This window comes from Nothobranchius furzeri, chromosome 11 (assembly GCF_043380555.1).
Source record: "Nothobranchius furzeri strain GRZ-AD chromosome 11, NfurGRZ-RIMD1, whole genome shotgun sequence".
NCBI classification, from domain to species: domain Eukaryota; kingdom Metazoa; phylum Chordata; class Actinopteri; order Cyprinodontiformes; family Nothobranchiidae; genus Nothobranchius; species Nothobranchius furzeri.
The window spans coordinates 39859871-40004049 of NC_091751.1; the positions used below are offsets into that span (position 1 = coordinate 39859871).

General features: G+C 42.2%; 2 protein-coding genes across 5 annotated transcripts in view; one reads left to right on the forward strand and one right to left on the reverse strand.

Moving 5' to 3' along the window:
* Positions 1-11026, forward strand: part of LOC107383449 (contactin-associated protein-like 4) — a 164854-nt gene extending 153828 nt beyond the window's left edge. Inside the window, exons 22-24 of one of the 2 annotated variants that reach the window (XM_054743198.2) lie at positions 7526-7744; positions 8762-8833; positions 9441-11026. In XM_054743198.2, the coding sequence (XP_054599173.1) occupies positions 7526-7744; positions 8762-8833; positions 9441-9637 (488 nt within the window). In that variant the 3' untranslated portion in view covers positions 9638-11026. The remainder of the gene's footprint in view (positions 1-7525; positions 7745-8761; positions 8834-9440) is intronic. The other variant, XM_070541545.1, reaches the window with a different exon arrangement.
* Positions 11027-33770: 22744 nt separating this feature from the next.
* On the reverse strand, positions 33771-117445 carry zeb1a (zinc finger E-box binding homeobox 1a). 3 transcript variants are annotated; one of them, XM_015956069.3, is made up of 8 exons: positions 117314-117445; positions 54319-54501; positions 42744-42893; positions 42128-42330; positions 41895-42021; positions 38160-39952; positions 37924-38080; positions 33771-37036 (listed from the first exon to the last, which is right to left on the reverse strand). In XM_015956069.3, exons 1-8 carry the CDS (start codon positions 117369-117371, stop codon positions 36342-36344), a joined length of 3366 nt encoding a protein of 1121 aa, XP_015811555.1. In that variant the 5' UTR covers positions 117372-117445; the 3' UTR covers positions 33771-36341. The 3 variants fall into 3 exon arrangements, with proteins under 3 accessions (XP_015811555.1, XP_015811556.1, XP_054599170.1); XM_015956070.3 differs by lacking the exon at positions 117314-117445 and adding an exon at positions 115892-117291; XM_054743195.2 differs by lacking the exons at positions 54319-54501; positions 117314-117445 and adding an exon at positions 52022-54309.
* Positions 117446-144179: the final 26734 nt, after the last annotated feature.

Sequence of the window (144179 nt, forward strand, 5' to 3'; positions counted from 1 at the left end):
CAGATAAAGGTGGAGAGTGCTAATTTGTTTTACATAAGGTCATGGATGCAGACGAGAATTATTACAGCTGACATTTATCGGGGGGGGGGGGGGGGGGGGGGGTATTTTGGACCATGAGGAGCATCGTGATCCTTAAATGAAGTCAACACTCTTCCGGCTGTGGCTCTTAGAGGAGTAAACAAACAACTCTACAGAGAGGTGGTTCTTGAGTAAAAAGAGTCCAGAGAACAACAACAAATCAATGTTTCTGTGTATTCTATAACCGTCTTTACTGAAGTTGTCAGAACTGGGTTTGGAAATATCAGCGTAGCACCAAAAGAAAGGAAGTGTGTTTGATTTGTTATTTCTTTGCTGTATTAGTGCCATTTGGCACTGAGTCACTTTTCTGGGGTAGAACTTACAAGGACTTTGGATCTTCAGAATAAACAACACAAATAAACATGAGAGTTCCTCTAAATCCGAGACCACGGTCTTGAATCAGAAAAGGTAGAATGGCTTCTTCAGATCAGGGATGAGGTCTTGCCACAAGCGGAGGACGTATCTCTGGGTCTTGTTCACGAGTGAGGAAAGTTGGAGAGTGAGATCGATTGCCGGATTGGTGCTGCATCTGCAGTGATGCAAATGTTTTACCCATCTGATGTGGTGAAGAGAGTGCTGAGCCAGAAGGCAAAGCTCTTGATTTACCGGTCGATCTATGTTTCTGCCCTCACCTATGGTCACAAGTGACCGTAAGAAAGAGATTACAGATCCAAGCGGCTGAAATGAGTTTTCTCTGCAGGATGGCTGGGCTCTCCCTTAGAGATAGGGTGAGAAGCTTGGTTATCCGGGAGGGGCTCAGAGTAGAAGAAGAAGAAGGAGAAGAAGAAGAAGAAGAAGAAGAAGAAGAAGAAGAAGAAGAAATCATTTCTATAGCGCCTCTAAAGATAAAAATCACGAGGCGCTTCACAAAAACAAAAAATGTAAAAATATAATAAAGAATTTAGAAAATGGTTAAAAATATAGTTAAAATGAGCAAAAAAATAGACAATTGTGAGCAAAATATGTTAAGAAAGAGAGAAGGTGAACAGGAAAGAGGGAAATCAGTGGTTCCTGAGGAAGGTGGAATAGGTGGGGAGAGCAGAGTAAAGAGAGAGTGGTGAAGTAGGTCATACAAAAGCCAGTTTGAACAAGTGAGTTTTCAGCTGCTTTTTAAAGGAGACCACTGAGTCCACTGATCTCAGGCTCAGGGGAGAGAGTTCCAGAGTCTGGGGGCCACAGCAGCAAATTATCTGTCACCTTTGGTCTTCAGCTGGCCTTGCACAACCAGTAGGCTTTGATCGCTGGACTTCAGGGACCTGCTGGGGGTGTAGGGACTAAGAAGATCACCAATGTAAGATGGTCCTTGTCCATGTAAGGCCCTATAGACCAGAACCAGGATCTTGAAATGACTCCTGAAGTTGACTGGCAGCCAGTGAAGCTGGAGGAGAAGCGGGGTGATGTGGGTGTGTTTGGAGGACTTGGTCAGAAGCCGAGCACAGGCATTCTGAACCACCTGTAGACGGTTCAGGGAGGTTCTGCTCAGACACGTGAAAGGGGAATTGCAGTCTAAGCGTAAGGAGATGAAGGTGTGGAGAACAGTCTCAAGTTCAGAGCAGGACAGAATGGGACTCAGCTTAGCAATGTTCCTTAGATGGAAGAAGGAAGAGCGAACAAAAGAACTGACATGAGAATCCAGGGTGAGAGCTGGGTCAAAGGTCACGCCAAGATTCCTGATGGAAGGTATGGTGTGAGAAGCAGGCTGACCAAGAGTGTCACGGTCTGCCCCTGCCTCCCTGACTGTGTCTCTCTCCTGCCCTTGATTAGTCCTTATTGTTTTCACCTGCCGCTTGTTTACCTGCCCATGTGTTCCTCATTTGCCCTGTATATTTATACCTCCCTCCTTGTATCAGTCTTTGTCAGATCATTGTAGTTTTTTGTCATTGTTGTCTTGTACTGTTCATTCCTGTTCCACCATTAAAACCATTTTACTTTACCTGAAGCCTGCATCTGTACCTCCTGATCTGCTCCACCACACATGGTCCATCATCTCCACGCCCGCAACGTGACAGAATGATCTGACCAAAAACCTGGACCTGTGGTGAGCTCTGAAACATCTCCCTGGAGGATTGTTTTTTTCTTTTTTCTCCGTTTAGCAGAGGGAGATTCTGACTCAAGGGTTTTTGGCGCATCCTACCTGTTCCCGGGGTGGTCGAACCCCTTCTCCTCTCCTGCTTTCTGCCCCGTCCTGTTTTTTCCAATGGAAGCCGAGGATCCTGGAGTTTTGATGGATGTAAAAACCCCTACGCACGCCAGCGTTCTCCGGGGTGGAAGGGCTGGTCTTCCCGCTCCATGTCTGCTTCCCTTCACTCGAGCCTCCGCCAATGGACCCAGCGTATCGGGATGTGCACCTGCTCAGACCGTATGTCGAGCACCTGCCGCCGAGCTGGGTTTTCTCGCGTCGCTCCTGCAGTACACTAACTTCCTGGTCCACGCCTGCGGGGCCTACGACTGCAGGTCCTCCATGCTGCAGCCTCTTCTGAGTTCCGCCTGCTGCTGCAGCCTCTTCAGGGTCCCACGCCTGCTGCTGCAGCCTCTACTGGGTCCCACGCTTGCTGCTGCTGTCTCTACTGGGTCCCACGCTTGCTGCTGCTGTCTCTACTGGGTCCCACGCCTGCTGCTGCAGTTCCTACTGGGTCCCACCCCGGCTGCTGCAGTTTCCAGGTCCCGTTCCAGTTTCTGTTCGTGTCAAGTGTTCCAGTTTCTGAGCGTCCTGTCGAGTTCCAGTTGTCCCGTGCCTGCTGCTGTCGAGGTCCAGCGCCCAGCTGTCGAGTTCCAGTGTCCCGCACCCGCTGCTGTCGAGTTCCAGAGACTGAATTCCCAACGTCAAGTGTTCCAGTTCCCCAAGTCAAGTGTTCCAGTTCCCCGAGTCAAGTGTTCCAGTTCCTCGAGTCAAGTGTTCCAGTTTCCGAGTGCCCTATCGCGTTCCAGTTGTCCCGCGCCTGCTGCTGTCGAGGTCCAGTGTCCAGCTGTCGAGTTCCAGTGTCCCGCACCCGCTGCTGTTGAGTTCCAGAGACCGAGTTCCCGAGTTCAAGTGTTCCAGTTCCCTGAGTCAAGTATTCCAGTTCCCCCGAGTCAAGTGTTCCTGGTCCCCCGAGTCAAGTGTTCCTGGTCCCCCGAGTCAAGTGTTCCTGGTCCCCCAAGTCAAGTGTTCCTGGTCCCCTGAGTCAAGTGTTCCTGGTCCTCCGAGTCAAGTGTTCCTGGTCCCCCGAGTCAAGTGTTCCTGGTCCCCCGAGTCAAGTGTCCTTGGTCCCCTGAGTTAAGTGTCCCTGGTCCCCCGAGTCAAGTGTCCCTGGTCCCCTGAGTCAAGTGTCCTGGTCCCCCGAGTCAAGTGTCCCTGGTCCCCCGAGTCAAGTGTCCCTGGTCCCCCTAGTCAAGTGTTTCCTGGTCCCCCGAGTCAAGTGTTTCCTGGTCCCCCAAGTCAAGTGTTCCTGAGTCTCCTGTGTTATGTGGCTTGTGGGCGTTTGGTATCTGCCCCTTGGGGGGGGGGGGGGGGGGGGTACTGTCATGGTCTGCCCCTGCCTCTCTGACTGTGTCTCTCTCCCACCCTTGATTAATCCTTATTGTTTTCACCTGCCCCTTGTTTCCCTGCCCATGTGTTCCTCGTTTGCCATGTGTATTTATACCTCCCTCCTTGTATCAGTCTTTGTCAGATCATTGCAGTTTTTTGTCATCGTTGTCTTGTACTGTTCGTTCCCGTTCCACCATTAAAACCATTTTACTTTACCTGAAGCCTGCATCTGTACCTCCTGATCTGCTCCACCACACATGGTCCATCATCTCCACACGCAACGTGACAAAGAGAGTCTCTGACTTTGGGAACCAGCTTGTCTGGGGCACAGATGAGGATCTCAGTCTTATCTTCATTCAGCTGTAGAAAGCTCCCAGCCATCCAGATTTTGATAGAATCTAAGCAGGTGTGTAACAGCAGCAGCTTAGACATCTCATGGGGCTTAAAGGAGATGTACAGTTGGATGTCATCTGCATAAAGATGGTAGGAGATTCCTTTGAAGGAGCTCAGGATGTGCTGAAGAGGAAGCAGATAGAGGAGGAAGAGCAGAGGCCCCAGCACAGAACCTTGTGGTACACCATGGGTAAGGGAGGTGGTGGAAGGCATAAACTTGGAGACGGCCACAGAAAAGGAACACTCAGAAAGATAAGAGGAGAACCACTCCAGAGCAGTTCCTCATAGGCCTACCCAGTCTCTCAGCCTCTCCAGTAGCAGGTGATGGTCAACAGTGTCAAAGGCTGCAGTCATATCCAGCAGGACCAGAACAGAACAGTCCCCTGCATCACTGAGTCAGAAGTTCATTAGAGACGCCAAGAAGTGCTGTTTCAGTAGAATGAGCTCTACGAAAACCTGACTGTAAGCATTCGTAGATGTTATGTTCATCAAGTGCAGCTGTGAGTTGTTAAGCCACAACCTTTTCCAAGATCTTGGAGATCAACGAAAGTTTAGAGATGGGTCTGAATCTGCTATGGAGAGAGGTGTCAAGACTCGTTTTTTTAAGAAGCGGGTGGATTACAGCATTCTTAAAGTAAGCAGGGACCTGACCAGAAACCAGAGAAGCATTAATTATAGAGAGCACGCTGGGACCGATGGACTGAAAAGCACTTTTAAACAAAGATGAGGGTAAGATGTCGAGGGGGCATGCAGAGGTCTTCATAGAGTTAACTAGTTTGGTAAACTCAGGCAAAGAAACAGGAGCAAAGCTATCTAGGATGATAGGCCTGGTTGGAGTCGGGAGAGGCAGCGATAAGTCTGAAGGAGAGATGCTAGATCTAACCTTATTGACTTTGTCCACAAAGAAATACAGAAAGTTCTCACAGTCTGCAACAGAGTGGATGGAGGCTGTAGGAGAGGCAGGAGAGACGATGCTGCTGATGGTGTTAAACAGCACCTTGGGGTTCCCTTTGCTGTGGGACACCAGGTTGGAAAAATAGGAAACCCTAGCGTCTCTGACTGCAGAGGTAAAGGATGTCAGAAGATCCTTTAGGTGCAGAAGATGGACGTGGAGATGGGTTTTCTTTCACAAGCGCTCAATTTTTCTGCATTGGCACTTTAGGCGGCAAAGGCTGTCATCAAACCAGGGAGTAGGGTTCACTGCAGGAACTGATCTGGTTCTGACAGGACAGATGTTGTCCAGAATGGAGAGGCAGTGCTCATTAAACTGAGAAGTTAAGGAATCTGGGTCATTATCAGAAGAACAGGGTGGATCAAAAGCAGCCGAAAATTGCTAGCTGTGCTCTCATTAAGAAAACAAGAACTAACCATACAGCAAGCAGGAGGTGGGGACGCAGAAACTGACAAGTTAAAGAAAATGCAATGGTGATCTGAAATATAAACATCCTCAGGACAAACACTGTCAGCATTTAGACTCAGGGTAAAAACAAGGTCTAGAGTGTGTCCCCTGGTGTGTGTGGGGCCAGAAACATGCTGGGTAAAGCTGAAGGAGTCCATAAGGCTGAAAAAATTCATGGCAAAGTGATCAGAGGGATCGTCAACGTGAATGTTAAAATTGCCAACAATCACCAGCCTGAACAGCTTCACAGTGGAGGATAGAAAGTCACTAATCTCCTGAAGAAAAGAACTATTTGGACCAGGTGGACGATAGACCACAGTACAGTAGAACGGGTCCTTACGCCCGACGTTAATCAGCTGCAGTTCAAAGGAAGCAAAGTGACCAGAGGTTGTAGAGCTACATGGAAGATGGACTCTGAAAACAACAGCTTGGCCTCCACCATGACTAGAACCCCAGAGCTGGCTAAGAAAAGAATAACCACTCGGGCAGAATTCAATCAGACCAGAATAATCAGATGTTTGCTGCCAAACTTCAATCAGAAACAGAAAATCCAGGTTTTTAGAGAGAATTAAATCATTGAGCAGGAAGGACTTTTTGTTAACAGAGCAGGTATTTAATAGAACCATGCTGAGTGAGGTGGAGGAATCAGAAACTACAGAAACAGCTGGAGTTAGTGAACATAAATTAGCAGGGTTAGATCCACGGTGTTTCTAAACCGCTCAAGTCACCAAATAAAGGAAAAGAAGCTAGAAGATCACGCATTTGTTTACTAGATAAACCACGCTTTAAGAGAAGTCTCATTCTCACCTGGATTCCTGCTCGTTTACCTCTTTTCCTCCGACATTTTCCCAGAACCGGATAAACATCACTGGAGGCGCCCTGGTTAGAATTGTTGTTTGGCTCCGGGCCAGTGCGCCACTCAGATGGACCTGCTGCTCCTCCACATCAAGAGGAGCCAGTTGAGGTGGCTCGGGCATCTGGTCAGGATGCCTCCTAGACGCCTCCCTGGTGAAGTTTTCTAGGCACGTTGAACTGGGAGGAGACCTAAGAGAGACCCAGGACATGTTGGAGGGGCTATGTCTCTCCGCTAGCCAGGGAACGCCTTGAGATTCGCCCTGGGCTGGTTCTCTCAGCTTGCTGCTGCCCCCGCGGTCCGACTCTGGATAAGCAGCTGAAAAATGGATGGATGGGCGGATTGTTCATCTTGTTTTAAGCTTCAAGTGGTATGTTCCTGTCCCAGGTGTGTGTGACCAGAACCAAGTTGGATGTTTCAGGCCTTTATTTGTTATAATTGTGTTGCTCATGGCTCTCTTATGAAAAAAATCCTATTTCAAAATCTCAGAAAATTAGAATATGGTGAAAATGTTCAATATTCTAGACTCAAAGTGTCACACTCTGATCAGCTAATGAATCCAAAACACCTGCAAAGGGTTCCTGAGCCTTTAGATGGTCTCTTGGTCTAAGCTGGATTACTGACATAAATAGATTTTTGCACCATATTCTGAGCTTCACCTGTACTATACATCCCCTAGCTGGTCACAGGTAAGGGAGTGGAGTGTAAACAGCTGGTCTGCACCTGTGTATCATTCATCCATTCACAAACTGATGCTGATGAGCTACAGTGTAGCCACAGAAACCTGTGACGCAGTGACAGAGGCGAGGCTGCTGATCACGGGCTCCACTGGTCCCTCCGACCTCTACCAGCAGGTCATATAGGGTTAAGTGTCTTGCCCAAGAACACAACAGAATTCTCTACAGGGAGCCGAGATTGAATCGAATTTTATTTTTAGGTTTGATTAATTAATCACATATCATGATTAATTATTCTTATGACAGCACCAGTGAAAGTGGCTACTATGAGTTTTCCTGATTTCTGTGGGAATCTTTAATCATCCAGTTCACAAACATCTCAGAAAAGGATTGGGGGGCTGATCTGATGTGTAGCTACATGCTTTTGTAAGGAGACCAAATCTGACTTCTCATTGAGATACGATTAAATGCTGAAAAACTTTGTTACGACTAAGAACCAACCAACCAAACACTATTACTAACCCTATTAGGACCAAATTGTTGCATCATCTTTTTACAAATGAAAGGTGACAAAACAAGGTTCTAATATAATTCCCATTCTCCTGTTGCCTCTGCAGAGTCTGATGATTTAGATCCACATTTGACTCGGGTAGCATCTCTTGGTTTTACTGGCTGTCTGTCGGTGGTCCAGTTCAACTCCATCAACCCCTTGAAAGCTGCTCTGCTCCACCCGGACTCCAGCCCCGTCGTCATCACTGGACCTTTGGCGCAGTCCAACTGTGGCTCTCCAGCTTCGGCCAATCCTTACACAATGGAAACCACGCACCATCTTTCAGGTCCGTTAGGTTTGGAATGGGTTTGTTATGACTTGCCTTTGATCGTTTTTATGACATGTGTGTTTTTAGAAATTTGGTTTTCATTTTCTGCTCTAGTTTTGTTAAACGTGGAAGTTCATTGTTCAATATTTCCACACAATCTGTGATGGAAAAGTCAGATATTGCCGATTCTAAACCTTTAGGTCCTAGGCCTTTTTTCTTTGGGCCCTGGCACCTCCCAATTGGGGGCCTTTGGAGTTTCATGTCTAAAGTGTCAGTGATTGTTTGCATTCCCCGAGCACAGCTACAGCTACAATCAAAACAGTTTAGATTGTAAACAAAGCAATTTTTGGTTTTTGATACATTAAGACAAAATAATACTTGAACTTTATTTTAGAAGAGCTGCCCTGTGTGAAGGTGTTGACAGGATGGAGGTTCTGAGTTTCATTTAGGAAATTTAGTCAATTGTTTTATTTATTCCAGGGGTCCTCAACTAGATTTGTTCAAGTTTTCTTTTTTTCAGCAAAGGTCAGATGATTTTCTAAAATAAAGTTCAAATATCATTGTATCTTAATTGATTACAATTTAAAATGGCCTTGGCCATCTGGGCTGTTTGATTGTAGTTTTAGTTGTATTTGGAGAATGTGGACAGTTGTAGATGTTTAGGACATGAAACTTTAGAGGTCCCCCACTGGGGGGCGTTAGGGTTAAACAGGCTAATCTGAGGTTCATGATAAAGATCAGATTACGATCCTTCTCATCACACGTTTGTCCACCAGCAATGGACTCTTGATCGTGTGTCTCCTTTATTTGCATTAGAGTGGTGAAAAGCTTTATTTATGCTGAATACTTGATTCCTTTGGATTTGTTCTAATACTGTTTTTGAAGCTTCATTCTGATCATTCTGGTTGATGCATCTTCTTTTACTTTTATATTCCCGTCTTCCTTTTTTGTTCCGCTCTCAGGATCTCCTGTGCATGATTCCTACATTTTTGTGCTTATTCGCTTTCCATCTCTTTCCTCCCCTTTCTGCTGTAGACCAGTCTGACTCAGTGGGTTCAGGTCAACCTCTAGTCAATGCCTTCAGGACCGACTCAGCTCTGATCGGAGGTACTGAAGCTTTTCTGTCTCTCTTGCCGGTGTTGTCTTTTCTGTTTCAGCCCTTTCTGTTATCAAAGTCAAGCACTTTACCTTTCATCTGTCAGATATGAAGCTTTTATGGACTGTTTTAAATTTACAAAACAAAGTTTAAAGGATGAGTCAAGGTTAGACGGATTTTGGATGTGCAAAGCAGGAGTCCATTTACAGTTTGAATCTCCCCCAGCACAGATTGATTTAGCGTGGAGACTTAAAAGGTTCGCTCTGTAATTGTGTAGATAAAAAAAGACGGTAAAACTCAAAAAATCATTTCAAAATGTCCATTAAGCCTTTTGGCGCTCAAAGGGTAGCTTATCTAATTAAACCCACACAGAAATTTGTTGATGAGAAAACTTTTGCAATTATAGGTAAAATAAAAACAATGCATGGTGACATTATGATGCTTTGCAGCATTAAATTGGTTTCAGTTTGAAATAAAACATAAAAACCAGCTTTGATGTTTTCTAAAGTAAAATAAATGAACCTGATTTAGGAATATAAAAGAATAAATTTGAATTCAACATCTAACTGTACTACAGATTATTTCAGACACCTCATTTCATAAATACTCTTATTTCAGGTGTCATAGCCGTCGTCATCTTTGTGATTGTGAGTGCTCTGGCCGTCACGGCTCGGTACCTCTACCACAGGAAAGACACGTATCGGAACCAGGAAGGGAAGCAAGTCAAACAGGAGGACAGCCCAGATTTTCCCTTCAACAACCAGATGGACTCCCAGAACCGCTCTACGGAAAGCACAAAGGAGTATTTCATCTAGGAGGAGGTCTGCTGATGTTTTAACATCGGATGTAAAGCCGGAGCGCTCCGAGACCCTTCATGACTCAGGAGCCACTCAGACTCTCCTCTGGCGAAAGTGGCTCATCTGCTGTGAAAGGAGAAACATTCGGTGTCATATTTCTGTTGCTTTCCTATAACTTGTGAATCTAACAGGCAACAGCGTTGGACTCCGAGGTGCTTCTACATGCCTCAAAAACTGTGAATATTCAAAATTGTAACGTTGGATTTGTGTTTGCAGCGATGTCTGACTGTCTCTTTGTTAAACTGAGATTTTAAAATATTGAAGGTGTTGATAATCTTTGTACGGGAGGAAAAGTAAAGCTTCTTCTCCTTCGTCAAAGCACGGAGAGGATTTCCTGATTGGCAGCACCTCACTGGAAGGTTTCACAAACCAGACGTGGATATTTTATCTCGTCTTTTAAGTTTTCCTATAAATTTTTATTTCTTTCCAGTACAAATTTTGTTTTTGACATCATGTGACTAAAATAAAACTAGAATTAGAGAATTTGAAAGATAAATTTTACTCTGAACCATCAGGTGACTAAGTTCATTTTATTTTTTTTATTTTTTTATAAACCAAATTCCCAGAATTGGCTTTGATCCGACTAGCTGTTGAGCTGATATTTCGTTATTCTTCAGCAATTCAAATATTCCCGTAAATGAAGTATTTCTCAGCTTCAAAGTCAGATATTTCCCTCTGAAGAACAACACTGTATCTGCTGGATTTGTGGTTGTTTTATGTCAGAGACCATTTTCACCAAAACTGCAAGTTTCTCTTTACAAAGAGTCAAAATGAAGTTAGTCTTTTTAATATGTGGCAAAGACATTGCCTGGACAAAAAATAAAAGTCACCAAGCTTCACCAGATTTATCTCCATCCAATGTTGCATTAATGTGTCAACATCTTGCATTGATGATGGTAGAGTCTGGCTGCTGCACAAAGCCTTCTCCAGCATATCCCAAAGACTCTCAGTGGGGTTAAGGTCTGGACTCTGTGGTGGCCAATCCATGTGTGAAAATGATCTCATGCTCCCTGAACCACTCTTTCACTATCTGAGCCCGATGAATCCTGGCATTGTCATCTTGGAATAAGGCCGTGCCATCAGGGAAGATGGAATAACCTGGTCCTTCTGGATATTCAGGTAGTCAGCTGACCTCATTCTTGGAGCACATCCTGTTGCTGAACCTAGACCTGACCAACTGCAGCAAGCCCAGATCATAGCACTGCCCCCACAGGCTTGTACAGTAGGCACTAGGCAGGACGGGTGCATCACTTCATCTTCCTCTCTTCTTACCCTGATGCACCATTACTCTGGAACAGGGTCCATCTGGACTCATCAGACCAGTTTTTAATAAAGCGTTGGACAGTTCTTAGCCCAGTTTTAGTCGTTTCTGCATCTCCTTAGATGCTTTCTCTGCTTGATGCCAAAGATCTGACCCTTCTCACACAGACTAACATCTTTTCCACGACCACCAGATGTGTCTAGGTTGTTTAAGACATGAGAAGCAGCTCATTTCACCAGTTGGGTTAAATAACTTGTTGCAGCTGAAAGATAATCCCCCTGCAGTAATTATCCAATAGGACACTCCTACCTGTTTGCTTAGTTAAACCCAGGTGGTGAGTTTTTTTTTTTTTTTTTTTGCTGCACACTGTAAAAATAAAACATGTAGTTCTTCACTAAATTTAACTTTCTTGCAAAAAAGTTCTTTACATGTGAATAATTTACAGTCTGGTACAGTTATGTCACCAGTGAAGCTGTTTTTATGGCAGTTTTATGTAGAAAAACCAATTCTGGTGGATTTGGAGCAAATTTGCACAGTTTAACAAGCTATTAGCTCAGCATTAAAATCACTGGAGTTTAAACCGTTTTTGTCATGTTGAGGGTGGTGGAGATGATGGACCATGTGTGGTGGAGAGTTCCAGGAGGCAGGAATGCAGGCACGGATAAAGTAAAAATGGGTTTAATGACAGGATACGGCAGGAACGAGAACACGACAAACACAAACAATGATCTGACAAAGGACATAACGAGACAGGAGGTATAAATACTCTGGGGAAAATGAGGAACACATGGGCAGGCTAACAAGGGGCAGGTGAAACCAATAGGGACTAATGAGGCTGGAGAGGGACACAGTCAGGAAGGCAGGGGCAGAACATGACTGTACCCCACCCCCCCATAAGGGGCGGATACCAGACGCCCACAAGGCCACACAACACAGGAGACTTGGACAGGGACTCGAACACTTGACTTGACTTGACACTCGAACACTTGACATGACTTGACACTCGAACACTTGACTTGACTTGACACTCGAACACTTGACTTGACTTGACACTCGAACACTTGACATGACTTGACACTCGAACACTTGACTTGACTTGACACTCGAACACTTGACTTGACTTGACACTCGAACACTTGACTTGACTTGACACTCGAACACTTGACTTGACACTCGAACACTTGACATGACTTGACACTCGAACACTTGACTTGACACTCGAACACTTGACTTGACTTGACACTCGAACACTTGACTTGACTTGACACTCGAACACTTGACTTGACTTGACACTCGAACACTTGACATGACTTGACACTCGAACACATGACTTGACACTCGAACACTTGACTTGACTTGACACTCGAACACTTGACTTGACACTCGAACACTTGACATGACTTGACACTCGAACACTTGACTCTGGACACGTAGACTCAGGAACTCAGACACTGGAAACTCGAACACTGGGTTGACAGAGCAGGGGCCTCTGATACAGGCGGCACAACTCTGGCTTCTGAGGGCTCTTTGAGTTCAGTCCTGGGAGGCAGAGCAGGGGCCTCTGAAATAGGCGGCACAACTCTGGTCCTTGAGAGTTCCATGAGCTCTGGTTTGGGCTGCAGTAGCAGGACTCTAGAAGAGGCTGCAGCCAGAAGGACCTGCAGGCGTAGTCCCCGCAGGCGTGGACCAGGAAGTAGATGAAGATGGCAGGAGCGACGCGAGGAAACCCAGCTCGGCAGCAGGTACTTGACATACGGTCGGAGCAGGTGCACATTCTGAGTTGCTGGATCACAGGCAGAGGCTCGGGTGAAGGGAAGCAGACATTGAGCAGGAAGACCTGCCCTACCAATCCGAAGAACGCTGGCGTGCGCAGGGGGTTTCACCTCCATCAGAACTCCAGGCTCCGCAGCTTCTGTGGGAAAACAGGATGGGGCAGAACAGCAGGAGAGGAGAAATGACCCCGACCACCCCGGAAAACGGACAGGATGCGCCGGGATCTCCCAGAGGGCTCGACCACCCCGAGAACAGATAGGATGCGCCGAGAAACACAACTCCGGGCCGGAATCTCCCTCCGCTGAAAAGGGGAAAAAAGAAAAAATAATCCTCCAAAAAACAGGTGTTAGCTCACCACAGGTCCAGGTTTGGTCAGATCATTCTGTCAAATTTCAGAGGCCTCTGTCATGTTGAGGGTGGTGGAGATGATGGACCATGTGTGGTGGAGAGTTCCAGGAGGCAGGAATGCAGGCACGGATAAAGTAAAAATGGGTTTAATGACAGGATACGGCAGGAACGAGAACAACACGACAAACAACACAAACAATGATCTGTCAAAGGACATAACGAGACGGGAGGTATAAATACTCTGGGGAAAGTGAGGAACACCTGGGCAGGCTAACAAGGGGTAGGTGAAACCAATAGGGACTAATGAGGCTGGAGAGGGACAGTCAGGAAGGCAGGGGCAGAACATGACAGTTTTGGTGAGAATTGGAGCTGTTTTTAACCAGTTCTTGGCTCCTGTTGTTTTGGAGTGCTGCTTCGGGAGGAGACGTGCAATGCTGCATAGGGCACCAGGTTTCAGACCCCCTGCTGTGATTTCTCCATCAGAAACCGAACAGAAGAAAGGACTGGTGGTTTTGTACTACTGCTGCACTCACAGTCCAGACTGGAGTCTTAGTAATGATGATGAAGTAATGATGCAGAACATCTGAATGTTGCTAAGAAAAGTACTTTTAAATGAAAATGTAAGAAAATTGGCTTGAAAGGTTGAATAATACATTCATGGACTTGTGTAACGATTAAATTTACATAATATTTAATGAACCATAAAATGTGAGATTCCATAGGAAATATGAAATCAATCTTATGGACCTTTGGATAACTTAAACCAGAAGATTGGAACTTTTTATTGCAGGGATTATGTAACCACTTCGTATTAACTCAGAGACAAAAGAAAGAGTCAGGTTTAAAAGTTTAAAGATTTATTACTAAACAAATTAAAACTAGACTAACTTTAAACACTAAACACTCTGTGTGATGAATGGATCTAGGTGTGAATGAGGCAAGATGGATGGTGTGTGGAATGTTGTTCAGAACCAGCAAATCCGGAGAAACGACTAGTTCTGATGTGAGTGAAATAGTGTTTTTGCTCTAAGCTTTAGGTTGGAGATTATAACACACATTGAGATGCCATTCTGTCGGTCTACGTAACCTTGGCGGAAGTCCCCGTTAGATCAGGAATGTCGAGGTCCAGCTTGACCTCCTCTGGAACCAAAGCTAGTAGAAAAAGCAGCGGTTGCCGACCAGACCAGTCTTGAGATACTTCCAGGTCACGACAGTCTTATTGGTATCTAGCAAGACCCAAAAAGGGGCGTGATGGTTCAGCTTTTATTCTAAAAGGAACCGTTGCAGCAGGTGGAACATGCAACAGATTTAATCCAGCATATCGTTAGGTTCTTTCGGCTGAAGAGGAAAGTTTACGGATTGGCCACTCCGATAAGTTCTCTAGAACACTTTGAACTGAAGTTAAGATGACGTGGGCATAGTTTTATAACTTGGATGTTTTGATTTACCGTCAAATCCAAAAACGACAACCAGAGGGGATTTACCAAGCACCAACAAAACCACACCTCGCGTCAGATCTGGAAGGTTCTGATTGAATCAGAAAAAGGAAATGTGTCGTGTGACTTTAAGCATTACGTGGATGAGAATGTCTAGTGCAGCTAGTTTAAAGTTATTTTACTTATTAAAAACTACTGATCATAACATTGTCATTTCACAGATTGGTTCACATTTTATTATTGGACTAACACTTTGCTTGATTAGCTTTATTAAAAATAGAGTTCTTCTGATTTATTAAAAGAAAGAGTCCTTTGTCTTCATTCTTCTCTTGAGCTGGAAATGAAGAAACTGTTTAGAAGCAAATGCATGACCTTGAGGCATTCTCATGCAGATTAGTTCTTCCTGAGGAGAGAGAGGGCAAATAACCTTCGGTGGAACAGCTCCTTCATGACGTTACACTTGACTCACATTAGTGATGAGCAGCGGCTGATTTTGTTTTTGCAGTTTTTTAAATGATGGAATTAACTCAAAGTTATTTTATTTAAATCACCAAGTTCTGCTTTTAGCAAGTTCCATTTAATGGTCACATTGACAAAAGCACAGAGAGGCCAGGAGGCTGACTTCTTACATTCCTGTTGTAAAGAATGAGTCATTTACATCTTACTTTAAGAACCATAAAATGTGAGATTCCATAGAAATATGAAATATCAATCTGATGGATCTTTGACTATTTTAACCAGAAGATCGGAACCTTTTATTGCAGGGATTAAGCAACACTTCGTATTAACTGCAAGGTAAGAGAGAGAGTCAGGTTTAAAATAGTTAAGAAATTTATTTCTACACAATTTAAACGAGACTAACCTAAACACTGTGTACGGATGGACTAAGGTGGAGTGAGACGTGATGAATAATGATGGTGTGTGTGTGTGGAATGTTATTCAGAACCAGCGGATCCAGAGAAGCAGTTAGTTCTGAGTGGGAGTGAATGTTTCGCTCTAAACTTTAGTAGGAGATTTAGAACACACATGAAACGCCATCTGTCGGTCTACGTACCCAGGGGAAGCCTCCGATCAGATTCAGAATGCCGAGGTCCTCGTGGACCCTCTTTGGTACCGAAGACGGTAGAAAAGCAGCGGTGCCGACCAAACTAGTCTTGGAATGCTTCCAGGTCACGACGGGTTATCACTGGCATCTCCGAGACCCTGAAGGGGTCGTGAGGTTCAGCTTTTATTCTGAAGGAACCTCTGCGTTCAGTTGTAACTTGCAACAGATTTTATCCAGCTAGTCTGAGGTTCTTTATGGCTCAAGAGGAGGTCCGGATTAGAGCCCTGCACTGAAGCCCAAGGCCCTCGGGTCGGCCCGGCCCGACGGCCCTCGGGCCGGCTTCGGGCCAACGACTGTGTAATTACCTCGGACACGGGCCGGGCGCCTTTATTTTTAATTGAATTCCTTAAAAAAATTGAAACACCTAAACCAGGGGTTGGCAACCTGTTCCCATCAAAGAGCCATTATTACCCGTTTCCCACAGTAAAGAAAACACTGGGAGCCACAGCAGCCGCGGCGTTGTGGGCGGGGCCTACCCTCAGACAGCAGAGAGCTGCTCACAACAGGTGACAGGAGCCAGTACCAGTCGCTTGTGTACGTCAAAGTTTCAAAGTTATCTTTCATAAAAAGATAATCAATAAAACGATTTATATAAAATGGATCCAGAAGTTGTAGCCCGTCTCTGTCTTTGTTTTTCCCTCATTTACAGTGACGGAGATAACGGCGCGGTGCGCCTGGCTCTGGTGTTAATCAAGTTTAATTTTATCTATTTTCACAAGAAAACAAAACTGTTAAAAGCAGGGCTTGTGTTGACCGGATAGTTTCCGTATTTGACCGTTTATTTTGACGGAGAAAGAATAGAAAGAATTACCCCGACGCATGCAGACGAACTGACATTTTATTCTACGCAAATCGCAGATGTAGCTAAATCACTCAAGAAAAGATTCCTATCTGAACATCTGAGCTGGACACTGCTCAGCGCAGCTCGCTGTCAGCGTGTACTACATAAGGTACACAGCGAGCTGAAGATGTGGAAAGGGGCTTGGAGCGCGACGTAGAACCAGAGCGCATGCGGGAAGATTCCTCCGACTGAATTCAGTCGGAGGAATCTTCCTGCTGATCTGAATCTGATGCGGCTCTCTGTGCTTGTAAAATAATGAATGGATATTTAAATAAAATGCGTTATATTTTACTGAATTAATTTTATATCTGTAAGTCAATTCTATGTATAGATTGTCTGCGTAAACCTGAACAGGCCCAACCCGGTCTTACTGTGAGACCGGGTTGACGCGTCACGCTTGTGCGTAATCATAGGCGCTTCCTGAGCTGAAGAGGATGTGAGATTCTGGGCTTCTCCTCAGACAGGCTCCTGGATGTGTCGCCACATTGGAGACAGGAACAAGCACTATTCAGCCAAAGTTTCATAATCAGGGAACATTTTCTAAGTGACAAGTCTCTCTGAGAAACAGGGTTTGGAAAACACTCGCTTCAGTGGGAGGAATCTTCCCGCATGCGCTCTGGTTCTGCAACACGCTCCAAGCCACTCTCCACATCTTCAGCTCGCTGTGCACATATGCGCTGACAGTGAGCTGCGCTGAGCAGTGTCCAGCTCAGATGTTCAGATGGGAATCTTTTCTTGGGTGATGTAGCTACATCTGCAATGTGCGTAGAATAAAATGTCAGTTTGTCTGCATGCGTCGGGGTAATTCTTTCTATTCTTTCTCTGTCAAAATAAACCGTCAAATACGGGAACTGTCCGGTCAACACAACACAAGCCCTGCTTTTAGCTGTTTTTTTCTTGTGAAAATTGTTGGAAAGAGATCAAATTTAACTTGATTACCACCAGAGCCAGTGCGCCGTCATCTCCGTGATGGTTAATAAGGGTAAAACAAATTGATCGGATTCTGCACGTCTTTTAACACATTGGTCAGGATTGACGCACTTTGTTTTCATTTAGTTGGTTAAAAAAAAGTCGGGCTCGGGTCGGGCCAGAGAATCCTGAAAACCTTTTCGGACAGGGTCGGGCTGGGGCTCCACCCCCTCGGGCCGGGCCGGACACGGGCTCAGATTTTAGGCCCGTGCAGGGCTCTAGTCCGGATGGCCTGTCCGAGACCTCTCTAGAATGCTTGAACTAAAGAAAAGGTGGGGTGGAATAGTTTTTATAATTGCCATATTTTGGTTTACTGGCAAATCAGAATTTGACATGCAGAAGACGGTTTATACAAACACCACAGATAACCACGCCTAGCCAGAAACAAAGATTCTGATTGGGTCAGACAAAAGGAAATGTGTCGTGTGATTTTTAACATTACTTGTCTTAATAACTTGTAAAATACTACAGCTCACAGGATTATATTATCAAGTAATAAAATTGTCATTTCACAGATTGATTGAACATTGGGCTCACATTATTATTGGTAATTAACAAAGTTGTTGATTATGTGTTGATCAATAGTTCTTGTCTTCGCTGTAACAGAGGTGAAGCAGTTCAGATGAGCAGAGTGCATGAAAGACCTTGGCCACCATCTCATGTAGATTAGCCTGTCAGAGACTTTATATCTCTGCTCGAGCAGACAGCAGATCATGACCTTTAGGTCATAAACAGGACTTTCATGATGCTACACTGTTTTTAGTTAAGAGGAGATTTTTTCATCTCTATTTGGGAGTTTCTCCTCCCCTGCTGCCTTCAGGAAACCTCCCGTTCCTGATCTTTTAAGGCTTTCAACAACGAGGCTTTTAAATGCTGACAGCAGCACACACTACTGTCGCCTCGCTCGCCTCACGCAGACACTCGCTCTTCCCAAACGATAATCTTCACTCTGACAGGTGGGTTGTGATTCACCAGGAAGCACGGAGAGATGACGAGAATGAGACAGAGAAATAATTAAAGGGACTTCATCAGGCAGGTGTGGCTGTAATGAAAACACACTCTGACATTAGGACTAAAGTGAAATGTTGCACATATATAATGTGCAAACAAGAGCGCTGATTAGAGGGGAGAGTGAGAAGCAGGAGTGACTGACAGACATTTATGAGCAAACATTCTTATCTCTGCAGGAGAAATGTAATCACCAAAGCCGGTAAAAGTAGAAATGTGTATTTTCTGGTGGAGTCTTTCTGCAGCATCAGCGTTTTTCCTCCATAAGCTCTGCTGCTGCTGTCTGTCATCAGGGAGATGTCACACTCTGCAGCTGGCAGCAAATGTTTCAGTACTTTACATTTCCACATGTCCTGATGAAAGCTGAACACACAGAAGAAACAGAAACACTGCAGACACATGGGAGGGTTTTGTTTTCCACTTATTCTTTTCTGCCCCGTTGGAAAACAGTCAAATTCGCCATGACAGTAAAATCTTTTTAAATTTGTGTTTCCAGGAGGTTGAATTCTGCTCTTTTTTGTCGTAACTACTAAAAACCTATCTTCTTTTAGGATGATGATGATGATGATGATGATGATGATGATGATGATGATGATGATTTACAGACCAGTTCTCTGGTTATTTACTTGTTAGCACAAAAGTAAAAATGTACTTTCTCTACTGCTGCCCGAGCCTTATTTTGAATTTTTAAAAAGCTGAAGCAGGAAAATATTTGAAATGGGACATATTATGTAAAAGTCACTTTTTGCTGCTTCCATGTGACCTCTGCTGCTTCTATAAACACTCCCATCAAGAAAATAGAACATACATGTTTTCTATCATTGGTTGGTTTTAGGAACTATGCGCCTAAAATGAGTCATTTCTAAAAGTCCCTGTTTGTGATGTCGCTTTCTGCCATCTCATTGCCCAGCATCCCCATATGTGACCCATACTAAAGTCACCACTAGCCCCATTGAGGAAACTCTGTACAGTAACTGGTGAATCATTACTACCGTCTGAATGGTCATTTTTAACGAATACAAAGGAAAACTGGAGTCAGAACAACTGAGCTAATCATCTCCCTGTGTACACCACAAGACCGTCACTAAGTGTCACCTAGTAATGGAATTCTAGGACAACGTAAACGCCACACCTGTCACTACAGCATCTATAGACCTGCACACACCCGTAGTCTCGAGTGCACATGGATCTGAGATGTGTACCTACAAAGTAAGATCAGTAACAACAGCAGGCAACAGAGATGGATGAACTGGCCAATGATAAGTGGCCTTTAAGTAGAACCTTCTAGAGTCCTAGAGCCCCCCCCCCCCCCCCCCCCCCCCATGGTGCTTTACAACACAATCAGTCATTCTGCCGCGTGAGGCCGCAGAGCACAGGTATCACCGGTCCCTCTGATCACCACCAGTAAGCAAGGTGGGTTACGTGTCTTTCCCTAGGACATGACTGCGACAGACTGAGTGGGGTTCAAACCTGCAACCTTTTGATTACTGGGCAGACACCTAACCCCTCTGCCACCGTCTCCCTACAGTGAAGAACTGAGACGTGCTCTGCTTCCTCCTGGAGGCTAACCCAACTTCAGCCGTCCCCGGGTCGACACAAGCCCAGGTGGGTGAGTCCATAAAGGACAACCGGACATCATGATGTGTAGTTGTCAGACTTTTGTTATCCAAACATCATTTTCCATTGGTGGTGTAACGGAATGAAATGACTGTTTTCCACCTAAAAGTCATTTCCCCCCTCTCCTCAGCAAGAACTAATTTGCATGAGATATTGTTCAAGGTCTCATGCATCTGCTTCTAAACTGTTTTCCTTTCCAGCTCAAGAGAAGAATGAAGACAAAGTACTGTTTCTTTTTAATAAATCAAAGAACTCTTATTTTTAATAAGCTAATCAAACAAAGTGTTAGTCAATAATAAAATGTGAACCAATTTGTGAAATGAAAATATTAATTACTTGATATTATAATCCTACAGAATATAAAAAGTAATATAACTTTAACCCCCAAATTCCACTACCTCCACTCCGCTCCGACACGAACGCCGGAGCAAAATCTGTCCCGTTGTAGTCAATCAGAGCAATTCCACTACTGCGGCCGTGCTCCGGCCGTACGGCGCAGTGCGCCGCCCTCTATTCCGGCGTCCGGCAAAAATAGAATCGATCCTATTTTTGCCGGACGCCGGAGCACCTCCGCAGTAAATGGACAGAAATCACAACCGCCCAACAGGAAAGGGAGCAAGCACAACTTCCGTTTTTCACAATAAATTGATAAACAAAAGGCATTTTTTGTTTCATATGCACAGGTTTAACAACTTTTAACAACGGTCAATGGTGGCTGAAGTTTAAATGCACAAAAGTAAGCCATAAATATAGTTTCCACTATCAAAGTAGTCACACTTTGTTGATCCAAACACTGCTGATCTCTCAACACAAATGATGGGCAGATTAAACAGTTCATGCCGATGCTTCTCCCACACAACGGGTGTTTGGATCTAACTTCCGCGTTTATTGCTCGGACTTTATCGCAAGATCTCGAAAATCCTGCGCATGCTTGTTTGTGCACCTCAGGTCTCCGTACCGGAGCAGAGCCATTGTAGAGCGGGTACCAGTAAAATTGAGTTCGGAAGCGAGCGGCTGCGGAAGGTGGGGCGGACCGGAGCAGAGGTAGTGGAATTTGGGGGTAAATGTTTCTACTAGAGACTGATCACACGTAGCGTTAAGACATGACACATTGCTTTTACTGATCCAATCAGAATCTGCCAGATCTGACGGAGGTGTGGTTTTGGTGGTACTTGGTAAATTTGTCATCTTTTCATTCGACCATAAACCAAAACATCCGAAGTATAAAACTATGCCTACGTCATCTTTAATGCCAGTTCAAAATGTTCCAGAGAAGTTGTCGGAGTAGCCAATCCGTAATCCAAAAGAACCAACAACAAGCTGGATAAAATCTGTTGCCGTTCCAACTGCTGCAATGGTTCCTTTTAGAATAAAAGCTGAACCATCACGACCCAGTTTTGGGTCTCGCTAGATGCCGATAAACTGTTGTGACCCGGAAGTATCTCAAGACTGGTCTGGTCGGCAACCACTGCTTTTCCTACAGGCTTCGGTTCCAGAGAGGGTCAAGCTGGACCTCAACATTCCTGATCTAACGGAGACTTCCGAATCAAAGCTTAGCGCGAAGACATCACCTTCACTCCCATCAGAACTAATCGTTTCTCCAGATTTGCTGATTCTGAAACAACATTCCACACTACACCATTCTCCATCTCATTTCACCTTAGTTACACCATACATTTAGTGTTTAAAGTTAGTCTAATTTTAATTTGTTTAGTAATAAATCTTTAAACTTTTAAAACTCGACTCTCTTCGGTTGTCTCTGAGTTAATATGAAGTTGTTACATAATCCCTGCAACAAAAAGTTCCAATCTTCTGGTTAAAAGTACCCAAAGGTCCATAAGATTGATTTCATATTTACTATGCAATCTCATGTCTTATGGTTCATCAAATAATATGTAAATTAAACCCTTTACAGTGGCTACTCCAGGAAATAGGGGTAGAAGATTTTTTTCACATTTAAGCCTGGTTTATGCTTCTCCATCAGCTCCGCAAGGGACAGACACGCACGGATTGACGGAAGCGTTTTGCTCCCATGCTTCTCCGTCTCCTGGAGAGTGTTGCAAAGCAATTGCCCGGCAGGACAACAGAGGGCGTAGAGCTGTTCTGTGGTATCCTGTCATGTATCGGTCCAAGATAGTGTGTTTATATTGTGTTTTTTGTGTATATAAGAGACTTTTAACACGGACATATTTGTCTCTCATTCTCCCACTGCTTCATGCACTCCCCACCTCTAAACCCATGTTTCCTGTCATTTCCGTCCACAAATAAAACGCTTGCTGCGCATCTTTTCACTCCTCCAGTCACGGGAGAATTAAACATTCATATTTTTAGAGTTTTTTCGCGAGGCATTCTTCAAGCTTCTCCGTGTCTGCCGCTAGTTATCCTCGGCTCGCTTTGCAATGGCGACGCTGTAAACAACAGCGGCGTCCTGACCAATCACAAGCTTGTGTAATCGTCTCGTTCGACGGATGTTTAAAAAAGTGGGCTCGACTCCGTACGTACTTGCGTGCCCTACGCAAGGACGGATAATGGCGTTGCGTGTCTCCGCACTGACGCAGACGGAGAAGCATAAATCAGGCTTTAGCCTGCACGTTCTGCTCAGAGTGACTGATCATATTTCATTTTCTTTTACATAAACCTCTAGAAAAGGTTGGAGCCGTTTTTAAAACAGAGCAGGTCTTGACTGCTCCTGGACCATTTGTAAGCTAACACACATCATCTATTTCTCCATGAGGCTGTTCAAGTAAGATATTCTAAACTTTTGCACAGAAACTGACTTGAAATCTTTTTTGGATGCTGCCTACTGATCCACGGAGCCCAGAGAAGGGATGGAAGGGTGCCCCTGCAGGAATCTCATTAAAATCCCACTTTTTCTTTTATTTTTCTTGTATTTTAATAGTTTTTCACTAGAAAATAATACAAACTTTCCATTTGCTTCCCTGAACGTCACTTTTTGCTTTCTCAAGTCTAAAGCTCACTTGTTGCTTGGAGATTCATTACTGTTCCACTCGAGTATCGATTAGACATCGAGTTAAGTGTGGAGGTGGCGTCTGTGGGAGAGAATGACTCCATCAGACAGCAGCAGCCATGGAAGTGAGCTCAGGGATGAGCTGAGCTAGGAGGTACCAGCTGGCAGGCTGACTGTTTCTCTCTGCATGGCTGCTTTAATCACAGGCAGCAAAACTCGTTCAACAAATACTGAAAAAAAAACCTGAGCAGTAATCTGCCATCAGAGACACACTCCACTCCCTCGGCATGCCAGAAAATCTATCAGCCCACCCCGGAGTCTTTCCATAGCAAAGGGAATTACACAGACAGAAAATTAGTTGAGTCAATAAAAAACATTTTGATTCTGAGAAGAAAAAGGCCACAAAGCTGGGAGCATAAATGCAGTGTAATAAAAACATGCAGAACCTTCTTAACTTTTATGACTCGGGGGGGGGGGGGGGGGGGTGCTTCGTTTTAACGTTTTGTTCAAATTTAAATTAATTCTCAAATACTTTTGTTGCATTAATCCTTTAACTGTCAGGTCAGCCTCCCACTAAAGCACATTTTATTCATTTTTACGAGTGTGCACTGAAAAAGAGACTCAATTCTAACTATTGGAATGTGAATTAAAAGTTTTAAACCGTACATTATTATTTGTGATATTAGTCATTTTATGTGTATTTTTATGTTTATTTTCCCAAATAAGCAAAACAGAAAACATATTTTGTTTACAATTAGTTGGTGGGGAAGTTAACCTGTTAAACTACTGTTAACTGAGAAAAGTGACATCATCCCCTCTCCAGTTTTAGTTTAAGCAAAACATCGCCTCAGCTGCTATAAAAGAGTAACTGTTGGATCTAGATCTCCAAGGAGCCAAGATGTCTGCTCAAGATCATAACATCATATCTGCTGTTCCGTCCAGAAGGACACTTCAAGTTGTGATGATAATAATTGGATAATAATTAATAAACTCATTGATTTTATTACTGTTTAATATACCGTAAATCCTCTAATACAGGCCCGGGCCTGTATTTGACTCAAGCTCATCAAGCTCCAGGCCTTTATTGGAAGGAGGACCAGAATTAGAGGCAGGCCTCAATCTCTATCTGAGCAAAATTAACTAATGTTTCGCTGGAGTTTTTGACAATTAAAATTGCGCCCACATTTTCAAAGTTAAACACATTTCTTTTAACAACGGTAGTTTCTGCTTCAGCCCTCTCCCCCCTCCCCCTGTGCAGCGGCCGCAAACTCACTGATGCGCCTGCAGCCTCTCGGAGTTCCTGCTGCTCTAAACATTAAAATAATTATTTCATTTTCTGTTCCTCACTTCTGATTACCTTCAGTGGTGTCTGTTTGTTGCTTCCACCAGGTACAAAAACTAACTTGTTTTTATTTGACTATTTTTCTGTCCTGCCTCTGTTTATTATCTTCCTGCATCTCCTCTCAATCCTAAAGAAAAACTGCTGCCTGGGTTCATATATATTCACCTCATGAGTTACCTTTGAACTGCAGTTCTAAAAGATCTACTGACCGCAAAAACAGTGGAGTGTGCGCTGCTTGCTGACCACATCAGTTAGATGTGTCACCGAGGACAAAACAGGTGATGCGCCCCGATCCACAGCAGCGAAACACATCAGGCACAAATAAAAGAATAAAAGACAGAAAACATAAAAGGAATTGAGCCGACATGAACGATCGCGTGTTAAATTAGTTTTTGAGGTGGCGACACCTGATTTGATAATGTTACTGTGGCCGTGCTCAGGATGCAGATGTCTGGAGCGCGTCAACAATCAGAGCTTTGCATGTGCAAGCTGGTTAAGGTTAGGATGGGGGTGATGGGAATGTTAAATTGCAAGAGGGTAAACGTCACAATTTGGTTAAATGTCCGTTTTACGGCGGGTGTCAGTATCGACGCTCTGGCACAGCGCGTTGCCTCCTGACGTGCAGGAGCTTGTCACCTGCTGACAGCAGGCTGCTGTCTTTTCCGAGGACTGCATCTTGCCGGTCGTTATCACGTGACAGCGACTAGTCGATGACAGGCATAACAAGTCACTATAGAGCGGTGAAGTCGACTAGTGACTAGTTCATACAACCCCTGCTACTGCTCCCCAGTGTTCTGCAGCATAATCAGCACGTTCTCTTTGAACTTGATATCAAATTTTCGCCTCCTCTTTGTCTCAGCACGGTTAAAGTTACCCTCGCGGTCTATCACTGGCAAATCAAAAGTGAGACGGATGACACAACCGCCCCCCGTACTTGTTACCACATTCCACCCGGCCACAATAAAAAACCGGCCATTATTCACCTCCACCTACTCCAACACTGGCCAAAATATGATACCCGGCAGTTAATTAAATACAGGCTAATATTAGAGGATTTATGGTAATCATCATAACATGATCACTTGGTTAATATAAAGGTATTTTAATTACATGAAATGGATTATTATGCTTTGGGTATAATAAAGATAATTATTATAATGATTAAAGATGTGTTTAGCAACAAGGTCAAGTTCACCCTATTCAGCTAACACAGAGTTCAGATAAGCAATAACTGCATCACATGTTTTTGACGCATGAGCAAGCTTTCTTCCGGAGAGAGTGGGAGTGGTCCTGACAGCTTTTGGTAAAAACTAACCATCACAGATTCAAGACCAGTTCTTGAACCAACACCACGAGGAAAGGGGAACGGCCATCTCCTAACCTCCACCTGCTGTTCTAGTCACGCCGACCAGAATAGCCAAAGAATAAACGTAACTGTAAACCAGCTAACAAAGACTCTACCAGAGTCATTGATTTCTGAAGTTAAGTTAAAGACAAGGCGAGAACCTCCATCTGCCAAACGTTTGACAGTCGAGTGACCCAAGAAGACATCTCAGGACCGATCTGGCTGTGCTAGAGGTTTTTCTACCAACCTCATGCCTGGAGGAAGCCCTTCTCCACCTGGACACTTCGGATCCAAAACGGGGTCTTCTGATTGGGTGAGGTAGACCTCGACAGACGACAGAATGTGTTTGATGCTGTTTCTCTCAAAATAACTCGCTTATCTGCAAAACATCATTTCCACCCAGAATGCTTTCATTCTCTCTGAAAGAAACCTTCTGAGAACTTCATTCATGCATCCAAAACGCATCATTCTCATTTTAGCTCCATTCAGTCACAGGTTTGCTTTTAAACAAGTTTAATATCAAAACTGTTAAAGATTGTCACTAAAATTGCCATCCATGAAATGTCACTTTATAATTGTCGTTTCAAATCTTTCAGTTTAAAATTGTTAATAATAAAACGTCTTCATTTTTAAACTTGCCTCATTGAAACAAAACACTGAAAAGGTTGATATTTCTGGTTGTTTAAAGCAAAAGATCCTAGCTTCTGATTCAAAATAACTGTTGCTATTAAATTTAATTATCTAAATTAAACATTAATCTTTGGATTAAAATTAGATCAAACAGGTTGATGTATGAACTTAGATCGATATATAAGTGTCCGGGATATTTATATATATATGATATAAGCTTCATAGGTTAATCTGATTGGTCATTTTTCGGAATCCCACTGAATAGCAACAGAGGTGATTCTAGTGTGTAGTTTAATTCTCTACAGCACCAATCTTAGAGCTGTGGAATGGAAATGGTGCAAAACAAAAGATCCTGGTGATCAATTGAAATTTTATAAATTACTGTCCTCATTCTCTGCCAGCATCACCGATGCAAAGAAAGCCGTCTACACTGACAAAATTCTCAGCTCTACTGACTCTCAGAAACTATTTTCGACATTCAAAACTCTGCTCAACCCTCCGTCTCCACCTCCTACCAACAATCTATCAGCTGACACCTTTGCCTCATTCGTCACTGACAAAGTGGCAGCTATAAGCAAACTGTTTACTCAACTGGCCACTCCTGAACATTCGCTACCACAAACTCCTTCTAGCCCTACCATCTCAAGCCCTACTGCTTCACTTCCCTCTTTCCCTTCTCACTGAGAACTGTGTGTCCAAGCTTCTCACGTGCAGCCGCCCTACTACATGCCCACGTGACTCCATTCCGACTAAGCTGCTCCAAGCTGTTGCTCCTATAGCCGCAGCAGTCACACATGTGATCAACGCTTCACTGACATCCGGTACATTTCCCACCTCTCTCAAGCATGCTCAGGTTAAACTGCTGCTAAAAAAAACATCTCTTCCTCCAAATCATGTGGAGAACTACCGACCTATAGACTATCTCTCCTCCTGCTACGTCCCCGACATGTGTTGGTAAAATGTGAAGGATGGGGATAACATAAGAACCGGACAGTGGATATTAAAATGGTTTTATTTGTAACAAAAGGTTCTAAAAACGAGCAAACAGATCTCTCTAAAAGGTTAACATCACAACGACAAATTATCAACTATAAAAACACCTGGTTAAAACTTTCTTAAAAGCTTAACCGCACGAAGGTGTTCTAAAAGCACAACAAAGTTGATAAAAGTCTAAAACAATCTAATGATTAAAACACCTGGTAAAAACTTATATTAAAAGCTTTACCGCAACGAAGGTGTTTAAAACCGAAGTCAGTAAAATTGCAAAAACCAAGTTAACCTTAAAAACCAACTGCACATAAAAGTTCCCTCTGGATCACTCAGAGTAAAAACTACCACAGTTAAAACTCATCCAAACGAAAGGGGTTGAAACCAAACAAAACCTGGAGGACAGCAGAACCCCTGCACTGCTGCCTCCCAGACTGCTGAAGGCACAACCTTTTTATACAGGTGTTGGTAATTAGCAGGATTCAGCTCAGCTGTGCTCCTCAGCAGCCTGGGAGAGAGGAGTTGGAGGGGCGGTGTCAGGCTGATCACCAGGGCTGGGTGATCCTGGCTCCTGCTCTTCACTCAAGGTTGGCAGCCGTGACACCTCCCTTTTCTGTCCAAAATCATTGAAAGGGTGGCTTTCAAGCAGATCACAGAATACCTCTCACAAAACTGTCTGCTTGACCCTTACCAATCTGGGTTCAAAAAGGGCCACTCCACTGAAACTGCTCTGTTAGCAGTGACTGAATCCTTAAAAGAAGCTAGAGCAACAGGCAAAACCTCAGTGCTTATCCTGCTCGACTTATCGGCTGCATTTGACACTGTCAACCATGGCTTCCTTTTGTCCACATTCTCTAGCATGGGCATCACAGAGAAAGCACACACCTGGTTTGAATCATACCTCACAGGATGATCATTCAGTGTATCTTGGCTTGGACAATCCTCTACCGTGCACCATCTTGCCACAGGAGTCCCCCAGGGCTCTGTTTTAGGACCTCTTCTCTTAGCCATACACACCACCTCACTGGGAGAGATCATTCGATCACATGGCTTTTCCTACCACTGCTATGCAGATGACACCCAGCTCTATCTGTCATTTCCACCGGACAGCCATACTGTCTCTGTACGAATATCAAACTGTCTCTCTGACATATCAAAATGAATGAAATCCCACCATCTCCAACTCAACCTCACTACTACTGACCTACTTGTCATCCCAGCAAAACCATCCATACAGCACAATATCTCAATCCAAAATGACTTCCTATCTCTGGCTCCTTCAAAGGCAGTTCGAAATCTGGGTGTTGTGATTGATGAACACCTGACCTTTAAAGATCATGTTGCCTCTGTTGCTCGTTCATGCCGCTTTGCACTGTATAACATAAGAAAGATCAGACCATACCTAACACAACATGCCACCCAGCTCCTGGTACAATCTACTGTCATCTCCCCCTTGATTACTGCAATGCCCGTCTAACTGGTCTTCCAGGCTGTACTGTGAGACCTCTTCAAATGGTCCAGAACGCCGCGGCGTGTCTGGTCTTCAATCAGCCAAAAAGAGCACACGTCACCCCTCTGCTCATTGAGCTCCCCTGGCTACCGCTAGCAGCACGCATCAAATTCAAATTGCTAACACTAGCATACAAAGTTCGAGATGGTACGGCTCCCATCTACCTGAATCCTCTTGCAAAGGCTTACGTCTCGGCCCGGCCGCTACGGGCATCACAGGATCGTCGGCTAGCAGTGCCTACACCACACTCAGGACAATCCAGACTCTTCTCATGCATTGTTCCATAAATGTGGAATGACCTACCAAGCACTATCAGAACAGTTCAAGAAACTCCTGAAGACCCTGCTCTTCAGAGAGCATCTTCTAAACTAGTACCCTCCCTTCACCCGCCCCCCCTCTCTAATGTCCACTCCTTGTTCCCTCCTCTCCATGATTGATGTCAAGTTGTTGTTGTTATTGTTGTTGTTAGCCTGAGGAGCAATATGCCGATTATCACTTGTAAGTCGCTTTGGACAAAAGCGTCTGCTAAATACATAAAGATTAACATAAACATATATGTCCAAATATCAGGAAGTAAGACTCCGAACCCTGCCGTCTGACGCTCATCTGTGCTGTTCCTGAAAATGGCGCACCGGAGCTTTGTTTCCCCTGAGCACGAATTGAGCCTGATTTATGCTTCACCATCTGCGTAGGTGCAGAGACTCGCAACACCATTATGCGTCAGTGCAAGGGCTCTCCGACTGGCTCACAGAGGCTGACGGAGACATGGCCGAAATTTTAATCATCTGTCAAAAGTGACAGAGACCGCAAGCTTGTGATTGGTCAGGATGCCACTTCCTGTAAATTCCTCACCAACACCACCGTTGCCTCGTTAAAAAGTCAAAAGATATTTAGCAGCAGACCCAGAACGGGCTTAAGAACACATCGTGAGAAAAGTCAGAAAATATGAACGTTTATTCACCCGTGAGTGATGAATACAAAACACAAAGCAAACGTTGACAGAAATGTGGGTTTAGAGGTGGCGACCGCATGAAGAGGTGGAGGAGAATGAAGGATAAACTTGTCTGTGTCATAAAGTCTCTGAAATATATAAACACATTAGTAAATACGCTATCGTGAACCGGATACACGAGTGCTATGGCGGCAGGATACCACAGAAAATCGGTATGCCCTCTGTTGTCCAGGAGGGGATTTGCTTTGCAACGCTCCGCTGCTGAACAGAAGTTTGCATGTGAAAACCTTTCCGACACTCCGTGTGCGTCTCTCCGACTGTTGCAGAGCTGACGGAGAAGTATAAATCAGGCTTTACAAGGCATTCGTTCCTACGAGAGGCAACTGTACATGTACTGATTAAATGTGCACCTTTAAATTGTCCCAAAAGCAAGTACAGTTGTTTGTTTTGGTTTGTGGTGAACGTCATCTACTATAAACGATAAACCAAAATAAGAGTACGTAAATAATACTAAAATGGTTTTAATTCATTAAGTTAACACTTACCATACAATTACTTTAGATATTTCACTAGTTTTTCTCCACTTTTTAGAAAGATAACCTGAAAGTACTCTGCTGTGTCTCTCCTGTTAACTATATGTTTTATGTGTGAGTTTTAATTTCTGACCTGCTGTTTCAGTGTGGATCAGAAATTAATCATAAGACATCCATTAAAGTGCTGCTTCAGCAGCACAAGCTTCGTTAGCATTAGCGCCGCTGACCCGCGCAGACAGAAAGGTTGTTGCATGATTGACAGGTGTGATGTGCTTAAAAGCTGCCCAATTAATTCTGACAAACGGCTCGACGTATTCAGCATCACGATGTGGAGCAGCATGAAATGAGCTTTAATTACTGCCAGACATCACAGGTCTGATGTTTCGCGTGCTTTGCTGCACGTCAGCGACACGTTTGTTTTGTAGATGAGCTGCTGCACAGGAACTTTATGCAGCAGAGCAGGAGCGCTTGATTCTTCTGTTGGGATCATCTTGAATAAACCATTTTGTTCATTTGGAAAGGGCACATCTGAGCATCAGATGTGATGTTAACTCTAAATTGATTTTTCTATTAATAATTTTTGTTTCGTTTTATACTTTACAGCAACTTAATTTCCTTTAACAGATGAAAAAACTATCAACATATTTGAATCTGGAGGTTTTATGTTGGAATACATTTTTAGACAAGATTTGTTTTAACACAGAATAGTTAAGTAATTAATTTAGTGGTAGAAAACAAGTTTGAGTATTCTCTTTTCTTTCAATAACTGTTTTATAGGCATTTTAATAGAAGGATGTCCAACTGCTGCAGTTAAAACCTCATTTATTATTAGTCAAGTCCCTAAACAAACCACCAACAAAGACAAGGCCTCTACTGCCACCTAGTGGTAGAAAAAGGTCTGGATCCAGCGCACCTGAGTAAAATTAACTCCTCAGCCTGTCAACAACAATCAGGTGTGTTAGATTTATTTTGTAAATGTATTTACTTTACTTTTCAATAGATATGTAGAAGTCAGCCACAACAAAACTAAACAAAAGAACAAACAACATTTAACCCATTAATACACTCAGGTGCTAGTTGCATCTGAACAAAGAAATAAAAAGGGAATAGCATCTAGAAGCAGAACAAGACATTTATATACATTAATATTATTATAATACAAGGACATTAAAGGATTGAGGAAAATTTTATTCCAATATTTAACAAAAATGTGAGTTATAAATAATTGTAGAAAAAATACTAAGCATTGCTGGGATGTTAAAATTGCCTTGAATGGCAGAATGAGTTCATTTAATAATAATAATAATAATAATAATAATAATAATAATAATAATAATAATAATAATAATGCCAACTATGATAGTTGCAACATTTACTATTTTCTAAATGTTTGAACCACAATGCAACAAAATGCAAAGATACTATTAGAATTTATTCAAATTAGACTGTAAATGTTTTCATGGAAGCTATTTATTAACACCAGAATGAAGAGACTGACTGATTATTTTTGATTTATGTTAAAGACCAACCCAAAGATTAAAGTTGTCTTTGAAATTCAAACAAAATGTCACATCTTATATTTCCCTCATGGAAATATGTTCCTCACAAGGAATAACACATGAAGAAGATGTGTCAACATGTTACACAGGTGATTTGCAGCAGCGGGGGGTGGTGAAATAAATTCTTAGTGGAGCGATTAATGAACTATTCCCTTCTGAGGCTGAGTCCATTATAAGTATTAAAATTACATTTGGAAAATGACCAAAGTTCCAAAACAATCATTAATTTTCCTTCTCCAAATTAGTAGATTTTACAGATAAAATAAATTATAAACTTACTGATTAATCACACTCAAATAAATATATAAGCCTACCATGTATGCCTTTAAGAGCAGCTGCAGTCCATAATATACATCTTTGTCTTTTCACATTTTGTTTTGTCCGTTTGTTTCCTTGCTTGAGTTTCGAGCCGCCATCAGTTAAAGGAGGAAAATGAGACATTTTATTAAAAAACTTATATTTTAAAAAAGAATACATCCACGGGGCGTTTAGAGGTGTGCAGAATGAATGTGCAGTTTTTCCTTTAAAAGCTATATTAGCAAATATAAAATGATCAATTTTTTATTTTGTCAGCACGACACTGGCTTTGTGTTTACATCTACCAGCCACTAGCGGGCACCGTTGCGCTAAAAAGTCTGCTGGCAAGGTGAGGCTGGGACTGTAAAGTGGTGGACTTGACAACTTGACAGCTGATTCTGAGCAAAAAAGATGTTCTAACAGTAAAGACTGTTGTAAAATTAACGTATTAGTAGAAATTAATCCTTATTCTGTATGATTTGTCTCCGAACATGGTGCTGGCTGGTCACTATCCAACATCCCGACGGGAAAGTGTTTTTGTTGTTGCAGCTACTACCTCCAAACACTAGATGTCGCGAGAGTGGCCACGTTCCATGTTCAACTTTTAATCATCTTGCACAAAGCACAATACTCAGCCACGCCAGTAGGTGGCACTAACACAACATAGAAATGGACGGAGATGTTGCTTTGTTCCCATATAAAATGAAAACAAATAAATACATCTTACAGCAACAGCTATGATTTCAGTATGTATCTATGTACAACAGGGATGGAGGGGGGGGAAAGGGCTCTCCACCTTAGCCAAAGCCTTTGGGGTCTGCTTCTAGCATGCTATCTATCGTGTAAGATAGCTGTCAAAAGGTGTGTGTAGGATTCTAAAATTTGTATTTGTATGTTTGTCTTCTAATAAGTGTTGAACATTAAATTCTGCTGCCATATTTGTGAGTTTGAAAATTGTGAAGATTAGGATTTTTTAAATGTGAGTACGAATCTAAAAGCTGTGAGTGACAATGCTTGTGAATACAAATGACATTTCTGTGACTGACATTTTTCTGGATGTGGATACAAATCATAGACTGTACATATACTCGCTTATACAAATTCAGTTTGTGGGTACAAAAAAAACACTGAAATGACGTCACGAGGATGAGTAATCGAACACCGATTTCACCAAACCTCACGCTCCCATCAAAGAAGCCTGACAAGTTTTCACACTTAGAAATGCTCCAAACTCACGTGGAAAATGTGTGCAAAACACAAGTGGTTGTGTTTTTCAATACATTTCATGTTAAAAACATGTTCTGCCATGTTAAAATTTCACACGGGCAAAATGTTTATTTCATATGTGGTGTTGCACAGCTTACATGTACAGTCACCACTGAAAACAGAAATGTTTTATTGCTATTTCATCATTGCAACCAGCAGCTGGGACTCTGAAAAATCAAGTTTCTCTTTTTCATTCATTCCAATAATCGATGGATTCTTATCGTCCACATCTGAGTCAGATGATTGTGCCAGAGATGATGAATGTGGGTTCATTACAACTGATATTGTTGTAATATTCAATAATACCACACCTGCATATTCTTATGGAAATGAAGCCATGCTCACTTTGTCTTACATTTTTATTGTGATGGGGAGTCATAAAAATGGAGCAAACCTAAATAAAAACAATACAAACAATACAAAAAGACAATGATTTACAAAGGGGTCATATAGACAAACATTATGCAGCCTTCAACAGCACAACGGAAAGTTCAAAGTTGGCACAGAACAGAAGACGGAGCGGCGGGACGATGCAAATTTGGCTTCATCAAAATAAAAAGGGGAGAAGAAACGACTTGATGACAAGATCCTTCATTAAAAACAGCGACATGCTTTTAAAGTCACAGAATTCAGTAGCTTAGTAACAACGCAGAGAGCAGATGCACGTGTAACAGTTTGTTTCTCATTTCATTCCTTTTTTAAAATTTTCTCAGCTTAAACAGAAGTCAAGTTTACAGAGTACACAGTTCAGCTTTTTAGTTCTTTCTTTTTTTTATTGTTAAAACAAGCTTTAGCTCCCAGAGCCACATTTTTTGGGATCCCTGTTTGTCTAAAGAGTATTTTTCATACTAAAATATATTATTGTATCAATTCATACTACAGTAATGTACACTACAATATGTAATAAATAACCATAAAAGAAAATAGAAAAATAAGACACATAAATATAAAAAAGTCTTCTCAAAACTAAACCAGAATTTTTTTAAGTTTTAGTTTTTCTGTGAAAAGGGCTCTAATACTGTAATTAATGGCAACAAACATACAGAAAAATAATATAATCCCAAACGGGAACAGAAGAAAAACAAATACTAGGAACACTGTTGGGTAAAAACTCCTCAGGAACCACGTTCACCGACATTTGTTACTTGAAGTGCGGGACAGCTTGTCACAATCCAGTTTCTTTTTATCAGCAACAACGGATACATTTATAGTATTTGTAGTTTGATTAAGTAAAACTCTGGATGCACAAAGTGCATTCAGCTAAAGCTCAGTCTGGGAAACAGTTTAGATCAAAAGATGTTTTTCTCTCAAGTTTTGGCCATTTTTAGACGTCACAAATGCTAAAACTCACACAGACGTGAGCAAAATTTGGATTACAACCCCACATCGGTCCTTTCTCCCTCAAAACAAGTACTTTCTAGTAGCAGGAAGTAAGAGATGACGAAAGGAGGCAGAAATGAGTCAAAAGATGAGCTCACACAATAGTTTTCCTGTTTGAAAAGCAGAAAGTCAGAGCTTCTCTAGAGGTTCTTCCGTAAGCCTCCAAGGAAAAGGTAAGGCAGCACACTGCTGCTGCGTCTGTTCTTAATGATTCAAACCCTTTTTGGATCATCTGCAGGTTTTTATCACATTTGAGTTATTAAATAAATATAATCTTGAGTTTCGCGAGATAAAACAAACACACTGGAAGATGAAAAAGTCTTGTCATTAGTAGAGAAACGTTCTACAGACAAATCTTTAGCAGTTTCCCAACTTTGTTGGTTCATTAAAAAAAAAGACCCTTGAGTTGTGACAAGTTTGCTGTTCTGTGCAAGTGAACAAACATGAATCAACATGGTCCTGTGTTAGTAATACTGGCTACATGTGTGAAGAAGAAGAAATAATACTGTTCAATGGCACTTTAACAGCACACAGGTCTTGCATAAGGCTGGAGGCATCGGGGTGGAGCAGGAAACAGCCCTGATCCTTCACAGACACATGACTTCGTTTATAAGCTGGAAACACTGGGACAACATCAAAAGAAGAAGCTTGGTAGGACTCAGCACGTGTGTGTGTGTGTGTGTGTGTGTGTGTGTGTGTGTGTGTGTGTGTGTGTGTGTGTGTGTGTGTGTGTGTGTGTTTCGGACCTGAAGCCCAGCCTGGAGGACAGAATCTGCTCTGGAGACTCCAGCCGTCCAGGCTGTGCTGGGTAGCAAAACAAAAGCGCTTGATGCTGGCTTTGAGGTTGCGATCTTTTTCTTCCCTGACTGGACTAATTTGGTTATGGCATAAAGAAGTCGCCTTCTCACCCGGGACTCCCCGTCCCGCCCACAACCCGCCCCAGGAATACTTTGTTTCTCTTAAGGCTAACAGTCGAACTGAAAACAAAAACGTGATGCTAGCTAGCAGAGACTAATGCTAACACGAACAACATATCGCTAGCTAGTGTACACATATAACACTGAAGGGTTTACGATGCATGAGGCATGTATCCGTAGGTAAACTAGGAATACTGTAGTGCAGAGGTTTTTGTTCGTAGAACTCAATAAAATACTGATTCTTAGGAAACTTCATTGGCAATAAAAAGGTATAGAAATCTTTCTCTTTACAGGTTAAAATGTTTTCAAACAAGAACAAGGTTAGTAACACTGACTGGCTGAGTGGAAAGAAACAAAACGACCCAAGGTCTCAGTAACAAGTCTAACAAGTCGATGGGTTGGTACTACTTCAAAATCTGTACTTCTATAAACAGTTTTAAACACCGATATTTCATTTTTCACAAATAAAAGTCACTGTCTTGTGTTTTTTGTCTAAGTTCAGGCACACCTGGGTTTTTGTACACAGTAGTGGACCGTTTAGTTTAGGCATCTTCTGAGACTTGCCTCTTTTGTCTGAAAACAGCGTTGATGGCCGAAGATTCTGAAGAGTTCTTTCCTTCATTTGTTTGACACCACCTCCTCTGGTGGCCGAGCACCATCACAGCCCTCCCTGATGCTGTCCGTGTCTTCTTCACAGTCTGCTGCTCTCTCCGCTTCACCTGCTGATTCCTTCTTCTCTTCCGCTTGATTATTCCCCAACTCCACTTCGACCACGTCACAAGCAAATTCCTCCTGCGACCTGACGTGCTGAGTTCCTTCATCCGCCATTGCCTCCTCTTCTGCCAAAACCTCCCCCTCCTCTTCATCATCGTCATCATCATCATCATCGTCATCATCAAAGTTTCCTTCATAAATCTCACACTCCCCATCGTCCACCTGCACCACTCGGATGTCATCCATGCAAATGGCCTCATCATCCTCATCCATCTCTTCCTCGCTCTCTCTCTCGTCTGAGTCCATCGGAGAAGGCGGGGTGGTGGTCCGGCTGTCCGATTGGAGTCCGGCACCGGGGCTGCCGAGTTCTAACTGGACCCTACGTGATCCCAAAGGGGAGCTCAGGTTCGAGCCCTCCTTTTTGCAGTAGGAGTAGCGGTGGTTCATGTGCTGGGAGTAAGAGCCCGAGTGGGAAAACCGCTTCCCACACTTGTCACACTGGTAAGGTTTCTCCCCGGAGTGAAGCCTCGAGTGTTCGATCAGGTGGTGTTTGTGTTTGAAAGCCTTTTTGCAGATGCTGCATTCATGAGGCCGTTTTCCTGCACAAGAACAAACAGTCAAAACTAAAGAGTACTGATAAAAACTAGCAAGCTAATTTACTTAAAACTACATTTTTCTTACAATGTATTAAATAAACAGTCCGGTTTTAAAATTGGAGCTTAAATTGTTCACCAATTGCACTTTTTTTAAGTGGTGTACTACACAGCTTTAAAATATCTGGAATAGCAAAAATCCTGTTTTGTTTTATTTCTTTATAAAAACAAATAAGCCAAACACAAAGTTACTGTCTGCTGGCTTCAGGACTTTGACAGATGGAAAAATGAAACCCAAGTCTTGAACACGTCTGTGCGTGGTGGGTCTTGAAGCACTGACTCTAGCTGCAGTCCACTCTTTGTGAATCTCCCTCCCATCTGTGAACGGGTTTTGTTTCACCATCCTCTCCAGCGTGCGGTTATCTAAGGATGTTTGTGCATTTTTTTCTACCACATCTTGTCCTTCCCTTCTTGTGTAAGGTATCTGGTCATCGTTTGGACACCATCTAAAGGCTTTTGCAGGTGTTTTGACACCAGAGGTCTTCAATATTGAACCTTTTCACAATGTTCTAATATTCTCAGACACTGAATTTGGGATTTTCATTAGTTGTCAATTATAATCATCAAAATTGAAGAAATAAACATTTGAAACATTCAGTCTGTGTGTTAAAATGAATCTAATATCCAAGTTTTACTTTTTGAATGGAATTACTGAAATAAATCCACTTTGTCATGATATTCAACTTTTATGGCCAGCACCTGTATATGAAGTACTGTCCACTGTTTACATGCAATATAACCTTATAGGGGTTAACGCTTAGGAAGTGTTTTTAACACCACTCAGTGTTTTATTCACAGACAGGACATGTAAGCGCGGCTGTTTGGAGGACTACCTGTGTGTTCATATTTGTGTCTGAGCAGCGAGCTGCCCTTCTGGAAAACCTTGGAGCACAGATCACAGGGATAGACTCCGTTTTCCAGCCGCCTCTTCTTGGCTTCCTGCTCCTCTGCAGTGGAAACGGCATCAGCATTGCTCTCTGAACGTTTTTCCTGCCACACAGGACAGAAAAGGTTTAAAGCCCTACACATCAAATGTTTAGACCCGACCTCGAAGTGCAACACGACCCACCTTGTGGCCGTTGAGTACAACGGTCTTGGCCCCGGTGCTGTTGCCGGCTGTAGTGGCATAGGTGTAGGTGAGTTGGGGGATGAGGATGGTGCGCTTTGTTGTGGCGTTGATGGCACTGAGGCAGCCCACTGTTCCCTGACCAGCGATGGCTACCAAGGTGGGGAGCTGTGCGGCGGTGACAATGTTGACGGGGTTCCCTGTCTGAGGCGCCGTGACGTAGATGGTTCTCCCGTCCACCTGCTCCTTCCTTAAGCACGTCAGGTTCAGAGGCTGGTCCTGCTGCTTTGCTGGAGGGGGAGTGGTTTTCCTTTCTGATGGTGAAGGGTTCTGTTTGGGAAGAGAGAGGTCCAGGGGTTCTGCCTGAGAGTCTATGGCCTCCGGGTCCTCTGGCTCACTTTTAACGATAACAAGATCCTCGCTGAGACTGAGCGATGTGGAGTCTGTGGGGGAAGCGCTGCCTGGCACAGCTTGGATAAATTCTTCCTGCGTGGTGTCGTCTTCTTCTTCTTCAGCGTGAATCAGAGGGTTCTCCAAGCTGGAATTTGTGGTTTCGGTCTTTTCAGAAGCATCCGTAGCTTCACTGTGGCTTTCTTCCACCTTTTCCCCAGAGTTCATCTTAGTAAACCACTTTGTCACCACCTCCACTGGAATACTGACAGAGTTGGAGATCTTGGTCAGCTCCTCCTCGCTGGGGTTGGCGTTGGAGGCAAAGTAGGTTTTGAGGAGAGAGATGAGGTCGTCTACAGGCGGCTCCTCCAGCGTCACCCCCGCCTCGCTAAGTAGATCAGCGAATGATGGGTCTAAAGCAGCAGAGTCCGCGGCCTCGCCGTTGGCTGCTTTGTGATGCTGGAGATGCAGCGCCTCCAGATTATCGGGGCAGTCGTCGCATAATAAACACATACTGGAGCTGCTGGCCTTTGAGATCTGAGCCACTTCTTCTGTTTCAGCAGGCGCTGATGCGTCCTCAGGGTCCTCTGTCCCCTCGTCTTTGACGTGTTCTGGTTCTTTCCGGACAGAGAGGTCGGTGGCCTCTGGGGTTGGGGACTGATCTGTTTTGGTTGGAGTGGGGGGAGCGGCGGCTGCTGTCGTGACTGCGAGGGCGGGTGGCGAGTTGTTTTTAATAATGAGCGGTGTCGGCAGGGTAGTAGCAGCAGTGCCGGCCGTGGGGCTGATGCTGTAGTTGATGATGATCTTGGTGGTACCGTCGTGGTCCACAAAGGCGGGCAGGCTGATGATCTGCTGCTGCGGTTGCTGGACAACGATGCCCTGCTTCCCCTGAGTCGCCACCCCGTTGGCTGAGCCCAGCACCTGCCTCAGCACGTTTCCATCCATCGCCACCTTCAGCACATTCTGCAAGTCGTTTAGATTGATGCTGACAGGCGACATCAGACCGACTGTTGGTACAACCATAGCAACGCCCTGAGGCAGGGGGGCAGCGGGGGCCGCAGCCGGCTGCGCCATCCCTCCGTTCACGACTACTTTGCTACCAGCTGAAGTTGCTGGTGCCGCCATGACAGGCTTACACTCGTATTCCACAGGTTCTGATTTGATCTGGGTGATGGGCAGCTGCTCCTGGAGGGGTTTACTTTCAGTCTTTTCCTTGATAGTGGTGCGGGCTGGAGCTATTGCGACAGGTTTAGTCTGTGTGGTCGGGGATGAAGATTTAACCACCGCTACCGACACACCGTTGGGGGGGATGGCACCAACACACTTCTTGCTACTGATGTGGGAGCTGTAGGAACCTGAGTGGGAGAACCGCTTCTTGCAGTTGGAACATTCGTATGGTTTCTCACCTGGAGGGGCCAGAGTGCAGAAAATGTGTTAAGAGTGAAATTAGAATAAAGACGAGGAATCCTCTAGGGCTCAGCATCAGTAGAAGCCGAGCCATGTTGGTATGGCTTCGATGGGTATAACTGGGCCGATGTTAACAGATACCTACTTCCATCTAGTTGCCATTTGTGGATTTGTTTCTGGAGGTTAGGAGTAGAGGTCGACCAATATTGTTTTTTCTATTGTCGACACCGACATGATCAGCTGACGGCCGATGTGCAATGCAGATTTTTTAAGGTCCAATTTTCGTGGCCAATATTAGACGTTTTCCACTTTACTTTCTTGCTAAAACGTCACAAATAACATCAGCTGGTGCACAACATTTTTGGAGCTGAATCAGTTTTTGAACTCAGAATTTATCCAACTATTAAATGTTTTTATTAAATGTTTTTGTGCACTGCTCGGTGTTAAAGCCAGACATCTAAATAAATGTAATCAAACAAATCAATAAACTGACAAAGTATAAATGATAATGATAAATAACCCGCACTTGTATAGCGCCTCTCAGAGTAAGGACTCCAAAGCGCTTTACACACATTCACACCCTGGTGGGGATGAGCTACGATGGGAGCTACAGCTGCCCTGGGGCGCACTGACAGAGGTGGGGCTGCCGAGCACAGGTGCCACCGGTCCCTCCGACCACCACCAGCAGGCAACGTGGGTTAAGTGTCTTGCCCAAGGACGTAACAGCAGAATTCTCTGTCCGGAGCCGGGATCGAACCTGCAACCTTTTTATTACTGGACAGCCCCCTCAACCTGTTGAGCTACAGCTGCCCCTATTACATTTTCAAAACTGGTAAATGAAAATAATTTTAGTATAAATTAATTTTAGATAGTTTTTTACAATATTAGATTTTAGAGACATCCGATATTATCAGCAATGCAATACTGGATATGGAAATAGGCCCACACTTCCCCATCTGTGCCTGCATAGAATCCTCAGGTTTACTCTCTTGATTTAGTTTAGCTTCACGTTGTACCATCTAACTTCTAAAGGAAATAAGTAAAATTAGCACCCAGTTACGTGCAGTCCAAAGTAGGACTGTGCACCAGGTACTCCTAGCCTGGCCTGCCAGACTCCTCCTCTGTTTAATTCTGCACAGAGAAAGAGTCTGGGAGCTCTCCTACTCATATAACCCCACCCTGTGAGAATTCTAACAGAGCCAATCAGCGCTGAGTAGCGTACATCACACACCATAACAATGAGTTTGTCGAACATGACGACTGAAGCGGAGTTCGCTGCGGCTCTTTCCTCTGTTCTAAATGACTTGGACACAATTAGAAGCGCTAAAAGCCTTTCTTCTAAAGAAAGATGATTGTGCTGTCGCCAGACTCCATTTTTAATACAGCTAAAAACTACAGCGTCACGAACACACAGCGAGTTCCTCATAAACAACAAAGACAGCGGCGGAGTTCAATGCGGCTCTTTCCTCTGTTCTTAATGACTAGAATGTCTTTAAAACCACAGGTAGAAGAGCTAAAAGCTTTTCTTCCAAAAAAAAAATAAAAGATGTTTGCGCCGTTGCCAGATGCCTTTTTTTAAACTACAACTACAAAACTACAGCGTCATGTGGTAGTCGGGATTTCCATCTTTTTTCTGATTGGTTACTTTGAGCTGGCTAGTCCCGCCCCTCAAGTGCCTCTCTGCCTGTGAGTTACCAGACTTTCTCTGTGCAGAATTAAACAGAGGACGAGTCTGGCAGGCCAGGCTAAGTTACTCCAACATCATTAAATTATCACCATTTTTGGGCCTTAGCAATGAAAACTATAATCTCACCTGAATCCAAACACGTTCAAATGAAATGGTGATGGCTGGGTCAATGGTATAACTATCCAAGTGTTTCAGACTGTGATTAAAGACACGAGTGGCTCGAGTACTCAGTGGCGTGTTTGTGCGACTCTCACCACTGTGAATGCGCAGGTGCTCCTTTAGATGATGTTTGTATTTGAAGGCCTTGGAACACTCGTTACACTTGAACTTGCGGGTTCCACCTGTTCCTCCTGATCCTCCTGTTGACTGGGAAACGTGACGCTGAGACAGAAAACAGGAGACATTAAAGCTGATTCCAGTCTCACTTTGGCACGCTGTGGCCTCGTTAAAACGTGTGAGCTGACGCCTCCGGGCTCCGAGGTGTTACCTGCTCCCTGTTGCCTCGGTGGTGGCTCATGTGCCTCTCCAGCTGCGAGCGGTAGGTGAAGGTGTAGCTGCAATGGGAGCAGCTGTAGTTGTCCTCGCTGGTCTCGTGGCGATACTTAATGTGCTCCTTCAGCGAGGCGTTGCGTTTGTAGCCCCGAGAGCAGTACGGGCAAGTGTGCAACTGGGAGAAGGGGTCGGGTGTTCCTGTGGAGGTGAAGGCAGGACAGAGAGAGACGTTCATGGTGACGCCTAAACTCCACAGCCTGATGACTCTAAGTTTAACCTTTTCTGTTGGAATATGATTTCGTTAACTAAAATTTGCAGGAATATGAAGTAAAAATGTAATATATGTACTAACTTATTGGGGAAAAAGTTGCAAAGATGTAAAACAAATGATTTTATAATTTGTTTTCAGGGCAACATTATAATTTTATTAAAACAAAACAATCAGTTTTCAGATGTTTTAAATAGCCTTTTCAAAATAAAAACACTTAAACCTTAATAAAAAAAAACTAAATATCAATAATTTTATAGGAAGGAAGAAATGAAAAGCCAAACATATAACTTAGTTCTAAAAGATGCCGTGGCTAAGTCTCACACAAACGGCGACTTGTTACCGTTTTCATCAGCGTCTCCGGTCTCTGCAGGACTCTGTTCATCCTCAGGTGCTTCAGGATAAATGATGGCTGTGTCTCCCTGCTGGAGGATCTCCTCCACTAGAGCATCCTTTACCTCCTCTTCCTCGTCTGACACACACTCCTCCTTCACTAAAGACACAAACACACGTGGATGAGGATCCTTTCAGCAGCAGAGGAGCATTAAACACGCTGCAGAGTTGAGAAGAAAAATAATGTTTTATTTTTCTTTTGATGATAAATAAAATAATGGATTAGACCTGTTTATGTTTGTGATTATGGAGTCATGTTTGGGGTAATTTAAATTTGTTTGGACACATTTTTCTACAAAAAGGAAACCAGAATTTTCATCTGATGGTGTTAACTTTCACCACTAGGAGGCGACACATGATTTGGAATAAAACATTTGAGTAAGCAAAGCTTATTTCATGGCATCTTATAAGATAATGATTTCTCCCTGTCCCATCCAAAGTTAAATATAACCTTTGGATATCTATGGTTAATGTAATTCATTCAGATCTTGGTGACCCCACATCATGTAGTTTCTGGATGTAAGAACTCAGACCAACACCACCTGAAAAGTTAGTTTTGGCTAAAGTACTTCATTTTGCTTTCTCTTTAAATAAATACCAGTTCTGGACCTCCTGATGACCAGGGCAACAAGAAACAACAAACATGCAGAGGAAGAGGCAGAGCAACTAAGCGTCTCACTCCAGTAAAAAATATTCTGCTTCCTACCTTACATTCTACAAAAAGAAGACTAGATTATCCATCAACAAAGACAAGAATGTCCTCTTTTTGATAGCTGGCCCACAGCTATCCCAGAGTTGTACTCAACATATACTATGACAAGAACTTGTCCACATCAAAGGTGCAGGAAACTTGCTTAATCAATACATTTGCAGTGGTCTCTGGTTGGAATGAATGCCTTGCAAGCCATACTCAGGGTAAAAAAAGCCCAGAAATGCTTGGATCAGCAAGGACAAGTCTGCCGCATCAAAGGAGAGTCTTATTTCCTGATATCTGGACATCTTACCTCTGACTGGATAACAACAACATGACTCTACCACTGTTTGCTCTGCGACATGGATGTTTTATCTCCACAAATAACACAAGCCTGGAGGAGCTTCTGCCTGTGGTTGAGCTGTTAATGTTAACGGTTAGCCCAGATGTCCTCTGCTGATTCTGGACGCTAAAACAACAACAGTCTTCTCTGACAGAGCCAGTTAGGGTGAGTCCAAGTGACCGCTTTATGTAGCTCTGTCAAGCTTTTTCAATCCTAGCCTTTTACCGTCTATTTTCTAACAGAAGATAATGCATGAGATAGGAGTAAGAGACTATTTTCATGTTCAGCCTTCATGAAAACTCCACAGTGATCTATTTTATTCAGAAATAATCATTAAAAAATGTTTTTTTCAGTGAACCACACCTTTAAGTGATACTGCTACCAATGATGGACACAAATAACTAATGCCAGGAGACACTAAAGAGATAGATCAAGGCATTTACTACGGACTATATCCTGAGAGGACACTCCCATTTATAAATAATCAGCTTGGGTATAAAACACCTTGCTGACACATTAGCACCACTGGTAGGTGACGATAGTTCATACTGAGCAGTCTTGGGCGGTATACCGGTTCATACCAAAAACCGGTGTTTATTTTGGTTATGACATGAATTTTTTACATACCACTATACCGGTGAATGGCCTAGACAATGTACAGAACGTTCGTAGTAGGAAAGTGTTTCAGCGGGGACTCATTTCACTACGACACACAAACACCACAGCGTGGTGAAACCAAGAATGGCGCCTGGCAGGGAGCTGTCACGGCAACATCGAAACTTCGAACGCAGAAGAACTTATTCCAAAAAGAGGAGCCACATCTGTTGTTTGGAGGTTTTTCAGGTTTAAAAGTTCGGATGTGTCTCTTGGAATACCAAGAATGTCTCAAGCTTCGATCTGCACCCTCCACCTCTAAGACTAAAACGGCTAGTAGCAGTACCTGTGACTGGACATGGAAAATTGGTATTCTGCACATGAAGGTAAAATGGGCTATTTAAGGCTAATCTAGTGCAGTAATTATTTTCTTATAAAATAATCTGGGTAATCACAGCCTTGTGAAAAATACCGTTAAATACCGTAAAACTGATATAATAATAATATATATTTTTTTTAAACGTGATGTGAAAATGTTGTTACCATACCACCCAGGCCTAATACGGAGTTATCTTCTAACAAATCTGGCTCCTGAGGAATCCCTTATTTCAGACTGAGATATACCTGTATCACACACAGTGCAAACCATCAATAAACATCTCCAACAAGACAAACCGGTTCAACACAGGACCAACTCCAAGACCATATCTTCATCCTCTTGGATCTTTGTCCCCCCAGCAACTAGACAGATGCATGAACATCTACAAATGTACCCACTGTGGCATAAAGGCAATAAAAGTTGGAGAGCAGATCTGAGAACTCCAGTGTTTACAACACCTAGCTGCTGTTCAGATATGCAGACGTTACCCCAGGTCAAAGTTCAAGGTAAAGAAGCAGAAGTTTTATTTCAACACAGCAAATGAAAGCATCAAATTCACCAGAGGATGCCAAAGACAACAAACGTCCTTTCCTCAACTATCTGGTCCACCGTCTGAGATGGAAGCCTTAACAGATGTTTACTGGAAACTGACCACAAACCAGGATTTATTTTTGAATCTCAAGACTCCCTGAAACCTAAACTAGAAGTTTTCAGATGTTGGCAGAACTGAGCCAAACTGGTCCTCACAAGGAACAAGAACTACATAACGAGTCACTTCAACCATATGGGTACCTCAAATGGACTGACGTTACTGCATCCAGGAAACTAAAAAACCCAATAAGAAAATAAAACCAACCAGATGAAAGATGGAAGATCTTCTGGTACCTTTTAAACCCAGCAACACTAAGAATTCAGCCTGGACTCTTCTCTCCAGGTGCTTTTACAACCAGTCACACCTCAGATCCAAACTCCTAACCTCATGGAAGGTCGGGTCAACGACTCACCCAACTTTAGCGCCCCACGCTGAGGGGGCCCTATACTGACCTCAGGCCTGAACTCTGAAACCCGAAACCTGAGCTATAAAATGAAATGAGAGGTGACTTGGAAAACATGAACAGAAGGTTTTCCAAATCCTTGGGAAGAAAAGATAAAACATCATTAGGTTGTGTACCTGAAGCTTACGTGACAGAAGCAGCTGATCTGATAAGATCGGTTTGGGGATGTCTGAGTTTGGCTGACAGCTGCTTTGCTGTGTGTGTTTCTCTGTATCTACTCTAATGAGGTCTGCAGAGAATAATTACAGTTCTGGGCTCGGTCCAAATGTGACACTTTGATGGGAAGTGACTCGGCAATAGAACCGGTATGTCTCCTTGACCTAACTTTCAATATAAGCAACTAAACACCCTCAGCATCCCTTTCATTTATTTTTATAGACTGTCTTCAAAGTCAAATAGAGGGGTTACAAGTAGTTGTATTTACAGTTACAACAATACAAATTTAGTAAGACAGCAAAGGTAATTTTTTTGGGTCTGAATTCCTTCCAAAAGTGTCCAAAACAAGCAAATTACTAAAAATCTGATTAGAAAAATGTTAGAAAGTGTTGATTTACATCATCATCCTACCAGATGGTATTAAACCTCTACAGGTTTAATCATTCACAATTATTTGTGTTTATATTTATTCTATCAATAATTCTTCATTTGAAAGCACTCAATTTCCAAATCAGCAGATGAGAATTCCCGACTTCCAGATCAGATTCGGTTTTTTACCTATTGCCTTTAATTGATCTAGTGTCCGTCACAATCTAAACATCTGTGTCCTCAGGTGAAAAAGGAACTGGGACAGACGTTACTTCACTTTCTGCAGAAACACACCGATAAGAGCAAATGGTGGGGTGAAACTGTGACAAGTGTTGCTATGGAGATGAAGCATATTAAATGTAGGCAGGAATGGTGCCAAAGGCCACGCCTCTTCCCGCTGAGCCATGTCAGGGACAGGTGCAACTGTGTGTGTGTGTGTGTGTGTGTGTGTGTGTGTATGGGTCTGAAGGATCAGCAACCACAGAACCAGTCATAAAAAGAAGAAAGGGCTGGTTTATGCTGAACTGCGTGTGTGTGTGTGTGTGTGTGTGTGTGTGTGTGTGTGTGTGTGTGTGTGTGTGTGTGTGTGCGTGTGTGTGTGTGTGTGTGTGTGTGTGTGTGTGTGTGTGTGTTCATAAAGGGACCAGACCAGGCCAAGCTCTGCTAAACCTCATCCTAAACACAAAGATCCTTGCTTCCCATGATCTCCCAGCTTTTCAGATCGTTTTTCCTTCCAACGGCACCTTTAATGTTTCCAGCGTGTCTCTGTAGTTACTTCTCTAAAATCCCTTCAGATTCCAACTTTATCACTCCTTTAATGTATAATAAAACCACATATAACATATGGCACCTTCTCCCTTTTGCCCTCAGGGATATGAAGAAAACTTTTTTAAAAGTGAAATAAAAGCCACATGAACTTATAAATACAGGCTTTGGGATTTATTCATATTTTTTATGTGAATAAAACAGTCTTAATTGAAAATGTGCAGATTAATTAAAAAAGTCAGAACTGAGTCTGATTAGATGTGTCACCAGTCCACAGCTGCAAATAAGAATTTGTTTTAAAATCTGTCTTGTTTGGTTAAATCTGTGTTTATAAATGAGTCTACCTAAAGTTAAAAAAAAAACGCTGTCTACTTAAATACTTGTATTATTCAACATTTGATAGATAAAAATTGTAAAAAGTAAGCATAACTATTCATTTTGTTCTTGTTGTTAATTGTTTTAAAGGGGTTCTAGAATTTGAAATCACATTTTCCTTGTAGCTGGTGAACTTAGGCAGCTCAGAGTGTCAAATTTACCAAATGGTCTCATCAACAAGATATTACTGATCGCGGTAATGCTAACTGCTGAACAATACTAGCCCAAGCTACTGCTATCTCTAGCGCAAGCTACTGCTAAATTTGGCCCAAGCAAGCTACTGCTAATGGTAGCCCGAGCAACTGCAAAATTTGGCCCGAGTTACTGCTAAATTTAGCCGACGCTACTGCTAAATTTAGCCCAAGCTAATACTAAAAATAGCCCAAGCCACTGCCAATGCTAGCCCGAGCTAATGCTAAATCTATCCTGAGCCACTGCTAAATTTAGCCCAAGCTACTGCCAACCTTTTTACAGGCTACAGCTAAATTTTGCCTGAGCTAATACTAAATTTAGCCCAAGCTACTGCTAAAATTTGCCTAAACTACTGCTACTGCTAGCACAAGCTACTGCTAAATCTATCCTGAGCCACTGGTAAATTTAGCCAAAGCTACTGTTAAATCTAGGCCGTGCCATTGCTAATGCCATTCTGAGCTAGTGCTGAATCTAGCTCGAGCTACAGCTAATATTCTTGTTGGATGAGGAAAACAAGATGAATGTCGGTGCACGCACGTAATGCACCAGGATGTACTGGCAAATCCAGATTTTGAATGAATGCCAGATATATCTATAGCTTGCCTGAGGAGTTATCCAGATGCTGAACGCAGCTTTATGTAGAACTTCTAGCTCCAGACAGTCATGCTGCCAAGTGGGCATTACAAATCACTCTTTCCATTGTAGAGGTTTATCATAGGCGCTGACGTCGTTAGGTCCGTTTTAGGGGGGCTTCAGCCCCCCTAAAATAATCACAAGCCCCCCTATCATTTTGGTTTATTTTATTTTTTCAGTTAACTTTTTTTTATTTGTTCACATCTACATGCTCAACACAATCACGACACGTGTAGTTGGTACATGAGTTTTTTTTTGTCTGAAACAGAAATAATAATTAATGAATATAGAACTACACCGTCGCACACAGGAAGTATCAAGAAAGGACTTCCTCCCCTTAAGCCCGGCAGCTTTGTTGACAAGTCAGGGGCAGGGGTTATACAGCAAAACCTTTATATCGATGAGCAAACACTGCTCAGCGCTCTTGTAAGTCACTCAACATCACATTAGGGTAAGACAGCAACAGCAGCACACCGTTAATATTTCAAGGTTATAGTTCAGACGAGAGAGGAAAATGTTACCGCACCGACATGCTAATGCTAACTCCGCTAGCATGTTTACATGCCGCAAACCATAATGAAAAGCCGCGCCATAGTTAAATGGTCGGAAAACTCCCCTGAAGTGACGTGATTAACGAGCCAGCCAGTTCATTGAGTGACTTAGTGCCACCAACTTGAGCGTACAGTAATGAGTCTGCACAAACAGAATCTGCTCTGCACTTGTGTGCAGGAGCTAGAGCCCTCTGTGGGCTCAACTCTGTCTCTGCGATGCAAATCTCTCCCTGCTCTCCTCAACAAGTAGCCTCTCCAACAGTCAATCACAGACAGCTCTGTTTTATCCAATCAAAGCATGTCCAGGAAATACTGCTTTACAGAAAAACACCCATTTAACAGCTAAATGAACTGCTTTCTGCTGCTGGTTAGCTACCAGTCACCATCCACTGCCTGCAAGATACTTTGTTGTAATTCATGTGTCATGATTAGAGTGACCATATTTGACTTCCAGAAAAGACACATTGCCCATTCCTAAAACTGTTCAATTGCACTATTTTCAGTTAAAGAGGACTTTTAATTTCAACATATAAAGTGTTTCTTCTCTGTTTGGTCAGACATAAATGATCCCTTGATGTGTAAAAGGAAGTGAACAGTGGAAATGTCCCAGGAAAAGAGGAGGGTTAATCAACCTAATTAAATATAATTATATAAAGTCCTCTTTATCTGAAAAAAGTGCAATTTTCCTGGCAGTATTTCCTGGACATGCTTTGATTGCATAATGGAGAGCTGTCTGATTGGCTGACGGAGAGGCTACATTGCTTTGTAAATTGCAAATTGAGCAACAACAGTGAGATTTGTGCAGGCAGAGACGGAGTTGAGCATGCAGAGAGAGGGCCGCATATGACTGCAGAGCAAGTTGTGCTCCTGCTGATTGATCACTGCACGCTCCAGTTGGTGGCACAAAAATCACTCCACACTACAAACCTGAATCAGAATATGGCCGAATGTGTATATTATTGACCATTTTTCTATATTATATATTTTTTCTATAATATATATATATTATATTATAGGTACATATATGTATCTATAATAAACAGCCAGTTTTATATATGTCACATATATTTAAAAGCTATATCAAAACATATATTAAAACCTATATGTTTATATGAATTCTTTCCATGTGGGTTGTCAATTGCTTAATATTTCCTATGTTTACCTATGGGAAAGAAAGGAGATATTGTACTCATCTAACTTTAACATAAATTTTGGCAGCTTAATGTGACATTATGGAAAATGCCATCATCATGAGCAACCAAACATAGGCTATATTAGGCTAACAGTTGTCCATATTCTGTACCATCTATCCACCAATGGCTGTTTCAATTATTGTGAGTGAAAACTAAATGGCTTAGTAGCATTTTTTTTGGCATTAGAAATTGAAAATGTTTTTCAATGTGTTGGCTAGATGGATATACGAAGATTTTTTTAAGAGAGTGAGTGAGGAACAGGAGAGAGACCAGGTGGTTGATGCTGAGGAGATCTGCATGGTCAAGGTCAGTGATCTACAGCGAAAACAGGGGCGAGCGCATCGTTATGAGCATTTACCTGAGCACAAAGTTCCCAAGCAAAACTGAACAGTTTTCTGTTTAGGAGTGAACAGGTAAGAGACCTTGAGAAAAAAAAAACTATAATAATCATGTGACCTGCAACCTTATGTCAAGTTGTATCTGTATAGTTGACTTTCTGTATTATAAGTTCTACTACTTGCTGGATATTTTCATATATACTGTTATTTTGTCTTGTAATAGTTAATTATATACTCCTTTATTCCATATCATAGCAGTGTTATTCATATATTAAAACTGTCAACTGCACACTCATTTGGCAGAATAAAAGTTTGACAATTATTCATTTGTTCTTTATTGTCACATTTCAGTAACATTCATAATTAAACAAGTTGTAATTAAACAAATTAAATAAATGACTACAACATTTCCCCCTGTTAAATGCAGTAGACTGAAATGAATAGCTTTATTTGGAAATATAACATATCAAATTTTTAATGGACTTACATAAAATATTTCTTCAACATAGACCCCACTAATTAACTGATTAAGTGTTATTTTTTATAAAAAGAAGAGAGAAAATGCACAAAAGTAGGAAAGGAAAGGAAAGTGATAAAATACTAGGTTTTGTTAGATTTTCTTCAGATAATGAATTAATTGACAAAGTTTTTGCAGGGTGTGACAAAAAACGTTCGAGGTCAAGCTCCTGGGGCTAAGCCCCCCCCCCCCCCCTATATCTCAATCCTAGTGACGTCCATGATTATAGGGTTGTATTTGCAAATTAAACAGGGCTCCTGGGCCATTTTAAGCCCACACTAAGTTCCATGTGTTATGTAAAGGCCTAAATAACAGTTTCCAATTTTTTAAACGTTGTTCTAGGACACCTTTAAAATCTACTGAAAATGTGTAAATGAAAAGGCCTCTTTTACATTCCAACTGAGTGATTTGTAGTTAAGCTGATGTGCCTTTGGGCCAGCAGAAGAGGTGGGCAGTACAGCAATGCTGTCGTAGCTCCTCTGATTCCTCAACATCAGCAAGTTCTTTTGGCTTACTCTGCTTTTAGTTAATCAATGTGACCAGACAAGGTAAGTTAAGGTGGCAAAGCAAGGATTTAAGAAGTTGGAGTAAAACCTTCTTCTAACATGTAATTAATAGACCACTATGAATCATCTTGTTTCCTTATTCCTCCTCATCCTGCAAGGAAACATGAGAACACCAGCGTGGAGGAATGTTACTTTTCTGTGTAAACTGGACTTTAAAAAAATTATTTCATCTGTGTTTTGCTTTCTATTTTTCCATCTTTCCTTCCTTTCACTCACTCCTCTTTCCTCCATCTTGTAAACAAGTATCGTCTTCCTCCATCTCTCCTCTCCCTTCTTCACATCTGTCAGACTTCACCCCACTCCCTCCCCTGACTCTCCCTCTCTCACTGGTTACACCTCTTTACATATTTTCCCACAATACACCACAATTACTCTTAATGCCTCCGAAAAATCTACACACACACACATTACACACTGAGTCCAGAACCCAGAAACACACACACGCACGCACGCACGCGCGCGCGCACACACACACACACACACACACACACACACACACACACACATATACCTTGCCAAAACTGTCCGTGGTGAATTTATAAAGCAGGATGGATTGGAGCTGCAGTGCGGCCCAGGCTGCAGGGGGAAAGCACTCACTAATCTCTCACCAGAGGACCAACTCAACACCAGCTGCTCTCCCCTCTCGCCTCAGACGGGGAGGAAATAAAGAGCTGAAAGTCAAGACAACCCAAAAATACCAGGCGTAGCTTCAGAAGGTTTCCCACTGCGGCTCTACAGCGCTGAAACATTTCACGACTTTTCCATGACTTCTCCAGAACACCATCAGAGCTCCTCTGTACCATAAAAGCGTAGCTCCTTCCTGGTTTGTTAATGTTTTTCTAACAGGAACAGTCAGTTATTTTTACTGCAGGTGCAGCTGAAACACTTCAGGTACTGCAGTCAGCACATGACTCACCTAATGTATGTTTTACTTTCACGTAAATGAAGATTCATATACCTGAAAATCCCCGAAGACTAAATCTGCTTTGCTGACTTTAAATGAGCACAGCTGGAATGAGGGCTGATGTTCCTTTGGGTTGACTATTTGACTATTTGAGATTAATGCAGAAAAATGACCCAACTTCTAAATCATTGGGAACCAGTAACAGGATGGTAAGGGTCAACAAACGCAGACTCTGGAGAACACCGTTGTCCAACACTTGATGTTTTGATTGACTTGCTGCTTTAGATCTAAAGATCTAGCCCTAAGCCCAACTAAAATTTATGAAAACAAACATGAAATCATCACAAACTGAACAGAAAAATGCAGCAGTTGCACAGTTTAACGATGCTTGCATAAACACTGTTCCTCATTAACTGGTTAGGCATTAATCCACCAACATTCTCTTTCTGAGGAAAATTCTGAAGTTTTTCATCAACTTTTACCAGAAGATTCCAACAAAAAGAGGAAAATGTCATCAGCCCACATTAAGCTGTTGTATTGGGGATTGAAGCAGATTTAGGGACTTTGTTTTGACGAAAGCTAATGTAGCTCTGAGTTTCTGTTCTCAGGCCCGACCCAGAACAGTTCATTATATTTAATCATATCATGACTTTGATGTTTGGCCAAAAGCTTAAAAAAAGCAGAAATAGTTTGTAACAGCGAGTAAAACGCAGAAGGATAACTGCTGCAAACATTAAACTAAATGCTTTTGTTATTATAGCTTTGATTCTTGGGATGAGGAGAAGAAACACGGAAGCATCCAGAAAGCAGCAATGTAAAAAGGACTGAAAGAAGAGAAGAAGAGACTGAGCTGAGAGAAAGAAAGAGTAGGCGAGCGCTGCTCCCACCATGTTCGGAATCTGGCTGTCTCTGTGGTTTTAGTGGTTCCTGCTTGGCTGGAACGAGCTGCTGCTGAGATGGAGGCAGATGCCAGCGTAGGCTGAGGTGTTAGCAGAGAAACGAGGATTAAAAGTCAGACTTTTCCTGCCTCTGCTTGTTAAATCTAAACACACCGACCGTTTTGTTTGTTTTCTAACGGTGAGCTGTTGGAGGAGTCCTGCAACAAACCATTACTGGACGTATTTGAAGTGTTAAACTGATACCTTTCTTTTCCATGGAGCTGAAACACAAAGCAGTAAAAGCAAACAGAAGTCTGCTTGTGTCTGCTCAGGTTTACTCGTGGAGGTGGAGGACGGCAGGTGTTACGGTGATGAGCAGCGTGAGGTAGAGGAGCCCTAATTGAACTGGAAGTGATGAATCCTTCATGACTAAACTTGTTGTGTGTTAAGTGAACGCGCGGTTTAGAGAAACCTGTCGACAAAGACGAATAATAAGTGATGACTCAACTCCCTCCGTCCCGCAGCGCCTCAGCAGTGGTAATGAGGAAACTCATTACTGGATTTCTATAGAATCTCCGGAAACGCTCTCGTCTCAGGAAAGGAGCTTCAACAGATGTTTCATTAAATATGCTGTTATCAGAAGAGAAATACGGGATACATTAAAATATCGTACAGCAAATGCATCAGTTTTACAGAACTGCATCTTTTTAGCTACTTTAGTTTGGTGATTTAGATCCAAAATGGCTTTTATTTGTTTTTAGCAAACATTTGGACAGCAAGGGTGATCTCTGGCACTCTGATTTGTTAATATTTAGCTATTTTGACGTTTTCTGGACCGTCTATGTCAACCATTTAAACTGTTTGCGTTAAACCTGCTTTTGCCATTTCCCATGATGCCGTCCTGCATCCACTACGTCTGTCGGTTATTTTACTGTGCGATTCGAGACCTCCCCTCAGTGTCGTCATAAGGCGCCTAATTTGCACGACAAATATCAAGTCCCTGCCATATCCATGGCAACGTCTCACCTCCATTCCAGGAGCCGTTGTGGGGTAATACTGTTATGGTGGCATCATGGCCGTCCAGCGGCGTGGTCCCCTCTGCGTTGGCGGCAGCATCAGGCTCCAGGAGGCTGTCCTCTTCCACAATGTGTAGCTTGTCCTCATCATCAGAGTCTGAACTGGCCTCCAAGCCATTGTTGAAGTTTGTCACTGAGGGAAAAATGAGGCACTAAGTTAGAAACGTGGTTCTGTGGTCCGATTCTGAGAATTATTAGAGAAGTTCGAAGAGACGACAGCCTCTGCATTAATCAGTCTGGGACTTGAACACTATATCTTTTTTCTAAGTATCAGGAGACAAAAGTGGCCAGATGACAGCCCAGAGAAAAATAATCACTTGTTTATCAGACTCAGAAAGAAAATCCATTTCCCACTGGGCTGCAGTCAGTGAGTTTGTCTGAGGGGCACGGCCTCTTAATGTGAGTTCAGAGAGAAATGGAGAAAACTGCACCAGTCTGTGTGTGTGTGTGTGTGTGTGTGTGTGTGTGTGTGTGTGTGTGTGTGTGTGCGTGTGTGTGTGTGCGTGTGTGTGTGTGTGTGTGTGTGTGTGTGTGTGTAAGTGTAAGTGTGTAAGTGTGAGTGTGTGTAAGTGTGAGTGTGTATGTGTCTTTATATGTATAAGAAAGACACATTTTGACTTTAACCTGTAACAAGGGGACATCTTGCTGGTCCACACAATGCTAAGCACCCTAAAACTTGATTTTGGAGGTATGGTGTGAATTAACTTTTCGTTTAGACTAGGAACAGAACCCCACTGGTTATGGTTAGTGTATGGGTTAGGCATAATAGAGTCACTAAAATTAATGGAAGTCAATGGAGGTCCACAGACGTGCATAAATACAAGTGTCTGTGTGTGTGTGTGTATGTATGTGTGTCTGTGTGTGTGTGTGTGTGTGTGTGTGTGTGTGTGTGTGTGTGGTGTGTGTGTGTGTGTGTGTGTGTGTGTGTGTGTGTGTGTGTGTGTAACAAAGCTGTAGATGCTGGGGACATGGAGCTATACAGGGATGTAAGTGATGATGAGCATAATGCTTTAAAAGTCGCTTCATTGTCAGCAGGTGTGCAAATCTGTGTGAATGTACTGCACAAGGACAGAAAAGGTGTGTGCTTGTCTATGTGCATGCGTGTTTATGTGACTGTGTGTGTGTGTTTGCAGGAGAGCTGTATATCTCAGCAGAGGTGCTGCAGACGTCTAATGAGGAAAGCTCAACCTGTTTGTTGCCTTGTGACAGGTGTGCGTACACACACACACAACACAGAATTATCACCTCTTCACACCCTTGATAAGCACACTGTGAACAGGTCACCAACCCATGCACGTACGCACGCACACACACACACACACACACACACACACACACACACACACACACACACACACACACACACACACACACACACACACACACACACAACCTGTGCGTATATTACTGGTGAACGCTTATAAAATATTGAATCATTTACTGAATATCTGAAATCTAAAATATGGCTACCTTCTCTTTGCTCTTCAAAAGCCTTTTTTCTTTTCAAAACACGATACCAAAAATCCAAAGAGGGTCAGGATCCGAGCAGCAAAACCAAAAGACTAGAGCATCTGCTGGGCATTTATTCTAATCCTAATAAGGCATCTGTGGCTGTTCCACAAAAAACTATCAATAAAATATTGTTTTGTGGAAAGAAACAACAATTTTGACAAAGCGATAAATCAAAGTCCAAAGTAAGTAAAATCAGCTTTAATTTAGACTTTTCAAAAAGTGTCTTAGGCCCTGTCCACACGTAGCCGGGGATCTGCCAAAACGTAGATATTTTCCTACGTTTTAGCCTGTCATCCACACGAAAACGGAGTTTTTTCACACGAAAACGGATCTTTTTAAAAACTCCGGCCAAAGTGAAGATCTGCGTTTTCTCCGTTTTGGGTGTCTGCGTGTGGACGGAGAAAACCGGAGTTTTAAGGTCTGCAACGTCACTTTCCGCGACAAAAAAATGCTGACATCACGTGTGCGACCTGTGTTTACACTAGCCGACATCATGGAAGCCTTCAGAGCTGCGCTCTGTCACTACCCGATCCATCAATTGTCCAAGCGCTTTCTGCTTGTTTGTTTTTGCAAGCGGAATTACTGCTCCTTGCGGAAGACCACAGACGAAGGACGAGGTTAAGAATGGGGGAAGTACTGCCGCCTACAGGTCTGGCATGTCCTTAACAACGTATTTATCCGGGTACGTGTGGACAGAGTTTTTTTTAAAAACGCGGTGGTGTGGATGCAAGTTTTTGGAGGGGCGGATATTCGTTTTTAAAAAACTCCGGCTACGTGTGGACTAGGCCTTAATGACGGAAAAATAAATGTTTTACACTATCCCTAAATAAATTCTAGGTCTTCCAGTTGGAAGAAGCCACCAAAATATGCAAATAAAGTTTAATTAATCTCTTTTAAAGGTTTTAATTTAAAGTTGTTTGTTTTTTATTTCAAGACTGCTGCAGTTTGTTTTATAAAAGATTCACAATCCGACGAGGCTAGCCGTTCCTGCTAAGGTACAGTTAAGTAAAAATAAAAACTCTTATTCTGATTAAAAGGAAGCTGCAGTTGTCTCAGAATATTTTCATTTTAGTCATTTGAAAGTATTGATCATTTAAGTAAAAAGGTTTGTTTTCTCTCCTGCTATTAAACAAAAACATGAATCAGGCCCTTTTTGCATTTGAGACCTACTTGAAAGTCACTATTTTTTTAGATAAAGCGACAGAACATCAGCTAATAGAGTCAGACCTGAATAAGTGAAAATGAGGCCACGGTTCTTCTCGCATCAGTTAAAGAGTTGTCAAGATAGAAACAAAACATTTTAAATATTTATTTCTGCCTGAATGTAGTTTCCATATCCCGGGTTAGGGGGCAGCACTGGCCAGAGCAGGAGAGGAGACAACAGAGGAACAGGAGTAGTTCTGGAATTGTCCACATCAGCATCAGGTCAACTGTTAATTCTCCATCTGGAGGTCTGCTAGAGCCCAGAGAGGTCTAGACAGATGCCTTCAGCCCCTTCCAGCCATTCGTCTCTCCAACCTTCATTAATCCTGTCTGTTCTGTTCATTTCAGTCAGAAAACATTAATTCTGTCTGCATGTGTGCACGTCTTCATTTCAGACCAAACTAAATATATAGTTTTTATCTGTTTGTTTATCAAATACGATGCTGTTTTATTCAGTATTCGCTCACATGAGTGAATTTAAACATGAGCTTTAATCACAAGAGAAAGTGTTAAATCTGTTTAAACAAACAAAAAGGTTTCACCAAATCACCAAAGACAGAATCTATGATATCCTGCAGCTGAACTTGTCTTGACCGAACAAGGAAGCAACACAGAAAGCTACACCGTTGTTTTTCTACCTTTAATTAAAAAATTAAGAAGCACCAGAATAACTTTCTCAAATAAATCCACACAGACAGAACGTATTACCAGTATAATTTAACGAGCGTGAGCTGCAGAAGATCAGGTCATGTGACCACAGACAGGAAGTCATGTGCCTAACAACGAACCACAGCACAGTCCAGACAGGACCGTGTGGAATGGTATGTAGGTCAAAGGTTAGCTGCTGTGCAGAGCTGCGTTGTGGATCTGAAGTGGAGCATCACCTTGAGCTACATGCTAATCGGACCACACTGCCGGTGCTTATGGGAGCATGCTTTCTGTGTTTAGTGCAGTAAGTGTAATGGATGTGCAATCAGGAGATCACAGAAGGTCGACTTTAGGTTTTTAGTTTGTTAGAAACACAAATTCTGTGCACTCTGTCAAGTTTATATCAGCTAAAAAATGCTCCATTAATGCTTTTAAATATATATATTAAGTCGATATATCCAATTTTTTATATATCAACCATCAATAAAAACGCTGATAAAAATAAATCAGGTACCTGTCTGGCCAACTGCTGCCACTACTAGACTGAAGAAAGGACCCGAAGGACCCCAGCACACCGTATTTTTAAATGTTTTGAGTTTGTTTTATATTTGATGTTCAATAAATATTAAGAGATTTATTGACTTTTTTAATTTATGTTGCACACAGTGAGTGTTCGGTTGTCTTTCACAATCAATGTGCTGATAAAACGTATAGATATTGGCCTTAATAATCAGCTTTAGATATCGGCCATCAACAACAAAATTCTTTAAAAATTGGTATCGCATCTGCCTTGAAAAAATTATATCGATCGGCCCCTATTTCTATATAATCTTTTTTACTGTACTTAAAGGCCCAGCGTGCGATATTTTTACCGGTTTACTATCAAATCCTGTGTTTCCAGTTCACAAATTTGTCCTTTTTCACTAATATTTCTCACCAACATCAATTCTAAATATTCCTCTCAACATGAAATTATACATTTTTACATAAACTGTGGTCGATGCTCCAAGGTCATCCACCATCTTAAAATATAGTAGCTGTTTAGGGACACACAAGCTCCACCTTACCTGTTTGGACTATGACTGTAACCTGAAAGAACCAGCAGAGGGCAGCAGTGTGCCCTGGAAGCATGGAGTCTGCTAATTCAACTAAGAAAAAGAATAGCTACACTGTTGCTACTTGATAGTTTGAATAATAAACAATTAAATCAAAAGACATAAAATTTGTCCATTCCTCATGTCCAATACAAGGAAGCCGCACATGTTCAGATCCCTGCCTGCTATTAGCTGGACGCCAGACTCCGATTAGTGTCTCTGACTCCCAAACTCACCTCAAGTTGTTCATTTGTCTTTCCCTAGTACCAGAACTCCTGACCCAGTCCCAGCGTGTCCGTTCCAAAGTCCTTCTACTCAAGTCTCCTCTCTTCATGCAGCCAACCGTCTCGCCCAACACACTCCAGCGCTCGTCCGCCAGCCAGTGGCTAAATCAGCGTTGTTTACTTTATCTCCACAACATTTTACTAATGGCGATGTAGTTCTCCACGCGTTACAGAGACGCTCCGACTCAGAGGGCTTCTTCTCAAAAGTTACCTTTAGACTTGGGTCTCCTTCTGCTGGTAATCCGTGGGAGTTTACGCACAGCACACACAGTGTGTCCCCGGCTCTAGCCCTGGCTAACTAGTAGCTCCCGACGCCCATCTCCACCACGCCAGCTGTGAGCCACGATTAGCTGGTGGACAAGTCAACATTGTTTACTTGATATCCAACATGTCCCCGGCTCACCAACACTCCTTCACCAGCCGTGGCTAACGAGCAGCCAGTGATCGCTCCATATCCACATAAGCTGGTAGGGGCAGCCAGTTTGTTTACATCAAGGCACCGTGATCCACATGAAACAGGTGTTGTGGGAAATTATGTTCCCCTGAAATATTCTTTTTCCCTTAGACAGTCAAGAGCAAATATTTCCAAATCCACAGAACTTGTTGTCCATTATGTGGACTAAACTACCTCAAATAAAAGATGGTTGAACTGAGTGGGATTACATCCTTTTACATAACTTTCAAAAATGGTAAATAAGCTTGCTGCAAAAGGGTGAACAAGAATGTTTTTACTAGCGCTGCAACAACGAATCGATAAATTCGATGAAAATCGATTACTAAAAGCGTTGGCAACGAATTGCGTCATCGATTTGTTGTGTTGCACAACTCTTCCAAAAGCACCCCCCCGACTGCCATTGCGCACAGACCGGAAGCAAGTCAGATCAGCGCGAGGGAGAGCCGGCAGGTGTTCGGAAGAGGAACATGGCAGAAGCAGCAAGACCCAAAAAAGTAAAAACTTCTTAAGTTTGGGAGCATTTTCAGTTAAATCAGGCGAAGACATTCGTTACCTGCAACGTTTGTAGGTCAGACTTAGCATGACACGGGAGTACTACGGTGATGATGCAGCATCTTAAACGCAAGCATGTCGAATCATCAGCGAGGAAGGAGAGAGCTCGGTGTCCGGGTAAGTTAAAAACTTTTCAAAAGTGATTCACCCAAGCCCCGGATTATTACACAGGCTAGACATGCCCTAAGCTCGTAAAAAAAAGTCTATAAAATCGTACGCGCGACACTATTAGATAAACGGGGGGGGGGGGGGGACTCGCGCTGCCGCCAACCGGTTCCGCCGTCACATTCCCGCAGAAACTGGTTGATTACACCGGGGCCAGACTACTAGCACCACAATGTCCTCAGAAGCGAAAACACTTTTAAAAGGGAGGGAGAAGTACTAACTCTCGCTGCAGGCGTGTTGTGTGAGAGTGCAGTTATTTACTGGTTACTATATTTTTGGGTTCAGTTGCTTTCATGTGGCCTAATGTGAGTCTATTTGGGATCATTGGAATGATCAGCAGCATCTCTTGATGTGACTTTATGGCAGTTGTGCAGGGCATCATCACAAGGAGGATGGCATTCATTTACTTTTGTTTTAATTGGTATTTTTTCAGTCGTTTTTGGAAATAGTGATTAATTTTGATTAATTCACAGCTTATGTTTAATTACATTTAAAAATTAGTTGTTTGACATCCCCAATTATAATAAATGTCTACAGATGAGATCAAACAAAACAGATGAGAATTCCCCTTAAAGAGCAAGTCACCCCCAAATAAACATTTTTTTTGCTGATAAACTAAATAAATGAGTGTCTAATCGTGCTGCAGACATGTGTCATCAATAATTTGGCACTTCAGTGCATCTTAGTTAAAATTTAAATATTCTGCCTAAAACTGGCAGTGTTGTGCCGTTGTCAGGTAAAAACTCTGCACTGTATTTTAATTTAAATTTGCCACCGCTATTGGCTAAGAAGTATGCTATGATGTACATTATGGTACATTATGATGTCACAATGCTGTCGTGAGCCTGAGTGTGTGTGTATTTGTTAGCGGCTCCGTCCTCTCGGTCTGCCAGGCAACAGCATGTGTTGCATTTTTCAAACATGAAGTGGGAGTGGAGTTAGACTCTGGTAGGGGTTGACTTGCTCTTTAAGCTGTTTAACTTGGACCAAGCATTTTAGGTCACCGATAGGTGTAGCTTAGGGTCTCTGTCTATACACCTTATAAGACAATTAATTTTCTAATAATGTTGTGTTTAATAAAGTGAAGGAAGGAGAGAAATAACGTTTCCCTAGCAGTTTTTAACAATGTCCCCATGTAATCCGATTAATCGATTAATCGTGTCGAGACCCCATCCGATTCATCGATTATCCAAATAATCGTTTGTTGCAGCCCTAGTTTTTACTGCATCTTTTTTATTGTTTTTAGGAGGAAATACAGATTTAAGAAATTGCAAGCATAACATTATTACATTACTTTACATAGTTTTCCCTTAAAAGTTTATCACAAACATTGTGAAAACAGCCAGAAGTTTGATCTCCCGGCACGGGGGGACAGAATATTTCAGGGGAACACAATTTCTCACAACACCTGACCTCCCTGCTGACGTCACCCCTTCGCCATGTGTGAATCATGACAGCTTCAAGATCTAACAGACCTAGCTTGTTTCCTTCATAACTGGTAGGTTGATAAACAGTCATGATTATAAATACTTTTTTAAAGAGGTCGAGTAGCTTATTTTAAGTTTTGTGTGGGTTAGACTACACAGGTTGGAAATTTATTATACAGTCAAACTAATGAGTGAGCCACCGTAGCTGCAATACTTTCTCTGAACTGCATGGCGCTAAAGAGTCACATTTTTTCATCATGATTTCAATGGATTTCACACATGGGGCCTTTAAGCAGCACAATCTTCTAGTTGATGCTCACTCTTGTACTGAAATAACATTAACCACCTCACGGGGGTGCTACAGGAGAAGTCTGATCCAAATCAACAGGATACAACATGTGACAAGCTGGTACAATAATTCAATCTGGACCAGCAACCACTTCTGCATCAGCCAGATCCTAAATGCACCAATCCACTCTGCTTGTCCTGGTTAAACCTGAATGAAAACAAAGAAATGTGGATAACTAACTAATCTCCATCAACAGCTAACTAGACTTGATGATCTCCTCCAGCAGCTGAGTAAACATTAATTAGACTGAACACAAATACAAGTTTTTTTTCTATCTAGGATTCAGTTCTCAGAAATCCTGATGACAGACATGTGAGCAAAACAACAGCTTGTATGATGAGACCACAGTGTGTGTGTGTGTGTGTGTGTGTGTGTGTGTGTGTGTGTGTGTGTGTGTGTGTGTGTGTGTGTGTGTGTGTGTGTGTGTGTGTGTGTGTGTGTGTGTGTGTGTGTATTGACCTACTGCAGCTGTGCAGCACGGGACCTCTGCCAAACCCCTAACAGACAATTCCCCCACTGTGTGTGTGTGTGTGTGTGTGTGTCTCAGAGACAGCCTAACAGAGGGGAGTGCATCACTAAAGCTGCTAATAGATGTGACCAGACTTTAACATGGTGAGCAGCTGCAGAAAGCCAGCCCACTTAAAGGGACCGTCACCCTTTTTTTCCTCTTACGCACGTGTCCCAGTGGGCTGCAATTGTTGGCGACCAGCTGAAGACACAAGACTGGAAGAATCGTAGTGAATTTCTAACAGTTACGACTCACAATGCTAACCATTACCACCACACAACCCTGTTCCAAACAACTCAGCATCCTCAGTCACATCCCAAATCTGTGTGATCTGTTATTTGTTGACTGATAACAAAACACATTTAAAAAGTGGAAAACAAATCAAACTAAAAATTATTTTGCGATGTTATAAAATAATTATAATTAAGGATGTAAGATAACTGAACTTTGTTGTTTTGTGATATAGAATTGCTATTAAAAAGCAGTGGATCATTTTTTTTATTGAGAATTTACATGTAAACATTTAAAGGTTCACTCATTTAATTAATAAATTTGCAGTGTGGCCTTTGGTAGGAATGGATGTCTTGTAATTATTACTCTGGGAACAAAAAGCCCTGGTGCACCAGTTTCAGGATCTAGAAGATTGCCAGAGTAGAAAAGAGCTTCAGCCGGCAGGATTTGGAGTCTTTTCCTGATATTTGGCCATCTCACCTCTGATTGGCTAATGGCAATGGAACTCTATCACTGACTGCTTGCTCTGCAATGTTGATGTTTTATGTCCTTAAATAACACAAGTCTGGAGGAGTTTTGCTGTGTGGTGGAGTTGCTAATGCTAACGGTTAGCTTTTACTGGGCTGAGATGCTTTGCTGTTTCCTGGACACTAAACCAACAACAGCCTTCCCCGTCGTGAGTCAAGATGTGAGAGTCCATGAATGTTAAGTGACAGTGTGACGTAGATCTGTCAGGCTTTTCTGATCCTAGAGTTTCACCGCCTGTTTTCTATCAGTAGCTAATGCAGGAGTGTAGGAGACTATTTTCATGTTCAGCCTGAACGAAAAACTCAGTTACCCATTATAATCAGAAATAATCATTAAAAAATGTTATTTTCTGTGAACCACATAATTAAATTATCGCTTTGTGTGGTTCAATTAAAACCCCGACAGCTAGGTGGCAGCATATTTTACTGCCTTCGTTTTGATAGAACAAGACCTCGCTGAACAGTGGAAAGGAAGCAGCAGACTTGAACTTTCTAGTTAAATTCAGTCTTAAAAATTGCAAATGTTGTCTTGCTTTGGTGTCGTAATATAACGTACCGCCGTCCCTGTTGTGATATTTGTCACTATGCCAGACCCTAAAGTTTGATGAGGATACAAAAGAACAGTTAAAAGGTACAAAAATTAAAAGTGTGTTGAAGACCTTTAATGTTAAAAGGGAATGGCTGTAACGAAACAAAAGCCAAAACTCGTAGCTGTTAACTACGTAACACAACATGCCCTATAGGTTATAAATTGTAAGTCACTTTGGATAAAAGCGTCTGCCAAATAAATAAACATAAACATAAAACACTGAGTCATGTTCCGGATGTTTTTATTAGAAGTAGTCATCATGAGGTAAGACTGAGGCTGGCTCGTCCACACTGATCCGGAGAGGTGTGGTTGCTTATTTCCTTGGCTCCACACACCGCGTTTCCATGCCCACCTTACTTTTATAAAGCTGATGACTTCTGAACAAGCCCACACAGCCATGCTGTAAACACACACACACACACACACACCCAGGAAAGCCCCGCTGGTTGCAGCCAGTAATGTAAAACTCTGACTGGGAACTGAGCCCTGAAATACACAGAGGGTGTGCTCTTATGTTCATATGTGTTTCTGTTGCTGTGAGTGTGTGAATAGTGTATTCTCTGGGAATCTGTTATTTGCCCTGGTAAATCACTAAAAGCTGACCTGTCTCGTGTGCGTGTGTGTGTGTGTGTGTGTACGTGTGTGTGCGTGTGTGTGTGTGCGTGTGTGTGTGAGAGAGAGAGAGAGAGAGAGAGAGAGAGGATGTGTATTAGAATACTGATTAATCAGAACTCTCCAGCTGCTTCCTGCTTGACCCAGGTGCTCAATCGGACCTGGTTCTCTTTCATGGGCTCCCTCTGCAACTCTAGAAAACCTGACAGGCCCTTTTTGTTCCGACTGAGACCAAAAAACAGAAAAATATCGTAACCAAGAATGCCGTCAATGTCTCAGTCATCATTTACAGATGGTAGTAATGCATTTGCAAACAACAGTGTAGGGGTGTAAACAGCCAGTTTGACTGGGATATAATATTATACTGATTGCCATTTGATGTTTAACAATATCTCAGATTCAGTTGCAATTCTATTTCCATTTAATTCGATTTAGAATCCATCGATTGATTTGAAATGTTACTGTGATTGATAAGCAATTGAATGCTATCATTTCCCAGGGGAGAGACCTCTAGTTTCTTTCTTTAACATGTTTGGTGATGTGCAGAAACAGGTGGAAAACAGCATGGCAGCAGAACTTGAAAATGAAGCATATTTCCAACGAAAAGTCAGTTGGCTAAATATTTATTCTGTGATCTAGGATCCTACCCTCACCCATGGTCACAAGCTCTGGGTGGTGACCGAAAGAAAAAGATTGTGGATACAAGCGGCCAAAATGAGTTTTCTCCACCGGGTGTGCTCTCCCTTAGAGATAGGGTGAGAAGCTCGGTCATCCGTGAGGGGCTCGGAGTAGACCCGCTGCTCCTCCACATCGAGAGCAGCCAGTTGAGGTGGCTCAGGAATCTGGTTAGGATGCCCGCTGGACGCCTCCCTGGTGAGGTTTTCTGGGCACATCCAACTGGGAGGAGACATAAAGGGGGACCCAGGACATGCTGCAGGGACTATGTCTCACGGCTGGCCAGGGAACGCCTTGGAATTCTCCCGGAGGAGCTGGCCCAAGTGGCTGGGGAGAGGGAAGTCTGGACATCCCTGCTTAGGCTGCAGCCCCCACGACCCCGGAAAATGTATTGATGAAAATTCTGACTCATGTTTTCTCGACTAATAAAATAATGACATCTGCAAAAAATGAATAAAATAGCCTTAAAATGAACAAATAACTGTTTAAACATGTTGATTTGACTTGATTTTTGTTCTATTCAATAAAAAAGATGCAGTAAAAACACGTTTTTTTTCTGATCTGAGTGAAACATTAGAATCAGTACAGTGTACCATTGCTCCTGTTCTGAATGCACATCAGAAAATAATTCAGCAGTTGCAGGTGAAACCACAGCATATTCATCTGTTTCACATATTATTTAGCATTAAATACCCAGGGGAACAACCACAAGCTTCAGTAGAAATTTTAGGTCAGTCTTACATAAATCAATGTATCAAACATTTATTTCCATGAACAAAGAGCCAAATGAAAAGCAAAAGAATGTTGTCTAAAGCTTGCAGAGCTTTGTTTCCATGTTATAATAACATGTGCTAGTGTATTTCCTCATATTTTATTTTTTAATGAGGATAAGGGTGAACTAGATCAAACACAAATGCTAAATATTACATCAAAGCTCTGGTTTTTACTCAGAGCAGCACCATAATAAGCTATTAAAATAGACATTTTCAAAGGTAGGCGTAACTTTGATAGAGTTCCTGTTGGGTACGAAATGATGTTTACCTGGATCACAATCATAAGAAACACAGGTTGTAATCCACATCTAAAACCTGGAGGCACAAACACAGATAGAATCACTGAACTCATTTATTCAAATGTGTTAACCTTCCAAATGATATTTATCAGCGGGTTAAACATTAACATAAGAACGTCATTTTGGAATAATTCACATAAAAACTGTTTTAAAACAACTTCTCATAAGCGGTTTACCTCCTGGTCTAGATTAGCTTCTAAAACAATTCACCAAACACTTCTGAATGACTTGCAGGTAGCCTCATGCTATTGCTATTAAAAACCCCAAAACGTACAATTTACCACATAGTACACGTGGCTGGGCTGTGAGTCACTGAGGTGACACTTCACCTGGCATTACGGCTCAGATGAGTCTGGGCAGGTGTATAAAAAAAAGAGTAAAACAATTCCTAAACTCATTTAAATGTTTGCATAGAGGCTCAAATGTGAAAAAATAAATTACTTAAAAACTTCCTTGCCCTGTGAACTCATCCCCACTGAGTAATACTTCTTGCTAGCAATAGGGTTGTCACGGTAACCGGTATAGCGGTAAACCCCGGTAAAAAAGTTGACAATAAAAATAACCGTCCAGTTTTTAAAAAACTATATTATCTCGGTGGGTTTACCGTGGCCGCGGTTTCGGCGCGATGACCCTTACCAGCCACCGTCGCTTCAGCTGAAGTTCCCGCGGCGCGCACACGCACTTTTTAGTTTGCAACGGCACCAAAACTTTGAAGCTGAAATAATGGCTGAAGGAGGAGACGGCAGCGCCCAGGACATCCATCAGCCCTCAAAGAAGACTAAATCGGAAGTATGGGCATATTTGGGATTTCTGAAAAACGCTGAGGGACAGTTAATAGAAGACTGCTATCCCGGTTGCAGAACGTGCAGGAAACAAGTGTCTGCAAAAGGTAACACTTCGAATCTAATGGCACATCTGCGTGACCATCACCCACGTCTCTACAGCCAGTGCAAGGTAAGTTAACATTAGCATTTTAGCTTAAATGCATGACGTGAGGACTTTTGGTTGAGGGAGAATGCAACGAGTCACTATATACTGCAGCCGCAGCGTCCTCTGCCAGCATTTAAACCGTGTCACGGACACCCTGTTGCTGGATGAAGCATCTTATTTGTTGATGATGAAGAGAAATATACAATTAGTTCCTTGTCATTGATTTGTTTACTTATTCGATGCCATTTATACTTGAACATTTGGATTTGATTACATAGTGTAGTAGTTATTTTAGTAATTTGTTTAAAGTGGCTATTTGTTTTAAATACATATTTTTTAAGGTTGACTTGTACAGTGCTCAAGTCAAGTGTGGACTGGAGTTTTAGATTTTCATTTTGATAATGAAGAGAACAAGTATATGAGAAAACAAGTGGTGTTTCTTTGATTTGTTTACATATTGTTTATGTTTTGAATATTTGGATTTGTATAATTTAAACCTGCACTGACTACTGTAACATGTTCCAGAAAAATAAGCTATTTGTTCCTTTACTTGTGAAAAGTTGCACTTTTGCTAAGGCTTTGTGTTATTTTAGGTTTAATAAACACTGTTAAACCTTTTCAAAACTATTTCAGTTTGTGTAGAACAGGACTATCAATGCTTTCTGAACATATGCAACACCGTTTAAAAAATACCGCGATAATACCGAAAACCGTGATAATTTTGGTCACAATAAGCGTGAGGTTAAATTTTCATACCGTGACAACCCTAGCTAGCAATAACTGATCTTCCATGAAGAGGTTTGATTTACCTTTGAAATTTATCAGATTATTTAAATGGAATTGGACCAAACTGGTATCGGCCCTAACCAGTAAGACGTTTACACCGTTATCAGCTAGTAGAACAAACATGTTTACATTAACAGAGATTCGGGGGAAAATCAACACATGACGGTTTGTTTCTGTGTGACATCGTGTACGTTTTGGGGGTTTTCTCATAGATCAGACTTACTCACTGCTATATGCAGGACTTCTGTGTGTATGTAATGACTCATGCTCTGCAGGGGGTAGTTCATCGGGGTATTACATAATACTTTCGGCTCTGATCTCAGTCCTGCTACAGCTGCCTGGAAAAACCACAAACTAAAGCACCTCGGTGCTTTATCTCCATCACCATCGGTCTAATTAGACGAAGTTCATCGGTGAGTCATATTAGTGCTAATGGGTGATGAGGTATGGACCAAAGCTGCACCGAAGACAAACTTCTATATAAAACCATCTCATTAGGGAAGTTAAGGCTGGTCTCAAAGTTGAAAAGGTGGTTGAGGAGATCGTTTTGTGCAAGCTGAATTATTTATCTATAAGGTCCAACCTTTTTCAGAGGGAGCTTCAAAGCAATCACTATTGCCTTGTTTCTATTTGAGAGCTTTGTTGCGAATCGGTTCAGGTCGGTATGTTATTTTGTCCGTTTCCATAGCAAAACCAACCTGTACTGTGCCAAGCCTGGGGCCAATTCAGGTGTAGGTCCATTGGACAATGGAACGGTATGCATTGGAGACAGAAAAACGTCTCATTTCTACTTCCACCCTCAAGTTTCGAGCCAAAAGATTTCATTTCTACTTAAATGCATTTCTCCTCGCCTCACAAGCATAGCCTTAAAGGTTCCATGCCATGCTATTTCAAACCTTTGAGAGCAACGGTAGGCACTATTGAGAAGGCATTTATCTCAAATACAAGTTATTTTTGTCAGCCTGAATTTATACCTGAATTTATACCTGGAAATCAAACTGTTCATTTCAGTGAAACTCCGCCCACACCTGCTTTGACAAAAGATGCCTACAAAAGCAGGGTGGGCGATATATCGAAAATTTATCATTATCAAAATGTCTGACTCTTATCGAGATACTTTTACCCATGCCAATAAATTTGATAATCAACAAATGAAAAGATGTGTGTAGGCTGGCAACATTCATGTCCCTTTAAGAAGCTGTACCACCTTGAGTCTCGTAAAAATGTGACTCAATGTAATACATGTGACTGCCCCATCTAGTGGACAACTTTTGTCTCTGCGCATTCCTGTAGTTATCGTCCATTTATCGCTATCAAGGTGAAATCCTCAATATATCGTTATATTGATTTTAGGCCATATTGCCCAGACCTACTGCCTACTAACGGCCATGTGCTGACACTGGGTCGACTCCAGCTGTCTGCAGTAATTTATTTAGCCAGCTGAAACAGATTTTATGTTTTAATAAATTAGTTTTATTGATTATTTTCTGCAAAATATTTTGTGCCTCTAAACATCTTTGAATTTGGTTGTTTCCAAGCAGCATTTTCAGCGCATTAGTCTTTATATTTAAACAGTTTACCAATAAAGGGTTGAAAACATCATACTGGCAAGTGTAGCTAAGAAAAAAGGAAAAACAGTTACACAGAAGAGTAACGTTCCATTGTTGTGGTTTATTATATATGGTTTAGTATGACACCATGGAGGCTCTTAAGTTTAACCCCACCCACCCAGTGAGAGTCTCAGCTTATGACACCCTCGGATTCTCCCCCCAAAACGCTGGATCATTGAATAGTTTCTTTATGAACTGGCATACATTTCTCAGATTAAGATACAATCTTAAACAAGTTTAGCTACAAAACTTTCATGAATCACAGCCACTAGACAGTCCATGCAATCATCACAAGTTGTAATAAGATCAAACTTTAAACACTTTCCACCCATCCATTGTGGTCAGTTCATGGATACGGGTCTAAGAGGGGCATCCCTCTTCTCTAATGGGCCATTCCCATCTGTACCGGGTCGGCCCGGGCCGGGTAGCATAGGTTGTTTACATATCTGGGTGGCCTGATATTTTTCCGGGCCAACCAAGGCTCATTCTCAGCCCTCTTCTCGAGGGGGTCTGTTTCAGGCCGACCAGGGCCAACACGCCCACTGCTGACAGCAAATTCACACCTTCCATTAGAGCAAGCCTCTGACTGGTGGGTAGAATCAGCCCACATGGGCTCTAGACAAGGATGTGTGGAATCAACCGGGCCAGGCTGGGGCCGACTGGGGCTACCCGGCCCGGGCCGACCCAGTACAGATGGGAATGGCCCAAAAGACACTCTCCAGGTCTTCACAGAGAACCCTAAAACATCCACAAGCCAGGATTATTCATAATCACACTAGCAAGTTCTGGGTCTGCCCTGGGCTCTCCTCCCAGTCTCCTCCCTGGGGTCTCCTCCCACAAAAAAGCTTCAAAAGGAAGTGACCTAACAACCCCCTAATCATAGCTGAACCACCTCAGTTGAATTATTTTGATGTGGAGGAGAAGGAACTTATCAGAGTTCCTTGAATTAAAAAGATCTTCTCCCTTGTTTGAGGTTTCTGACGAAGCTAATTTAAGCTGTTTGTGTCTGCCACCAACAATATTTAGTCACCTGCCATTTGTCCTAAACTTGTTAACTAATGCAAAGTAGATGATCAGCATCAGAGGGTCCAGCAGTGATGACTGAGCACATTGAAAACAAATAAAGAACATGCGGTTAACTAAGCGTCTTGTTTTTACAGTGCACGTTCTTGTAAAATGATCTAAAACTTCCAGAAACACCAAATCCTGCAAGTAAAGCCAAGTTAGCACAGAAAGTAGATTTTAATCTTAAAAGGGAAGCATGAAGCTGTTGAGCAATTTAAGAATGTCCAGAGTTTGTTCGATATGAAGTCATCAGCAGCAATACATAATAATAATGTGTCATTTTTATACTCTCTAAAATCTTCATATGTTGGCATAACAGACGTAAACAGTAAAATTTTAAATTTAAAACTAGAATGTGTCACTTTTAACGTTCTATGAAGTCCACTGACTTTTAGAAACGTACAAGAACTTTTCTTGTCTTGTATTTAGTTCATTAGAAAAATTATTTTATGGTAAAAACAAAAGTATTTTACATAATTAGCAGCATCAATATCTTGAGAAAAGAAACTTCACCTTTTTATTACTTTGATAATTCTCATTGACAACAGCAGCTAAAATAAAAGTAGACAATATGTTTGTCATCTATATGAGGTTAGAAAACACATCGATTAAGCTTTTAGAGTTTGAGGAAGGAAGGTTATCCGTTGCTACTCCGAAGGCATTCTGCATGCAGACTTGTTCTCCGACCTCTGACCCTGCAGGGGGTGCACAACAATAGAAATGGAGATTTGCAGCTCAACAATGAAAAGTAGAGTCCCACTGAGCCTGTTAGTAAGGAACAAGTGTTTCTTTCACATTCACCTGCCACACTGGCTTACTACTCCAAGCCCAAAACACACACACAAGCATGTGTGTGTGTGTGTGCGTGCGTGCGTGCATGTGTGTGTGTGTGTGTGTGTGTGTGTGTGTGTGTGTGAGAGAAGTTTATATTCAGCAGGATTTAATTCTCTCTGACAACAACTGGGTCAACTGCTAACGCGACACAGTGAGGAGTTTTCTCCCACACACGCTCAGATGTGCAGTTTAAACAAAGCCTGACCTACATATCAGACATCAGTCTAACATGCCAGGTAAAACAAAACACATCAAACGTGTCTCTGTAGAAACACACACCTGTGATCTCTGTCACACAGCAACGATCTGAACACATTTACAGTAAAGCAGGCGTCCACCAAAAGGGAGAGGCGTATTGGGAAGTGAGTGGTGGGGGGGTTACGTGGCAAGTGGTAACTTCCTGTTTACCATAATGGCTAACCTCTTCCTGTCCTCCCCGGTGAACCCAGTCACTCTTATTTTAGCTGTGACCTCACTCAGTAACTGCATACTTTTACCTTTTAATCACTGTTAGTACTTCTCTTCATCTACCAGACATCATCATACCAGAACGATTCAATATTTGGAGTTGGTTGAGCTAACATGCACCTTTAAAAAGCCTAAAGTTGTGAGTGAACTTATTGTGAGCCACTTCAATATTAAATAATTCAAAACCATTTTATCTGTGGAGATGCATTATGAATATAGGGTTTAAAGGTCTTGTAGAAACATGTAATACTTGTTCTTTTTAAGCTCACTCTGACTTTGCTGAACATGAACACTTTCTTTAACCCCCACTTGCTGCATGAGCTGCAGAAAGGAAACAGACAGGAAAACCATCCGTTAGACCATTTTCTTAGTGATAATCAGCGTTGTGACTAAATTCCATGACCTGGGCTCTCAACTGGATGCGTAAGCAGGACGTAAAATCTACAAAGCCTAGTACGAAGCCATTAGCTGTCGTCATAGTGAACACGTGTGTTTCCAACGGGCACAAAGAGGTGCATCTTTGAAATGTCCCAGAACCGTATTGTCGCAGCACTAAATATATGCTTCAGGTCTATTTTCTGATTTCTACACTTAAAAACCGCATCATGCCCAACAGTTCAGAGCAGTTTGTGTGTTACCATGTGAACTGGGGAAATCACGTGTGATCTTACAATCCGAGTGATTTGTGATTACACAGACCAGCTTCTGCTGATGCACATCTTTAACGCTCCCAGTCGGAAGGGAAGTGTCGCTGATGTCGTGGTAAAAACCAGTCAGTGTCTTCAACTATGTGCAACAATAAGAGTTTCATAAAGTTTTATCAGTTAATCATTGATTAAACATGACAGGTTGATGAAAATGTGTTTGTCTCCAATGGATCTGATCCTGTTATTGATCCGATTCATAACTGAGAAGAAAAAGCACATCAGCAACAATAAAAAGCTGCAGGTCTGGATCTTATTAATTGTACAGGAGAAGAAGATGTTTTCACATAAAAACAGCAAGAACCCAACGGCCTGCAGCGTGTTCCAGCTGCTGTGTGAAAACAGCACATATGAACGTATGAGAAGGATAATGGATGTTGATCACCTGGGTCGTCACACTTTCTCATAAACTCCCTCTCACCTGGTGCTTGTGTGCGTGCGCACACACACACACACGTGTTCTTTCCTACACGCCTCAAAGCACACACTTTCTGTCGCTGTTACAGTCTAGCAGGGCGTTTCCCATTTTGACTTCACCTCAGTGGCTGCACAGGACAGCTTAAAATTAATTTAATGCCACAGAACATGCATTAATCTGCCTCTTCACAAAGCACACAAACATGAGCACTAATCTTTTCAGCCAGAAGCCCATTCATACCAGGTTGACACCTGGATTAAATGGTTTCATAGTAATCTATCAGGAATGATTTATTGCACACACAGCTACTGTTTGTACACTGAGCTTGATGGGTTTTGCCTCCTGCTTGCCGATTGTGCTGGTGATCAAAATCACTCTCGGTTGTCCCACTTTGTCACAACCTGTCAGTCAAATTTCTACTTATTAAAATACTTTCCATCCTTTCTTACTTCTAATCCCAGACTAAAGGGGAAAGGAAAACCTCTTGACAGGTGCATGATGCTTTGCAGGTGATGGATGAGTCACTGAACGTGAATAATTCAGGCTGTCCTCTCATTCTCAAAGAACCACACGTCTGTTTTCCCTTTCTTCATGCTAACAGGTCTTTTTCACGTCATGACTTGTCAAAGCTACAAATGTACTGTTGTTACTAATAATGTTCCCATAGCTGCCTTGCTAAGCTACACACGTGACAGTGAACCAGAACCCCAGTATCAGTATTTAGTTACATTTCACGCTATATTACAAACATCTTCTGACAGCTGCAGTTTTTAAAATTACTTAAAGTGACAATGTGTAGTTTTTACCATTAATGCCTAGAAATATCCATCAAAATGTTGTAAATGGATGAAATGATGCCCAGTTGTAGAAAAATATTGGCTGCTTAACAAAATATAACCATATGAATCTGTTCTAAAATACATCGGAGGGGGTCTAAGTCTCTGGGCGACGCCATAGTGGATGCCATGTTTCTTTCTATGGAAGCCCGTGAGGAGAAAACACATTTACTGATTTGCAACAAATGGTTACAAAACTTTCACCAATATAAACGTTGTTTAACGCATTTACCTATTCGCTCGTTGCCAGTGATGAAAGGGAATCTGATATGCTTGTCATTTTGCTGGAGGTTGCACTCCCAGGGATTTTTGACCCTCATGGTCATGCGTTGGTAAGGTCTTACTTGAACACAAAAATAATGCTTGCTTGCAATGACTTAGGTATGTACTGCCCCCTATCACCAGGGAAAATACACACTGTGACTTTAAGCCATTTTGAAGCTTTGGCTGTGAGTGATGTCATTGATCAGTGCTAAAAAGCATCCATAGTAACATCAAAAGTTTTATTCCATCAAAGTACAGCAATGTACTCCATACGGAGAACCGGAGAGCGGCTGTGTGATGTGAAATGTGGTGTTCAATGACCAGAAGAAGCACCGTTTTTATACACAAAGCCCCATGAATTACGTCGTTGTGGGATTTCTGCTGACTTAAGTTTTGTTGGGAGTTAATTTGTAAAGCAGTATGAACTTTGATTATTTGTTTGTTCTTCTGATTCACAAGCAACTCTTCTAATTTTATAAATGCTGCTTGTATCTGACATCTGCTGATGTCATTTCCTACTGAGTTTCAACCAATCAGTGTGAGTAAACCAAAAGTTCAGCTACTCTACCGGGCCTTTCCGAGTACCTACCCTTGTTCAGGTCCCCCATTGGTTCCTGAAAAAGGTATGGAAAACAACTCATTCGGCCGACCCGGTGAAGTGGCGGTAAAATTACCCTGTTCCGAGAGCGGAAACAAGCCTTATGGTTTCCAAAGTGTGGGTTGGGACCCCGCAGTGGGTCTCAAAACACAAAGTTGATATTCTAAAAATGCTCTTCAAAAATCAAATTAAACTTAAAAATTCCTAACAGCAAATGTCAACTTTATATGTAGGTTTATGTGTATATGTACGTTTTGTACGTTTAACCTGGTTTTCCACCAGATGTTTAACAATATGTAACATAATAGATCTGTTTTTATCGCAAACTCAGCACCGTGCCCTTTTCTACTAAGAGCGTTTTAGAGGAGCAGAGGCTGCAAATTCCACGCAGCTGGTCCTCTGACATCACAAAATCACAAGAGAATTGCAATATGACTGTACCAGTTCCCGTCACAACAAGCAAGTCGAAAGACAGCAGCACGTATCTAGAAGATATGTGGTTTGTTTGGTGTTCCACATTGCAGGTACAATGGCAAATTCGTTTATATAGTTAAGTAAAAGAAAATCTACACATTTAACTTAGAAATTTGCCAGATGCTCCAGTATTTGACCTCCAGTCTGGCTCGATCCGAAGATCAGAGTCTGACATGTTCGGGATGCACAGCTCATAAAAAAATAACTGAAGGTTACATTTAGCAGAACAATGAGACACTTCACTTCTGGGACATGTGGAAGACGCACCGCTCGGCGCCCGCTGGAAATGCACAAATGGACTGTGACAGTGACTATTAGCTGCCTTGCGCCCGCTTAAGCTTTGAGTGGAAAATGGACCCAGCACATACATTTAGCAGAGGGGACAAAACACCTCTGAAACTCTTCTGGGACGTATCAGATACATGCCGCTCTGCGCCCTATGGAAACAAACCCACTGACTGTAAAAGCAGTTACTAGCTGCGCTTCACAGACCTTATGTGCCGCGTAACCATCCATCCATCGTCTATACCTGCTTGTCCATGCAGGGTTGCGGGGGGCTGGTGCCCATCTCCAGGGTCTCTGGGCAAACAGGCGGGGTGTTATGTTTATGTTTATTTATTTGGCAGACGCTTTTATCCAAAGCAACTTACAATTTATAACCTATAGGGCATGTTGTGATCTGTGGGGGAAACCGGAGTACCCGGAGGAAACCCACGCATGCATGGGGAGAACATGCAACTCCACGCAGAAAGGCCGCAGCCAAGTTTCGAACCTGCAACATTCGTGTTGCGAGGCAACAATGCTGACAACTGCGTCATCATGTGCTGCATACCCATACAGTAAGCCTTGAGTGATCTCACTGTGCCCTGGTTTATTTAGTAATATTTGAGGATCCACCATTTGTTATTTTGTGGTAAATATTTGAGACCCACTCATTTGGAACAATCTTCTAAAGAATGGACTCAGATTAATCAATAATGCAGTCGTGCTGCCCGTCTGACCTGCTTCTCTGTGGTTTGACGAAAAGCCTGGGGAACAATAGACTAAATTCAGGTTAAATATCTTAATAGCCTTCTGAGTTTGAAGGCTTACACAGTGGACAGGTCTGAGTGAAGGGCTTAAAAGTCTGGAAGGAAAAAGTTCAAACAGTGTCTCTCAAGGCTGCCCCACCAGTGATTAAAAGGAGTTGACCCTGTTTTCTAGAAGTCTCTGAAGCAGACCCATGAGGATGAAGTACAAGGGAGGTTACCTAAAGCATTCTGCAAGAAAACACCCAGATATTTAGTTTAAGACCCACTGTCACAGGGATTAATTATGGAGACATTTTTTATAGTAGGGGGACATTTCTGCAAAAGTTAATTAGTACCTTACTTCACTTTAAACTCGGCAGGATCTTGTCAGCTATTCAGACTATCTGTGAAACACCAGGAAGAAGAGAGGGGAAGCCAACTGTGAGAGAGCAAAAATCAATCTAATAGCTTGAGTTTCCCCGCCAGGGGCCACACAAGAGCCTGACCAACCCATGAGCAACTGATTGAATTTACTTAAGGAGCTGAGGCCAGCTGCTACTGCGAGACAAAGGTGTGTCAGTGTGTCTGCGTGCTAGGCATTATCACTTTTATTTCATCTGTCCATTTTAGAATTTCATTTTAACTAAATCTGCCTCAACAGACATGAGATCTGAGAGAAAGACATTAAATTGTGTTGGCTTTCTAAAAGATTGTACTTCTGTGAGTGCACAGACTACAGTATTCAGACCTGTGACAGGTTATTTATTATCTATGCATTATCTGCATGTGATTCTTTGATTGCATTATGAAAACAGACTGCACCAAATGTCCGGCATTACCTGCAGTAACAAGGTTCTTTATACAGAGCTGTCTCTCGCAATAATGTCAATTTCCCTAACACAGTTTGTAGCACATGAGTTCAGATACAGCATCCCTCCGTCTAGGGGTATTTTAGTACAATGATTCACAACAAGTTTGTTAAATACACTGCACCTGTAAAAATCTCAGTTTGGATTTAGATGTATGATGTAGAAAATGTTTGGGTAAAAGGTTTGGGATTAAAGTGTCAATGAATCACAGAGTAAAAGTGTTAAACTTGTCTAAAAATGTTACATTTCCACATAGGTACCTGGATTTGTTAGGGGCCTTTAACATGATGTCTAAACAAAGGTGATGCATTTATTTTTCATTTTCTTTTTTGATTCACTTTTCAAGATATTTCTTTGACTAAGGTGAGACCACAGACCAGAAAAGAGGCTTGCCAGCCATGTATTTACTAAAAACAATGTTCCAGGGCTGAGGCTAACCATACTTCAGAGCCAAGAACAGGAGAATGTTGATTTTCAAATATGCAGAGCCATGCAAAAGGTCTTCTTCCAACTCTTAGATGGAGTACGTTAGTTAGTTAGTTAGTTAGTTAGTTAGTTAGTTAGTTAGTTAGTTAGTTAGTTAGTTAGCTTGGAACGTTCGACCATCTTACTGTTATCACAACACAATCAAATCAAATCTTTTGACAACTTCTTAGACTAATTTTAGCTTTTGAGGTTGGGTCTTTTAGACTATTTATAATGTGACATGAGAACAAATAAATGAAGGTATACAATTCTGTTAATGTCTGGATCATGTCTTTATTGTTCTGTTGTGCTCTCCATGCGCGTGCATGTTGAACGAACATGTCGATGGCAGAGCGTAAGATAAGTGAATAGTTTTAAATTAGAATTTTTTTTTGTCCTGTTTCAAAGTATCCACTGTGATATGAAGGATAAATAATTCACAAGTAAAAATTAGAAAGCCAACACTCTGGATCCAATCTACATTAAATGCAAATAGCCGCATTTGTCTACTACTGTCCACAAGCTTTACCATCATGTGGCAAACAGCCATGTTTCGGTGTAAAATCAGAGGCAGGAGGGCTGAGCCAGGAACCACGCTGCGCCAATCAGCTTTTAAGGAGGTCAGAAAGGTCTCTGCTCGGCCACTGGCACCCACTGACTGAGAACGAACAGCGACAAAGCTTAGAGGGGCCTCCTTCTGAAAGGAGAAAGAGTGTGGAGGAAGACGCAGTGCAGGTCAGTGTGCTGAGGGGGGGGAGGAGAACCTCAGAGCACATGTCCTTTCAGCCACATGACCAAGCAGCTATTTGGTGGTTGAATTGAAAAGGCAGCTCACCTCCATTCATTTCAAATCATCTTTCAGTGGAGAACACTCGTAGGACTCTTCCACGGTGGCATCGACACGGATTCGCTGAAGTATTACATCAGGATTTGTATTTCCACCTGAACGTCTTGGGTTGTCTGCTAAAATGAGCTGGAAGACTCTCCAAAAATCCACTTTTCTATATTTCTAACCACACAGTGAAATATTAATCTTTGTACTCAATGTGCTGTCAAATCTGATTAGCTACCCTTACATGAAAAAACATGCAAACTGAATGCATTTAAAGAGGACCTACACTTCTGCTGTGGTCTCCAGTATAAATAAATGCCTTGTGAGGGGAAAAAAGCTCTGGCGCTCCTGTTCCGGGAAGTACTGCTGGAGGAGAGGGTATCAGAAAATGGCAGGATTTGGAGCCTTACTCATTAATATTCATGATATGTGGATGTCTCACCTCTGATTGGCTAACAGCAATGGGACTCTTCCACTGCCTCTGTTCCATCTACAACATTGATGTTCCGTCTCCACCAAAACACAAGCCTGAACGTGTTCCGCCAAGTTGTGCAGTTACTAAAGCTAATGATTAGTTTCTACTAGGTGTGATGTTCTCCGCACTCTGCTGGTTGCTAAATGAACAACAGCCTTCCCCTTTCACAAGCCAAGATGGGCAAGACCTTTAATGCAAAATTACAATGTGGCGTAGAGCTTTGTGGCTTGTTCTGGCCCAACCCTTTCCCTTAAAGTTAAAGTTAAGTTAAAGTCCCATTAGTTGTCACAAACACAGGTGTGTGCGCGAAATTTGTTCTCCGCATTTGACCCATCCCCTGGGGGAGCGGTGAGCTGCAGACACAGCCGCGCTCGGGAACTATTTGGTGGTTTAACCCCCCAATCCAACCCCTTAATGCTGAGTGTCAAGCAGGGAGGCATTGGGTCCCATTTTTTCAAAGTCTTTGGTATGACCCAACCAGGAATCGAACCCTGATCTCCCAGTCTCAGGGCGGACACTCTACCACTAGGCCACTGAGAAAAGTGTTCCCTGTCCGTTTTCTTTCTGCAGCTAATGGAGGCGATCAGGGTTGAAGACTATTTTCATGTTCAGCATTTCCATTTCAAAACCAACATTTATTATACGCTTCCCAGTGAACCTTGCCATTGAAATATAAATACACTGTAAGCATTTTGCTTAATTTTTTTACAATTGCTTAAGAATACGCAACTCAGAAATACTAGTTAAGAAAGCAAATTTCAAAACATTTTGTACTAGCTTTTCTTAGCTATGTTTACTTGAAATTAAATGCTTTTTTCATTGTACAAATTAGTGGCTCCAACACACCTGCTCACGTGAACTTAATATTTTAAATGCAATTGTTTTGTTTTTCAAGTGAGGTTACCTAATCAGTGCACTGTTTTCTACCATTACACAAGACACCTTCAAACAGAACCTTACCCCGAACATGCCGTTTCTAACTTCCAGCACGTCAAGATTTAACCGCCCAGCAACAACCCACTGAGCCAGGGAGCACAAGCACCTCAAACAAAGCAGGAGCCGTAAAACTGGGACACGATGAACCAAGAGCTGGTTTATACCCTGTCAGGTTGAGTTTGTAGGACATCCAATCACGTCAGATTTATAACGTTACACTTGATGATGTCATCTTTAAAGGAATGATGACAGGATCTGAGAAGGGCACACAGGCTGTATAAAGCTTTTATTTCATATGAAAGGGGCAAAAAAACTGTAAAAAGCTGGACCTCAGGAGAGTAACATGTAACTAACATGTTGGAGAATTTCCCACATAAAAATAAATAAAATAATAATACAACTAGGTTTTATGTTGCCCTTGAAACTTCCCACAAATGATTTGGCCGGTTAGTTTAACAATAAAAGATTTTAGGAGAATGTGGTGTGCATCCGGAGGAAGTTCTTTAAAGTGCACATTATCCAGATCCCTGTCAAATGTGCTCATGTGACACTTTCTCTGCCAAACAGACGCTATGCGCTGCGCCCACTGATCAAAAACAACGGGTGGGTTGACACGTAGCAGAAGATACATTTATTAAGAACTTTAAAAACTGTAGGTACCAGGCATTTTATTTCGTTGTTGCAGCCAATTAGGATCCTGTGTTGTTCTGTGACCGATGTCGCTGAAAGCAAATCTAGGCTGTTGCTGTGTTTCTGAGTAAGACTGTCGCAGCAGTTTCACAGCAAGGTAGCTTTTCTGAATGTGGTGAACGAGTTTCACCGGTGCATTCACATCCAGAACAACAAACCGATGACTTGTGTTTCATATCAGACAAATCAGCTGGAAACTGCTGGTGTTAACAGGTGATGGCGTACTTTACATGCTTCACTTCCTCTGGAAGAAACATTGGAAATATTTAAATTTATCATTTAGGATTTTCTAGGGTTTATAAACCAGTTAGCCATGACAGTTCTGGCCAGTCTTGTTAGATAAAGGTGTGAGGACATCCAAATACTATACTCTAGACTGCAAAAATAGAATTTCATGAAAAAAAAATGTTTTTCTTTATTATATTTTGTCTAAAAAGAAAAAATTTTCTTACACTGAACAACCAGCACTATTTTAAACAAGGTAAATATTGTTAAATATAATCAATTTTTCTTGTTTGTGTAAAAAAAAAATCTGCCAATGGCGTGAGCTGCTTGGCTAGAATTCTTACAACTCGCAAATGATTAAAACTGCCGTGTGCCTTCAAACCAGACACATCTGTCCTAAATCAGTTGTCAGACGTGGTTTTGATTTTTTCTGTGTAAATATGTTCAGATTTACTTTTTATTTTATTTACCAAAGTCAGAATTAAGGAAATGGTTATTTATTCTAATGATCCTAGAATAATCTTGTTGGAAATAAATAAATGATGATGATGATTATCTGTTTTATTGATTGCAGCTGAAATGTTTATGAAATATTTTACTAATTAAAAAATAAACTACAAACAAATTTCCTGTAGTTTTCAGAAACGCTTTGCATGAGCACCTATGGTCATCAGGAGAGATAAGGGGCTATTTTTATAAAGGAACTTAATCACAACAGGAACCAAATCCACTGAAGTGTCCTTGATGGAACATTCCTTCCCTCTACTATGGGTTTGGGGGCCTAAGCTGACCCCTGACCTCTATCTACAACAGCTGGAGTTTACTTCAAACTCTCCCATCAACGTTCAGACTGGGCAGATTTAGAAAACAGCATAAAGGACCAGTTGTAGCTCCTCATTGTGCCACCTACTGTCCACCGACGTTTGACCTCTGACACAAGACCCACCCCCTTCCTCTGCCTTTCATAGCTTCTGTCACTCTGTGGGGAGTGGGGGATGGTTTTAATTTCTGGTGGGTGCAAGAAGGTTAATATGGTCTCAGGGAAGCCCTGAGAGTAAAATCTTTGTAAGAAAAAAAAATGAAAACCCACCTAAGCAGAAAATCTCAGACGGAAATCTCTCTTAAACAAAATTCCTACAGATTAACTGTGAATACATTTTTATTTCCTCACTGAGTTTGTTTCCAGTTCTTCTACTGATTTAAACCCATAAGCTGTGTAACCTACGCTGCCACCCTCTGGCAAAATTTTTTACTTCAAACCAGTAAACAGAAAAAGTTTTGCATCGTGGGCTCCTTTGCTTTTATGCATTTACCTTCACTGACTTTTTCTTTACAGAATGTGGACGTAATCCTGTTGAATAATGCTCAGGTTTATTCTAAACATTCATTGTTGATTCAAAACAACAATGTTTAGATAAATTCATTAGAGAAAGGACATTGAGGCCACCTTTTACCAGTGGCCTTTCGTGGAGCTGTGGGTGCTACCGCCACACTGAAGGATTTGTGGAAGCAGAGTTGGAACTTGGAGAGATAGAGCTGTGGTGTGAAGGGCTTCACTCACTGATTGCCTAGAAATCAAGACCAACCATAGCAGAAGCAAAAGATTTTTCTCTGCAGTTCGGTCTAGCCATGCCCCATTGTAGCCTCAAAGGGTTTGCCATTGGCTCCAACAGTTTTATGTCTGGCCAATCACAGCACTCAATATTTGTTGGTCATAGGGGTGGGAACTGATAAGTTTTTATCAATATCAATGCCGTTGTTGATTTTGTCTATCAATCCAATTCCTTATAAATTCCTTCATCAATTCTCAAGTAGTTCATCAGGTGGCAAACAATTTACAGTACATGCATTCTAACTGTCAGTTTATTAACGGTAAATAATCAGTTGTACCTGGTATCTGTTGGAAAGATTTTTCCAAATGTTCTCTTTTATGCTCCTTGTGAAGGCGGAGTCACCTTCTTGTACGGTGTAGTGTTGCTGTAGCTTTTTCAAAATGGGCAAGAGTACTGGTTGAGAACTGGTTTTCAATATCTAACCTTAGTTGGGCGGGCTTTTCACCAGAGCTGCGATGCCGAAAAACAACAAAGATGGCATTGGCTCAGAAACATTTGCCTGATTTCCACAGTGATGAACAGGTCACGTTTTCGTTGCTGAAACGGTTTAAAGACAACCGCCCCACAGTTGAGTTGTTTCTATAGTTAGTGGTTAGACTATACATATTTTACAATTACAGGATGGCTTGCCAGACTACGACACTTAGTGCATCTACATTAGCACTGACCCTGAACCAGTTCAGTTCGGCTGACCTGTTGGGATTGCTACAGCATTATCTGGGTGCTTCATCACAATTAAAATCAGTTCATCTTTAGCCAGACTCACGCATTTATATGCATTAAAATAAAATAAAAACGATGCAAATCGTTTTAAGGTAATACTTTGGTTTTCTGATGCTCATGTAAATACACCAACTGACAGAGTTCATCCACAACTTCAGAATGTCAAGAGAGACCTTTGTACACCTCTGAGCATGTCGGTCACCAGCAATGTCATGACACGACCCTCATCTCCACCATGTCAGTGACATACATGACAGATTAAACCTGATGTGGCCATTCAGACCCTGTCCACACGTAGCCGGGGATCTGCCAAAACGTAGATATTTTTCTACATTTTGGCCTGTCATCCACACGAAAACGGAGTTTTTTCACACGAAAACAGATCTTTTTAAAAACTCCGGCCAAAGTGAAGATCTGCGTTTTCTCCGTTTTGGGTGTCTGCGTGTGGACAGACAAAACCGGAGTTTTAAGGTCCGCAACGTCACTTTCCGCGACAAAAAATGCTGACATCACGTGTGCGACCTGTGTTTACACTAGCCGACATCATGGAAGCCTTCAGAGCTGCGCTCTGTCACTACCCGATCCATCAATTGTCCAAGCGCTTTTTGCTTGTTTGTTTTTGCAAGCGGAATTACTGCTCCTTGCGGAAGACCACAGACGAAGGACGAGGTTAAGAACGGGGGAAGTACTGCCGCCTACAGGTCTGGCATGTCCTTAACAATGTATTTATCCGGGTACGTGTGGACAGTTTTTTTTTAAAACAAGGTGGTGTGGATGCAAGTTTTTGGAGGGGCGGATATTCGTTTTTTTTAAAAAAAACGGCCACGTGTGGACTAGGCCTCAGACTGAAGTCCCTTTCAAAAGCATCAAGTATGTATTGGATTTAGTACCACATATGAAACTGACCTCTGTCAGGAAGAGTAGGGAAAAAACAAATAAGATTTGTGCTATTCAGGTTGGCATAAAAAAATAAAACAGGTTGCTTTTGGGTAAAGCTAGAGACTCGTATAAATGGAATGGTGCATTCTTGCTTTTTTCATCTTTGCCGTAGATCCAGGATCAAGCCGCTAGTCTCACATGCTCAACTGGAGACCATAGTACATGCTTTTATTACTTCTCGCCTAAACCTACTGCCTTTAAGCTAGAGTTAGCAAGGCTGCACTTGATCGACTGCAGACTGCACAAAACGCTGCTGCGAGATTCCTGACCAGCACCAGAAAGCGGGAACGCATCACACATGTCTTAGCCAATCTGCACTGGCTTCTAGTACCTTTCAGAGTTCAGTTCAAGATAATTGTTTTTGTGTTCACGTCTCTGCAGGGCTGTGCTTCAACTTATTTGACTGAGTTACCTGATATAAACCATCCCATGCGCTTAAATCATCACAGCAAGACCTACTAGTTGTCACAGGTGCAAAATGCTTAACTAGAGGGCGTTTTCAGTTTTGGCCCCCAAGCTATGGAACAGTCTTCCACTCGAGGTCCGACAAGCACCCTCACTGCCGGTTTTTAAGAGTCGGATGAAGACTCACTTTTATACCGTAGCATTCCCTCAGCACATGAGCTAGCCATATTTTTAGATTACCGTATTTTCCGCACCATAAGGCGCTATTAAAAACCTTTGATCTTCCCCTGAACCGGCAGTGCGCCTTTTAATACGGATGCGCCTTTTATACATGTATTAAGGACATAAGTGGAGCCAGCCACACCGCCCGCAGGAAAACAAAGAGCCGGCTCGTAGCACTGCCCACCCTCACCAAATAAAAGGTGTGGCACTGCTCCACACAGCTATACCGGTAACCAGCCATGGCACCAGCGAAGAGACATGCTTACGAGGCAGAGTTCAAGCTCAAAGCCATCGCTCACGCCGTTGAGCGTGGAAACAGAGCAGCAGCGAGAGAATACAAGATTAACGAGTCGATGGTCCGCAAGTGGATAAAGCTGGAAGACCAGCTGCTGCAAGTGAAGAAAACACAGCGTAGCTTCAGAGGCAGCAATGCAAGATGGCTGCTGCTTGAAGACCGAGTTGAGCAGTGGGTCGTAGAGCAGCGAGCAGAAGAGTCTCCACCGTCTCCATTCGTCTCAAAGCTGCAGCATTAGCATGAGAGATGGACATTGCGGACTTCATAGGAGGCCCGTCCTGGTGTTTTCGCTTCATGCGGAGGTGAGCGCTTTCTATCCGCACCAGAACTACCGTCTCGCAGAAAGCTACCCGCCGACTACGCTGAGAAGCTAGAGTTGTTCCGCTCCTATTGCACTAAGAAGATGGCAGACAAAAACATCCAGCCCCAGCACATCACCAACATGGACGAGGTCCAGCTTACCTTCGACATCCCGGTGAACTGGACCGTGGAGAAAATGGGGACCAGCACGGTGTCTGTGCGGACGACTGGCCACGAGAAGTCCTGCTTCACCGTCGTGCTCGCCTGCCAGGCTGATGGCCAGAAGCTGCCGCCGATGGTCATCTTCAAGTGGAAAACTTTACCCAAAGAAAAGTTTCCCGCCGGTGTGATCATCAAGGCGAACCCGAAGGGCTGGATGGATGAGGACATGATGGCGGCGTGGCTGCAGGAGGTGTACACCAAAAGACGGGACGGCTTCTTCCACACTTCTCCAGCCATGCTGATCTGCGACTCCATGCGGCCACATCTCACCGATGACGTTAAAATCCAGGTGAAGAGGATGAACACGGAGCTCACCCTCATACTGGGTGGATTAACCAAAGAACTCCAGCCGCTGGACATCAGGGTGAACCGGTCCTTCAAAGCAAAAGTCCAAGCAGCGTGGGAGCGCTGGATGACTGATGGCGAACACACATTCACCAAGACAGGCAGGCAGCGCCGATCGACTTATGCCACCATCTGTGAGTAGATTGCTGATGCCTGGGCCAACGTTTCCGTCCAGACTGTTGTTCGAGCTTTCACCAAGGCCGGGATCACAACGGGAAAGCCGAGCAATGACAGTGACATTGACTCTGACGGCGAAGAGCCGGGCGTGTTGGAGCCGAGCGCACTGGGTTCAGTGCTGGGTCAGTTCTTCATGTCAGACATGGAGGACGAGGATTTTGAGGGATTTATGGACGAGGGATGAAAAAAAATGTGAGTGCTTTTTTCGGTATTGCTGCTGAATAGTTTTTATAGCTGCTATGGACAAATCTGTACAGAGCTGTGTTGCTGCGGTCTGAAAGGAAAGATAGGACTTTAAAAACGTTGTTCATATTAAACAGCTGTACAGTGTTGCCACGACCCGAATGGGCAACAGCGCCCTGCGTGAAACTGGGACTTTAAATATGTTTATATCAAACATAGGCAAACAGTTGTGTTGCCGCTGTCTGAATGTGCATCTTTGCTCCAGCCGTGCATGCACGTAAAAATGGGACTTTTGTTTGTTAAACAGCCATATGTCTGATTGTTCATTCTTGCTGCTTAAAGCATCTGTGCAAAAAATTACACTGACAATTACAAAACTGTAATTGATCCAGTGAGCCTTATGTGCGGACCAAACCTTTAACTAGGACGCTGATTGGCTGTGCGCCCTATAATCAGGTGAGCCTTATGGTGCGGAAAATACGATATTTAGCTCATTTTAATCCAGCTTTATTTGACTTATTTTATCTTGTTTTTATATCATCATTCTTTGCTCTTATCTCCTGCTTTTATCTTTTCTTATTTGTTTTATGTCTATTTTTGTTGATCAGTGTATGGGTCAGCGATGTTTTCAATGCGTGTACAGCACTTTGGTTTGCCTTTTGGCAGTTGGAAGGTGCTGTGATGGCGATGATGATGATGGGTTAAAAAAAGCCAGATTTGAGGAGCTTCTGCCTGCAGTGTGAACATAGTCCAAGTCCCGGCTGACACCACCATCAAATCATTTATATTTATTATAAAAACTAATGGGAGAGACTGAGGCTAGGCTGTTTTAATAAATCCAGATTTTCATTTTGAACAATTAAAAATGCAATATCCATTAGGCCTCATTTCTTATTTCACTGTGAAAGGCAAAGGGTACTGTTTAAGCAATCAGGTAATGTAGTGGCACACATCTAATTGTATACCTGATCAATAAACTTCAGTCAACTTATCTGCTCCCTCATCTGTTCCCATGGAGACATTGCAATGAGAACGCTCAGGGTGAAAGTGATGTCAGCAAGTTCCATGCAGCAATGATGGAGCCTTTTGTACACTGATTTTAAGAAACACAAAATAATCTTCTACCACTAAAGTTTACTAAAACAGCTCAATGTTTATTTTTAGTACATTTTTAATGAGATTTTACAGAAGAAACATTTCCATGTAAATGTCACCAAGTCTGATTTATGCTTCTGCAGATACTGCAGCACTGCTGTGGTCATGAAATCAAGCTATCCACCAACCCGCTTTGTTTTCCTGCTCAGTATTCGAATCACACACACACACACACACACACACACACACACACACACACACACACACACACACACACACACACACACACACACACACACACACACCTCTGCTGGCTACAAAGAGCAGCTCAGCATCAGCAATAACTGAGCACCCTGATGTGTAAAACATGACAAGTGTGTTTAACTGAGTCTGTGCACGAGACAGGTGCCTCTACAACACTGAGTGACTCTGTGGGGGCTCTGTGTATCGCCCTGAGCAGTTTCTGTATGTGGCTTCGCTTCACTAAGCTAAGCTACCCCAAAACCAGGAGCTCAGCATCACGTAAAAGCAGACGAGCTTCACGTGGGACAGCTCTGAGCTTTAAGGTGAATTCACAACCACTGCTTCCCCTTCTGACCTCTGGGCAAAAGCATATCAACACAAGTCAAAATGTTTATTAAGTACACAGTTCCCTTTCTCACATTTGAGCGTGTTTACCTTCTGCTCCTGCACACATTAACATTTCCCCTCAGGGCAGAGTAGCTTTCTGTTTTTTGTGCTGCTGACTTGGCTTTTCTTGTATTTAATGGAACTTTTAAAGCACAGACTTAAACACTTTGAAGCCTTTTCTTTAGGACAAAACCTTTTCTCTCACTGTCCTGTTTATTGTTGCCTTGAGCATGTTTTATTTGATGAGAATCTAAAAATCAGCTCAGTTAAACTGACCAGAACCACGTAAACCAAACGGAGCCTCTTGCACAAAGCAGAGCACAGTATGGTCTTTGTTTACCTTTAAAAATGCCATCTCTTAAGTGTTTTCTCCACTAATTATTGTTTATTTTAGTTTTTCTTCAAAGACATAATAATTATAAATAATGACAATCTTGCTTTTTACTTAATTCATACCAGAATTTCTCTTTTTCTGTGATTTTAAAAATATATTTTCAATAACAATTAACCATATGTTCTACTAAGTATTAAGTAAAGACAATTACTCATGAGGGGGTTTCCAACTGTCTCTAACCCTCTGCTAATATTAGTAACTTTTGTCAATCTTCCCACAAGACCAAGAAATGTCTAAAACTCTATGTGTAAATGTATTTATTTATTTTATTTGTTTATATCCAACCATTTTTGAAAAAATAAATAAATAAATAGAAAGAATGCATCACTGTGGATATACCACTCAACATAAATAGCCACACAATATGTTTAATTTGCGTTAAGAACACAACCACCATCACGCTCTGATAAAAAAAAAAACTCAGTATATTTCCTGGAGGCATTTTCTGACTTGCTGTTTAGGATTTTATGAGATCCATAATCTTCAGTACACAAGATTTCCAAAGTAAACCATTAGGATGCTTACAAAAATCCCACCTGATTAATTATTTTAATCACCTGATTAACTTTTAGAAGTTACCCTGTACCTCTACACAGATATGGTTAATTAATAAAGTGATTTCTGATTTAAGGAATGTTTTGTTCTGTTCAAGACCAAAATATTCTTGGCAAATTTTGATTTAATGTGTTTATAGAGGGTTCCAGCACATCTTGTCATCAATCATCACCCTAAAATTTATATAAATCTGCATGTTATTTTTCAAGTTTGTGTCCAGAACTGGTCACCCATCAGCCCAGTGAGATACTGGCTTCATGCAGCTGTATTATCCGCAAAATCTTCTGTTATTTTATGTTCCATTGTTTCACTAGTCAGCAGCTGAACTACATAAAAAGATATGAATTAGATCTTCACCTCCTATATTTTGCAGATTTCCTAACACAATCCCCTCACCGTTTGTTATATTTCTTAATCAGAACAGTGTTTTTGGCCTTGCCAGCACAAAACCTGCCATCTACTGTAAATCAGAAGTTTGGCACAAACCAGTGGGAGCTCTGCAGGCAGCACTCTGGCACAAAGCCTCAGCTGGCACTGCAGACCTGTGCTCGCTAAATGAAGACCATTCGCTGCCTCATGGCTACTGGACTGCTATGTTTCTCTGTCTGAATGGCTGACATCGATAGTTGCAACAAGCTGGGAGAGATGCTGTGCCCGGGTACCATAGAGGTGCCATATCTGAGGGTTGGCTTTGTGTCTGAGCGGCACAGAAACAGAGATGGGGTTTAATCTCCATATGCTTCCCATCTTTGGGAATGAAAGTTCAGCTAACTATCTGGGACTGCATTGGCAGCGCTGGAACAACTGTGTTTGCTGTAAACTCAAAAGGCTTTGCTCAAGTACCATCTGGGAGTAGTGCTCAAAAAGTGACCTGGATTATCTTTAGTTTATGAACTTACAAGCAAACGGGTCAAACAGCCGTGTTTAAGGCATAAAAGCGCTTGTTCAGGCAACTCCGTGCAGCTTCTCAAGCTCGGAAAACAAAACAAAGACAGAAGCAGAAATCCCACACAAACGGTGTCCTGTTTCAAAAGCATAATGAGATGCTACCCTGCTTTTGCTTCAAACGTGTGTTTGGAGAAAGTGTCAGAAAAACAAACAGGCGGATTTCTCCAGGGAAAGCAACAAAAGGACAAAGACACAGTCCTGAAAATGTAGCAGTACAGAGCAAACCCCCAGCATGTACAGGCGGTCTGTGAGGATATACGCATGAGGTGTGTGTTTGTGCCTCGCTGTTTACCCCGTCACACAATGCTGGGAGGAGGGAGAAGGAAAACACAGGGAGGGACAGGCCGGACCTTCCGACTGCAGTTTAGCAAAATGTCAAGTGCGTTCAGATCGCCACTCCAGTGAAATGTCAGCCCAAACCCTGTGGCACATAGCAAAGAGGCTAACATTGCAGTGATTCATCAGTAAACATGTATGTCCACAGAAATATTTAAGTCTGCATCATCCTCTGGCTGCCAAAGTGCAACATTTACTATAAAACATAATCTAAAACACATTCACTGTTTTTCCATTAAACATCATTAATAATTTATCCTTAAAGGATGATTTGGGTTTAAAGACAAAAAAACTAATACCAGGTTGAATTAAATCAGAGAAGTGTTTATAAAAGCACACTGAATACAAAATAATTCAGCAAAGCAATAAAAACGGCTTAAATATGAAGCCCTGAGTTAAATGTTGTGAGGAAGTATGTGAGCCGAGGCCAGCCTGGTCTGTTAAGAGGTTCGGGGCTGTAATGGTCTCCTTAAGTGTGCTATAATATAATTGTGCTGAAGGGCTGTGCGCCACGGAGGGGGAGTTTTATATCGAGGCCTTCCTGCTGTAATGGTGTCAGGTGGTATTTATGAGACTTGTAATGGCGCTGAAGCTCAGGCACACCTGCTACACTGGGAAGGGCGTAAACACACGTTTGGTTTCAGCGTGTTTTCAGCTAATGTCACTGTGGAATTGGACACATCTGATGAGACCACAGGTACAAAAGCTAACTCCAGGTACGGCTAAAATAAAATACAATCATCCTACACAGTAGGATGTAGTCGTTCTCTTTGTTCATTTAGCACAGGCCCTTGGTCCATCCCAGGGACATACAACATTACACATTCATTCACAACTAGATGTAGGGCTGCGACTAAAGACTATTTTAATAATCGACTAGTCACCGATTATTGAAACGATTAGTCGACTAATCGGATAATTATTAAATTTTTCTTAAACTTTGCAAGAGATTGCTTTAATTATGTAAAAAATGATAATAAACACAAGAAAGATGGGTACTTCAATGGAAAATGCATATTTTATTGAACTTTGCTGCTGATAGGCCAATTCATACTAAAAGTAAATAAAAATGTCCTGTCTAACACCAATTAGGCACAGTGCTCAGTCAGCATAGACATAAATGCATAAATAAAATTAAAATACTTTTGTCGTGCACATTAAATCTCTCTTTTTTTAAAGCGAAAATACGTTTAAAAAATGTACAACGTGCATCCAAAACAAAATGTATAGGCTTTCGTGTTATTTAAATCTTACCGAGGTGAGTCAGACTTTGGTTCATTCAACTGTTCGACATACTTTCTCATTAAGTGTTCATGCATCACCGAGGTGCTGCCGTGATACGCAAGGACTGCTTTGCAAATAATGCAGGTAAGCTTTTTATTTGCCGAATCCAGGCTAGAATGCTCCCAAACTTTTGATGTTTTGGTATGCGTTGCTGCTGTGTTGGACGCCGCCATTTCTGTTAGTTGACACTCAGCAGAGAAGCTACTGCGCATGTGCGACTCTCTGTAGAGAATGTAATGAAGTGAGATGCCTCACTCGGTCGGAAAAAACACGTCTGGCGACAACGTCGACAATGACATTCATTGTCGACTATTTCTATTGTCGATATTCGTCAACAACGTCGACGAATCATTGCAGCCCTAACTAGAAGCATATTAAATCATCCCTTTTAGTCCTGAAAATGCCTGTTATGGGTCTGTGGGACGAAACTGGAGTACCCAGAGAAAACCAGTCATGCATGACGAGAACAAACCAACTCCAAGCAGCCCGTGAAAATAAAATAAACCAATACAGCTTCAACTACAACTAACTAATTTCTTATTAACCACTTTGCTCGTAGTAAAACACTAAGTCTATTTTCATTCATAATTTCCTGAACAAGTAATAAATACTAACAGTTTGCTGCTTGTTCTCTTTGTGAGATGGAAAGGTTTTCACACCGATTCTCTCGGGGTTGGTGAGATAAAACATGTCTGAGCTCACATTACAGCTAAAATAAAAGGCCAAAAATCTATGAAAACATGTTCCGATGCAGAAAAATATATCTGTAAAACACTTATGTCAATATTTAAATTTAATTCTGCATAATATTTAAAATCCAAGACATCCATAACACCACTGCTGAGCTGAGGGATTCGCTCCAACACACCCAGTAACGTGGTGAGAGTGGCTATAATAATCACCAAAGTTTCGTTGCCAGTTCCCAGGAAAGCTACAAGATGAAAGATGTCAGTTCTGCTGGAGAACATTTTACATACTATGATTTGGTGGAATGATGAAATTTTAATAGACTGTGCAGCCTCGCTGTGTTGCTTTTTTAAACTTTTTAAAACGCTGAGTATGTCTTTGATACAGGAGTTGTTACAGCATCCTATCAGGCTGATCTGAAAACTTTACACGTGTAACCCCCCCGCCCACATGCACATAAGACAGTCACATGAACTGCTGGAGCTCCTGCTTCAACAGGTTTTCATCTAGGAAGGAACTGTGAGCCAAACTCACATGAAAAGCAACAACCCAAACAAAAGTGATGAGAAGCCGCGCACGCACAGTCACTGCCCTACATCTCAGGGAGACGAGCAGCTGACACCTCAGTAGTCACGCTGCACAGGTTCTGCTTTGAAGACGATGAGCATGGCGGCAGAGGAGACTTTAACCTGAATGTTCAGGAGTAAAAAGGAAAGAAATCTGGAGGTGATCATGAGGAAAATCTGGACATAATGACAAGACTGTAAATTTTGTTGTTCAACCACTGCAACAACTGATATCATTGGCTAATTGATGGGTCAGTCAAGAACATTTTGCACCACAACTAGTTCGTGCTAAACATGTGAAAATAGTGAGCGACACCGATGACCTATTGGCCAATGCTTGAAGGTTCTGCTTCAGCGGAGGAGGGTAACCCTTTGCTTGTTGGATCAGGGGAGATGTGGATCAACTCGTTGATGGTTTTCAGCGGTACATAATCTTGTTTTGTAGACATAAGATTTGTTGTGGGCTAACATTTTACTAGAGGACATTAATTTGACCCTTAAGACCCATTATTTACATTGGATGAGCTCGGCCTGGGCCATGTGCCTGTCCCTGCGTGGCCAGGTTTTGTTTACACAGCCTTCTCAGGAACACAGGTGTCTCCGAGCATGTGGGCTGAGCATGTGTTTGATACAGGCATGGATAGTCTGTGGTATCCTTCCTAGGGGCCACAAGTTACTAGACAAAAGCACTCTGGCATGAAGCACACAGCTTCATGCTCTCTCACTGAGCAGCGGTACTGCCATGGGCACCTCTCCCATCCAAGAGCGCTCATGGCAGACGGTTGGTCCGAGCTGCAGTCTAAGAAAGAAGTTTACCCAATCGCATCCAGATTGATAAATTGCACAAGCAGGAACACCACTACTAGCCAATTCTATCTGCCAATCAGAGGCTCCCACTAGTAGGTAGGCGTGACCTTTAGCCGGCCAACCAACCTGTAACAGAAAACATACAAATAACACAAATGTACAGACTGAGCTGAGCTGACCCAGATGTAAATGCACTGTTAGTGCCATTCTGTTCAAGGTGGCTCTGTGCAGTCAATAACATGAGGGTTTTGAACAACGAGTTGGACATCATTTTGAATTTCTGACTGATTTGATAAAAACATTTACTGTGTCTGTGGTTGCATCACTGACTAGCATACATCATCGACATCACATCGACATCACATGGACAGAAAAACTATCGCTCCAGCTGCCCAACCTGCTATGAGCTCAGCAACAGCACGATGACTTGTATGAATAAAGACTCTTTGACCCTGCTGACATTGTGCACGGAAAACAAACAATGATACTGCAGAGAAAATAACAGCTTCAATAAAAAGTGTTTGCTTCATGCCTGCAGCTCATCTATGGATGAACACACTTTAATCCAACCAAGCCGCCTCAATTACAGCAGCATCACCCTCTGCCCCATCATTGCTTCATCTATTCAGTCTGGGTGTAATTCATCGGGGCTGGGTGGCATCCATTAGCGCTCTTCTGTGGGGACAGGACAGCCGCTAAAGTACAGCACTCAGGGAGCACACTAGGGCCCTGCACTTTACCCTAACAGCTTCATCTAGTCTACATCCCCAGAGCCTAACACAATGAGATACACAAACCCCTGAAGGGCCCAATTAGCAACCATCACCTGTAATTCAATAACACACCCTTTTCTTCCAGCTCTTTTTCACTCCACTGTGAAACTGGTTTAAGACACAGGGCTTAATAATCTTCAACATCAACAAACAACATTTAAACATGAAATGTCACTTCATAACATCTTAATAGACCTGTGTTGCAAGCAGGGCATTTTTTTTATTGGCCTCCTCTGCCTTCTTTTTATTTGATGATGTCACTGACCTCACATCAAGCCTGGAGGAACACGGGATGGACGAGGAGCAATGAGAAAATCCTCAACACACAGCTCCACTCAGATGCTAATCAAATCCTGTTTCCTCTGAGCACATTCAGTCTCTGAACACAGCAGGATGGCAGAAGGAAACGAGGCCGTCAGAGCTTTGTTTCAGAATACAACAGCAAATATAACTTCACCTACCGGAGCAAGAAAGTGCCAGACCCACAAACTGGGTTCCACAGAATGTAAACAACTCTTGTTGTTGGCAGTCAAGGAGATACGTTGTTATTGAGAGAATAAGCTGAGCTAAGTATTCCTAAAGATTTAAGCAATGTCTAATTTTCTATTAAGCCTTTGTCATTTCATAGACAATTTTCAGTGGAAAATATGTTTAAAAATTCATAAAAACAAACAAAGAAGCAATGTTTGGTCAGCTTATTATTGTTATGAGCTGTTAAATGAATTGAAATAAAAATGAGCATTGGCCAAAAGATTACGATTAGTGGGAGGCAGTTAGTTTGCGTATTTATTTTTTATTTAACCAGATGAGTCGATCGATAATTCATTCTCATTTACAACGACAATCTGGCCAAGAGGCAGCAGCAACAGACAAATGGTTAGCTTTACACCCAAGAAAAACAGAAAAGATTAAAACATACAAGATACAAATAAGATAGAACTGTGTAACACATAAAGACAAAAGGACTGTTCTCACATATAATATGTACAAGCAATAAAAACAGACTTAAAACACTCTTTAAGAACTCAGATTCAGGCACATTGATCAGAAATTATTGATCATAATGAATGTGCAAACCCCACCCCCTGCTCTCATTTCGGCTGATGGCCAACATAGAAAAAATTTATGTATATATATATATATATATATATATATATATATAATCAGTTTGCCTCTAATCTGAAGGATTGACGGTCGCAGATATTCTTGGATGTCTTTGCTCTTTGCCAAGATTAATGTGTTAGACAAATCAGCTCTGACAGTTCAGTGTTGATCCAGGGACTGAAATCATTTAAAACTCTGACTTTTTTTAAAGGAGCATTTCTATCTAAAACCGAGATAAAGGAGTTTTTAAAAATGTGACCAAGCATCCTCGACAGCCATTGTTTTTTCACCAAGTCTGGTAAAAAGGTCTGCTCACTGAAATTTTTCAGCATTCGATTACTGATAATTAGGGAATGTTGTTTAATGTCTGTAGTATTGCGGACACAAGCAGTAATACAATGGTCACAAAGGCTTTGGCAAAAAAACGGCATATGAGTATTTTGTTGCATAATAATATTTTGTAAAGATAAATCATGTTCAAAATTCTTTCTTTTTAGGGGATTCTAACTTTGAGCCATCATGATAAAAGTAGAAAATTAAATATTTTTTTAGTTAAGTTTATTTTTATTTCAAACAAATAAAGAAAACATACATAATTTTTCAAATAACATAAAAAATATATAAAATCATCATCTGACTAATCTGACTACAAATGAGGATCTATGATTGTAGAACAATACCAGAATTGGACATTTTGGCCATAAAAGTTAGAAAATAGTTATGTCAACAAAACCCGAACTTTACAAGACTATTATGACCGGGACATGCAAAGTTATTTCAACATTTAATGTCAAACCTTAACTTTTTTTGAGGTTTTACTTAAATGTTCAGCTAAAAGATAATATTTGCTAAATAAATTCTCTAATTTCAGGATTAATAAACAGTTTTCAAAGTTTTTTTTTTTTTTAATCAAAGAGACTCATGTCAGTGGTGAACGAACATCATTTTTAATAAACCTGCTCACAAAATTGATTACTCTTAAAAATAATTCACAGTTCATAAAACAAACTCAGATATGAATCTGACCGCCTGCACTTTACCCTTCACTTCCTTTCTAAAACCAACACCCACCACACACTGGTCAGAAACAGGTAAATACACTTAAATTAAATACAAGCAACTAAAAAAAAGGGTGCCCACTTTAATTTTCTGCTTCAATGATAAAAAAATTACCCAAATGAAGAGCGAGTTAAGGGGAGAATAAATCACCGTGCTGGGCATTTAATCTAATTCTCTCCTGCACTCCTACCTGTCCTGCTGCGGCTGCAGCTCCCTCTGCAGTCTCAGGAGTGTCTTTAGAGAGTTAGGCTCCTCCCAACCCACCTGTCCACCTCCCATGATTACTGTCTCCTGAGAATCCTGAGAACGCTGCCACTTGCAGAGGTCTCCTCCCATCCAACAGACATATCACTGTTCTATCCTTGTTGGCTTAAATTATACAAGAAATGATGCGGTCTGATTTTATTTTCACCTTGTTTTATTATTTGCTTGGTTGTGAAATATTAAAGGAGAATAAATGATTGACTGTGTTTTTATGTCTGATTGTCTTTGTGCTTCACCCTGCTGTTTTTAAAGGGCTTTATAAATAAATTAACACTGACAAAAACAAAAACTTGAAACGTTTAGAGAATCAGATTGTGTGAAAATAACATATGAGCTTTCAAGTACTGTTTGGTGGATTTCACTGATAAACCCTCTAATTTTTTGTAGTTATAATCTATTAGTTAGACCTTTAAAGGTGAGTATGTATTTTGTTTAGTACTAATTTATGAGTCTTTTTCAAAACCTACTTCGCCCCTGAGCAGCTTCTTTTGGTTTGCATCCTGAGTTAAAGTTTAATCAACGTGCACATGACAGATAATGTGTTATTCTAGTGAGCAACACACTACAGTTGCAGCGCCTTCGACTGCAGCCGAACGCTGTGAAGCAGGAAGAAACTGCAGGCTGAGTTTTCACCAATTCCCACGATTTCTAAGCCTGAAGAGAAAAGAGAACGGGATTTGAAGAATATGTAAATTTGGCTGCCACCAAAGAAGCAGGAGAGGCTTCCCACTGGCTGAGTGCACAACTTTCAATGCGAAGGCCCCTTTTAACACAGCCTGCACAAACTCCCACAGATGAGTTCATGTGTGTTCAGAGGTTTCACACTCAAAAAGACTCAAAACAGTGAGTTTAAAGGACGGGCACGTCCATTACTGGAGCAGCAGAGGAACGTTTCACCAGTGTGGCATTCAGAAATCAGCTGCCCAGCCACAGATTTAAATGAAAATTAAATAAATTATTATTTGGGGGCAGGTTAACAGTTATAGGCTGAGCCGCCTTTAAAACAAACACAAGTTTGTCATTTCTTCAGGTCTAAGTTCTGGTTCCACTCAAGGCTTTGGTTAGAGGAGGGGTCAGGATTACAAGATTTTTTTTACTACAAATGACGCACTACGCTGTGAGGAAATAACCTCCTTATGAGAGCTTCAGTCTTTCAAAACCTTGTTGTATTTGAAGAGAAGAAAGACAATTTTTAGAGCAAAAGTGTTAAATAATATATGGTTTAGCTATGAAAAGTACATTAAGATGATGTCTAATGGCTACATAAATGTTTTTATTGGGGGCGGGTGCCAAATTTATTTATAAAGGACTTTAATACCACAAAACTGACCACAGTGCAAATAACCAACAATTAGAAGTCAAGGCCTCTCGGTCAACAGTAGGTAAAATGAAATTGTTAATAACAGATAAAATCAATAAATTGCACACAAAGATTAAATCACATTAAATTAAAAACTTTTACACATCAAATTCCAAAAAGCTCTCATGCCGAGTTAAATGCCAACAAAAATAGGTGAGTGAGAAAGACCTGTCCCCCGAGTTTATGCTTTACGATTTAGTACCAAGGAAAAGATGCACAGCGTCTTTGCATGTGCACAAGAACACCAAACTTTTGGTCTACATAGACTGATGTTTTTTTAAATGCATGTAAACACGTTAGCCTTGTTGAAGGCTAACTGGTTCTAATCAAGCTGAAGAAACCAGATAATGCCATAGGAAACCAACTTCATCTGCATGTTAACACCACAGTTGAGCCGATGCCGTAACTTCTAAAAGTGATGAGATCACAGAAGTAATATCAGACAAGTAATAATATTATTATTGCCACAAAGTAAAATACATAACACCGTCAAACAGTACAGTACATACCAAATAAGCTGTGCTGCAGCGTTGTCTATACCTTCGGCTATTGTGCATGTCCTGTTTTTACTCCGTCTGCTTCACTCCCGCCAGCATCTGTTTGCCGTCTGTGTTCCTATTGCGAGTCTAAGTCACACCCATCTACTTACGGACCATGGGTCCCCAGAAGAATGAAAAAAATGAATGCAAGTCAACGGGGCTAAAAACTCAATTTCTAATTCCGCTTGTTTTGTGCCATGGATTCCACATATGATGTCCGTGAATTTTAAAGACGCATTTTGATACCAAGAACGCTCTTATTTTAGAACAGGGGGAAATGCTATTTTAGGCTTTGTGTGAAAATAAGTCCAGGACTGCAAATACGCTTCACGAAAGTGACGTCATCGAGCCAGACACGGAGAAAACTGATGAAAGGGGCTGTAAGTTCAGCAAAATTCCCACAGGAGGAAAGAACCACCATAAATCTGGTCATTTGGTAAGTAGCAGCGACGTTAGGGGAGACAAGATTATGTGGTGACATTATAAATGCGACGTGCCGATTTCTGGTGTGTAGTCATGCTAATTACAAACTTTTACAAGCTAATCTTAAAGTACGTGACTGGCATGGTCGAAACACCCATCACTACTTTTCATTGAAATTGCAGTACAACATATGTGCGATCCAGGGCAGATTCGAAAATAGCGTTTTTAGCCCCGTTGACTTGCATTCATTTTTTTTTTCGTTCTTACGGGGACCCATGAGCTGACCGGAAAGGAAGGAGACTTACGGTGCTTTTATAGGACACAAAATGCCGGCAAATCGGCGTAATATTACCGCAATGGTATGTCTATAAACGCGCCATGCCGGCATGGCGTTGTGCGAATATTGCGGCATTCGTTCCGCCTTACTTGGTAGTAATATTGCCGCATCAGTCCCTCACAGTCACGTATACTGTGCGCCAGGTAGGGTTGTCACGGTGTGAAAATTTAACCTCACGGTTATTGTGTCCAAAATTACCACGGTTTTCGGTATTATCGCTGTATTTTTTTAAACGTGCTACATTTTCACACAATTAAATAAACCCTGTATATCAGGAAATATTGTCCTCAGTTTGTGTCAAAAATTTTGCCTAAAATGTGTTATTTTGTAATTATGTTGTTTATTTGTTTACATTTTTTCCCTTTAGTCTTTAAAATACCAATATTTGCCCATAACTTCTTATTTTTTGTCTGTTTGATGTCATCATTTTAAAAATATTAGATCAGATGATACTCAGTACTCAAGCAGCCTTCTAATCAGATATTTTTTTACCCTTACTTGAGTAATAAACCCTATATCTGTCATGACTCCCATCCTTCACCCTCCTCTGCCTCCTCATTTCACGTTCATTCAGCTCACCTGGTACCTTCACCAAGCTCCTGACAAGCCCTGTTTCCCTGGCAACCACAATCAACTCCATTCACCTGTTCCTGTCATCAGCTTCATCCACTTCACCTGCTCCTGACACCTCAGCTCATCTCACACACCTGCTTCCCCTGCTATAAAAGAACCATCCTGCTATCCAGTCTCTGCCAGATTATTGAAAACTTTGTGCCAGTAAATTCTCCAGCCATCCACCCTGCCTGATCTCTGACTCCGGACCTTGTTTTTCTCCTGACCCCTGCCTTGTACTCTGCCTGCCATTTTGACCTTCGCCTGTCTCCGACTCTGTCTCCAGCCTCGCCCATCTGGTAACTCACCAAACACAAAAGACTTATTTTTATATACTTTAACTGTGTTTGGCGTCATTACGGGTCTTCTGAGTTCAGCTCATGACAATATCAGGAAAATATCATCCTCGGTTTGTGTCCTTCCAGTGAGCTTTGCAGATTTGGGAAAATGTCATCAGGCAGTAATCATTGTTAAATTCATAATTCTTGGAGAAAGACCAACTCTTATCTGCCCCTGGGAGCCCCGTAAAGCATAGCGTCATTTCAACATGGGGGTGTCCATGACACGGTTTATATGCAGATAGCGGCGCTGCAGCTGCTTTATATAGCGACTCGTTGCATTCTCCCTCAATCCAAATCCTCGGATCACGCATTTTAGCTAAAACGCTAACGTTAGCTTGCCTTGCGTTGACTGTAGAGTTGTGGGTGATGGTCACGCAGATGTGTCATGAGATTTGAAGCGTTGCTGCCTTTCACAGACACTTTTTCTGCACGTGCTGCAAACAGGATAGCCGCCTTCTATAAACTGTCCGTCTGCATTCTTCAAATTAGGGCTGCAGCTATCGAATATTTTTGTAATCGAGTACTCTATCGAATCTTTTATCGATTAATCGAGTACTCTAATAAATTACCCTTTTGTGTTTTGTAAACCATTATATCAAATAACATGTAATAAAATATGAAAGACCTCTTGAAATGAGCTAGCAATTGCCAGTTATTCTTCAAGTGTTATTCAAAATTAGTTTTCAAAGCTTCAGCACTTCAACTTTACTTCACAGTAAACAAATGCGAGTGGCTGCGGCCCAAACAGCACCAGAACCGATCACGGCGCATGCTCAAACATGGCTCACCAGCTGTTTCCCTATTAACAAACGTCCGTTTTCATTTCTACACTTTTTTTCTCACAATAACAAGGATTGTCGAGAAAGCATGTTTGCCGTGGTTATGTTAAATTATACAGATCACAAAACATTTATTTACTTTCTTTCGTTTTCCTCATAAATACCTGTGTCCTCCTGCAGCAATCCTGAGGGACAACAGACATCAATAACAACACAATAAAAAGTCTGACGTGTTGTGTAAAAACTGCTATTTTTAGCACATTTTAAAGGAGACATAACATGCTTTTAAGTTATTCCTTTTTACATCTAAATCCTTCAGTTGGGGTCTAAATACAGTAGAACTGCAGTTCTTTGGTCTGATTTCCTCATTATTGTTGCTCTACAGACCCTCATCTACCCCTGTTCTGAGGAGAGTCTTGAGAATGAGCCGTTTTTGGGTACTGTCTCTTTAAACTGGAGGAGGAGCTGTAAACTCTGCCCCCCTCCATAGTGCAGACCTGTACTCTCCTCCCCCAGTCGGACTTTGTAGTTCTATAGAGAAATCATTATTTAGCATAGCAGATTTAGCATAGCATATTAGCATTTTTAAAACATGTGGGGAGGGTAGTTCATCAAGCTGTTTCAAGGCTGCTAACTCTCTCATGCATTTGTCTGTAGTCACTCACACACACCCGTCACTGCCGACGGAGGGACAAGCTAGCAGGCACGTGCGCGCGCGCGCGCGCGCACACACACACACACACACACAAGGAATGCTGCTTGCTTATTTATTTCTATAAAAAATGTTTTAAAAAATGATACAGCTCATTAAAACACCATTAAAAGAATACATTTTATTAAGATCTCTATCTATATATATACATACATATAATTATAAATAATTTTATAAGTAGTCTTATTTTATATTGGGTGTCTTAATGGCTGAAAATGGATAAAAAGCAGTTACATTTTAATTTAAAGATTTGAGATTCTAGTCAAAAATAAAGAACATTCCTCCAAATGTTCTTTAATGTGATCATTATAATTCTAATGCTTACAACTTTGTTTTTATTGTCTGCAATGTGTAGCCTATATCTTTATTAAATGTGTTTAGCTGTAAAGTGGTAATTCTCTCTAATGTGTACAGAGAGGTGGACATCAGTGCTGCAGTGAAATTCCCAAGATCAGTCTGCTTTGCTAACAAATATAGTTAAATCTTACCTGCATTCTAAATAAATACCGTTAGGTGAAAACATCAGTAGGCATTGAGTTATTGATACAATCCCTAACAGCCAGAATGGAAGAAGAGCATGCTGGGTCATCCTGGACCTGAGCCTGTTCTGTGTATTTACCTACAGGATGCAATAAATGTCTACAAGGCTGAGTTTGGACCATTACATCTAAAAGAAAGCATACAATCAGTGATGTTTTTTATTGTTTACATTAATATACAAATTTTCTAAGTATTAACCTCACAGCAAATAAGTAGAACAATATAATAAACAGGCTTTAGTAGTTAAACAGGCGTTGTGCACACAGGTACTTTGTGTCTCGGTGCTGGTGGTGTCTAGGTCTCAGAGTTCCTGTCCTCCTGCCGTCTTCTGTTGTCCTCAGGATACGGATTGATGTTTCCTGATGATGAGGGAGGGGCAGTATGTGGGCTTCAAACTGGTCCTGGATAACAGTGGGAGACCTCCGTTGTCTGAATACTGAGACCAGAGGGTTGGTGAGATGCAGATCTTCTCTACCTCATCTAGAAACGGAGTTGGTTCAGGGAAAACTTTTCCAAAGACCAGTTCCATGATGTCATCGTCATATTCTGCAATGATAGACAATAACATTAGTGACATATTTTGTTTACAAGCAGCTTTAGGAAAGTTGTTTCTTTAGCTTTCATGTTTATAGTCACGTTTGTGTTTGTTCACAAGTTCACTTTGCTGCAGTGACTTCATATTCTTACAAATGTAATAAAATAGTGACACTAAAATTATACAAATGATTCCTTATGAAAGGAAGCTCATTAGAGAGCAGTGCAGACAGACTTACTACATGCTGCAGCTGTTTTTGTAGGCCAGCTGCTGCTGAATTTGGGGAAAGTTATTCTGCACACATCCAGATCAGATGGTCGATTACAGAAAATAATGTAATTCAATAATTTCTAAACAGACTAAACAAGTAAAACATCAAATAAATCACTCTGCTGTCATCAGACGGAGTGATTCAGGGGGTGAGGTGTTCTTAATGATGAGGGTGGCTGAGGTGTGTCATCACTCACTTTGGTCTGGTCCAGCTACCGTCTCTTTACTGGTGGGTCTCCTTCCTCAGTAGGTGACGTGAAGCTCCAACATCTGAACGTTCTGTGTTCCTTAGAGGAGAAGAAAAGTAACATTAGCAAGCTGGCTAAATTATTTTTTACTAGCATCTCAAGGCCTTGGAGAAGCAGATCTTCACTTACCTAAACATCAGACCAGTTTGTCCCAGCTGAGCTCATCAGGGCGTTAGTCTGACAGCCTGTCAGTGAAACACGGCTCCAGTCTTCTGGATGTTGACTCTAAAAAGCAAAGGAACATTTTTACTTTTGTTTTAATTATTTTACAGTTGATTTGATCAGCTTTCCGATGCTCACGCTCATACAGACGGTGAGCTTTGCTGCGTCTGACTGATGCAGAGTTAGTTTTTATATCTGCAGTGAGACAAAAAACTAACCTCACTTCACTCAGAGATTGTTCTTTAAAACTATTAAATCCACTGTGTTGACACACTTTAATGACTTTGTCACGCTGCATTTTAGCTGATATGGGACTTTATTTACTGGATGCTAAGATTACATCACACTCACGTAGAATAACACACAGGCTCTCTGCTGCTACAATCAGTGGGAGGTTATCATCTGGTGTAAAAGAAGGCGTTGATCAGAAATCACGTTTTATTCCACGAAAATCAGCCAAATCCACATTAATCTGGGTGCTAACTTTACTAGCATACTGTGCTAGCGATAGCAAGCCGGATGCTAACGCTTTAGTGCTGCTAATGCCCGTAAATCTAAAGTAAAGTTTGTCGACATTTTAGAGTGAAATGAAGCTTACCGCTCTGCTGCTGTGTCCCGGTGCTGCCAAATTCAGATGGAAATAACTCCTTTTAGATAGATGAAGCCCTCAGTACTTAGCCACTAGCCTGGAGACAGAAGAACGAACCACGCGCGCGCGCGCGCACGCACACACACACACACAAACAAACGCAAACACACTACTTTTTCTTCTGTGTTTTTTTAGCAGTAGTGTCATCAGCTCCTGGGTTTAAATACTGCCACACCACCCTTCCTTAAAACGAGGAACAGTTTTGAGCTGTGTGTGGCTAAAATAACCAGACATTCTGCATTTTTCCAATAGGACTACAAAAAATCTTAGCGAGAAGAAAAAATGGCGGATTGGCTCTGTGTTTAGCCAGGGCCATTACCATATTTGGTAGTTATCCTGACTAAATTAATTACTGATGTAATAGATCATGTAAAAACTGAACGGGTGGACAAATATGCCCAAAACTTAATTATTAAATATCTAAATAGCAACTCCAGTGAATAATATAAGCCTTTTTGCTCACTTAGACACTTAAAATGTGAAACACACTGTGTTAACGGATAAAAAAGTGGGTTTTTCATGTTATGTCTCCTTTAAGTCCGACGTATTGCTACCAGACGCACAGCGTGAGCTGAAACTAAGTGCTACAAATGAAAAAGTCGCACAGTGTCTGCAGAATATATAGAAATACAGGCTAAAATGCATTTTCTTGTAGAGGCTCCGAGTCCGCTTGCAGAAGTGACATTTACATGTGGATGTCAGGTGCTGCAGCATGGAGGCTGTGGTGTTGTGGTAGGCTAACTTCATTTTACAGTATTTACACTGGACTACGTTTTCCGCCTTGGTCCCACAACTTTGACATTTTCTGTCTTTTTCGCACTCCACCGGGATCCACGTTGTCCGCCATGGCTTAAGAGAAAGTTACATTCACTACTTGCGTGTGTATGTGCGTCACTTATTTCTGTCCAGGTGAAACATGACACCGGGTGATTGCAAAGCCATGAATTAATTAAACATGAATTAAACGAAGCCTCGAGGCAGAGAATTAGACTCGAGGCTTTTTTGTACTCGAATTATTCGAGGTAGTCGAGGAATCGTTTCAGCTCTACTTCAAATATCCAAAAAAATGCCCGTACTTCCCTATATCCCGTCTTGGTTGGAGAGGTGCCTGATGGCAGTATATTCTAGCTTCATGCCAAAATCCTCCCCAGGGTGCCGCGACAAATTCCGTTTTGAAAACGCTATGGTAGGGCTGCTCAATTAATCGAATTTTAATCACGATTACGATCTGAGTTTTGAACGATTATAAAAAACAAAACAAGCCGATTATTTGCTCCTCCCGCTTGCGCTGCCCTGAGTTGCAAATGAAGCGCTCCTCCACAGTGTTGCCAACTTAGCGACTTTGACGCTATTTCTAGCAGCTTTTCAGACCCCCTTCTTGACTTTTTAATCCTAAAAGTACCTAGCGAACATCTCAGAAACATCTCTGGTAACCCTTAGCTACTTTCTGGATAACTGTCGTCGACATTTCCTGCAGGTTAGCTAAACACTCCGCCTGCGCTCCGGACCGTTCTTCAGGACATTAGGAAAGGGAATGATGTCGTGATGTGTCGGTCGCTAAAGACAGCTCTCGGAGCCGGCTCCCTGTTGGAATAACCAGAGTGAGTGACACACACACACCGCACCTGCGGACTCCTGAGCAGCTAAAAACAGCTAAATGTGCGAGTGTGGCGTGCTAAACAAACGTGCAGCTTGCCCGATTGCTGTGAGACCGGGTTGGGGGGTGGGGGGTGTAGCTGTGGTTGGGACAATTATTACATTAACTGATGGACCTGTAAATAAATAGTTTATAAATAAGGTAGAAATAAGTTCTTCACGCTGGTGATAAATAATAACTAATCTCTCTGAGGACACGGTGCTAGTGCACGCTCCTACAGCACCTTGACACGACTATATAAATGTTATGCAACATTTTGTGAACATGAATTTATTTGCATTTATTTGTTATAAATGCCACTGTATAATTCTTGCTGTCAGTATTTGCAAGATATTGGTATTTGGTTCTGTACTGGTTAGACTTAAATGAGTTAAACCAAGGTCTATAGCCCTTGGGTCATAGACTATGAGCTATAAATATATTGGTCTTTTTATCCTGGGAATCAGGAGTTCTTTTAGTGATCATCTTGTTTCTTATTTTTGTCCTGATTGTGCCCTGAGCAATTTTATGACTGAATAAAAACAAATAAAATCAACATAAATTGAAAAATCGTCCTAAATAATCGTGATCTCAATTTCAGTCACAATAATCGTGATTATTATTTTTGCCATAATCGAGCAGCCCTACGCTATGGTCCTATAAAAACAGCTTTAGGCTCCCTATAAGCTCACTAAAAGATTGCTGGCACTAAAGGGTGCGTGTCGCCACCTACCGTACTGGAGTGGAACAAACTTCATTTGAGGGTTTGGTTTTCTAACGTACATGTAAACTAGGACAAAAGCTCAATAACTCAACAACCTAAAGCTTCTGAACCTTTCATCAGTGCCTGATTGACTCAGACCACAAGAAAATCCATGATGACCCAAACAAGAAGAGGAAGTGAGCTAGCACTGGCCTAACTTTAGCTTTCTCTTCCACAGAACAGCTGAATTTACAGGAATTGTACTATAAAATTACCTGGATTGAAATTATTTCTTTAGGGATTTGAGATTTTTGCCTTAAAACATACATCAATAAATATGCTCCAACGATAAACAAGTCTCTCTAAAACCTAGCACTTTAGTGAACTCAGTTCAAGCAGCCCCAGTGACACAATTAGCTGCTCTCAGTTTCACTTTAAATCAGAAACCATTTCCCTTTCACCTCAACTATAAATAGGCCTCACGTCAGGCGTTCAAGCAGCACAGGCACATCACACCTGCATCAGTAGACACGTCTGTACTGGGTAACGGTTTTAGTCACCTGTCATCCGTGGCGACTTTAACTCTGTGGTTCAGCTGGTGATTACAGTTGCTGTTTTGAATCAGTTGATTTCATCAACTTCCCCAAACGCAGCAGAATAAAGACTTGTAGAGCAGCTGCAACTGCTTAGTGACAACAAAATAATGTAGAAATCAGACAATGGGGCTGCTGTTTAATCTGGTTTAAACCAATGCATTTGTCTTCATTACAGTGCACTGAATAATTAGATGTAACATCCCAAGCCTCATCTGTCAAGAAGATGCTTTCATCATCCAAGATCATCTGCAACAGAAACATAATAACTATGGTTTTATTTTTCCCTTGAAGGCAACATGTTAATGCATGTAAATCCAAACAACTGGACCCGTGTTATTCAAAGCCTGGAGGAAAGAAGCAGTTTCCCATATTCATGTCCACACACACACACACACACACACACACACACACACACACACCAATTAGTTACAGAGGCAGCATCAGTGGCCTGATGCTCCTCCCTCCCTGGACCATAAAAGGCGTTGGCGAGGGGTCAGTGCTGACTTGCTAAAGACATCCTGTAGTGCCTTGTCATTCCACAGGCCCATTTGTGCAGGAGAAACACTCGCTCTGCACTCGGGTTGTGCAACCCTAGGCTCTTCAGTAAGAGACACATGAGTCACATGAATGATCACAGGTTATGGATAAAATACCAGCCACTGTTAACCCAAAATAACCTTTAATACCACAAATGATCCTCACAGAACAAAAAAATGGGTGGATGTATCAATAAAGGCTGACATGAGCATGTTTTCAATAGAAGAGATTAGCAACCATCATAGCAACAGAACAAGGTGGATTTCTGTAATGGCACTTACTAATGAGTGTACAAAGGTGAACAGTCTACTGCAAATCACGTTAGCAACAAATATGCTTAGAATGACCTCAGGCTGCTCACATGACTCCATCCCAGTGTAAAACAGCTGCAACAGAACCTGGAGCTATGTGTTGTTTTAATGCATAAAGATCAAACTGACTGATAAAATTCCTGCTGCTTTTATGTCCAGCTTTTCTTCTGCTTGGTGCTTCATGTGCAGTTGTTGGTGGGATAAAATATCTCTGCATGAAGAGCAGACTTTGGCAATTAACCCTAGTAAACCATTTGTTTGTAATGGAATTCAGCACGGCACAATATTGGATTTTCAAACCCTGAAACATTAAAAATGACAAAAATATTCAACAGATGACTTGAATATTTTAAGTTAAGCTTCACTCTCACCTGACTGATTGGTTAACCTGCTGGCGTTTTACGTGCCTCGGAAGGTAAATTACATTCTTCTGGGTTAAATCAGAGTTTCTTTGCAGGGTGAGACAACCATGACTGTAGACACAGTAAATGTTTGTAAAACCACTCAGAGTGAAAATAATAATAATGTCAGTGTTCAAAGCCTAATTTCATTGACAGAACAGAATGATCTTAAACAATGATCTTAAACAAAATGGTCTTTTACATTCACGAGCGGCCAAATAATGTCCACCAATAAAATAGTTAGTCTACAATCCAACATAATATGCCCAGTGTTGGGAGTAATGCAGTACAAAAGTAATTAATTACTGTAATGCATTGCTTTTTGCTGTAATGTGGTAATGTAAGGCATTACAGGGAAAGAAAATGGTAATATTTACTCAGTACAATTGTCAGTAACGCGGTAATTACAATGCATTTTTAAACCCAGAATCAAGATGTGGGTTTCCTAAAAATTCAAATTGCGGGAAGCCTGAAAAAAGATCCAATATCCACATATATGATGTCATTTATGGACTCAGCTTTGCGGGCATTCTATGAGCAGAGAGGACGCAGCGGAAATGACTCAAATACTCCAGCTGCGTTCTGTGCGCGGCCGCTGTTATAGTCACAAAATCGCTCCACCAAAACAAAGTAATTCGTTTGCGATTGTTTATATCAGCCCATATTCTCTGGTACTTCATGTACTTTTCAGCTGAGTTCATAATCTGTGCCCCGGTGATTTCAACTCATTGCTGCTGGAGCGCAGCGCATATTAAGCTTCTTTTTTTTTTTTTCGTTCGGTAGATCCCTTTGGCTGATTAGTTAGAAAGTAGGAAATCTAGGAAACGTTTTTTCTGGAAGACGGTGAAAACATGCAGCATGCAGGAAGGATAGAGAGAGAAAGGGCAGGATATTATTCAAATAAAATCAAGAAAACAAAACAAAGTGCTTGAAAAGAAAAAAAGTTGGTAGATTTATCCCCAATACACATTTTTACCAGTGAAAAGCAATAATATATAAGCATTTAATATTCATACATGTGATGGAATCCGATCTCCCCAGAAGTCAGTCCCATATTCAGGGCCGTATCAAGGCATTTGGGGACCAAGGCAAATATAGGCTTGGAGCCCCCACCACCTCACTCCCTGCTCAGTTAATCTAAAATGGCAGCGTGCTGAGAGTACAGATTGTTGTTGCTTTTATTCAATAAACAATCATTTTAAAGCACTGTTATCATATCTGACTGTTTTTAACAGATACCACATCACTTTCCACATATTCGTCATGAGCTCACTGAGCGTCAGATAACCAGATTCATATTGAAGTTGTTTTGGTGAAAGTAACTTAAAGTAATGCAAAAGTAGTGTAATGCCTTACATTTTAAAATCAGTAAAATTGTAATGTAAATTACTTTAAAATGAGGGTAACAAGTAATAAATAAAGTTTTAAAGTAACTTGCCCAACACTGTACTGCTGAAGCACTTCCAAATCTCCTTTGAATGCATCCTCCTTAGCTTCAAACTTTTGATGGACATCGTAATTAATCCAATAGGTGAACGGTAACCCCTTCTGCTGGAGCAAAATCCTCAACTATTGGCTGATTGTGGTCAAAAATTGTCACCCCCTATTGTCACATGTATAGCTTGAATCAACCATAGTGCTGGATGTTGTGTACTGGTGCCTCAAAAACCAATGAAATTTAGAAAACCAAGTATGAGGGGGGTTGGGTTTTGTGATAAAGCCTATGCCATTACTGTTTCCATGAACTAAATAACAATGATTGTGATTGGTGGATCACTGAGTATCAGGTACACTTAATATTAGATGAGTATATTTGCCTCAAACATGCTGCAATGTTGATGCTCCATAGTGATGCTATGTTCATGAACAAATCAAATCTTTTCATTGTGAGCGTTGAGAGTTGAATCCTTGTAGAGAACCTCTCATTTTGTTATTCAGTACCCAGATGAACGATTCACACATACCCCATTCCCAGAGATGACTCCGCTTTGTTCAAAAGAGCTAGTCTTTTCAGACTTAAGAGTCATCTTTACTGTTTTCATTTTCCAACAAGGAGTTTTGAGCAGCTACTCCTTGTATGGTACCTAAGATAAGACAGAGTTACACGATTCAAGACGAACACGAAGGGACATTTGAGGTAATAAATATTTATATAATGTTCCTTCATCGTTCTAGGTGCACAATGTTATGTTTGACCATTAGTGATGGGACATATGGCTCTTTGAAGAGAGCCATTCACTCAAAACGTTTAAGGAACATTATATTAATATTAACCACACATTCCAGCTCTACTAAAGAAGAATTTGTGGGAAAAGATGCCTCCTGGAACAAATGTAGGCTGAGTGTTTCACAAGCCTTTAAAACAGTACACCTTCCTGATAAGCTGTTGGCTAACAGCAGCCGCTGTCACTGGAAAAACCTACACATAGCTACAACTAACTTAATATTACACAATCACTTCTAAAATACAATTTTCCTCTTAATTTTTTCATCTGCCTCTTCAAAAACACTACAGCACTTCTAAATATGAAAACTGAACAGCAGAGAAATCAACTCTAGAGCCATAACTGGAACCAAAAAGGGAATCTAAACAAAAACAACCCCATCAGCACCAACTGCAAGTTAAATTTCACTTCCTTTGGACCAATGACGAAGTTCTAAGACCAAATGGGGCAAGCCAGGCAGCAGCCCACTGTGTTTATCCTGTCAAGGTATGTTAACACCAGGCTGCATTCCTGTAGTCCCTAAATTGTGGTGTAAGATTACAGCACAGCCAAGAGTGCATCGGTACACAGACAAACATGGTGCTCTTTGAAGGTGCTGGATGATGAAGGAGTGATCACAGCAGCAGCATGGAGGCCGACACCTCCCATTTACAGCAGACTACAGATCAGCAGGCCGAGGAGCCTCCAGTGAGGAGGACTATCAGATGGTTTGTTGTAAATGACTACTTTAAAGCACAATAAATGATTATTGTATATGCAGAAAACTGCAATATTGAGGATGATGCAAACATTTCTTTTTGATAGAAGCTCAGAAGTGAGGAGTACATGAGGTGCTGCTTGGGAGGAAGTCCCGTATAAAGAGGGCTAAAGCAAGGGCTCTTAGCTAGTAAACCGCTTCAAAAGGCCCAGATTGGTTTCTTGTGAAAGACAAAGTAAATGCTGTTAGTTCCTGGTAGAAACATCGGTAACACCTGAAAAGGAGCCCCAGTCCTCCTACGATGTGGCTTTTATGAACACTACCTCAGGGAATTACTCTGAAATGATGTCTAAAGGGAGGACCAGATGAGTATTGAACATCACTCAGGAAAAAATAAGTAAAATTATGTAAAGCATAAAAAGTGTTGCTTTTTGTCTTTGAAAGGACCATCTTCTATCACTGCTGTGAGTAATGGCAATGGCAACTTTGGTTTGTGCCAAAAAAATATCGGCTACCCCTTAAGATGGGATTTTCAATACAAAACTGGTAATAACCTTGTTCCTTTGGACACAATAGTCACTTTATACTTCTCTAACATTTACTAAAGCTTGATTTTCAAATACTCTTCACAGTTAACAAAAAAGGATAGATGAGCGAAAGAATGACAGTTATGAACAGGGCTAAAAATTATACGTTCATAAACCACTAGACAAACTTAATCCTGTGAGCTTTCTGCTGATATTTATCAGTTAAGCAGTAACACAAAACACCATCAAGTGAATAACCTCTAATGTAATTTGCATTCTCAGCAATTTGATTTAAATACCAAGAAATGGTGACTTCTAAATATTTGTCCTTGTTCAAATAGATCAAAGATGTCCAAACATCATCAAAAATCAAAGATGTTCAAAAATGAAATAAGTTATGAATGTGTTCTCTTTGGCATGTTTTCCCCTTTCACAAGACACAAAACAAATAACTGACAATCTGACCCCATCAGTACCAGTTTTAGCATATTTAGACCCCTTTCCAATCTCGGAACTTGAGGTTAATTTTACTGTATTCACGGTATGCACACATCTCCGTTTCACTGTGCTGACCCGAAAGGACAACTTTCCAGGCCACATACGCAGAAATGGCCCAGCTGAGTGGCTGGGCGGGACTTATGATCCACTCCAGCCCATTGGTTGAAGGAAATGCAATCAGCAGATGTTGCCTAACAGACATTTGTAAAATTGGACAAGTTGCTGGTGAAGCAGAATGGAAGGAGAAGAAAATAACCAGCTTTGATGCTGCTTTAAACATTACTGTGTGTTTTACATTTGCCCTATAGACTTAATTTGTTTGATTGCATGTAAACGCGTTAGTCTCTTGATGTAGGTGAACTTGTTCTAATCGAGCTGACGCATCTTGCGGAAGGAACCCGACTTCCTCTGCACGTAAACAGATCAGTCGCGTTCATGCCGGTGACTTCCAGAAGTGACGAGATCGCAGAAGCTGTCTTCTAATGACATCGCCACAAAGTAACAACTGCAACAACATCAATCAGTGAAGTATGTACCAAATAACCTGTGCTGCAGCTTTGTTGTCATCCATTCCTTCAGCCATTGTGCACAACCTGTTTAACTTAGGGTGTTTCTCAATGCCAAGGAACCTTGCCTTGATGTCTTGGCCCCACCCCAGTTGCCTAGGAGATACATCATCAGGAGCCACCAAGACGTGTTACAATGTTCATGTTCTACCGAGGTATATGTTCTCCGTTTGTTAGCCGTTTAGCTAGCTGAGCGAGGATACACAGGAGGTGTCTTGTAGCCTAGCCTTGGTCAAAAATTACCCACAATACACCGCAGTATTTTCAAAAAGACGGTGGATCGGAAGCCGGCAGCTACTTTGGGGACAATTTTCAAGTTAAAAAGAAAGTCAACTAATTTAAAATGTTTTTTAGATCCAAAGAAGTTATCTAATGTTAGTTAGTTGCTTAGTAGTTGCAGCTTCGGTGGCTAGCGGGTAGTAACTCGCTTATATTTTTAACTTAATAAACATATACACAATTTAAAAAGTAAAAGGCTCATTATAAATTTAAATTGAAACTAATACGTATAAAATATAACGTTATCTCCCGTGTCACGTGACGTTTCGTGACCGCCGTGGTCACGTGATGCAAGTCTGTTCCATTCAACCGTTTTCTTTGACCAAGGAAGGACAGTGTCCACTTAAGCCTGGTTTATGCTTCTCCGACAGCTCCGCAAGGGACAGACACGCACGGATTGACGGAAGCGTTTTGCTCTCATACTTCTCCGTCTCCTGGAGAGTGTTGCAAAGCAATTGCCCGGCAGGACAACAGAGGGGGTAGCGCTGTTCTGTGGTATCCTGTCATGTATCCGGTCCAAGATAGTGTGTTTATATTATGTTTTTTTTGTATATAAGAGACTTTTTAACACAGACAAATTTGTCTCTCATCCTCCTCCACCTCTTCATGCGCTCCCCACCTCTAAACCCACGTTTCCTGTCATTTCCTTCCACAAATAAAACGCGTGCTATGCATCTTTCCACTCCTCCAGTCACGGGGGAATTAAACGTTGATGTTTTAGAGTTTTTTTGCGAGGTATTCTTCAAGCTTCTCTATGTCTGCCGCTAGTTATCCTCATCTCTCTTTTTGTTTTTGAGGGCGCAATGGCGGCACTGTAAACAACAGCGGCGTCCTGACCAATCACAAGCTTGCGTAATCTGTCTCGTTCGACGGATATTTAAAAATGTGGGCTCGACTCCGTAAGTACTTTCGTGCCTGCCGGAGCCCTACACAAGGACGGATAATGGCGTTGCGTGTCTCCGCACTGACGCAGATGGAGAAGCATGAATCAGCCTTTAAGCAAGGAGCCTGGCCTCGCAAGACATCGCCTCACAAGGCCAGGTGCCTGGACATTGTGAAACACCCTTAGTCTGCTTCACGCCCGCTGGTGTTTACAATTTGTGTTGCTATAAGCTAACCAGAAGAATCTGGACATGAAAGGGCGCATGTCACCACTACTGGAGTACAGCAAACTGCATTTGAGAGCCTGGTTTTCTAACATACATGTAAACTAGAGTAAAGGCTCCCAGTTTATGTTTATTCATTTAGCAGACGTTTTTATCCAAAGCGACTTACAATTTATAACTTGTAGGGCATGTTGTGATCTGTGGGGGAAACCGGAGTACCCGGAGGAAACCCACGCATGCATGTGGAGAACACACAACTCCACGCAGAAAGGCCACAGCCGAGTTTCGAACCTGCAACCTTCGTGCCGCGAGGCAACAGTGCTAGCCACTGCGCCACCATGCAGCCCAGTTAATTAGATAGATGATGTGAATGTAAATGCACTGATTGCTTCTAAACATCCATTTATTTCAAATATTCATCTCCCACCTAAATGTGGTGGAAATCCCCCATCTGTAATTTACACTGCTTTAGGGCCTCAGAGTGCTGTGAAAAATGGCGTTTCCTCTGGTCATTGAATGTCGCTTTTTATGTCACATAGCCGCTCTTTTCAAATACTCTAAATGACATATACTACATCTTTCTTTGTCAGTAAACCAGGGCAGCACTGGGAGTTTTTCCTGCAGTTGCTTAGTAAGTGTGAGAGGTTGGTGTTCTCCGTCGGCGAGGACTAAAGAGGAATAAACGAAATATAGCATCTATGGTTTTAAAAAGTGCATTAGGTGAGAAATTGTTTACTGCAGAATTGAGGGGTAAATCTGCAAAACCATATTGGACCCAGCCATCTGAGGAATACCAGTTATTACCAGCTTCGTTAAAGATGTCATCCATTAAGAGCAGTTGTAAAATGTAAAATCAGGTGGATGACTTAGCACAAGCTAATTTTTGGATTATACCTAAAATGGCTGTGAATAAGCCATCTGTGTCAGGTTGAAAAAGGGAAGCAGAACACCTTTAGCCATCTTGATTGCGCCTCTGTTCTCAGAGATTTTTAAAACTAAAAAAGCTCTTTTAAAAATAAATGTGGGGAAACCGGTAAAAATGATCAAATAAGAGCATTGAGGTGCAGAAACCATGCCTTTTGTGGCCAGAAGAGTGGGTAAGAAATCGGTAGAAATACACCTTTATAGGTGTTGCATCACCTTGCGTACCTGGCTGTCTCCGGTCCAGACAAAAATAAATAAATAAATCAACAACCCCACCTACACTGCAGTAATGGCACTGAGCGCCATTCCCCCTCGGATCTGGAGAATTGCATAAGGAATGATCGCAGCACAATAGATGGTATAAGAGGTTTGATGGAGAGCCGTTTAGGCACCGTTACTGAACACGATAGGGATGAAGGGAGGAATAAACCACCTAATGCACCGCTCGTTGTCCACAGCACACGCACACACACACACACACACGCACGCAGATTCATGGAGAGCATCATGGGTGCACACGACCAAACAGGGCAATCGGCCCACAAAATACATAAAAGCAGAGGTAATGCATGCACAAAGTGGGTCAGAAATGCGTGCTGGCGAGATAAATCCCGCGAGAACGAACGGAGGCGAGCATCCAAGCGAGGCTTTGCAGCCGCACGATGAAGACTATAAATACATCTCCATCTCTACCTGCACAAGTTGACATTTGGAGCGATATTCCTGGCTCGTTGCGTCTCACGGAGCCTCTTTTTTAGGAAACGCAGAGAGGATCCTGGTCTGGGCACGCTCGAAAAGCCGCAGGTGTTATTTGTGTTTATTTCTAGGCCATTTGTCTGCCCGTTATCCGCGTTCAGGTAAACATGATGATGATGATGATGGCTCCTGTTCAGACGTACAGTCACCGTCGTGGCGTCAGCAGGAGAAAAAAAAGGTGCTTTCCATCCCCTTGACACACACACACACACACACACACACACACACACACACACACACACACACACGCTTCATGCCCGAAATTATACATTTATGGGTTTATTATTGGCTGGCGCAACGTGAGAGGAGGGGAGGACAGGTAAGAAACCGTCCAATGAGAGGCTCTGTCTGAAAAAGGTTGGCTAAATTTAAAGTTATTGCATCCACCTACAGAGATCCTATTTATAAAGCTTCTAGCACTGCCCTCGTCAGATTAAACAACATCCTGTTTTAGATTATTGCAAAATATTCTATTTGTACGAAACAGAGTTAAATATGCTTAAAATATACATACTTTACCAGAAAAAGGCAGCTTCAAACATCAACTAGAACAGCAAAAACAAGCAAAATAAAGAAAGATAGTCCTGATCTACTTGGCTAACGGTTTACAAATCACATTTCGCATTTTTATTATTAAAATGTTTTAAACAGATATTGTCTTTTTCAATCTTACCTCAACAACGCGAACATGTGCAGTTGCAGCAAGGCGGGGTGAAGTGGAGATAAAATAAACATCTCATATCTGTTCTGCCACTGAACGCAACCAAACCTCGTGCAAAAAAAGCCCCGATCTGAGCACAAACTGCGCAATTAACCACGCGACCACGAAAGCAACACGTAAAGCTGTGTTTTTTCAACCCCTAGAGAGGAAAAGCTCCGTCCGGCCCGAACAGGCAGAAAGTTAGCATACAACAAGCCCCTCGGAACAACCTCGCCCAAAAAAAATATCACACTGACTCAACTGCAACGGGCCACGTTGTTACGTGAAAGCCCCTCAACCTGCCGTCAAGTGTTGCTGTCGCTGAGAAAGTGGCAAAAAGTACAAAAGCAACGGTGGGAAAAGTGGAGGAAAAGTGGGGAATACATCCGAGAAACAAGCGCTCCTCTGGTTATTATGAGAGGCGGATAACGGTTCGCTCGGGCAGGCGGCCCCATACATACACCGCTAGGCGGAGGGAGAGAAGCCAGCCAGGTATAACGGTACACCACCACACAGGGATATATATGAACGCACTCCAAAGTCGCACAAATGTGGTCCAACTCACTCCCGAGAGTCTCCAGCGGGACTTTACCGAGTGAAAAGCTCGCGGACACCCGCCCGGCTCGCCCAGCCGCGGTTACCGAGGAGTTTGGACTTACCGCTGCTCCTCCTCGGGTTTGCCTGTTTTCTACGCTTACACCTGGGGCCATCCGCCATGATCCTCTCGCTGAGTCTGAAGCGCAGCCGTTCAGAGAGTTACCTCCTCCCTCCCTCCCCCTCACCCATCCAATTCCTCCCCCCTCTTCTTTACGACGTCACCTTAGCAAAACACCTGGTTTGCGACACACTGTCTGCTTTTACGGCTCCTCGAACACCTCAGCACGGCCCCTCCTGCTGGCCCCACAAGGGTCAGCGTTCTGTGCAAAGTTCTTCAATAGTACCAGGCTCGGCTGGGTCTGCTGCCGTTTATTTACTCCGAATTTCTTACAGAAAACCAACATAAATGTCTCAGAACAGGTGGTCATGTACAAATATGGTAATAAAGGAAGAAGAATAGGAAATTCGTTTGTTGTCCCCCAGTGGGGACATTTAGGTGCAAGAGCACCGAAGTTTATTCACAGAGTTGAGAAAAGGCTGTACAGTGAAGAAAAGTTTGCACATATATATATATATATATATATATATATATATATATATATATATATATATATATATATATATATATATATATATATATGTATGTATGTATGTATGTATGTATGTATGTATATATATATATATATATATATATATATATATATATATATATATATATATATATATATATATGTATATATATATATATGTGTGTGTGTATGTATGTATGTATATGTATGTATATAATACATTTAGAAATACTGTGTAATAAACTATAGCAGACATTCACATGAACGGAAAACTGCAAAATAGAATGCAAGTAGTATATAAAAACCATGAAACGTTTTAGACAGAAAAAAAGGTGATGGGTGGGAAAAATACATGAAAAATTAAATTCAAGCTCCATTAAAAATGTATTAGTAGAAAACTTTTTAAAAATAAGTTAACAGAAAATCAAATATTAGTGAATGTTCTCAAAAAACCAAGTAATATAATTCACCTTTTAGTGCACTTTTTCTAGCACACTACAAACTCAATCATTGTAGAGCGGCAGATGCTAATGGAAAGGATATAATATAGACTCACATTTCTGTCTTTTTCATGTTAACTTTAAAAATAAGCCATGAAAACAAAATAAAAGAGCACCAAACAAACAACTAAGAGTTTAAATTAATAATAAGGCATTCAGATGGCTTATTGTCAAAACTAAAATGGCATTGCAGTAAAGAATAATAATAGTATTTATTTAAAATGCATAAACTTATTTTCAGAGCAATTAAACAATAACCCTAAACTCATTTAATGGTTTTGTACTTTCCTTTCTGATAGCAACCAGTGTTTTTAAAAAAGCATCCTTTTTACATTATTACATCTTAAATAGGTACATACATGTTTAAGGCTTGATTGTACTTTTTGTGTTCAGCTTTTTCCTTACATTATACATAACTTGGGCAGTAAAAACTTTAATAATAATAACAATGTAAAAATATAAAGCTAATAAATGCTAACCGTTGCAGCTTTTTGGGTTCAGAAGACCAGTGCATTGTGCTTTGAGTGCTTTTGATTTTATGATCACTAAAGGTTTCTAGAACCCCAAAACAGAGGTGGATTTGCCGAATGTATTCAAATTACATGCATAATTAATGGATTAAAGAAAGCTTCTGATAAATCCCTGAATGTGTCAGGCTGTTATGTGCAACAGCAAACCCACATGGCATCAACTCTCAGTTGCTGAAACATAAGAAATTCAGCTTCAAATACTTAAAAAAGGTCAAACTGCATTTCATACATAAATGGTTTTACTTCATCATTCCGAGTTTGTAAAGCTCACACAGGAATCCACTTTGCAACCCACCTCCACTCCTCCTCCTCGAAAATGGTGTTCAGTGTCACCGCTCAATCTGATCTGATCTCTGGGGGCTTTGCCCATGAAACACAAGCAGGTTCTAGAACTGCGATGCTCCAGCTAATGGTGAAGAAATTATCCATGTGGCCTTGCTGACCAAACCAGTCCTGAGTTGAATTAAATATTTTTGTCTTCATAATAAATGCGTTGTTCATTCAAAAGCAGCTCTTGATTGATATAGATTGATAGGGAGCAAACATCAATTACCGCCATCTTTGTTTTCATTTTCACACTGAACAGAAAATGTTAACCAAAAACACAAAGTGTGATAAATAGTTTTGCTTGCTTTAGGTGCTTTCTTTGTTTTCATCATGACATAAAAATGTTTTAGCAGCATTTAGGTTACAGGTTAAAAATTAGAATATGGTGCAAAACTCTATTTATTTCAGTAACTCGTCTTAGACTGAGAAACCATGTAAAGGCTCAGAACCCTGTGCAGGTGTTTTGCTTCATTAGCTGAGTGTGACACTTGGAGTCTGGAATATCTAACCTTTTCACAATATTCTGATTGTCTGAGATTTTGACTTTGGGGTTTTCATCAGCTGTAAGCCATAATGATCACAAATATAACAAATAAAGGCTGAATTGTCTGGTTATTCATGTAATGAGTCTCATTAGTTTCACCTTTTAAAGCTACAATGGCAAATTTGGAAAACGAATTAGCTCAAAATATAGTTTTCATGCCTCTTAACAACGCTCTAACATAGTATAGCTTTAAATATGTTGAGATTTTTAAAAAGTGAAAAAATAATTGATAAAGTGGTTCTATTGCATTTGTCTAAAAACTTCCACCAATAACACGTTTTGGAACAAAAGCAACCATTGGACCATAATGGTTGTCGGTCTTGCCAAACGGTCACATCTTCCTGGGTCCTCCACTTATTACGTAGTCACGTATTTAGTAACAGAACACCTGGTGAGAGAGATTCTCCGCTCACTAATATCAGAGAAGGAGAAACAGACGGCTGCTACTTCTACTTTAGGACAAACTACCAGAGTCCCATGAAGAAAAAACACTGTTTGAAGTCACAGACAACAAAAGAAATTTGGACTTGGAAAATGACGACTGGTGTTTAGCATAATCTAATTTCCTCTTGAAATCTTGGGTGTCCAGTCCCAGAAGAAGCGTCTCAGGGAAGACACCTGAGAGGAGGGGTGAGTGTTCTGTGACAGTGTTTGCGTTCAAAACGTAGCTTCTGTAAATTCTCTAAAGCAACTTTAAGTTGAATTACTGAAATAAAACTATAGTTTAAATGCCGTACAAAGCTTATAAGTTTTGCATGACATTTATATTTTTCCAGTTTCACCTGTGGACAGTGAAACTTTTTCTCACCTCTTTGGAGTGATCCATAAACTTTAAAACAGTTCCCACCATTTCTACTGCCTTACAGAATATCTTCAAACTGCACAGTTGGCCATTTCCCCGATGTGGCATGCTCAGTTTAAAACAATAATCTAAAAGTGTAATGTATTGTTTTGATAGTTAGGTCTTACATTTCTGCAATGGGGTTGCCTTCCACAGCAACAGCTTATGGAATTTGCCTTTCAGGTCTGCTCAAGCTATTTTTGTACCTGCAGATGATCAGGTTTCCAGTTCAGACAGACATACCAGGTCCCAGCGCCTAGGTAGAGGACAGGTAGATGAAGTCAGACTGCAGAGGGTTTAACAGGAAAACAGAAAGCTTGAGATTAGAGCCATTGTTCAAAACGGCTATTGTGCTGCTTTCAGCAGCCGAAAAGGAGAGAGAGAACAAGAAATAGATTACGTGGGTTTTATGCAGGAGGAGAAGTCCAACAGAAATAGTGAGTTGTGTTTAATGTTGCAGCAGACTACAGTTTGTATTTTAAGGCATTTTCACACCTGCAGTTTGGCTCTTCTGGTCTAAATCAGTTCAGCCTTTTCCTGTGCTACTGTTTCTTTTTGCAGAGACAACTGTAAACACAATGAGTCACAACAGTCCAGGTGAGGATGTTCTGTCTGCTGATTGGCCAGACTGCCTGTGGGAGATGGTGGCTGATCCTGAGCAAGTAGACAACATGGTCTGACCCCTTCTCTCCGTTTGTCATCTATTTGAACTCTTCAGTGTTTATATGAGTCAGAGCTGATAAATCTGCCTGAACATCAGTGAGGTAATGTTCCTTGTTGATCGTCCACTTGAGCCCTTGGTCAATTTTCAGCTAGCTAAGAGCTACCAACAAATGTGTGTCTCCACGTGTCCCAGAATGAAAGACAAACCTGGCTACAGGAGGCCGTTTTCACCGTGTCAGATCGATATTGGATCACAGTCACACTTTAAACGGACGATTTGGATCTTTTGTTCTGCATTCTAGCGTGAATACTGTACTCACACCTGTGCAAACAAACTGCACCAAGGGGGAATATGGACCAGTGTTTGATTTAAACATTAAAACTGCAGGTGTGAAAACACTTTGAAACCTTTAAAGAGCAAGTCCCCATCCCAGAGTCTTGTGCCCAATCCCAATACTCGTTCACTTAGAGGAGGTGCACAGTAAGGCGTTGAGTGCGCAGTAAACAGGTGTGCCGAATTGGGACATGGAGCATCGTGTCATCGACCGTGACTAATGCCGGTTGCCGTTTGTGCCACAAACAAATCTTTCAAACAATGCTGTTCCCATTAAATCACAGTCAGAAACATTCACAGCATAAAAAATGTCATTATTGTCTTAAAATGAACCTTTTTCATTTGAAAATGCATATTTTCAGAAAAGGCACTTGAGCCATTGTTACGCAGCAATGGATTGTGGGTAATACCAATCGCCAAATTAATGTGGGCGGATCAAGGGTGGAAAAGGGGCATGGTCAAATTCTGCACTCTGGATGCCCTACAGTCGCGCCCCTGGCCGGGATCACAGGGGCAAGGTTGGAAGCGCGAGTATTGGGATTGGGCTTTATTCAACCTACACTTCCTGTTTGAAAAACACTTCAAATGGAGGGATTGCCTGGCGAAGGGAAAGGGTGACGTTGTGTCTTTTCGTGCCAGCTGAATGAAATGGAAACATATTCATGCCGGGAAGATGTGCTAAATTTACCCAGAACTTTCAAAAGTGGAAATGACCCAATAGTCTACCAAAACAGTGCCAGGTTCTAAAATTTTATCATTTTGGTCCAAGTGATTTTCTTGAAACTGCATGCTTCAGTTGAGTTTATTTAGTATTTTCCCTTTTTCTGCTATTAGGACTTGTTGTAATTTCACAGAGCTTGCGTTTTAAAAAGCTGTGGAAGTTTTTTAATTCCAAATTAAAATTTGTTGCCATTTTCCTTTATCTTCTGTGTATTTTCTCTGCTCACTTCATTTTGGCACAGATAACCTGCCCATCCATTTGAATTAGACCCTAAAACAACAACAACCAGCTCCTCACTGCATCAGAAATGTTTAAATTAAATCACGGGCAGGATGAGGAGTCTGCTGTGTGGGGAGTCCTTCGCTGCTACATCACAACATCACTACAGGCCGCTGCCGTCCTGCTGCCTGGGAAATGAAAGGGGGAAATGGATGCCATTATTCAATGCTAATTTGGGCATAAAGAGCTTTTATTCCCTTTTTAGTGATTTCATTTGTATTTATGCTGGAGAATCCTTTTCAACGAGAGGTCAGTCAGAATGAGGATTGTTCTTAGAGGCATTCTCGCCTTTTTTCACAAATAAGTTAAGAATTTCCAAAAATGTGGATTTGCTGAGGGCACGGCAAATTACGGTTCTAAACTTTTGACCTTTGTCAATGAAGTTTTATTGGACAAAGGAAAAAAAATTGGCTTAACTGAGTCTGTTATGCGTTACCGTTTTGATTTTAAGGTAGAAAAAATGTGTAAAATTAGTAGTCCGGGTTTGACATGGATCATATAAAAAGACGCTGATACATACTGGACTCTCTATCATGCATCATTATTGTGGTTTAGCAGCTTTAGTTTTGTCTGCTGAAGCATCTAAAGATGTTTTGCAGCATCTTCTGCTCTGGTTAATCTCGAAAGGTCCAATAACTGGATTTTGAGAGCCTTTGCTCATGTTCAGCAGTGGAAACTAACCGCCCAAGCGCCATTGGCGGTAAATTTTCTCGTCGGGCGGTAAATAATAGACAAACTTACTGCCCGGGTAGCCCCCAAGCTTTGTTTGTCATTTACACACCAGCGTTCACCTCCCCCTGTGTCCGCGCGTTTGGGATGCATCATGGCCGCACCCTGTAGCAAGCTGCCATTTGCGATTCCATTGCGCGCGTTCACGTGACACACACTAAAAACACGCACAAAGATGGCGGCTCCACACGGATGGTATTTCAGGATGAAACCTCCGGCTAAGAGGAGAAGCGAGACCATTAAAAACGGTAAGAAACAGACGCGTGTATGTATGTGGAATGATTCCTGGCGATTTAAAGGGAAACGATGAGAATGGCTCGAGTACAGCAAAGCAGAAGAGGTGATTTACCGTCTTGCATGCTGGAAGTATGCGTCGCCAAAATCAAGTTTTGTTGAGGGAACGAACAAATTCAAATTGGAATATGTGAAAGACCACGAAAAAACAGCGAGCCACATGAAGGCAGAAAAGACTCCTATGGCTAAAACAGCAGCGGTAGGAGAGTCGCCAGCTGCAAAGGCCCTCGTGTCTGTGACGCAAGCAGGAAAACTGGCAAACTGGTGTCGTACGGCTCACGCCATTGCAAAAAAAGGGAGGCCATACGCAGACTTCACATGGATGTGCGAGCAAGTATTATTGGTTAAACGAATGATCATAATACTGAGTTTGATCCGTTTAACCATGTTTTTAACCACGTCTTTTTTGTTCATTTCAATGGTAAGATGCAGTAACGGTTGAAGAAAACTTAAAAAAACAAATAACATGGAGAAATATGAACATAATAAAAGTTTATTATGTTTAAAACGGTGATTCAGTTGTGATTTTTACTCGTTTTCGCAGATGACCTGAGGGGCCGGTAGATTCTCTGAGTTACCGGCCGGCTGGCTGGTTGTGTAGTTAATTTCCACCCATGATGTTGAGTTGATTATAAAATTAAAGACTTCACAAATGAGACCCTTTCACATGTGGCCACTGGACATGCTATTTTTACAACTATTGCTCCATAAACAACATCCTCAAGCTGCATGTCCTCCACTCTAATTGGAAAAAAATTCTTGGAATTGATCCACTTTGTCAATTCTGCCTGGAATCAAAAGAACCACTTCAACAGAATAAGGCCCAACGACACTGATAACTTCTCAGGGGTAGAGAGGAGGGGTATTCATTGGTAATTTCTTCTCATCAATCAATAGGCTGCTACAGTTTATAAGCTTTACTACAAGATTCCAGTCAGAATTGACAAAGCTCCTCAGGTGAGAAGTGAAGCATCTTCAAGAAACCAAAGAATTCCAGTTGCCTTCATTTGAACCCTTTGGATTACCATGACATATTCCTCAATTATGTAAACTTCAGAATAAACCTGATTGATATATATATTTTTTGTTTCCTATTCCTTTGGTTTCACTAAAGCCTTTGTCCACTAACAAAGTCTGCTGAGGTGAATAATCAACCCATCAGGTGAGGGCAAAAGTTGTGAGGTCCTTTTGAAATGCTAATCCAATCCTGACCCCAGCAGTGATCACAGCAGTGCTAAAACCATAATAAACCCGTGTTGGTGCCTTTGATGCTCTTCCACTCTAATGAGTTACTGTTCTCACTCAAATGTCACCTGTTGGTCATAATAGTTTTGGCCTTTGAAGTGAACTCTTTCCAGCTAAATACCTGCTGTTGTTTCATTCTAATTCCTGTCAGGTGTTATGTAGAGTAGTAAAGAAAGAAGCCCATTAACTTTAGCGCTGCTGTCCTCTGCTGCAGCAGGACCGAGGGGCAGAGTGGCCAAAAGATGAACAATGTACTTTTGTGTCAGGATGAGTAATGTGCGTTCAAATCACTTGTCAGGATCAGTGGCCGGAGACGATAATGATGAGTCCTCACGTTGAGTTTATATGGCGAGAGGAGAGACAAAGATAATTCATCCTCTCTCTCTGCCAGGCTCTCCATTAAGCAGTGCATAGCTGCATTACATTATAAATGAAGAGTCGGAGGGAACCTGGAATTAAAAAGGAAAATACCTGCTGGGAAATGTTCACTTTATGACAATTAAAGGCTTCAGCTTCATTTTAACCTTGGAGGACTTTACACCACCTCTTTTACATACATCTGTGTGTTAGAGACACATTTGAAGGTTTTTCCCCACATTTGTTGTTTGTTCTCTCCCCAGGCACAGCTGCATTGATCCCTCATTGACGGAGAGATCTCAGAAAGTTCAGTTTGCTTTATCTTTTGCTGTATTTCAGGTTGCAGCATGTTACCTGAGATAAGAGCAGTGTTTGACAGAACAAAGTCTGAGGCGTGATTCGGCTGCAGACAGGTAAACCAGGTCACTTCTCAGGTGTATGTGTGTGCAGTAAGTGAACTGACTACCACAGAGGATCCAGACACATTTAAAAGAACTTTCAATATGCTGACATGTTCTTCAGCCAGCTAGGTAGCCTCAAACTACAAAGCCTGTTCAACACATCTCTTGCAGATATCTGACAAATGTCAAACTCAAGGCCCACATAAAAATACTGCATGTGTATTAAAACTAGCCTGGACGAACACATTTAAAACTACAAGACCCAGAATGCAGACAGGCAGCACAACAAGCCCCTCTCCCCAACAGCAGCATCACTTTTGTCTCAAACAGTTATGAGGCAATTTTCTGCTGCTGTAGCTGAAAATAAAAATTTAAAGCTGATGGAACACAAATAAGCTGCAGTTTCTCAGCTCTGACATGCCAAAATCCTGGTTTTCACACAAACCATTCAAAAGATCTGTTCGCCTGATCAGGACCTGCTGCTAGAACATCTTTCTCTGTGATTAACAGTTTTCAGACCTCAAGTATTGATGAACTTGAGCCGAGCCCAGAAAAGATGTTAGGCATTTAGAGAGTATGCTGCAATTTAGAACAAGCTCATTTTTCAGGAAGTGAAACTGATATTACATAGATCCAGCACCCTCATACCCTTGTCATTTGGACGATTATGACTGATTTTGTGAATATGATTTTCTGTACGCCACCATCATGAAAATAAAAATAAAGGTTTGAAACTGTCACGACCAGAACTTGCAAGACCCGTGATGACACCAAAAACAGTAAAAGTTTCTTAAAAAGTCTTTATTGATGTAGCGTTACCAGAGGAGGGCGAGGCAGGAGACAGAGTCGGAGAGGAGGCGTGGGTCAAAACCAGATTGGGACAAGCAGGTACAGCGAGCAGGCTGGAGACGTGGTAGAAGACAGGCAAGGGTCGTGGTGGCAGACAGAGTTCAAGGCAGGGGTCAGGCAAAAAACGAGGTCCAGAGGCTGTGAAGGCAAGGTGCAAGGCTGGAAGATCTACTAACAAAAAGTTTACAATAATCTGGCAGGGGACTGGTGGCTGGCTGGTGAATATATAGCAGAGAGAGCAGGTGTGTGTAATGAGCTGATGACAGGGACTTGTGAGATGAATAAAGTGGCTGAGGGCTTGATGAGGAGGCAGCAGAGGCAGAGGAGGGTGGAAGACTGGGAGTCATGACAGAAACGTTTTACTTCCACTTGTCTCAAATTGGTCACAACATAAATATCAATTATTTTAGATTAACCTTTCTATAATTTCATACATGCAGCTTTTATTGAAACAGCTCAGAATCACAGATACGGCCATTTCTATTTTAACGGCTGTTAATGGCAACAGGAGCTGGCAGGTGTTAGACTCAAAGTCCACAGGTGAGAATTAAAGCCCAAAGTATAATGAGGTAGGGTAAGAAAGGAATAGATCCATGAAGGAAGCACAGCTAAGTAACTAAAACCAACACACAACCAAGAAAAAACAACCTCAGCATAAAAAACTGTTTGGTTTGATTTTTTTTTATTTTAAAACTGTTTATTAGAACAAATTTCACTCAAATATTCTACACCAAACACATCTTTCAGAGTTAGTGAGGCATTTATAAAGGAAACTGATATTTTGTATCTCAAAACATTCAATAGCAATGACATTTAAGCCAGAGACACCCTAGAATTTTCTTATTGTGCAGTTGTGACAAAAACAATGAATATGAGAACCATTAGCAGGGCTGTAGCTAGGGCTGGGACAATAATCAATAAATCAATTATTAGTACAATAATTTATATATCGGTCCTTGTCAGACACATGACCTGCATGTCAACCACACCCCCTTAGCACCACTTTAAGTGTATGACTCGCGTTGCTAGCTGAAGGTGACCCAGAACAAGAGTCAAATGATGGAGGAAATGAACAAGGATGAACGCATCCCTTGCAGGAAAAAAAAACTGTGAAGGAGGATGGAGATTGGTATTTTCAGTTGATAACATATATCCTACGACCTCTATGGAAACAAACGGAGCTCAGACGTTTCATTACTGAAGAAAATACATTACCTGAGTAAGCGCGGCATACTTCAATATATTCATAATAAAGTCAAAGTGAGAAGTAGCTGTGCAAAAACATGACTCCACTACCACAGGTTCTGGATGGACGTTAATTAAACAAGTTATTATCTAAATAAGTTACAAGCAGCCAAGTACAGAAACAACGGCTACAGTCAGACAGGTTGGTTTTCATTTGGACCGACAGAGTTAAAAAAAAACGGTCATAATCGTTTCCTCTCATCATTTTCATTTCTCAAAAAATAATAAATAAAAGTTAATAATGTTTAGTCTAAACAAGCTGACCAGCATGTCCATTAACCTGTTCATGTTACAATTAAATGGTCTATTTTATTGTTTTTGGTGCAATATTTCCTAAAAGAGAGTGAGTCCTTTTTACTTTTTATTTTTCAATTTTTTGTTTGTTTTGCTTATTTGTTTAGAAGTTCTGGTTCTGGCCGTTTCACTGTAAAATAAAGGTTTAATTGTTGCATTTTAAAGTGTGTACTTGTATTATTATGGTATATTAACATTACATAGGTGGTTATTTTGGTCTCGATAATGTCGACAGTAAGATCATTTATCGTCAATAATTTGTTGGACAAAATATCGTCCAGCAAATTTTGTTATCGTCCCAGGCCTAGCTGAAGCTGTCCAGCGTGACTGGCTCACAGAAAGACTTTTGAGCGCTCTGATGACTAAATCCAACCTCCAACAGTCTTCAAGCAGATTCAGAAAACCCGCGACTTCGGTCTGCAATCAACCAATGAATATACGCTCAGAGAGTTACACAAAGAATTGTGACAAAAGTAGGATCGGCAGCATTAGCAGCAGTGGAGGCTACACACTCCTTTTTGGAGTTTGCTTCAGTCTAATAGAAGAACTATTAGCACTGGCGCTCTTTTCGTGATTTATTTGTCGTCTTGGAAATCTGTTTTGGTGACATTTACTTGTTGGTGAGTGTGCTCATGACGTTAGTGCGTCCTGCTAGAGCGAGACGTCGTGCAGTTTGGCCATTACAGAGCCTTAAGGCTGGTTTATGCTGCAAAGTCCACACAGCTCTGCACGACCAAATGATGTCATTTTAGCAACCATGCCCCTCCGCGTGGCCCCCGCACGGCCCAAAGTTTTCGCACCTTGCACCTAGGAAATTTTCTAACCATGCGGGCGGTCCTGCACCGAAAAACATGGCAGACTGGCAAACGTTTGTAGCAGCGGAGGCTCGTAAGTACAGACATCTTTATGATTTGGCCCATAAAGATCACCATGATCAAAATAATGTTAATAATTGGTGTCACAGTCGGAAAAGACAAAGACACTGTGAAAAAATGTTGTAAATGTTGGCAGGATCCATGTAGTACTGTCAAGTAGGTCCATGGATGTGAAGTTTGTGGCACCATGCGCGGGAGCACAAGGACGTGCTTGTGGAAAGAGGGGGGAAGATGTGACAGTGTGAGTGTCCTGTCTCAATGTCCCGATTGATCATGCGCCCTGGCTACTTGGCCAAGGGGATGTCCCTTTGGCTGACTGGTTAGAGCGTATGACTCTCACCCGGGAGTCTGGGGATCGAATCCCGCCCGGGCACTGTTTATCCACCTTGCCACATAAACACCAGTGATTTCTACTTCTACTGTGGTGTAGTGTTGGATGCATGCCGTAGAGCCCGATGCCGCCCCCTACAGTCTGGGAGAACATTGGCTGACAGTGGAGACAAGCCGTAGAAGGAAGGAAGGAAGGAAGGAAGGAAGAAACCATAAACTCTGCAACTTCCATCTGCACGTTTCATTTCCATGCGTCATGCATAATCCAAGTCTAAGTCTCCTCCTTGTGAAAATTCATAATTAAAAACGCTACAAATCAGACGTCGCCCATATGATAGCCTTACAGAATCTCTTCTCTCCCAGAATAGCTGCGACTAACCACATGGCCACATTTATAGTGGTTTTCTTCATGTTTAATGCTCCTTCTGTCATCCTGGATGAAGGATTCGTAGTTTGCTTAACTAACCTTTCCTCTTCTCCGTATCTGATTAGATGACATCAATTTGGTGAGACGAATTTGTAGTCCTACACGTCTTTTCACAGAAAACCTTAAATGACTTTTGCCGCCGATTGAAATAAGTACTTTCTTGGAATCAAAATGTGAATTTAAAATTCACGGACATCATATGCAAAATCCATAGCACATATCAAACAGGATTAGAAAGTAAATTTTATCCTCTCATCCCATTCATTTGTTTGGTCCAGAAGTAGAGGTGCATGACTCACAGCTACTGCACACTGGAAGCATCAGCGGCACCGAACGGTTTACTCGCAACAATCGCTGCACTCCAGAGCACACCAGGGGAGTCTCAGCCGCGAAGCGGCTTCTCCTGCATGCTCCTTGTTTAACTTATGAGATCAAAAAATCCTTCAACTATATGCTGTCCACTGTTAAACCAAAAAGAAGGAAATCCCGTTTGATATTGCTGTTTGATGTCAAACATGACGTTGTTCCTCTCCACTGCCAGGATTAAAACCATGAAAACACACCGCTGCACTTCTGGAACATTACTGGGAGTAAATAAGCTGTTAGGTCACATGAATTGACATAATCTAGAACATAGATTTGAAATCGCATTGCTGCAATAGACTTTTATTTTGAAAATTCCCAGGAGCTTCACGCTGAAACTGTGTGTGATTTCCTGTCTAGCCCTATTTTGCTGCATCCCAGAAGTGGCTCGAAGGATCCCTGTTGTGCCACCTCTCTAAGTCCTGACATGAAGCAGTCCTTTGTGGCAGCCTAAAACCTCAGTGTGGTCTGGCACAACTCTGTCGCACAATCACGGCTATCTCACAGTGCTCGTAACAGCAAACGGAACATGGTTCAGTAGCTGTAGAAGCAGTTTTCCTAAAAAGTTAGAGGAAAAAATAGTGAAGGGAGATTGTGTTATAGGATCATTTGAGGTCCTGCTGTTCTTTGTGTCCGTGTTTGTGTTTTGGAGCTGTTAGGTTACAAACACCCAGTGTATTGATGGCTTTCTTGTGCAACATTCATTTCCTGTGCAGTGGCCAGAATGGTCCTCACATCAAGCCAGGGATCAATAGGCTCATGTCCACTTCAGGTGATGTGTGCAGAGATAACCTGGCCTATTTCCCCGCTCTCAGCAGAGATAATGGTGAGCCTCCAGCAGCCATAATGAGTCACATGCAGAAACAGGAGCGACTGATGTCATTTTGCATCACTTCATCTTCTCTGGGGCCAGACACGATGCTTGCGTGTACACAGGATGTGTGTTTGCATGTGTGTATGTGTGCATCACACTGTAAGCCTTAGTATGTGGATGGATGTGTGTAATAATGTGCTCCAACTGCATGCCTGTGTGTGTGCATGCGTGTGCGTAAAAGCAGTGCTCGTCCTGAGGTGCTGCCTGCTGTTTGAGGCCATACCTGGAGGCTGACCTCATTTGTTTCAACACTGTGGCTCAGGACGCATTGAAGTCACATGACCTGGCCCTGCCAAGTCCATATGGAGCAGGACGCTTCTGCCCCGGACCCTGCTGTCTTGATCCCACAGTGGCCTTTTTGTAAAATAAACTTTTAATCGTCTACACGTCAGTCATTAATTATTATTAATATAATATTATTATCTAAAACCAAATGTTAGTTATCCTGTTTAACCCTAACGTCCCCCAAATGGGGGCCTCTACAGTTTCATGTCCCAAACATCTACAACTGTCCACATTCTCCAAACACAATTAAAACCACAATTAAACAGCCCAGATGGGAAACATGGCCATTTTAAATTGTATTAAATCAGGGGTGGGGAACCCTGGTCCATCGAGGGCCGCTATCCAACATATTTTAGTTTCAACCCTGCATCCTCACACCTGATTTCAATCAGCAGGTGATTAACAAGCTTCTGCAGAGCTTGATGAGCTGCAGAACAGGTGAATCAACCACTGAATCAGAAGTGTTGGAGCAAAGACATGCAGGACACCGGCCCTCGAGGACCAGGGTTCCCCACTCCTTTATTAAATTAAGATACAATGATGTTTGAACTTAATTTTAGAAGAGCTTCTGACCCTCTTTGGTGTCTGCTAGAAAAAACCATTGAACAAATTTAGTTGAGGACCCCTGGAATAAATAAAACAATTGACTAAATTTCCTAAATGGAATTTGAACTCACAACCAGACATCCTGTCAGCACTTACACACAGGGCAGCTCTTCTAAAATAAAGTTCAAGTATTATTTTATCTTAATGCATCAAAAACCAAAAATTGCTTTGTTTACAATCTAAACTGTTTTGATTGTAGCTGTGCTCGGGGAATGCAAGCAATCACTGACACTTGGGATAGAAACTACAAAGGCCCCCAATTGGGAGGTGCCAGGGCCCAAAGAAAAAAGGCCTAGGGCCTAAAGGGTTAGAAACAAATTGGGACATAAGAAAATATCTACTCACTTAAATTTCGCTATTTTTTCTGCTCTGATTCTGATTCAACATTTAAAAGCAGTGTAGCGACATGAATCGCCTCATTTGTGACCCAAAGGTCACACTTCCTCAGCTGGGTCAAGCTGTCCTGGCTGCACTTCTATCTACAGATTATCCATCACAGGCAGCGCCGGCGCTCCGCACACACACACCACGCACAGCGCGTAGGGCACCACCCCGGGGGAGGGGCACCAAACGCATGCTTATGAAAAAAATTATATGTATATGATACAGACAGATTTCAATTAGAAGATGTGCAAAGCAAGTTAACAGCATGTTTACAGAGAGAAAACAACACAAAACGGAAAGGAGATGGACCATGTCGCACCGGCAACCCCCCACCCCCCACGCGCGCGGAGGATGCAGCGCAGCGGGCACAGTCATGGCTCCGAAAAGGCTGCAGGAGTCCGGGGCAGTAAATAGACAAAAGAAGAAACAGCGGGATGATGCTGTTGCTTCGATTGTAGGTAAGACAAGTATTTAAATGGAAATTCTTAATTTTTTTTAATCTATTCGTAATTCTAAATTCTAAACACGTGTGGTCAAGTTCAGAGGGTCGTTTGACCTAGCTTAAATTCAGACTTGTTACTGCTGTTAATTAATCAGTTTATGGTCAAATTTTGCTTAGTTTGGTATAAGCATGCTGCTTTTCAGGACTTTTATTTGGTGTTTTTCGTTCTCTGCTTCCGTACATTTAACATTTTGACTCTATCTGCGTGGTTTGGGCAGATTTCGTTCTCTGCTTCTCCAGTCTGTTAAAAGTATAATGCGCCACTCTGTCCCGCAGCCTCCTGTCCACCTACCGGGCATTCGTTAGTAGCTGAGTGAGAGAGGCTGAGAGGGAGAGAAACTCAGAGAAGCGTTAGAGCTTTTTTACTGCTGGAGAAAAAAATGTAGCAAGTCATCATCTTCCTAAATGCAGTCATTCTCTTCTGAATCAGCACTTCTTTAAAGAAGAAGAAATAGTTAAATGCAACAAAGGGAAATATCCTTTTATTCAGCCTGTTCATGCGATTAAAAAATAAGTATGAACAGTGTTAAAGGTTGTTCATCTAAAAAATAGACCTTGAAGAGTTTGAAGATTTTTTTGTTTTAATAAGTTCATCTTAAAATATTTTTCTCAAGTAAAATAAAGTTTCCTCTGTGAGGTCAGATAGGCCCATCTGTGCTGTTTTGAAACAGAAATAAACAAATGAATCATATTTGTCCACCCAAATACTTAAATATCACAAAAACAGGAAGGACAAAAACACCGTCAAGGTAAAGTAAGACATTTTATTTTTAAATAAGCGGCTGTTTGTGATTAATCATGAGTTAACTATGGACATGATTTATATCATTATTAAATAGCCCATGTGGCCTATAGGCTATGTAACTGAGATTTAATATGAAAAATTAGATAAACCTATTTTTAAATTAGGTATTTGCTCTATGTTAATATATATTTCATAAACATTTACAGGCCAAGGGGAACATCAGCTGCTGATGGTATAATTTGAAGAAAAAAGTCCATTATGCTAACCTCCTCCCTTCATATTCAGAATTTTCTAGTTGTGTATAAAATGTGTACATTGTGCCTCTCTAGTCCTTAATAAAGGTTAAATAGTTTTGAATTTAGTCATGTCACATGCCAGTGATTTATAATATAAACCTATAAATAATCTATTGCAGTTTTTTTTACCATGGTTTAAAACTTTTATCTTATTATAGAATGAATATGACAAATTATCTTTTTGTGTTTGAATGCAGGCTCAATGAACAAGTACATTCAAGGAGGAGCTCAAGCCAAAAGTTCAGATCAGCCATCCACCAGCAGTTCAAGAGCTCAAGATCAGTTGTCAGCCATCACATCAGAACCTTCTACAACATCACCCAGCCCTGACCAGGACTTACAAAGTAAAGCACACCTGCAGACCAAGCACAGCCCACAGCCAGCACTTCTGAAGGCAGAGTGAGTCCTGGATCTGAAAAAGCATCTGAAAATTACATTGGAGAAACACGTGTGCCACAACCGGTGCTTGTGTTGTGTGGATCTGTTACATAGTTCTAAATAATAACAATATGAAGTTCCTGTGTTGAGTATGTTATATTGTGTAAATATCAGTCCTACTTTTTGTAAATAATAAGCAGTTTGTGCATACAAGAGAATTAAAGATAATTTAAGGCGAAGCGCTTGCACATACTGTGTTATTGTGTTGTTTTTTCTGCGGGGTGGGTGGGGGTGGGGTGGGGGGGCACCACGAAGCCTTTGTGCTTAGGGCACCAAAATAGCTAGCAACGGCCCTGATCACAGGAGATGCAAAATCTGCTGTAAACCATCTTTAATCTGAATTGTCGTCGTCTTCCTCCGCTTATCCGGGTCCGGGTCGCGGGGGCAGCATCCCAACTAGGGAGCTCCAGACCGTCCTCTCCCCGCCCACCTCCACCAGCTCCTCCAGCAGGACCCCAAGGCGTTCCCGGACCAGATTGGAGATGTAACCTCTCCAACGTGTCCTGGGTCGACCCAGGGGCCTCCTGCCGGCAGGTCATGCCTGAAACACCTCCCCAGGGAGGCGTCCAGGAGGCATGCTGACCAGATGCCCAAACCACCTCAACTGACTCCTTTCAATCTGGAGGAGTCCCTCCCGAATGTCCGAGCTCCTCACCCTATCTCTAAGGCTGAGCCCGGCCACCCTACGGAGGAAACTCATTTCGGCCGCTTGTATCCGCGATCTTGTTCTTTCGGTCATTACCCAAATCTCATGACATAGGTGAGGATTAGGACGTAGATCGACCGGTATATTGAGAGCCTGGCTTTCTGGCTCAGCTCCCTCTTCACCACGACAGATCGGCTCAGCATCTTTATCACTGCAGACGCCGAACCAATCTGCCTGTCGATCTCCCGATCCCTCCTACCCTCACTCGTGAACAAGACCCTAAGATACTTAAACTCATCCACTTGAGGTAGGACCTCTCTCCCGACCCGGAGTTGGCAAGCTACCCTTTTCCGGTCGAGAACCATGGTCTCAGATTTGGAGGTGCTGATCCTCATCCCAGCCGCTTCACACTCGGCCGCGAACCTACCTAGCGAGAGGTGAAGGTCAGAGCTGGATGAAGATAGGAGGACCACATCATCCGCAAAAGGCAGAGATGAGATTCTCCTGCCACCAAACTAGACACACTCCACACCACGGCTGCGCCTAGAAATTCTGTCCATAAAGGTATTGAACAGAACTGGTGACAAAGGCCAGCCCTGGCAGAGTCCATCCCTCACCGGGAAAGTGTCCAACTTACTAACGGCTATGCGGACCAAACTCACGCTCCTCTGGTAAAGGGACTGAATGGCCCTTAACAGAAATTCTTGAAACAGAAAGAAAGACTTGAATCTGCACCGAAGGGCCTTGAGTGTCTGTTAGTGCCTGTTTTTGTCTTCTTAAACTTTTGCTTTGCACTGTCTTCCATTGGGAAAGAGAAGGAAACTCATCTGTGGGTTATCCTGTTGTCTAGTAGCTCCGGTTTGGGCCAACTGAAAACAATAAGTGCAATCAGGGGCTGTAAACGAGATGTTTCTCCCCACCCTGAAAACACTCATCAGGTGATCTAGGTCTCAACCATTGCAATCAGCTGCTGCATGAACACCTGTTTCCAACTAGTGGCACAGCATAAGTTTGGTGGCATAACTGAAGCGTTAGCGGAAGCGTCAGCCCTTGTGTCTCAGCCCCTCTGGTGTGAAGACACTCCAGGGTAAAGACATACGTGTCTACCTGCGCGTGTCCACAGAGCAGGTACACAGACCAAACAAACTCGACCCAGACGCTGCTCCATTGACACCTAGTAAAATGTGCCATTGACCTTTACCTGTGATCACTGGAAGGTCACACACAGCAAATCGCTTTCGCATCCATCAAAACCTCCACTCGCTAAAACCAACTCCCCCCGAAGACACTCACCTGTCTATGGGACTGTGGAATTGCCAATCAGCTGTAAACAAAGCAGACGTCATTACCGCACATGCAAACCACCTGTCACTTGATGCACTGGCTCTCACTGAGACCTGGATCAAACCATGTGACAATGCTACCCCATCTGCTCTCTCAATTAACCACACTTTCTCCCACACTTCTCGTGCATCTGGCCGAGGTGGTGGAATGGGCATGTTAATTTCCAACAAATGGATATACAGTCAGTTGCTACCCATCACTAAATACAACTCCTTTGAATACCATGCCATCCAGGTAACTGGACCGAAAAAATTCTTTTTGGTTGTCATATATCGCCAACCAGGTCAACTGGGAGACTTTCTTGATGAACTCGACACCCTGCTCTCCTCCATTCCTGAGCACGACTGTCCCACAATGGTCCTTGGAGACATGAATATTCACCTGGACAATCCCAGCTCATCAGGCTTCCTGTCACTAATGTCATCATTTGATCTAAAACTAGTACAAAGTCCTCCAAAAGCACTTGACCTCATTTTCACCAGAAACTGTTATAGACACAATCTCTGTTACACCGCTGCATCTTTCGGATCATTACTTCATCCATTTCAGCACGACTTTACAAGGGAGGTCCACTGCTTCCTCCCCAATGGTCTCATTCCGCCGTAACCTCCGCAATCTGGCACCCAACGACTTCTCCTCTCTTGTTGCCTCCACTCTTCCATCTCCCAGCACATTCTCTGCTTATGAAGTGAATGATGCCACCAAGTCACTCTGCTCTACACTCTGCTCTTGTCTTAACAACTTGTGCCCTTTAGCCACTAGACTTGCTAGATCCTCTCAGTCGCACCCTTGGCAAAATGATACCCTCTGGTCTCTACGCACCAGTCTTAGAGCTGCGGAACAGAAATGGCGCAAAACAAAAGATCCTGGTGAGCAATAGAAATTTCATGAATTATTGTCCTCATTCTCTGCCAGCATCACTGATGCAAAGAAAGCTTTCTACACTGACAAAATTCTCAGCTCTACTGACTCTCAGAAACTATTTTCAACATTCAAAACTCTGCTCAACCCTCCATCTCCACATCCTACCAACTAGCTATCAGCTGACACCTTTGCCTCATTTTTCACTGACAAAGTGGCAGCAATAGGCAAACAGTTTACTCAACTGGCCACTCCTGAACGTTTGCTTCCACAAACTCCTTCTAGCCCAACAATCTCAAGCCCTAATGCTTCATTTTCGTCTTTTTCCCCTGTCACTGAGAACTGTGTGTCCAAGCTTCTCATGTGCAGCCGCCCTACTACATGCCCACTCAACCCATTCCGACTAAGCTGCTCCAAGCTATTGCTCCTACAGTAGCCGCAGCAGTGACACATGTGATCAACGCATCATTGCCATCCGGTACATTTCCCACTTCTCTCAAGCATGCTCAGGTTAAACCGCTGCTAAAAAAAACCCATCTCTTCCTCCAAATCATGTGGAGAACTCCCGACCTATCTCTCTCCTCCCTTTTCTGTCCTAAATCATTGAAAGGGTGGCTTTCAAGCAGATCAAAGAATACCTCTCACAAAACTGTCTGCTTGACCCTTACCATTCTGGGTTCAAAAAGGGCCACTCCACTGAAACTGCTCTGTTAGCAGTGACGGAATCCTTAAAAGAAGCTAGAGTGACTGCCAAATCCTCAGTGCTTATCCTGCTCGACTTATCGGCTGCATTTGACACTGTCAACCAAGGCTTCCTTTTGTCCACACTCTCTAGCATGGGCATCACAGAGAAAGCACACACCTGGTTTGAATCGTACCTCACAGGACGATCATTCAGTGTATCTTGGCTTGGACAATCCTCTACCATGCACCATCTTGCCACAGGAGTCCCCCAGGTCTCTGTACTAGGACCTCTTCTCTTTGCCATATACACCACCTCACTGGGTGAGATCATTCGATCACATGGCTTCTCCTAGAAAAATAACTACTTAGTTACTTTTTTTCATTAAAGCATGCAAGAATTACTACCATAGTGTAATATAAATGACTAATGATTGGAAAATAATAAAATGTATGTAAAAAATGTTTTTATAAACCTGAATAATTTAAATAAATAAGCACTTAACAGGAGGAACTACTAATAGGAACATTACACTTATCTAGACTATTAAAATGTCACTGTGTGATATTTAACAAGACCTCAATCAGCTAAAATTTAAAATTGCAAATAGAAACACCTGTAAAGGTTCCCGAGCCTTTAAATGGTCTCTCAGTCTAGTTAAATTACAGAAATGAATGTAATTTTGCACAGCATTTTAATTTTTCCAGCTTCACATAACTGTGTGTTTTTAGTAGCATTTCTGTTGCTGGTAATCTAGTAATGGTTGAATAAATAAATAAAATCCTTTAAAATGACACTAGAAGAGGCACAAGCCTGATGGAAGACTTATATTTACTAACTTGGGTCAGACCCAACCACAGAAGAGCTGAAGCTTGGTGATAAACACACACAGGTAGTTCTCTGAGCTCCGTGACGTTTGAGACTGATGCATCAGTGTTACAGCGGGACGAAATACATGATCAGAAACAGGTTACAGCTGGATGATCTAGGAAGGTAGAAGATCAGGATGTCTGAGCGGTGAACAGGTGAGCGGACCTTCGGGACGTCCCACTGTGACGCTAAGAAGGGCACGGCTGCAGATTACCACCTGCATCAGCGAATCTGCGGGTCTGCAGCCATAGATATTCATCATGTCTTGCCCGTTCTTCACGGGCCATGATGTGCTTGGATGAAAACATCTACCTCTTTAGCTTCTGATCAGTTGATGACAGCTTCAACACACCGCGCTGCTTAACGCACACATTTCCTTATCAGTAACAGAAACGACATTTTGTTAAAAGAAGACGATAATTAATTAGTTTGCTCGTTACAGAAACAAATATTTTTTATGTATTAATGCGGTTATTTTAAACAGCGTTATTCCCATCACTTGCTGTGTCTACAGCATGCAGTGACTGAGACCGTGAGGGTCTCCGCCCACTCGGCCAATCATCATCGTGTTTGTAAGTCTGTTATCGACACCTCTCTCTCCCTGGCTGCAGCTGAAGTGTGGCGGTCAGAAAGCCTCACACTGTTGCTCAACATTCAACAAGCACATAGTAACGCACAACCTTCCATCCCCAGTAACGGTAACGGTGTTGCAACAGTGGGAAAAGTAATTAATTAGATTATTCCGTTACCTAAAAAAGAACGCCATCAGTAACGCCGTTATACTTAAACGGCACTACTCCCAACACTGCTCCCGCCTCGATTACTGCAATGTCCGTCTAACTGGTCTTCCAGGCTGTACTGTGAGACCTCTTCAAATGTTCCAGAACGCAACGGTGCGTCTGGTCTTCAATCAGCCAAAAAGAGAACACGTCACCCCTCTGTTCATTGAGCTCCACTGGCTACCGCTAGCAGCATGTATCAAATTCTAATTGCTAACACTAGCATACAAAGTCCGAGATGGTACGGCTCCCATCTACCTGAATCCTCTTGCAACGGCTTATGTCTCGGCCCGGCTGCTCCGGTCATCACAGGATCGTCGGCTAGCAGTACCTACACCACGCTCAGGACAATCCAGACTTTTCTCATGCATTGTTCCACAAATGTGGAATGACCTTCCAAGCACTATCAGAACCACGGCTTCCTTTTTAATTTTCAAGAAACTCCTGAAGACCCTGCTCTTCAGTGAGCATCTTCTTAACTAGCACCCTCCCTGCACCCGTCCCCCCTCTCTACTGACCACTCCTTGTTCCCTACTCTCCATGACTGATGTCAAGTAGTTGTTGTTAGCCCCAAGGGCAATATGCTGGTTATCACTTGTAAGTCGCTTTGGACAAAGCGTCTGCTAAATATATAAACATTAACACAAATTCACCCACCCCATACTCCTGGAGCGTCCCCCACAGGGTGCCCCTGGGGACACGGTCATAAGCCTTCTCCAAATCCACAAAACACATGTGGATTGGTTGGGCAAACTCCCATGCCCCCTTCATCACCCTTGCAAGGGTATAGAGCTGGTCCACAGTTCCATGGCCAGGACGAAAACCACATTGCTCCTCCTCAATCTGAGATTCAACTATCGATCGGACCCTCCTCTCCAGTACCTTGGAGTAGACCTTTCTAGGGAGGCTGAGGAGTGTGATCCCCTTATAGTTGGAACACTCCCTCAGGTCACCCTTCTTAAAGATGGGGACCACCACCCCGGTCTGCCACTCCACAGGAACTGCCCCCAATGACCACGCAATGTTGCAGAGACGTGTCAACCATGACAGCCCTACAACATCCATAGCCTTGAGATACCCAGTACAATTCTAATCCGCCCCGGGGCTCCGCCGCTGTGTAGTTGTTTGACTACCTCAGCAACTTCTGCCCCAGAAATAGGACAGTCCATCCCCAGATCTCCCAGCTCTGGTTCCTCCTCGGAATGCCCGTAGGTGGGATTGAGGAGCTCCTCAAAGAATTCCTTCCACCGTCTGACTATAGCCCCAGTTGACGTCAGCAGCTCCCCATCCCCACTGTAAACAGTGTGAGCGAGTTGTTGCCTCCCTCTCCTGAGGTGCCGGACAGTTTGCCAGAACCTCTTTGGAGCCGATCGATAGTCTTTCTCCATGGCCTCACCAAACTCCTCCCACGCCCGAGATTTTGCCTTGGCAACTGCCACTGCTGCACCCCGCTTGGATATCCGGTACCTGTCTGCTGCCTCCGGAGACCCACAGACCAGCCACGCCCTGTAGGCCTCCTTCTTCAGCCTGACGGCTCCCCGAACCTCTGGTGTCCACCAGCGGGTACGGGGGTTGCCACCACGACTGGCACGGCCACCTTGCGACCACAGCTAGCAACAGCCGCCTCAACAATCGCAGAGTGGAACAAGGCCCACTCGGAGTCAATGTCCCCCACTGCTCTCGGGACATGGTCAAAGCTCTGCCGGAGGTGGGAGTTGAAGACCGTCTTGACAGGTTCTTCTGCCAGGAGTTCCCAGCAGACCCTCGCTATGCGTTTGAGTCTGTCAGGTCTACGCGGCATCTTCCCCTGCCATCTGATCCATCTCACCACCAGGTGGTGATCAGTTGACAGCTCCGCTCCTCTCTTCACTCGGGTGTCCAAAACATATGGCCACAGGTCAGATGATATGACTACAAAGTCTATCATCAACCTGTGACCTAGGCTGCCCTGGTACCAAGTGGGCATCCTTATGTTCGAACATGGTGTTCGTTATGGCCAAACTGCGGCTTGCACAGAAGTCCAATAACGAAACACCACTCGAGTTCAGATCAGGCGGGCCGTTCCTCCCAATCACACCCCTCCAGGTCATGCTGTCATTGCCCACGTGAGCATTGCAGTCCCCCAGCAGGACAATGGAGTCCCCTGATGGAGCGCTATCTAGCACTCGTTCCAGGAACTCAAAAAGGGTGGGTACTCTGAACTGATATTTGGCCCATAAGCACAAACAACAGTCAGGACTCATTCCCCGGCCCGAAGGCGAAGAGAAGCTACCCTCTCGTCCCCCGGGGTAAACCCCAACACACAGGCAGAGTCTTGGGACTAACAAAAGGCCAACCCCAGCCCTCCGCCTCTCACCCGGAGCAACTCCAGCAAAGAAGAGTGTCCACCCCCTCTCAAGGACTTGGGTTCCAGAGCCAATGCAATGTGTCAATGTGAGCACCACCTCACCCCTGCCACGTGGACCTCAAGGGATAAACCATCAATCCTGCTCAATGGTGAACTTTCCTCATGGGGTGGGAGGGTTAAGCTAACCATTTCACTTATTTCAGTTCTCCTGGCTTCCATTCAATTTCCCAGGGCAATAGGGACGTAGTCCTCTTGAAGTTTTGTTCAGATTAGCATTAAAAATGTGTCCTAGAGCATAGATTGGTAGAATTATCACAGTTTAGCCAGTTTCCATGTCACCATGTCGAACTTAACAAGCTTTGTTACAAACAGATTTCACCGTTTGAGTGCACAGCAAGAAAACAATTCATAGATCCTAAAAATGTAAACACACTTCTTTTTGTAAATCCATACTGAAGAAGTCTGTAACTTTTACTTATCTTTCTGGGGTTGCAAATGTGAGTTGTTGACAAATTTTGCATGGAGTTCATGAGGGAGTTTCCAAGATGTCTCAAAATGTTTGCAATGGTTCTCATTTTGCAGAGTCCCACAGCCGCAGTTGCTTCGTTGGCATATTGTGCATGTTTGAAAATTTCGCTAAATAAGTTTTCTCTCAAAATAGTCACTGGTATGTCTTCTCGACTGAGTTGTGAAATGTCAGAGAAGGAGCTAAGACAACATTGAGCGGGGTTGTGGTTGTAGAGCTTGTACACATGTTTCTGTTTTTGAACAAAGAGCTGATGCAGTCTGCCTTAAATGCCTCAGTTTTGTCTGATGTGTCCACAATTCAATTCAATTCAATTCAATTCAAGTTTATTTATATAGCGCCAAATCACGACAAGAGTCGTCTCAAGGCACTTAACATAATAAACATTCTAATTCACAGTTCATTAAGCCAATCAGAAAAAATGTTTCCTATATAAGGAACCCAGCAAATTGCATCAAGTCACTGACTAGTGTCAGTGACTATACAGCAATCCTCATACTAAGCAAGCATGCAGCGACAGTGGAGAGGAAAACTCCCTTTTAACAGGAAGAAACCTCCAGAGAATCCTGGCTCAGTATAAGCAGTCATCCTCCACGACTCACTGGGGATCGAGAAGACAGCAGACACACACACACACACACACACACACACACACACACACACACACACACACACACACACACACACACACACACACACACACACACACACACACACACACACACACACACACAATAATGTGTCTACAGTTCTGTTATGATGTCTTAGTAAATATTCTATTTGGTGGGATAAACTTTATTGTATTTATCCTAGTGGATCTCTAATTAAATGGGTAAACTAGCAGTAACACGTCCAATGTCAAGGAAAGCAAAAAGTTATTATCAGGAGAGGGAGAATGTTTAAGTGGTTAGCAGCAGTGTGCTAGACGATGGCCACCTCCATGAGGCCACCACAGCTCAGCAGAACATCGTTGTAGCTTCTTCGGGGGAGAAAAACACTTAGAGAGAAAATAAAGTTAACAGCTGAAATTGCAGAAAGCAATACAGTTAAAGAGCAGATAGTAGAAGAAGGTAGTAGAGTGTGGAAAGTGGTCAGTGTATCCTCCAGCAGTCTAAGCCTATAGCAGCATAACTACAGAGAAAACTCTGGACAATCTATCCTATTTAGATGGAGGCATGTTGGAGTCAGGGCAAGGGAGAGCCGTCTTTACCGACTGTACACTCCACCTCCCTGTACTCCCCCACTTGTCCAGATTTAGGCTAACGTCAGATTTTAACCATAGGCCCTATCAAATAAAAATGTTTTAAGCCTAATCTTAAATGTAGACAAAGTGTCTGCCTCACGGACTAAGTCTGGGAGCTGGTTCCACAGGAGAGAAGCCTGATAACTAAAAGATCTGCCTCTCATCCTAATTTTAGATGTTCTGGGAACCACCAGTAGACCTGCGGTCTGAGAGCGAAGTGCTCGGTTAGGAACGTATGGAACAATCAGATCACTGATGTATGATGGAGCTTGATTATTAAGAGCTTTATATGTGAGAAGGAGGATCTTAAAATCTATTCTGAATTTAACAGGTAGCCAGTGTAGGGAAGCTAGGACAGGAGAGATATGATCTCTCTTTTTAATTCTCATCAGAACTCTAGCTGCAGCATTTTGGACAAGCTGAAGACTTTTAACTACATTCTGTGGACTTCATGAGAGTAATGAATTACAGTAATCCAGTCTTGATGTAATAAATGCATGAACTAGTTTTTCAGCATCACTCCTGGAAAGGATGCTTCTAATCTTAGCAATATTCCGAAGGTGGAAAAAGGAAATACTACAAACCTGTTTAACCTGGGAATTGAAAGACATGTCCTGATCAAAGATAACACCAAGGTTCCTTACTTTGTTCTCAGAGGTTAATGTAATGCCATTCAGGTCAGGCGAATGGCTAAGCAATTTTCTTTTCTGGATTTCTGGTCCAAAGATGAGAACTTCCGTCTTGTCTTGATTTAAAAGCAAAAAATTTTGAGTCATCCAATGT

What these genes read in the sequence shown, in the direction of transcription:
- zeb1a (XM_015956069.3), bottom strand. Translation starts at nt 117,371, where the DNA reads ATGGCGGATGGCCCCAGGTGTAAGCGTAGAAAACAGGCAAACCCGAGG. An exon ending in AAACCCGAGGAGGAGCAGCG is followed by an intron (nt 54,502 to 117,313) that starts GTAAGTCCAAAC and finishes TTTTTCCCTCAG; the next exon opens with TGACAAACTTCAACAATGGC. An exon ending in TTGTACTCAACGGCCACAAG is followed by an intron (nt 38,081 to 38,159) that starts GTGGGTCGTGTT and finishes CCTGTGTGGCAG; the next exon opens with GAAAAACGTTCAGAGAGCAA.